Raw genomic sequence first — 119,625 nt, 5'->3', positions numbered from 1 at the left:
TAATAACAGAGATGCTGAATATAAAGTGAATCAAAACATACAAATAAGTATAAAAGGGACAGAAGTAATGCATCAATAATGTGCCATATCATGTGACTAATAATATGGAATAACTATTTTAAGTTTGAATCAAATCTATTTAGTAATAACTGAGATAGACCAAAAGTACATCACAAGTTGAACCTGAAATTCTAAGTCAAAAGAGGGCATAACTCATATCTATTGGTGCCAGCACTGTGGACCTTGTATCATATGGTGTAAGTGATGATGTGGAACAACATTTTTAAGTTTAAACCAAATCCATTTAGTAACGACAGAGATATGGTGAAAAAGCATCAAAATTGAACTGAAATTATAACCAAAAAAGGCATAATTAATGAAATGTTGGTGAAAGAGTTATGGCCCTTGTGTCATATGATGCGACTGATGATGTGGAACAACTATTTTAAGTTTGAATCAAATCCATATAGTAATGATAGTGTTAGAGTGAAAGTGCATCAAAACTTTAACTTGAAATTTTAAGTAAAAAGGGGGAATAATTCATAAAATATTGGTGCGAGAGTTACGGCCCTTTTGTCAGTGATGTAGGCGATGATGCGGAACAACTATTTTAAGTTTGAATCAAATCCATTTAGTAATACCTGCGATAGAGCGAAAGTGCACCAAACCTTAATCCTGATATTCTAAGTAAAAAGGGGATCAATTCATGATATATAGGTGCCAGAATTATGGCCCTTGTGTCATAAGATGTGAGTGATGGGTGTGGGACAACTATTATAAGCTTGAATCATATCCTTTCTATAATAACAGAGATAAAGCGAAAATGCATCAAAATTAACCTTAAACTGAGTAAAAAGGGGCATATATCATGAAATATTGGCGCCAGAGTTATGGATCTTGTGTCATATGATGTGCGTGATGATGTGGAACAACTATTTTAACTTTGAAATAAATCCATTAATTAATTACAGAGATAAAGTGCATCGAAATTTTAACCAAGGTGCGGACGAGGAAGGATGCCAACGCCGACGCCAGGTCGAGTAGGGCAGCTCTCCATACTTCGTATAGTCGAGCTAAAAAGCTACCCTCGTGATGAACTCGTACATGTATCAGGTGCTCTGTTCACCTTTTAATAACAATTTAACATTATTGTAACATGTTCGTGACAAGGTTTATTTCTGATTAATTATGCGAGATCTAGATGCAAGTTATACATCCGTCTGAAGTTCTCAAGTGGAAGATATTGGAATTAGGATAAAGTGAATAAGTTTGGCTTTTATCGGTATATTTATATGACAATTTTAATATGCTTGCCTTTCGTACTTTCGTAATACTAATGCTGTAACTTGATTGGGAAAATCAGTTGAAAGAAATGGTGTATAATGCCGTATGATATCAATAAAGAAAGGCGACATATCGTCGTTTTCTATGGTACCGCATCGCGGTAAATATACTTAAAAATATATACATTCTATAGCATATTCTAGCATAAAACTGTTGTTCTTGTCACTTTCAGGGGGTGTTTTAACAAGAGAGAAAACGTGTGTTAACAGAGAGATTCTCTCGCTCGCGTGCTGTTATAACACATTTTTATATAGGCGCGTTCCGTGGCAAAGCCTAAACGCCATTCGGCACCAAAACGAAATGACGTCAACGTAAAAAAAACAATATTCAGACATTCCCGAGCATTTCGTGGAAATTAAATGACGTTGAGTGACATTGTATTCATTTATCAGTTTTTAAGTGTTTTATGCTAGAATACCGTTAGCGCATGTTCATTTCGTGTTATAACATCTGCAGAACCCCTCAAGATACGTTGGTACCCTCGCCCTACGGACTCGGGTACCAACCAATCCCTCGGGATTCTGCAGATGTTATAACACGAAAAAACATGCGTTATCCCTACAGCGATGGGAGAATATTGCCGTTTTTATCACATATTTGACGTCGTGGGAGTGAAATAAAGCCATTACATAATTTTGGTAACACACTAGTGTAATAAAGCTTTGGCGTTGACGTCTTTTGTAATGTAGGAAACGTTAGCCGGATGGACGTGGTCTATAATAGTTAAAGAATGAAGAAATTTAGATGTTTCAGTAGGAAAAGCTTACATGTGATAAAAGCCTCGCATTTTATTATCTTATTCAACTCGTTTGATAAATTTGATATGAAATTACACTCGTGTAATATCCTCTATATATTTGTTGATTACACTCGTGTAACATCCTCCATTTATCACATGTATGACGTCGCAGGAGTGTAATGATAATACACTAGTGTAATAAAGCTTTGACGTCGACGTCGTTTATAGTATAGGAGACCTTGGTCAAATTGACTTGTTTACATAGTAAAAGAAACAAGACATTTTTATGTTTCGACAGGAAATCCTAACATATGATAGAAAGAATATTACATTTGTGACTTTCCACATTGAATTTATTAAACTCGTTGAATAAAATGGATGAAATGCTCGGCAGAGCCTCGCATTTTATCATTTTATTCAACTCGTTTAATAAATTCGATATGAAAAGACACTCATGTAATATCCTCTATATATTTGTTGATTACACTTGTGTGATTCGCTGGACAACGTAAGCCCAAGCAGGTTTTGCGTGAATTTACAAATAGTGACCTAAATGGTACGCCATACGACGCTGTACTTTCAGTTTGTTAAATAAACAGCCTAAGAACTTATTTTCGTACATAAGAACACAGAAAACTGAATCATCCACCTTACATCGTGAAAATGACTTACTAAAAGCAAATACAACCATATAAGCTATAATAATATCTTAAGTGATCAATTTCAAAAAGCATTTACTCCAGTAACAACACAAGAAATATCAGACAATAATATAGTCCTCATCCAAAATTGTCAAACATTATCATCTCTAAAAAATGAATTACTAAATTATTGTCAAATATAAACTCCCCATAAAGCTTCTAGTCCTGACGGTGTCACGGTATACATGCTAAAATCTTGAAAGAATGTAAAGAAAGTATATCTCCAATTCTTACTATAATTTTTAATAAGTCTCTTGAGGAAGACAAAATCCCACTAGATTGGAAGTGTCCCGTTTTCAAAAAGGGAGATAAACATGATGCCATTTACTACAGACCAATTTCTCTAACTTGTTTCTGTTGTAAAATACTTGAACATGTTATCTCTAGCAAAGTTATGTCTTCTTTTTTTTCGGAAAGTAACAACATCTAATATGATTTGCAAAATGGCTTTTGATCAAGACGTTCTTGTGAAACTCAGCTCATTTCTTTCATCCAAAACATTAGTAAGTCTCATAACAACAACATCCAAACGGATACTATCATAATGGATTTTGCCAAAGCATTTGACAAAGTACCACATACATATCTACTGTATAAATTAAATACTATGGAATAACTTGTAATGCTCTCAACTGTATTTCTGACTTTCTAGAAGATAAAAACTAGACAGTAGTCCTGGAAGATGAAATGTCAAAGAAGGTGTCTGTAAACTCTAGTGTGCCCCAGGGCACAGTTCTGGGTCCTATCCTCTTCTTAACCTACATCATTTTGCCGACTATATAAAACACAGTACTTTAAGACTGTTTGTTGATGATAGCATGATTTATAGAGAAATTAAAACTTTAAATGACTCTAAACTTCTTCAATCTGATTTAGAAACTGTATGACTGGTTGATGCATTTCCATCCTTAGTATTACACAGAAAAGAACCCCATCCATTTTAATCATAAACTACGTACACTATCATACTCTAGAAAAAGTTCAGTCATCAAAGTATCTAGGTGTCACACTTCAAAACAACATGAAATAGGATATGTTCATAAACCCAATAACAAACAAAGCAAATCTCTCTCTTGGTTCTCTGCGTTGGAATTTAAGAGTTAACTCTTCCAAATGAAAGGACATGAATATATAAAGCTTTAAAAAATAGTAAGACCAAAGTTAGAATATTCAGGTACTATTTGGGATCCGCATAAAAAATCATATAGATCAAACTGAATAAGTTCAGAAAAGGGCTGCTACATTTGTCACTAATTACAAACTCAGTTTCTGATATGTTCACAAATTTAAATTGGCCATCATTAGAGATCGTTTAATAATGTTCTTTAAGATTGTCCATCATGTAGTAGTTATATATCCGGAAAAGAATTTATTAATACCAAAGAAAGTATAAAATATTTTTATAGCTCTTTGTTAATACCAATTGATTCAAGAACAAGGCATGGACATGGTACTCAGGTACTGTACAGCTTCAGACACATTGGCACATGTTGACTCATTCAAAGCTATATTGTCTATATATTGTGCCTGCTCTAACTTTAAACAGCTACCAGTGTACAAAGTTTAAATAATGTAAGGCCAAACATTTGGAAAGTTTTATTGTTTGGCATATGTCAAAATTTGATATGTAAAAACACCATGAAAATTTCATCTTCTAGCGCCCACACACGTTAGGTAGCAGATGGCGGTTTTTTCTAGTACTTCGGACTTCCGAGCGATGTGGCCAAGTCAGACGGCTTCCGATATCTTACGAGATGCAGACCTGAAAATAAAAAGATACCCGTTTACATCTTACTTGAAGAAGAAATAAAATACATAGTAAACTTCATACAAAGCATAGATTTTTAAATCCACAAGCCACCTGAAAGATAATTTCAGCCCGCGAAAATACATGACATTTCAGCCCAAATTAGCCATATCTCCAACTGGCCTTAAAATGTTAGGGGAATGGATAGAGACCAATGGCCACTTGCATTCTGTACTCAGTTTCAAGTATTACTTGCAGAGCTGGACAAAAATACCTGTCAACCGATTACTTTTTTCACTATTTTCAACTGTGTGAGGCCTATATGACATTTGACAGTTCACGAGACGCTCAATGCTGATAGTGGCATATATGCATTTCAAGCAGTTATATGAAAATGATGCCATCAAGCTTACATTCGCATCTGCCAGAATTTCTGCAACATACCATTCTTAAACTTGTTAATCACAAACTCACATCAACAAATATTTCAAACATCAAAACTGCCTTCACTTCAAGGTTTTATCTCTAATGACAGATTTTGACCCTGGCCAATTCGAATCTGTGGCTGGAAACTACCAACTGCTACCTTATCTTCAAAGTAAAAAATGGTGGTATTTGACCTTTTTGATTTTCACGATAAGCATATTTTACACAACGCAAAACAAAGGTGGAAATCAATTTAATTTTGTCGGAAAACAACAAAATATGATAAATCTGTATACAAAATCAACTGCTTGATAAGGTAATTTGCAAGATATGACTAGTAACATAATTTAACAAACTGAATAGATCATGTGCTACTAGTCCTGGTTTCGGTAATAATAAAATTTTACAGAAGCACCGTGTACCGGCTATAAATTATATTTTTCAAGTTCAACTTCAACTTCAAGTCGGTTGCTCGGCCCCGGTTGGCACAAAATAATATCTCCCTCATCGGACGTGCATATACGATGATAGTGTACACTTTAAACCGGGCCCTTTAAACCAATTTTAATTTTTAGTCAATATATCACACAATACATACATAAACCTAGTCTTGTTATACATCCGCCATGATCCGGTAGGAATTATGTAGGACGAAGCGTACCACTATTGAGAAGACTGGTTAAGACTTATTTGTTATTTCATTTTCAACAAAATTTAATATATAAATAACTCTAAATCTCTAGAAAAAGGAGGTCCGTACCCCTAGAAAATCCCTAACAGGCTTGTCTAGAGGTACGGATCCGTACCCCTAGACACTTCCTTTATTATTTATTGAATTTGTGATTCTTTTATAAATACTTCAGTTTCCAGTTACTTACAATGTATGAGAAAAATACAAAAACAAACTTTTGAAATCAACTCCCGTTTTTAAAAAATAAAATATTATAGTCTGCAGTCTTCTCTTTGTAAATACTGTTCTTAGTATTCGTATTGACTACTGGACCTCTAGACAGCACTGTATGGTTTGTCTATCTAGACTCCTGGTCCAGAGGTCTGGTTACAGGCCTTTTATTTAGGAATAGTATCGAGGATCTTCTAGAATGTAGTGTTTTCTAGGCGTCTGTTCATCTGCTGTAGTTTAACAAATTTATATGTAAAGTATAATAAAATACTGTCGTTGAAATATACTTAATTCAGGAACAAATTGATTATTGAACAGCTAGAAAACCCCTACTGGGTGGGAACCAGTATCCAGACAGGAATAGTTTCCGTACAAGTAAAATAACAGCTTTATTCGAACTATTATGTTTTATTTATATCATCAAGACAATTGTTTTTACTTGGAAAACTCAAAAGCTGACAGGTTAGGAAAAGCATAGCATGTCATACAGATACCAGGGCTCCAAATAATTTTGTTGGCCTGTGAGTGTTTACTCATCATAATTTTTGTGAATGAGTAAAATGGTAAAATCTGAAATTTACTAGGAGTAATTTTACTCCTGATAATTTGTAAATGTAAAAAAAAAAAGAAAACGGTTTTATAACAAATTTATTAATTTGGTGTAACACCCATGAATTTGTTTGCAGTTCAGTTTCAATTCAGCATTCAAGTTTTTGCTTTTTGTTCTCCCTTGGTTTACAATACCGCTACTGAATCCAATAGAATACTCAATATAGCTTTAAATATGTTTTAATGATCGTTCTTGTTGGTTTAAAGATGCGTAGTGTTTGTTCACTTTTTACAATCTCAGATCGACATCGCTTTAGAATACACTATTGTACCATCAATATTGTTTCCCAACTATTTGACTTACGAATGCATTGGGTATATAATATAGTTTAACTTATAAAGTACCATTCAATGCGTGTGTACATTTCGTGTGGGAGAATTAATGCTGACCGTGCTTTGTTACGTAAAGACTTTAGATGATTCAGAGTTTGTTTACGCTTATAAAAAGTCATTGCAGGAGTTTCTGTAATTTCTTATATGTTTTTATACGCTTAAAAATGATCGCACATGCGTATATGCATTATTTCAAAGCATAATTTACGCTAATACGCATCTTATCTGGAGCCCTGAGATACCTTACCTTTTTTAGCTCCGCTATTCGGAGAATAGGGGTGCTATTCTACTCACGTCGGTGTGCCTTTCTTGGTTAAAGTTTTTCAGCAACCTTTGTTTTTTAGCTCGACTATTCGAAGAATAGGGAAGCTATCCTACTAGCGTCGGCGTGAGCGTTAGCGTGAGCATCACACAAATGTTAAAGTTTGTGTACCACCCCAAATATTTTCAAAGTCCATTGAGATATTGCTTTCATATTTTGCATTCTTGTTTACCATCATGACCCCAGTCTGTAAAAAGGAGGAGGCAACTCTTTCAAGCATTCTGACTGAATTATGGCCCTTTTCGACTTAGAATAAATGTTAATGTTTGCGTACCACCCCAAATATTTTCAAAGTCCATTGAGATATTGCTTTCATATTTTGCATACTTGTTTACTACCATGACCCCAGTCTGTAAAAAAGAGGAGGCAACTCTAGCGAGCATTTTGACTGAATTATGGCCCCTTTTCGACTTAGAATAAATGTTAAAATTTGCATAACACCCCAAATATTTTCAAAGTCCATTGAGATATTGCTTTCATATTTTGCATACTTGTTTACCATTATGACCCCAGTCTGTAAAAAGGAGGAGGCAACTCTTTCGAGCATTTTGACTGAATTATGGCCCCTTTTCGACTTAGAATAAATGTTAAAGTTTGTGTACCACCCCAAATATTTTCAAAGTCCATTGAGATATTGCTTTCATATTTTGCATACTTGTTTACCATCATGACCTCAGTCTGTAAAAAGGAGGAGGCAACTCTATCAAGCATTTTGACTGAATTATGGCCCCTTTTCAACTTAGAATAAATGTTAAAGTTTGCGTACCACCCCAAATATTTTCAAAGTGCATTGAGATATTGCTTTCATATTTTGCATACTTGTTTACCATCATGACCCCAGTCTGTAAAAAGGAGGAGGCAACTCTATCAAGCATTTTGACTGAATTATGGCCTCTTTTTGACAGAATATGCTTATTGTAATGTTAAAGTTTTACTCATTGCTTATATTATACTATCAAGCACTGAGAATAGTCGAGCGCGCTGTCCACTGACAGCTCTTGTCTTTGTTACTTTTGCTTATATCTTACTGTAACTTCACATTAACATTGTCCAGCATACAAACAAAGTATGTGCAGGGGCTGGAACCATTATACCCAAGGTCAAGGTCACCAAGGTGTTATACTTTAACTTAGGTTATTTTTAAGGTTAAAGTGTTTCGACAACCTTTGTTTTTCTGTCGTATCTTTGTTACTATTGCTTATATCTTACTGTAACTTCACATAAACATTGTCCAGCATACAAACAAAGTATGTGCAGGGGCTGGGCCCATTATACCCAAGGTCAAGGTCACCAAGGCAAGGTGTTATACTTTAACTTAGGTTATTTTTAAGGTTAAAGTGTTTCAACAACCTTTGTTTTTTCTGTCATATCTTTGTTACTATTGCTTATATCTTACTGTAAGTTAACATAAACATTGTCCAGCATACAAACAAAGTATGTGTATGGGGCTGGGCCCATTATACATATGGTCATGGTCACCAAGGTGTTATACTTAGGTTATTTTTAAGGTTAAAGTTTTTCGGCAACCTTTGTTTTTCTGTCATATCTTTGTTTCTATTGCTTATATCTTACTGTAAGTTTAACACTAATTGTATTTTTGACAGAATTATGCCCCTTTCATACTTCAAGTTTTTTGGCAATCTTTGCTTTCTGGATATAACTCAAGTACAATATAAAATAATGACTTAAAACATAAAATGTATTTTTATCATCATCATCAGCTATAATAATAAATTAAAAAAAAAAATAAAAAAAATGGAAAATAAATAAAAATATAATTTGAGTTTATCAGAGTCTTTATACTTTATGGACATGTAGTTTCTTGGACTGTTTTTATGCCCCCGAAGGGAGGCATATAGTTTTTGAACCGTCTGTCGGTCTGTCAGTCTGTCCGCAATTTTCGTGTCCGGTCCATATCTTTGTCATCGATGAATGGATTTTCAAATAACTTGGCATGAATGTGTACCACAGTAAGACGACGTGTCGCGCACAAGACCCATGTCCGTAGCTCAAAGGTCAAGGTCACACTTAGACGTTAAAGGATAGTGCATTGATGGGCGTGTCCGGTCAATATCTTTGTCATCGATGGATGGATTTTCAAATAACTTGGCATGAATGTGTACCACAGTAAGACGACGTGTCGCACGCAAGACCCAGGTCCGTAGCTCAAAGATCAAGGTCACACTTAGACGTTAAAGGATAGTGCATTGATGGGCGTGTCCGGTCCATATCTTTGTCATCGATGGATGGATTTTCAAATAACTTGGCATGAATTTGTACCACAGTAAGACGACGTGTCGCACGCAAGACCCAGGTCCGTAGCTCAAAGGTCAAGGTCACACTTAGACGTTAAAGGATAGTGCATTGATGGGTGTGTCCGGTCCATATCTTTGTCATCCATAGATGGATTTTCAAATAACTTGGCATGAATGTGTACCACAGTAAGACGTAGGTCAAAGGTCCTAAACTCTAACATCGGCCATAACTATTCATTCAAAGTGCCATCGGGGGCATGTGTCATCCTATGGAGACAGCTCTTGTTTCTGATATATATATTTAATTCCATCAAAATAAAGAATGTCACTCAGTACCCATTTCATACTTGACCTTTTACCCCTCTGAGTAATAGGGTCTTTTTATATCTTGGTGTATCTTCCTTTTAAAGTATCTAGTAAATTCATTTTACTGTCAAATCGCCGAATAGTGGAGTGCGCTATCTTACGGACAGCTCTTGTTGACAAAACAATCATGTCCCATCGGGGCATGAAAATTGCACTGCGCATGCACAATATTTTGTTTACATTTGGAGTATCAAGTGGGGTAAAAGGATAATGCTTCAAATCCCAGCGAATGCAGACAACATGAATTTATCATCGATTGCTTCATAAATGTTATTGATGCAGTTCAAGAAAATCTAAATTTGCTAGAAACCTATCGACTTTACAATGTATGTTAAAAATCATAATTATGCCATTATTTTCTTACCAAGGGAGACAACGAGTGCAATTAATACATAACAGTATTTTGCACTGTAGATTCCCTTAGTTTTTCTGTATATTATACTTGAATGTTGAAGCAGTTTTTTGTGTTGATCTATTTACTGGTTATTACTTTAAAATACTAATCAATCTACTGCAAAATAACCACTATGGGTGGTGGTGCCTGCGCTACTTTCATCAGGATCTCTGCAGTAACTGCAGAGTTATTGCCCTTTAATTGTTGTATCTTTCAAAATATAGTCACATCATTAACAAAAATCACCTATTTGGCGGGGGATATAAATTTACTGAATTTGCTTCAATGTCTAACTTCTTGATTTCTGCTCTTAATAAGGCCAAATTGTATACCAGTTTTATCATGAATTAATGTTTCAGTTAATTAGTGTGTGTATACTTCAGATATTAAGAGTACCAACAGAATAAAGGAAACAGGCATGAAGTGAGGATAGACAGTAGAGAATTATTAGACCAACTTTCTCAGGTACCAGCACAGACATGGAAGTTACAACACCAAGCACTCCCCATGTAAGCTCTAGTGTTATATCTGAATGTGAATGGTATGCAGAAAAAAAAACTGTGCTTATTTTACACAGATGGCCATAAATTCTCCCTCCCCTACCAACCTTCCTCCTATGTCAATCTTTTAATTTATTCAGTTCATATTAAAATTGAAATTTTGCTGTAACAAAAGCTTGCATTTCATTTTAAGTGAAGTTCACTTTGTTTTACACACATAGTACTTATCGTATTTGGGGAGACATATTGATTTAGTGCTGTCAGTCTGTCTGTGACAAAGTTTGTCCGCACAACTCCTCTGACACCACTTAGTGGATTTACACCTAACTTCACCAAAGTGATCATTGCCAAGCCTAGTTTTGCATATTGTTGACATTTTCTGGTTTGGTAATGGAGTTATGACCCTTTATTTGTCAAATTTTATGATGTTTTGGCCACTTATCTTAAACTGTTGGGCAGATTTCAATGAAACCTTACAGGAGTGATTCAGTGCCAAGTGTAGATATGCATATTATTGGTATGTTCCAGTTCAGGGATTTGCAGTGGAGTTATGGCCCTTGATTTGTTGTATTTTACCTTTTTCCATGCAACTTTTTTAATATCACAAGGAGGAATTACACCAATCTTCACAGGAATGATCATTGCCAAATCTTACATTGTAGACTAGTTGTGCATATCTTTGACAGGTTCTGGTTTGGTGATATTTAGTGGAGTTATGACCGTTGATTCATCAAATTTTATGATGTTTTGGCCATTCCTCTTCCTTATTTGTGTGGATTCCACTAAACCTTACAGGAATGATCAGTGCTAAGCCTAATGTACATGTACATGATGTCTGCATGTTATGGCTCATTTATTTTCAGCAGACTTATGACCTTTAATTTGCCAAATTCTATGATAACTTCTCTTATTACCACTGGTTGGACTTCCATCAAAGTTCACAGAAATTATCATTGCCAAGCTTAGTTGTGTATATCGTTAGAATTGTTATGGTTCAATGATTTAATGTGTGCCATTTTACAATGTCTGCATGTTAAGGGGTGGGGGAATACGTTTTTCGTAAAAAACAACCTCTTGTTGGTTGTAAATCACCACATGTCTCAATGAATGATTGTTTCCATTAATGTAAAACATAACATTGGCCATTTCGTCCAGGAGAGCAGAGAATGTTTTTGTTGGGTCGAAAATTCATAGGAAATTTGTATGGATCCTTGTCAGTCAGTACATCAAATATCAAAATGTAGTGCCTTATGATTTAGATTTGACATAAACAGTTATTAAATTGTTTATTCAATATACAGAGATCGATCAGTATGCAGTTGTTTGCCAAGTTATTACCGCTTCACTTTTAATAGATTACAATGTATTTACGACAATATTGTAATGCAATTTAAATAGTTTTGAATCAACATGAGGAATTTTCTGTATTTGTAGACAAGCTCTGACTCTACTGATGTGATGTCATCAACTCAAGGAGAAGGGGAGGAGGGTAGTGAGAATGACTGGCGGGACAGGTCCGAAGATAACAGACCCGTGTTTATCATGGGAGATGAAGAAATCAGCAGATACACTCCGGTACATGTATGTCATTTGAATATATATGTGTATATAATGAAAACCCTTTTCTATCGATCATCCACTCTCACACAAGTAATTCATGTTGTCCATAGCCCTATTTTTCTATCTATTTTCTGTTTAGATTGCTTGAAATCCTGGAGCATAACTTGAGCATCTTGTCCTTTGCCTTGCAACCTTGAGTGATCAATGTTCTGCTGTATATACTCTGTTTTTCCTGCTCAAGCCCCAACATAGCTGAAGGTAATTAGCGCTTTAACAGCTTTTTTTATTGCCAAAAACTATTTCATCTATGGGATAGACATAACCTTTCTCATGTCTGTTTGCAGAGTATGAAAACTACAGGCATTAACGTAGGCTAGAAAGTACAGTAATCTAAACAACTGTGTCCGAATAGAACGACAAATACTTAAGTTCAAGCAAAGATATAAACAAACATTTTATTGGTACATCTATCTATCCGCTTTTTGATATCATAAGTACAAAAAACAGTTTTATCTACTGGCATATAGGACAAAAATATTGGGAGATGAGCAGGGGGTGGGGGGTAATTTCAATTCCAGTAATAAGCAATGAGGGGGCAAATGTCCTGTGGGGGCAAAATTTATGACATAATATCTAAGATAAACACTTTTTTCACTTTACTTACTTTTACTGAAGACATTATGAAGTAATATAATCAAATAAGTCAGGTTTTTAATTGCTACTAGATATGTATAGTCATTAAGTGAACATTATAACAATATTTAAGCTTTAGCCTGCTGGCGCCAAGTAGTATTGCCTTTGTGACCAGTGCAGACCAAGATCAGCCAGGCTGATCATGGTCTGCATTGTTCGCTATTCAGTCAGTAAATTTTCAGTGAAGAAACCTTTGAATAAGAAGTGTTACAGCCGAAATTGAATGATGGACCAGTCCATTTTAGAAATTTAGCAGGTTAAAGGTTAATTTGATAAAACAACATCTAACTGCTGAGATTAATGACAGAAAACATTACCGGTACCAGCTGGAGTGGTATCTCTGCCAGTATAGATGGTCAGGTAAAATAGTCTGTCATTATTCCCAGCAGAGCTATCTCTGTCCATTAATTGACTGAGTAAAATAGTATAAAATAAATGGTGGATCTATTTGATGACAAAAATCCCAGAATATCCTCATTTAATGACATACCAGATAATTTAACTTGGTGACAGGGATAGTGATTAGCCGTACTTAATGAAACCAGATGAAAGCCATCTGTTTACTGTAAATGTCAGTTCCAGTCTCTGTGAAATAACTCAGCAAATCTACATGTACAGTGTACATCTGTGCATACTGTTCTATACAGTCTAACCTGTCTTAAGCAGCCAGCCAGGGGAAGCAGACAGTTTGGCCGCTTAAGCAAGGTGACCGCTGATTGGAGGTGCAGCCAGTATATGTATTTTTCAGACTTCTGACCAGTTTAGCCTTTAGGCCCATTTCTTTTTTGGTTTTGTATTATTATTTTACCAGGATACAATGATGTGCATTTGCCTTCGCTATACGAACGGTCTTCTTAGCAATCTAAAACTCCGGCGTGTTTTTTTTAAACAAAAATTGTTACAATTTTCTAACTTCAAAACAAGTTTGTTTACAATTTTCGCCATTCTGGTAAGGGAAGCTACTCTCCGCACTTATTGTCTACGCTAAAATCTAAGATTGTCGTTACGTTCCGTAAAAGATAGAGTGCTTTATATTTTTTTCAAACACAATTAATTTCGTATAAACTTAATAGCATTTTAATGACAGAAGTATAAAAAATCACAAATATTATGCTACTAATTAGTTATCGAGTTTTTTCTTTAACCGAGATCAAACTGTGAACAACAAAATTGACACGAGGTGACACGCTAATTGCCGATAATTACTGGCCATTTGATCATAACAAAAAGGGGATTACACCTTTGGTTATCACTTTTAATTGAGAAGCTCATGTCATTTTGTCGTTCTTGTGGTGAAGTCAGGCGAAACTTAGCAATCACGTGCTTCTCAAAAATCGGGTATCTTCGGCGATTATTGCCTAAAAATAATTGGTTTTGGAAGAAAAATGGCCGCTGAAAGGGGTCAAATATGGCGGTCGGGAGGCAATTTCAGTGGTCGCTGGCCGCGGACGTCAGGTGGCCGCTGAATAAAGTGATAAAATAGAGGAAAATCCGTCGGGGGCTTCATAAAATGACCACTGAACGGAGGTGACCGCTGATCGGAGGTGACAGGTTAGACTGTATATACTGGTACAAACTTCAGCCAATACTGCAAATGCCAGTTCAGATTATCATTCATTGACAAATGCTTTTTACTTGTAGAGAGCACAAAGATGACTTGTACAAAGCAGACCTGTGTGGTCCCCTGCACTGAGTCTTGTTATTTCGCCTATAATTTGGATAGCCTGGCTATAAAATCCAAGGGATAATCCTGATTTTTAGCTCGACTTTTTCTTCAAATAGTAGACCTTTTGTCCAGGATGGCATCTGACCCTGTCTGTGACACAGAAGGTTAAAGTTTTGCATGTAAGCAGGTTTCTCAGAAATACTTGGCCAAATGCTTTTAAACTTAACATATGTCTTAGCATCATGAGATGATCTCCCAGGAAAAGTTACATAACTCTAGCTTATATTTTGTCAAAATTATGCCCCTTTTTAATGTAGAATTTCAGGTTAAAGTTTTGCATGTAAGAAGGTTTCTCAGAAACTACTAGTCTGACTGCTTTTAAATTTCACACATGTCTCCGGTATTATGAGATGACCTCACAGGACAAGCCATATAGTTCTAGCTTTTATTTTATGAAAATCATGTCCCTTTTTAACATAGAAATTTTGTGACCGTAAGCATGTGTCTTAGGAATTACTTGACAAAATGTTTTCAGATTCTCCACACATCTTTGGCAAGTGTCATAAATCTGGCTTACATTTTAGCAAAATTATGCCCCTTTTTCAACTAGAAAAGTTTGCTTATTATTAATAAGCTTTTGTATATAAGCTAGTAGTAGGTAGAAGGATTTAGCACATTGTCATCGGGCAGCTCTAATGAAGAAAAACTGTTATAGAAAAATAAGAAATTGTTCATTAAAAGTTAAATAAAAATGCAAAGAGTAATCACAGTGTGCAATCACATTATTTCATAATGTCTGGAAAAAAATGTATACTGAAGATTGGATTTTTAAGAATAATTATATGATTTACATACAAGTTTCAAGAATAAAACATGTGACATATACATGATGATTGTATAGATAAGGAATATTTCAGTTTCTTCAAAGAGTGATTCATCCATGCTAGGAAGTCATAAAGTAGTATTTCCTGAATTTTTATGTTGGACTATCTAAAAGAGAGTCATAACTTTACTGAAATTCCTGCAAAATCCTCTTGACCTGGCCAGCTCTTTGGAAAAAAAAAATTAATTCCAGGATGAGGTAAATGATCTTCTTCAGCAGGTAACACTGTTCACAGACCCTATATTACCTTTAGCCTGCTGGCGGCAAGTGATTCTGCCTTTGCAACCAGTGTAGACTAAGATCAGCCTGTATGTCTTTGCAGGCTGATTATGGACTGCACTGATCGCTATTCAGTCAGTAAATTTTCATTGAACACCTCTTAGAATAATAACACGGTACTGCCCAAATTGAATGATAAACCAGTCCAAAATTTAGCAGGCTAAAGGTTAAACTGTATATCACCTTTAGCCTATTGTCGGCAAGTGATTCTGCCTTTGCGACCTGCTGAGTGCACTTCCGTGCATGCTGGTATTGGTCTGCACTGTTTGCTATTCAGTCAGTAAATTTTCAGTGAACATCCCTTCAAATAGTAAATGGTACTGCCCATATTGAATGACGGAAAAGTCTATTTTAGAAATTTGCAGGGTAAATATTAAAGACTCCTTATTTGATCGATTCCTTTATTCCTTTGAAATGTTATTATAAGAAGTGTCTTATTTATGAAGAAAGAATCATTAACTGTGGATAGGTAATGACTAAGTCCTAAAATACATATGTCTACCTGATATTTGTGAGAGAAAAAACAACTGTCACAGACTAATCAATACTGTTCTATACGTTCTCCAAGTTCGGTAAAGAATGAATAGTGATAGTTTACTTCAAGCATGGTTGTGTCAGCTGTTTTATATAAGACCTGTTCAATGTGGTGGATCGTCAAAAAATATTTGTAACAGTTACAGGAATTTTTTAATCTTGAAAAAAGAAACCTTGTTCTAAATGTTCGTAAGGGGAGAAATAAATTTGCTTTTAATATAACATGGGAAGTCAAACATCAGTGACTTTTATATATACATATTAGGAATAATGATGCAATAAATTATGTGTGAAATGAGTGTCATGAAATTCATATAATTACATGTACATATGTGTGATGTCTGTATGTCTAAAATGTTACAAGGTTGCATGAGTTTATGCAGATAAAATTGCAAAATTCACTGTTGCGGATAATTATGGATATATTGAATCTGTTGAAATATATGGTAATTTTTTTTCTGCTATTTATTGCAAATTATTAAAAGGATTTGCAAATAATAAGTGTTGTGTAACTTTAAAGAAAATTGCTAACATTTTCTAACAAGGAAGCACTATGTCTTTAGTGGTCTGGATATGGGAACAGGTTTAACCTCAAATTTTAACTTAAATATGGCAATTTAATTCATACAGCAAAATGAATTTGAAATTGCACTGGGATTACTATAATGGGTAAAAGCAAAGTTAAAGTGATGTACACAAGAATTACTATATAATGATTGCTTAAAGCTAAAGTCATGTGTTTGTTAATTACAAAAGTTGGTTAAACAGAATTTAAGTGATGTGCACAGATATTATTATAGTTGGTACAAGCAGAATAAAATTGGAAGTGCTCTGGAATTATTATAGTTTGTGAAAGCCAAATTAAATTGATGTGCAAAGGAATTACTGTTTTGTTAAAGCAAATTTTTCATGTTCTTATAAATTACAAAAGTTGATTTAAGCAGAATTTAAGTGATGTGCACGTAGTAAAATTTTATAGTTGGTTAAAGCAAAATTAAATTGATGTGCACAGGTATTACTGTAATTGGTTAAAGCAAAATTAAATTGATGTGCACACTGGTACTACTATAATTGTTTAAAGCAAAATTAAATTGATTTGCACAGGAATTACTATAATTTGTTAAAGCAGAATTAAATTGGAAGTGCACTGTAGTTGGTTAAAGCAAAATTAAAGTGATGAGCAGAGCAGTTACTATAGTTAGTTAGAGAAAAATTAAAGTGAAGCACACATGAATCACTAAAAACTGGTTATTAAAAAAGCAAAATTTAAGCGATTGTGCACACTTTACTGTAATTGTTTTTAGCAAAATTAAAGTGAATGTGAATTTTGTTCAAATTATTTAGCTCATTTGAACTTTGTTCATGGTGAGAATTTAGTATACAGGTGAATGATCTCTTGTCCATTTTATGGTGTCCTGCATACACATTTTTACTTAAACATCTTATTCTCAGTCTTTTGGATGGTCCTTTACCAAAGTCGTTCAAAACATTCTATTTATCGTAGAATGTTGTTGCCACGGCAACCAAAAGGGAAAAATTGACTGAATGTAGACTCTGTGTTTTATGGAGCTGGTAAGACCTGTCTTATACCTCCCTATGTGTTGGTTTATTGTTGCTTCTCAAAAGATGACTTCTGTTTCATGTTTCATTTATTGTCTTTTTACAGTTTCAAAAGAATCTAGATGGCCAGAAGATACGGGTGGGGATTTGTGCCATGGCAAAGAAGGCCAATTCTAAGCCAATGAAGGAAATACTTATGAGACTTGAGAGATTTGAACATTTACAGGTAAATATTTACAGTTTAATCTCTTCTATAGTCTGTATCTGCTTGAAGTCAAGGGGCTTTATTATTTCCCCACTACCGGTAGAAGCGGGTGGGGGTGTATGGTAACTGTCTCTTTCTGCCAGATCTAGCATTTGTGCATCTGTTCAAATCACTTTAAAATTTGTCTGATGGATAACTCCAAAACTATAAAAGGGATTTTTTTTATTCCCCTGCCACAAGTGGGTTTAACTCAAGTTTTTCAACAGTATTTCAGTAATGTAATGCCGGGCAGATAATCAAACCAGTGCTCGTGGATTCTATATCAGTACAAACCTGTTCTCTGCCAGTAACTGCCAACTTCCCCACATCAGAATCAGAGTTGGAGGACAAATGATTTCAGACACAATGTCTTTGATCAAATTGTCATGGAGAACATATGCCCCGCCCAAGGATCGAACTCACGACCCCTCGATCCATAGACCTGCGCTCTCCCTATTGAGCTAAGCGGGCGGGCCTTTCTTTATTCAGTGACTTTATATAACAAGTATATTTTTTTCTACAGATTGAGGTGTTTGAAGAAAGTATGATCACCAAGCAGTGTGTGGAGGAATGGCCAGTAGTAGATGCTCTCATAGCATTCTTCTCTCACGGTTTTCCCCTACAGAAAGCTATACAGTACAAGAACCTGCATAAACCATTTGTTATCAATGATTTAGAGGCACAATATGCACTCAAAGACAGGTATTAATCTTATTTCATGATTTATATAGATGAATATGTGTTTTTGTTCACTATTTTTTCCCCAAATTCTTGGGTGGCATATTTTATTAGCTCGACTATTCGAAGAATAGTCTAGCTATTCTACTCACCCTGGCGTCGGCGTCGGCGTCACACCTTGGTTAAGTTTTTGCATGCAAGTACATACAGCTATCATTTAAAGGCATATAGCTTTGAAATTCTGGTTAAAGTTTTACATGCAAGTTACTATCTCCAAAACTAATGCAGATATTGAATTGAAACTTCACATGTGTCTTTTGGGTTATAAAACTAGTTGATAGCACCAAGTCCCATAACTCTGACCTTCATTTTGGCCAAATAATGCCCCCTTTTGTACTTAAAAAATTTTGGTTAAAGTTTTGCGTGCAAGTACATACAGCTATTACTAAAAGGCATATAGATTTGAAACTTATTTTTAGCTCAACTATTCGAAGAATAGTCTAGCTATTCTACTCACCCTGGCGTCGGCGTCGGCGTCGGCGTCGGCGTCACACCTTGGTTAAGTTTTTGCATGCAAGTACATACAGCTATCATTTAAAGGCATATAGCTTTGAAACTTATTTATTCTTTTTCTAGGTCAATTACCAACCTCACTGGGTCAAGTTCCATAACTCTAACATGTATTTTGGGCAAATTATGCCCCCTTTTGGACTTAGAAAATTCTGGTTAAAGTTTTACATGCAAGTTACTATCTCCAAAACTAATGCAGATATTGAATTGAAACTTCACATGTGTCTTCGGGATTATAAAACTAGTTGATAGCACCAAGTCCCATAACTCTGACCTTCATTTTAGCCAAATTATGCCCCCTTTTGGACTTAGAAAATTTTGGTTAAAGTTTTGCGTGCAAGTACATACAGCTATTACTAAAAGGCATATAGCTTTGAAACTTATTTTTTCTTTTTCTAGGTCAATTACCAACCTCACTGGGTCAAGTTCCATAACTCTAACATGTATTTTGAGCAAATTATGCCCCCTTTTGGACTTAGAAAATCCTGGTTAAAGTTTTACATGCAAGTTACTGTCTCCAAAACTAATGCAGATATTGAATTGAAACTTCACATGTGTCTTCGGGGTTATAAAACTAGTTGATAGAATCAAGTCCCATAACTCTGACATGTATTTTAGCCAAATTATGCCCCCTTTTGGACTTAGAAAATTCTGGTTAAAGTTTTGCGTGCAAGTACAAACAGCTATTACTAAAAGGCATATAGATTTGAAACTTATTTATTCTTTTTCTAGGTCAGTAACCAACCTCACTGGGTCAAGTTCCATAACTCTTAACATGTATTTTGAGCAAATTATGCCCCCTTTTGGACTTAGAAAATTCTGGTTAAAGTTTTACATGCAAGTTACTATCTCCAAAACTAATGCAGATATGGAATTGAAACTTAACATGTTTCTTTGGGGTTATAAAACTAGTTGATAGCATCAAGTCCCAAAACTTTTATATGCATTTTGGTCAAATTATGTCCCGTTTCGGAACTTAAAACTCTTTTGATATTTAACATTTTGGGTAATAATTTCCTGCTTCTGTGACAATATTTCGAATAGTCGAGCTTGGCTGTCTTATGGACAGCTTTTGTTTCTTTTTCTAGATCAATTACCTACCTCACTGGGTCAAGTCCCATAACTCTGACATGTATTTTGGCCAAATTATGCCCCCTTTTGGACTTAGAAAATTCTGGTTAAAGTTTTGCCAGCAAGTACATACAGCTATTACTAAAAGGCATATTGATTTGAAACTTATTTTTTCTTTTTCTAGATCAATTACCTACCTCACTGGGCCAAGTCCCATAACTCTGACATGTATTTTGAGCAAATTATGCCCCCTTTTGGACTTAGAAAATCCTGGTTAAAGTTTTACATGCAAGTTACTATCTCCAAAACTAATGCAGATATTAAATTGAAACTTCACATGTGTCTTCGGGGTTATAAAACTAGTTGATAGAATCAAGTCCCATAACTCTGACATGTATTTTGGGCAAATTATGCCCCCTTTTGGACTTAGAAAATCCTGGTTAAAGTTTTGCGTGCAAGTACATACAGCTATTACCAAAAGGCATATAGCTTTGAAACTTATTATTCTTTTTCTAGGTCAGTTACCAACCTCACTGGGTCAAGTTCCATAACTCTTAACATGTATTTTGAGCAAATTATGCCCCCTTTTGGACTTAGAAAATTCTGGTTAAAGTTTTACATGCAAGTTACTATCTCCAAAACTAATGCAGATATGGAATTGAAACTTTACATGTTTCTTCGGGGTTATTAAACTAGTTGATAGCATCAAGTCCCATAACTCTGATATGCATTTTGGTCAAATTATGTCCCGTTTCGAACTTAAAACTCTTTTGATATTTAACATTTTGGGTAATAATTCCCTGCTTCTGTGACAATATTTCGAATAGTCGAGCTTGGCTGTCTTACGGACAGCTCTTGTTTTGTGTGAAAGTCTGTCTGTTGATGGTCTATTTGTTGTCCATCTGTTACAAAATTGTGTCTGCTCTGAATCCTTTCAACCTGTGAAAGAATTTTCAAGTTATTTAGCACAAAATGTTTTCCTTTACCTTTAGCCTGCTGGCAGCAAGTTATTCTGCCTTTGCAACTAGTGTAGACCAAGATCATTGTGCACATAAATGCAAGCTGATCATGGTCTGCATTGTTCACTATTCAGTCAGTCAATTTTAAGTGAACACCCCTTTGAATAATAAATGGTATTGTCCAAATTGAATGATGGACCAGGACACTTTAGAAATTTAGCAGGGTAAGGGTTAAAGAAACCCTGACAGGAAGGAGCTTTTAGCTACATCAGCTCCAGGTAAAAGTAAAAAAGCAGTGTTTTTTGTCTGCCTTATACCTTTCTAATCATTTGAAGGATTTTCAAATACTTCGGTCCAATTACTGTTAAATCATAATGGTAAAATGTGCACAGTGCAACTATGTTGGTTTATGGTCAAGGTCATGTGAGATTAAAGGTCAGAAGGAAGTATTATGTGTCTACTCCGTATCATTTTAAATTCTTAAACGATTTTCAGATAACTTGCCAGAAATGTTTGCCATGTTGAGGTTGCAAAAATCTGGCTCGTTTTCACCAACTAGGCAGTAGCATTAATAACTGCTTATAAATGTATTTTGCTGTGCGATGGTATTAGCACTGTGACATATCATTTATCTTCAGATTCTTGTATCCAACCAATACATTACAGTATTATATGTCATGTTAAATAATATGTTATAAGGTGCTGTCCTTTTCAGACGTGAAGTGTACAAAATACTGGTGAGGGAAGGAATTTCTCATCCAAGATATGCAGTTATGAATAGGGATGAAGTTGAAAAAGGTTTAGTATAACTATTTTATTTTATGTTTTTGAGTGAAATACTGAATTATATCAGTGAAATAAAATTTTAATACCTTAGAAAATTGTACAGCTATACTGAATTTCAATTTTTTCCAAAGCATAAGTATTACCATTATTGTGACAATGAAGCAGATTCATATAGGTAAATTCTTAATTTTTCTCACAGGTTGAATTTTCTCTACTTTTAACCAAATAAAACCTTGCATTTTCCATTCACAGTACAATAACTCCCAATTCTAGGCAATCCAAAAATCCACTTTAAAAACTCTAGCAACTTATTTTGCATGATAATAAATAGCATCTAATTTTAGTATTGCTGTCAGCTGTTTAATGAAGATGTGCATAAGACATGTATTAATTGTAAACTTAAGATTATAACCCCCAAGCATTCTGGAACAGACAAAATATCTGATATTACCATGAATGGAGATGGCCTATTAAAAATGTTGGTTATTAGCCCAAAATTTTTACTTGCAAACAAGCAAGTTCAAGAAATCACTACTTGCAGTTTTAAATTTTTTGCTAGCTTAAATTTGAATCCTAATACCAAGCACAAACATGTCTTTTATCTATCAGATTGTGAAATAAAAAAATGACACTTAAATTGTCGGTCTACAGAAGTTACTGATACCTGAAATTTTTACAGGGGATTTTGAGGAGAATGAGGATGCAATTGAAGTGAACGGAACATCATTTCAGCGGCCATTTGTGGAGAAGCCGGTGAACGCGGAAGATCATAATATCTACATATACTTCCCGGTGTCGGCTGGCGGTGGCTGTCAAAGACTCTTTAGGAAGGTCAGATTCTGGGAACCTGTGTCAAAGAAAATTGTACGCAGTCCGATTGTGTAGGATTTAGCATGTAATATAGTTAGGGACTTGCCGGAGAAAGTAGCAGTATTTCATGGGTTTGTCAGATGAGTGATAAATAAAACCATCTTCATTTACTTATTACTTTTGTATGTTGAGTTAAAGCTACTATCGGGTCTTCCTCCACCATTAAAGCTGGAAAGTCACCATATGACCTATCATGTGTCGGTGCGACGTTAAATCCAAAAAAAAAAAAATAAAAAAATAAAGCTACTATCACCTATGTAAAAAATTTTTTTTCTGAAGCTTTCTGTTGTCTTGTGTTGTTAACCGTTATCATGCTGGACACGGTTGATTGTGCCTTTGCGATCAGTGTAGTCTGATCATGACCTGCACTGTTTGCCATTCAGTATCATTTTGGCATGCACAACTTATAACAGATAATGGTACTGTCTAAATTGAAAGAAAGACAAGTTCATTATAGAAATTTAGCAGGGTGAGGGTTAATAGATGCTGATAGTTACCATTCAAGATGGTAAATGCAGCATTAAATCAGTTCACATGTATTGGAAATCTTTAATCCATTCAGAAAAGCCATATTCCATAATAACCCTTACCCTGCTAAATTTCTAAAATGGACTGGTCCATCATTCAATTTGGGCAGCATCATTTATTAATTAAAGGGGTGTTCACTGAAATTTACTGACTGAATAGCAAACAGAGCAGACCATGATCGGACTGCACGGATGTGCAGTCTGATTTTGGTCTGCACTGGTGGCAAAGGCAGAATCACTTTCTGCCAGCAGGCTAAGGGTTAATATTGATGATGATGATAATAATAAAATCTTTATTTAGTAAAGTTGACATACACAGTGAGCATAACAAAAACATGACATGTAAAAGTGATTTCCGTTATGACCTTAATTCAACATCATTAAGGAGGAGAAAACAATTAAAAAATGTCTAACCATGATTCATAAAACTTAAATGTAAAAAAGCCAATTTGTGAACAAATAACGTCTTTGACATACTGCATACAAGCAGCAATTAAGAAAATCAGAAATTTTACAATTTTTTGTAACTTTGGCTTTTTTGTCATTTGGATAAAATTACAAATAATTAATTTTATGTTTTTCTAAGTTCTTCTGATTTTCTTAATTGTTGATTGTATGCAGGATATTATAAAATAGATGGGGGCATTTGCTAGTACTAGTTGATGGGGAAGTTGTCAAGTACTTGCTAATTGGAAAGTTTCAAGTATTAATAGATGGGGGAGGGGGGGGGGGGGGGGGGGGGCCGTGGCCGAGTGGTTAAGGTCGCTTACTTAGAATCACTTGAGCCTCACCGATGTGGGTTCGAGCCTCACCAAGGGCGTTGAATTCTTCAAGCGAGGAAGCCATCCTGCTGACTTACGGAAGGTCGGTGGTTCTACCCAGGTGCCTGCTCGTGATGAAATAATGCACGGTGGGGCACCTGGGGTCTTCCTGCACCATCAAAGCTGGAAAGTCGCCATATGACCTATATTTGTGTCGGTGCGACGTTAAACCCAACAAAAAAAACCCCCCAAAAAACTAATAGGGGATGTTTCAGGTACTGTTTGATAGTGAAGTTGTCAAGTTCTTGTTGATTGGAAAGTTTCAGGTACTAACAGATGAGGAAGTTTTCAAGTACTAGTTGATGGGGATGTTTTCAAATACTAACAAATGTGGGAAGTTGTTAAGAACTAGTTGATTGGGAAGTAGTCAAGTGCTAGTAGATGTTAGAAAATTATGTTAAACCTCAGAAAAAAACAATGAGCACCAACACAGTTTTGGGTAAATTAGGAGAGGAGGAAGAAATGATGAAAAAGAATTTTTGATATCATTCGGGTGAAGGGGAATCTCATATTTAATAATAACAACAAATGACTTAAACAAAAAACAAAATAGAATTGTAAAGGTGAAGGACTACAGTTAGATAAAATGTCAAGCAATCTAAACTTGTATTAAGAGATGGAATATTTTCCATGTAAAGTTCAGGAATAAAACTTTTTTTATGACTCATGTAATCTGACATTCCCAAGGAACACTGATGTTTTCAAGCCTTTTGCATGGGTGAAATGACTGCTTACCCAAGTTAAAATTTTCCCATGTACATCGTTATGGAGATTTTGGCTTGCTTTAGTGCAAAGACATGGTTAGTTTAGTACTAATTTATACATGTAGCTTGTCTATGTGAAAAACTTCAAGCTTATTTGAAACCCAATCTGTTCTGCTTCCTGATCAACCAATACTGGTGTTATATATGATGTGGTTGTGACCCTTGTTGGGCTTGAATCCATGACCTCCAGGTTGAGTTGCTGCCACATTAACCACTATACCACATCCCTTAAGAGACATGATTGTTAAAACAGAAACGAAAAGCATGAATTCTGTGTCCTGAAATGTTGGTTTTACTTAACCTTTAGCATGCTAGATAAACTGTCGTCTGCTGGAAATGTCGTCTGCTAAAATTGTAAAGTTCATTCAGTTTGCTCCAAAATTGGAAGAAATATTGTCAGAGTAGTAAACAGCTTGGAACCTGATCAGACGCCGATTTAATCGGCGTCTGATCTGGTTCCAAGCTGTTTGCAAAGGCTGTTAAATTCGCCTGCAGCATGCTAAGGGTTAAAATATGAAGCATGAATATATTTGAAACATGTGTAGCATACAGTGTTTGTACTGTGTTCATCAATCCCAATCTCAGTGGGTTTAGCCTAAGCTTTAGAAGAAACTGCGGAAAAATGTAAAGCAACCAGAGTTGCATGAAATATTTTTATGCCCCCGGCATCTACTGATGCGGGAGGCATATAGTGATTGTCCTATCCATCCGTTTGTCTGTTCATTCGTTCGTCCGTCCGTACTAGGTTAACCAAATTGGACCGTTTCGTCTAGCATCAATACCCCTAATTAGAATGACTTGATACTAATGCAGATATAACCTGTGACCATTCCTCATCTTCAGACATCACCTGACCTCAGTTTGACCTTGACCTTGAACTTGACCTCGTTTGGACTTCGGTTGCTTTGTATCGACAAGGATGCCACGGGGGGTGCATCAAGTGTTTATTGAATGCAGCTCCTTGTTTATTGTAAGTTTTCCTTGTTGAATTCTGACCAGAGTTATGATTACTAAAATGACCCTGATATATATGTTTAAGGTGTATTTTGCCATGACATTGTGTTGTGCTAAAATGCTTTTACATGAATGAAACTTTCTTCCTAGTGAAGATTTTATTAACTGTTGATCTTATGCTTGCAGTGGCATTGTAGTAGTTGCCGATGCCCCTGTGCATGTTTGTGCGTGTGTGTTCTAAAAAGTGTGCAATGTTGAGAACTTGCCATGCATGATTGGATTTTGAAATAGCTTGGCATTAAAGGTCACAATAAGTGAGTTTGATCCACAGATAAGATGAATGTTCTCTGTGACGATTTGATAAAAGGCATTGTATCTGAAGTCCTCCACAGTTACTGAAGGATACCAGGTTAATACTGGTACATAATCTAGGAACAGTGGTTAGGTTAACAGCCTGCGGTAACGTAACTGACATAATGTGCTTAACCCAAAACTCAGGTAATGTAAAGGTTGACTGCCTAACTTGGTCCATTTTCCTGTACAATGATAGGTGTTCTTGTCAGGCTCAAACTTTGTAGTGCATGCTGGCATTTTGAAATGACTTGGCACAAATGACCACCATAGCAAGACTGTCTGTTACATACAAGAACAAAGGCACAAACTTCAAGGTCAAGGTTGGCTGCTAAACTTAGTCCATTTTCCCCTCATTTTGTCAGTATGATATATTAACAGGACACACACTTTCATGCGTTGACATTTTCTGTCTTGGGTATTCTTGTAATATTGTACATTTCTTGTTTTATTATACAAAATTTAGGTGGCATTTATTTTGGAGTTGAATTATTTTTATTTCATAGTATATTTTTTGAGAGAGGGAATAAGGTTGTTATGCCCCCCTTTGAAAAAGGAGGGGTATATTGTTTTGCAGATGGTCGGTCGGTCGGTCGGTCGGAATGTAGACCAATCCGTTTCCGGATGATAACTCAAGAACGCTTGGGCCTAGGATCATGAAAGTTGATAGGGAGGTTGGTCATCACCAGCAGATGACCCCTATTGATTTTGAGGTCAGTATGTTAAAGGTCAAGGTCACAGTGACCCTGAATAGTAAAACAGTTTCCGGATAATAACTCAAGAACACTTGGGCCTAGGATCATGAAAGTTGATAGGGAGGTTGGTCATCACCAGCAGATGACCCCTATTGATTTTGAGGTCAGTATGTTAAAGGTCAAGGTCACAGTGACCCTGAATAGTAAAACAGTTTCCGGATAATAACTCAAGAACACTTGGGCCTAGGATCATGAAAGTTGATAGGGAGGTTGGTAATGACCAGCAGATGACCCCTATTGATTTTGAGGTCAGTATGTTAAAGGTCAAGGTCACAGTGACCCTGAACAGTAAAACGGTATCCGGATGATAACTCAAGAACACTTGGGCCTAGGATCATGAAAGTTGATAGGGAGGTTGGTAATGACCAGCAGATGACCCCAATTGATTTTGAGGTCAGTATGTTAAAGGTCAAGGTCACAGTGACCCAGAACAGTAAAACGGTTTCCGGATGATAACTCAAGAACACTTGGGCCTAGGATCATGAAAGTTGATAGGGAGGTTGGTAATGACCAGCAGATGACCCCTATTGATTTTGAGGTCAGTATGTCAAAGGTCAAGGTCACAGTGACCAGGAACAGTAAAATGGTTTCCAGGCAATAACTCAAGAACGCTTGGGCCTAGTGTCAGGAAAATTGATAGTTAGGTTGGCCATGACCAGCAGATGACCCCTATTGATTTTGAGGTCATTAGGTCAAAGGTCAAGGTTACATTGGCCAGGAACAGTTAAATGGTTTCTGATCTTCTTGTCCAAAACCATAGGGCCTAGGGCTTTGATATTTGGTATGTAGCAAAATCTAGTGGTCCTCTACTAAGATTGTTCAGATTATTTCCCTGGGGTCAAATATGGCCCCACACCTAGGGTCACATGGTTTATATAGACTTATATAGGAAAAAACTTTGAAAAACCTCTTGTCCAAAAACACAGGGCCTAGTGCTTTGATATTTTGTATATGACATCATCTAGTGGTCCTCTACTAAGATTATTCAAATTATTCCCCTAGGGTCAAATATGGTTCCGCCCTGGGGGTCACATGGTTTACATATACTTATATAGGGAAAAACTTTGAAAATCTTCTTGTCCAAACCACAAAGACTATGGCTTTGGTAATTTGTAATGTAGCATCATTTAGTGGTTCTCTACCAAGTTTGTTCAAGTTATCCCTCTCGGGTCAAATATGGCCCCGCCCCAGAGGTCATATGGTTCATATAGACTTATACAGGGAAAACCTTAGAATCTTCATGTCCATAACTTACATCATTCAAATTTGGACCACATGTATAGTTTTGTGTGGCAAGATGAACCTTGACATGAGTTGACCTTGATCATGACCTAGTGACCTACTTTCACATTTCTGTACCTACAGTCTTCAAATTTGGATCACATGCATAGGTTTGTGTACTGAAAAAAACTTTGACCTTGTTATTGACCTAGTGACCTATTTTCACATTTTTGAAGGTACAGGCTTAAAATTTGGACCACATGCATAGTTTTTTGTTCCAAAATTAAATTTGACCTTGATTTTGAAGTTCTGTCTACCGAAATGAACTTTACCTTGAAATTGATCTAGTGACCTGCTTTCACATTTCTCAAGCCACCGCTTTCAATTTTGGACCACATACACATTGTTTTATACCTAAATGAAATTTGACCTTGATTTTGACCTTGAGCTAGTCTTGAAATTTGGAACATTCAAAAATGGCTCAGTGGATGGCGCCAAGATCAATCTGTAATCTCTTGTTAGGTTAATAGGTTAAAGATCAAGGTCAGATTAAACCAGAATGGAAGAACTATTGTTTACAGTGAGCATATTTTCTGTTCCTTGTGCAGTTACTGAATGCATCAAGGGGGGGCATTTCGTGTTCGACGAGCTCTTGTTAAGATTTTGTTTGTTTTTCACCAAAATGATGATTTTGTTCACTGTTATCTTTGTTTTATAAATGCTCCATACAGTCATCTTTAACCCTTATTATGCTGGACATGATTGATTCTGCCTATGCAACCAGTGCAGATCATGATTAGCTTGCACATCCATGCAGTCTGATCATGACCTGCACTGTTCGCCGTTCAGTCAGTATCTTTTTGGTATATACCCCTTTTAACAGTTAATGGTACTGTCAAAATTTAAAGATAGACAAGCTCATTATAGAAATTTAGCAGGGTAAGGGTTAAATAAATTTATTTACCATGCGAAACAAGTTATATAAATTTATTACAAAAGAAATGGCCAAACAGTTGTTGTGTTCATGGCAAAATTAACAGTTTTTTATTGGTTTAGAATGTTAACTGCATATTTTTGAACCTGTCATGTTTTCATTTTGAGTGCAGGTTGGATCCAGAAGCAGCGTGTATTCCACCATTGGTCGAGTAAGAAAAGCGGGTTCATACATCTACGAAGATTTCATGCCTACTGACGGTACGGATGTGAAAGTTTACACAGTTGGACTGGACTATGTACATGCAGAGGCAAGAAAGTCACCAGCTCTGGATGGCAAGGTGGAGCGAGATAAAGAAGGGAAGGAAGTTAGATACCCTGTGCTTCTTTCATCAGCCGAGAAAATGATTGCTCGAAAAGTGTGTCGTGCATTTAAGGTAGAGTCAAATCATTTAACCTTGGCAGTTTTTGTTGGGTCAGTCCGCAAAATGAAATCCAGTGTGTAAAATTTGCTAAGAAAATATCTTTAAAACTCCATATCCCCACAAGATAGTCCTTTTGGCCAAAGCTACAAAATTTTATGCCACAAAATTATATATTTCATAGTATGAACAACAGTGTTACACAAATAAAGCATTTATATAACCTTTTGTATTTGATTTAGGCAATGAAAAATTGCTTGTTTTTCAATTTCATGACCAACTGATTTTAGGTAGGTGCATACAATTAATCATAATATATGTATTATAAGTATTGAATGTAAAATCCGATGATTTTTTTTTTTTCCAAGTTAGATGTTTAAATGAATACCATGTCGTAACTTTTGAAAAAATTGAAAATTGGAAGTAGCTTAATGAGATTTGTTGAGTTGTCAAAAGTAATTAGGGAATCAGTGGCGCAGTGGTTAGCAGGTTGGACTACAATGCCAGCGGTCCGGGTTCGATTCCCGGTCGTGGCTTATATTCCGACTAGAGTTCAGTGCTGGGTGATTTACTTAAATTGATACTGTTTCCAGCAGTATCGGCCTAGACTGGATGCTGGTAAGGTAAATATGATGCCTGCCGTGGGCTTGGCTGAAAATAAGTTGTTCCATCCATTCCAGGTGGGGACTTTGGTCGACTACCCACATTAAACAAGAAACTTTTTTTTTTTAATTAAATGAAAAGTTTTAGATTAGCAGCAAACAAAATTCTGGTTGGTCAGGTGAACAAACAATAGTTTATTTCACTGCCACCGTGTTTAACATTGCAAAGATGGATAAGTTGGTTTGTTGGTCTGTTGGCTGGTTTGATTATATCTGATTTGTATTGAAAATATGTTCGAGTTCAGCAACAGATATTTAGGAGATAGTTTTTACTATTTGGCGAAAAAACAAGTGCAAATTATTGTTTCTATTATTACATATGATGGTAAGGTACACTGGTGATTCCAAAATTTCATTTATTTTAGAATAAGTTATTTCTCACATTGAACGAAGATGTTACACTTAAAGCTGAAACCCAGGTAGGACGGGACTTGAAAAATATCTTCCAGGCAGCAGGGGTTTTGGGATAAGCTAGTTCGAAATACTGAGTTTCAACTGTTTTTCATTATGCTGTAAATGACTAATAAAAGTTAAATAGAAGATGATTCCTTCATTTTCAGGATTGTAATTTTGACACGTAAAATATATTAGCACTAAACATATTAAATGCTATGCACCTCTTTGCAGCAAAATGTGTGTGGGTTTGACTTGCTGAGAACTGGTGGGAAATCCTATGTATGTGATGTGAATGGATTCAGCTTTGTGAAGAACTCCACCAAGTATTATGATGACTGTGCCAATGTATTAGGGTAAATACCATATAAATGTGTTTATAATACGCACCCTTTTATAAAACGCACCCCCGATTTGCTCTGCACAGCTATGTTTCAAAGCATTGCAATCAGAAAAATGTAAAATTCTGTCATATGAAGATGATATTCAGATGGCTTAGGAAAGGCTGGTTCTGCATATGTCTGAAATGCATGTAATCATGTGCACCTGGATTCTTTCTCCAGATGAGCTTGAAAGTCATCTTATGACCTAAAACTGTATGATCCAAAAACAAACTAACCTGAGGTATTAGGTTGAATGTCTGGCCCTGACAGGGTTTCAAAGCTGATTTCTTCATCCACTGATCCTTGGCAAGGCGTATGTTCTCAGAGATGATTTGATAAAAGACACTGTGTCTGAGATCATTTGTCCTCCACCTCTGATTCATGTAGAGAAGTTAGTAGTTACTTTTGAAGAACAGCATAGTACTTGAACAGAATCCAGGAACACTTGACGTTAGAATATCTACCACCAATCACATAACTGAAATATGATTGAAAAATGGCATTTAGCCATAAACAGACAAACTGAACATTCATTGCATTTAGTAATTACAGAAGTTACAGACATACGCTGATTTAATTTGAGACTCGGTTATAATAAGCTTGATAAATATGTAAATGAGCTCCGCTGTCTGAAAGCCAATGTTAGGGCTTTGCTACTAGTATGTAAAAAACAAATGAGCCATGCCACGAGAAAACCAACATAGTGCGTTTGCGACCAGCATGGATCCAGACCAGCCTGCGCATCCATGCAGTCTGATCAGGATCCATGCTGTTCACCTTAAAAGCCTATTGCAATTAGAGAAACCATTAGTGAACAGCATGGATCCTGATCAGACTGCACGGATGCGCAAGCTGGTCTGGATCCATGCTGGTCGCAAACGCACTATGGTGGTTTTCTCATGGTGCAGCTCAAATTTAATTTACTGTATATGATGGTAACTATTTTATAGTTAAGGAGATATATTTATCTTTCAGGACAATGATAGTTAGAGCCCTAGCACCTCAACTACATATACAGAATGTGGCCCTTGTTTTAGGGGCTGGCCCTGAAGATATACCTGTAGTGCCTACCACATCGGGCTCCATGTAAGTACATTTTTTCAATGGCTAAAGGTGACGATATGCAAAAGAAACAAAAAAAAATAATGATAATTTGAAAGAAAAGAATGCTGTTTTGAAATAGATACACAGCATTTTATCACAGAGAGCAATTTCTACAATGACACTGTTTTTGGAAATAGTTGATAAGAATTGTTGGGATGTGGTTTAGAGAAAAGTAGTCTTTGGAAAAGTAAAAAAAGTCCTTGAAAATTAATTAATTATATTTACATAATGTTAAATGTTTACTGCAGGATGGAGCTACGATGTGTGATAGCTGTGATAAGGCATGGTGATAGAACTCCCAAACAGAAAATGAAGATGGAAGTCAAACATAAAAAGTAAGTACATTTGAACCTGTCTTAACAGCCACCTGTATTAGGCAGCCTGTATTAAACAGCCAGTTACCTGAAGCAGCCAGTCAACTCACTTGCCACATTGTCGTTTTATTCTGATTTCAGCAACTTTTAATAAGCAGCCAACTGCCTTAAGTAAGACATTGTGTCTCTCCTTGGACTGACTGGTTAATAGAGGTTTGGCTATACTAACATTTTATATCCAAATGAAGAAAACTGTTCACAATGAGAAGTCATTCCAAAGTATCATTTGGTCCACTGACTGTTTTCTACATGTATGGTAGTGGCCAGCAGGGCAGGGTGGTTATGGTGGATGATTTTGGTCATTTTCCCCTCACCACTGTTTTTTTTTGGAAGAGAGGAAGGGTGCATAAGTTTCCCAGCCATAAACGACCCAAAAAACCATGTTATATACACACACACTGTCATTTGCTCTATGAAGGCATTGTTGTGCTTTATCAAATGTATTAAATGGAATGGTTTTAAATGGAAGTGTTTTTAAGTTCAATAATATGGTTAATAGAATGATAAGTAAAATGGTTGGCAATGAGAAAATAAAACCTATTATGCCAGTTGCTAAGAGGAAATAATGAAATTCCATTCCTATTTGATTGGTAGAACCTCTATTCTTTGAACTTCATGTGGACTGTTCTTATTCACAATTCTTTCATTGTTTAAGTTTCATTTTATCCCATTCATTGTCACATAAAACCAAACTGGTTAAAAATGCAGCACTTTCTTTCTGTAGATTCTTTGAGTTGTTTGAGAGACACAATGGCTATAAGAAAGGCCACCTGAAATTGAAGAAACCAAAACAGCTACAGGAAGTGCTAGATATTGCACGGGACCTTCTCAGTGAGAGTGGGCATGACCCAAATCCAGAAGTGCTTGAGAAAAAAGCGAAATTGAGACAGCTGAAGTTGGTTTTGGAAATGTAAGTATATCTGAGTGTTTTAGAGATAGAACAGGGTTCTATAGGTAGATAAGTCAATTTGAAGACCAGTCTCAAAATGCAACTCTGCCATTGGTCAGTTTATAGATTGTATTCAAAAACAGCCAATCAGATGCTGGAGTTCTGTGACTGGTCCTCAAACACAGTTTTGTTATCTTGGACCCTGATTCAAATCATTCATTTGTATGGAGAAGAAGTCCTATCACAGGGCCCTCCTTTCACCCTTTGGGGATTAGGAGTAGGGCACTATTATGGGGTTTCTTTTATTTTTACAATATTATGAAATGCTGTTTTTTTGCATTCAATATGGAGAATTTTTAGTGTATTCTAAAAGAGTATATATATCGCTACAGTAAAATGCTGACTGCTCAAAGTCACAAGATGATGAGAAAGAGTGCTTGAGTAATCCAGGGTTTCGAATGTCCCAAAAATGGAAATTATATAGAAAATGCCCAGAGGCCACAATTGATTTCTCAGATGACCCCAGGAACTCTAGCCACTGCCAGGGAACTTGTGCCACTGCTGCTGCAGTGTGGTGTGTTGCTGTACTTTATGAAATAGATATTTTAGCACATTTGATGTAGCATCAAGTGCAATATAAAAAAAGAAAATACTGAAAGAAAGAATCGAAAGCAGTCTTATACATGTATGTCATTCATGTATTGAATTTATGTATTAATGTAGGTACGGTCACTTCTCGGGTATAAATCGTAAAGTGCAACTGAAGTACCAGCCCCATGGGGCTCCAAAAAAGTCGTCAAGCGAAGAAGGTCTGAATATTGAGAGCGTTAAGTATCTTACGTCTCCTCGTACGTAATCTCCGATAACATCTGTAGACGAGACTTTGTTGTATGCTTGCTTCATGTGCCACCTCATGCATGAAAATTGTGTTTCATAAAGGCATGCCATGTTAGCTTTTATCAACGGATATTGAACTGAAATGTCAATACTGTTGGTAACAAAAGTTTATTTTTAAATATTTATTTAAAGTTTTCATTAGATACAAAAGGTTTTATTTTGTGTCTTAATCAGGGAAAGAATTGCATTTGAAATTTTTTTTTTTTTATAACATATTTGCAGTAACAAAGCAAAATTTGTTTTCCAAATATTAAGACATAATGGTTTATATAAAGAAACACAATTTTATCTTGCTTGTCATTATAATTATGAGATTTTTCAAGAAGTTGTTTAATGTTATGAGATTCTTTTCATGAAAACCTTTTAAGAATACGTCATGTTTCTGAGATACTGTTGAAAATGAGCCCATCTGATTAGTGTTTTAACCTTTACCCTGCTAGATTTCTAAAATGGACTAGTCTGTCATTCAATTTTGGGCAGTATCATTTATTATTGGAAGGGGTGTCTGTATTGGTCGCAAAGGCAAAATAACTTGCCACCAGCAGGCTAAACGTTAAAGAGAGCACAGCTGTATGGATTGCAGGGTCATGAGTTTGTTCCTCGGGCATGACGTATATTTTCCGTGATTATTTGATTGAAGACATTGTGTCTGAAGTCATTAGTCCTCCACCTCTTATTCATGTGACAAAGTTGGCAGTTACTAGGGGAGAACAGGTTTATACTGGTACAGAATCAAGAAACAGTTGTTAGGTGAACTTCCAAATGTTACATAACTGGAATTCTGTTGAAAAAAGCCCTAAATTCAAAATAAATACAGCTGTTGAAATTGCCATTAGACATAGCAAAACAATATTGTTTAATAACAGTTGATGTAATACATTGAGCTATATGAAATTTTTTGTTCTTCAAAACAAATAATTACACAATTTCTTGAAAAGTCACTTAATGCACGGCCTTGATATGCTTTTCTAATACCCACATTCTCTTACAGCACCCATTGTTGTCATTTGTATATATTTACACATAGCTTTTTGGGGCAGTGCACTTGGTCCATATTCTGGAGCATTTTGTGTCAGAAATTTCTATCATAGAGGACCCAGGATTATGCTTACTATCTGCAACTAGGTTTATTCATTGATTTTATCCTTTTGCAAGAATTAGAAATTGGGAGATAAACGTAATATTGCTGTAAGTCATTATATGAATTATGACAATATTGCGTTCAACTAAGTTAAACATCCGTCTGCATGTCTCTAGGGTGTGTGTTGTTGGGGGGGGGGGGGGTAAGTAGATACATTGAATAATTTTGACATTATAAGCAAAAATGTAATTCTTTTAAAGAAATCCTATTAATATTTTGCTCCTGAAAATATAAAAAAAGTGTGCTTTTTTGTGTTTATATGAGTTTCTACAATACATTTTGATAGCTTTGTATGGATTGAGCTATAAATAAAATCAAAATTGGTATTTTTAGATATTGCATGACTCAGAAATGACTTGAATTTACAATGGAAAATAAACTAATAAAGTCTTTTATATATTGATAAATAGAAAAGTAATTGATATATTTTGAAAATTTTAGTATTGAAAATTACCACTCTTGGTGTTCTTATAATGATATATTGTATCAAATGTGTTGTGTAATTAGAAAAAAACAGCCTTGTTACAGAAAAGGTGGATCAAACTATGGTGCTAATTTGTCTTTCAGTTCTGTGGAAATTTCCAACAACCACAATGTCAAAGAATATGGACCTATAGCTTTACTTTACCTTGCTTGCTTTCAGTTTCAAAGTTTTCATGATTTTGCAATAATACAAAGTTTGCTTACATAGGTATGAGTTCTCCGGAATAAATAGAAAAATTCAGTTGAAATATCAGCCGTATGGGCGACCAGCCACTTCCAGTGATGGTTTGTATTACACTCATCCAAGCGGCTGTAAGTCTGGCTTGACTGCTGAGTTAACAAGAGTGATGTCCCTTTTAACCCGTTTTTATGCTGCTAGGCTGAACACCACTAAATCCGGCTGTTCTTTATTTTATTTAAGATCTACTTACTTAATAGCATTTTTTCGACATTTTCTGGCATATCAGATTTTCAGAGACTTATATTTGCGTAAAGAACTTTATCGCTGTAGAAAAAGAAAAGGAAAAATGGGTGTTAACTTTTATTAAAAAAAGGTACATTTCGTTATATACAATCCTCTCATTCTAGTCCTTTTTCGCTTCTTTCAGTGTCTCTTGCAGAAGCTTAAAATTCCTATGCTGCCATTTTTATTTAGCATGCAATAGGAACATGTTGATTTTGATAGAATGCTACACATACTGAAATACAGCAGATTAAAAGAAAACACAATGCTGTTGAGAGTAGGCACAAGGAAAAGAAGAAATTTAGGACTATTTGTATTAGGATTACTTGTGACTAGACCAGTGTAGGCTTACATTTGATTTGGTAGTGATCAGCCTGCTAGGTAATCATTTATAAGTATTCATCAAAATGAAGTTTTCCACAAGGAAGAGATAGTGATTTTAAAAGAAGAAATCGCTGCATCTTTACTTCACTAAAACTGTGATAAATTGGCTTAAAATACAATCAGATATTTTTCTAACACTTTTTGACATATTAAATGAACTACTTTTTTGCTGCAAAATGATCGTGATGCATTTGATTAGTATCATGTAGCATTTATTTAGTTTATTTTCATTAAATGTTTTAAGCCAGTATAAAATTGTTAGCTGTTAACTGTCATTCTGTGCTAACTTCAGTCTTTGCCATGATTTGCATTTTCCATATATTCATTTTATCTTGATACTTGAATAAAAACAAATTTATATAATATTTATATGATATAATGATACTGATCAAAACAATATTTTGACATTCTTGTATTTGCATAGTTTTTGGTAAAAGTAGTACATATTCAGCCTCAGTTCCTGAAAGCTTGCTGGCTTCTTTTAATATGTCCATGAATGAGGAGGCATATAGTAGTTGGACCGTCTGTCCATCCATTCTGATCCATAACTGAAGAACGCATAGACCTAAAGATGTTAAACATTATAGGATGATTGCCTGTGGTCTATAGAGAACCCCTTCTGTTTTGGGGGTGAATAGGTCAAAGATGAAGGTCACAGTGGCCTTGAGGCTGAAAGTGGTTTCTGTTTTAAATTGGTAAATTTTTCTTTGGCCTCAGGGGTCAAACTTCATAGGATGGTTGCCTGTGGTGGGTAGATGACCCCTGTTGTTTTTGTGGTCAGTTGTCAAAGGACAAAGGTCACAGTTATCTCAGGAGGTCATTATAGGGGGCATGCATGTTTTACAAACACGTCTTGTTTTGTTTTATTTTGCTTATGGAAATTTGACTGTTTAGAAAAAGAGCATTTACAAGAACACCAACGCAATACTTTTATAGATAAAATTAACAGTTTCTGTACTTTCTAATGTCCCTCAAAGCACTAGGTAAAATTTTATCTTTGGTGAAATCACACAGTCAGTCAAGATAATAGTAGCTGTTTTGAGCAGTATAGACTTACAGATGTTTTGGTTCAGTTAAAGGATAATTGATTATACTGGCCTTAAAAATTATATGTTATATGCTTCCTCTACAATAGTTATTAGTTATCTTTCTTTGCTATTACCTTGTAGTAAGTTTGAACATTTAGTTGTGTTTATTTAGTACATTTTAACATTTTTAGCTCGACTATTCGAAGAATAGTCTAGCTATTCTACTCACCCTGGCATCGGCGTCGGCGTCACACCTTGGTTAAGTTTTTGCATGCAAGTACATACAGCTATCATTTAAAGGCATATAGCTTTGAAACTTATTTATTCTTTTTCTAGGTCAATTACCAACCTCACTGGGTCAAGTTCCATAACTCTAACATGTATTTTGAGCAAATTATGCCCCCTTTTGGACTTAGAAAATTCTGGTTAAAATTTTACATGCAAGTTACTATCTCCAAAACTAATGCAGATATTGAATTGAAACTTCACATGTGTCTTCGGGGTTATAAAACTAGTTGATAGCACCAAGTCCCATAACTCTGACCTTCATTTTGGCCAAATTATGCCCCCTTTTGTACTTAGAAAATTTTGGTTAAAGTTTTGCGTGCAAGTACATACAGCTATTACTAAAAGGCATATAGATTTGAAACTTATTTTTTCTTTTTCTAGATCAATTACCTACCTCACTGGGTCAAGTCCCATAACTCTGACATGTATTTTGGCCTAATTATGCCCCCTTTTGGACTTAGAAAATTCTGGTTAAAGTTTTGCGTGCAAGTACATACAGCTATTACTAAAAGGCATATTGATTTGAAACTTATTTTTTCTTTTTCTAGATCAATTACCTACCTCACTGGGCCAAGTCCCATAACTCTGACATGTATTTTGAGCAAATTATGCCCCCTTTTGGACTTAGAAAATCCTGGTTAAAGTTTTACATGCAAGTTACTATCTCCAAAACTAATGCAGATATTAAATTGAAACTTCACATGTGTCTTCGGGGTTATAAAACTAGTTGATAGAATCAAGTCCCATAACTCTGACATGTATTTTGGGCAAATTATGCCCCCATTTGGACTTAGAAAATCCTGGTTAAAGTTTCGTGTGCAAGTACATACAGCTATTACCAAAAGGCATATAGCTTTGAAACTTATTTATTCTTTTTTTAGGTCAGTTACCAACCTCACTGGGTCAAGTTCCATAACTCTTAACATGTATTTTGAGCAAATTATGCCCCCTTTTGGACTTAGAAAATTCTGGTTAAAGTTTTACATGCAAGTTACTATCTCCAAAACTAATGCAGATATGGAATTGAAACTTAATATGTTTCTTCGGGGTTATTAAACTAGTTGATAGCATCAAGTCCCATAACTCTGATATGCATTTTGATCAAATTATGTCCCGTTTCGAACTTAAAACTCTTTTGGTATTTAACATTTTGGGTAATAATTTCCTGCTTCTGTGACAATATTTCGAATAGTCGAGTTTGGCTGTCTTACGGACAGCTCTTGTTTCTGTGCCTGTAATCCTGCACAATTCTCTCTGTAGTAAGTGGAAAGAGAGTAAGGCTACTTGGCCGAAGGTCAAGGATTTGATTCCGGGCAGAGAAGAATATTCCCACCTATGTCTGAAGCAATACATTTAACCTTTAGCCTGCTGGCGGCAAGTGATTTTGCCTTTGCGTCCAGTGCAGACCAAAATCAGCCTGCACATCCGTGCAGTCTGATCATGATCTGCACTGTTTGCCATTCTGTTAGTGTCTTTTTGGTATGCACCCCTTTAAACAGTTAATGGTACTGTCCAGATAGAATGATGGACCAGTCCATTTTAGAAATTTAGCAGGGTAAAGGTTAAATGTCATTCATCATCTACCTCTTGTTCATACAGGGAATTTGTCAACTGTTTTTATAGAATTTTTTTGGTACTGGATAGGTTGGTTGCTTGAAAAAAATAGCTTATGAAGCTAACAGACTTAAAGGTGGTTAATCAGATTTTGGTCAAGTTAAAGATTTGTTTAGAACTTAAACTCTGAAAACAGAACAATAGCTGGGTATAAAAGTATTCTCTAATCACTTATTTAGCCTATGACCCGCCCAATTAGCTCTATAGGGAGAGCACAGATCTACAGATCGAAGGGCCGTGAGGTCGATCCCCGGGGGGCTGTATGTTCTCCATGACGATTTGATAAAGGACATTGTGTCTTAAATCATTCGTCCTCCACCACTGATCGATGTGGGGAAGTTAGCAGTTTCTTGTGGAGAACAGGTTTGTACTGGTACAGAATCCAGGAACACTGGTTGGGGTAACTGCCCTTGCTGTTACATAACTGAAATAATGTTGGAAAACGGCTTAAAACCCAAAACAAACAAACAAACAAACCTATTCAGCCCACCTGCTTAGTTCAGTTTAGAGAATGCAGGTTTGCGGATCACAGAGTTATGAGTTTGATTTCAAGGCATGTGCATGTTCTCTGTGGCTATTTGATTAAAGACATTGTATCTGAAATCTTTCGTCCTCCACATCTGATTCTTATAGGGAAGATGGCAGTTACTTGCGGAGGATGCATTAGACTAAGTATTGGTACAGAATCCAGGAAAACTGTTACTAATAGGTTAACTGCCTGCAGTTTCATAACTGAAATACTGTTGAAAAATGGCACTAAACCCCAAAACAAGCAAACAAATGAACTTAAATCACCTACTTTGCATAGCAGATGTTTTACCAGTATAGCTGATGATAGGGGAAGCTTGATACCGAGGGCTTGGTGCAAAACTGTTGTAAGTGTATATAAATAAAGAACAAGATACAATAGTTTTGCGCCAAGCCCTCGAATTACAGTGTTGTCTGTTTTCAATGTTTTGTTTGTTTGCTTTCACTTGTTTGTTTGTTTGTTGTTTGATGTATGTTTTGTCACATATATTAATAACCTGATTCAGATACATATTTTGTTACATGTGTTTTTTTCATTGATTTTTAAATACACAATAATATGTTTTTGAAACAAATACTGATAAATAAAATGTTAATTGATAACATTTTTTGTGTGTGTGTGTCTGTGAAATCGAATATTGTTTAACCTTGAAATCACCAAATTTTACTAACCTTTTTCTTAGTATTTGATTTCCATTATGTTTTAGATGAATATCCAAAAGAGCCCTCTCTTGTTTTAATACTGAAATGGGGAGGGGAGCTAACTCCTGCTGGAAAGTACCAAGCTGAGGATCTGGGAAAAGCATTTAGGACACTTTACCCTGGTGGACAAGGTAAGAAGTAACAGATCTGCTTCCCTTAAATGGGAAGTCGGTTGAATTTTTTTTAGCTCACCTGTCACATAGTGACAAGGTGAGCTTTTGTGATCGCTCTTTGTCCGTCCACAATTTCTTGTGAACATGATAGAGAACACAGTTTGCAATCAATTTTAATCAAACTTGCACACAACTTGTATTGGCATAATATCTTGGTTACTTTCGAAAACTGGTCAGATCCCATTCTGGGTTCCAGAGTTATGGCCCCTTAAAGGGCCAGAATTTACTATTTTTGGCTTATGAACATGATAGAGACCACATTTTGCAATCAACTTTAATAAAACTTGCACACAAGTTGTACTGGTAATGGGTGTATCTCAGTAACCAATGAAGATACTGATTTGAAATGTCATTTATGCCATCAGATGGACTCATACAATCAGGGTAGATAACTTTTGACTGAATTTATGACAAATTACCTCCCTTTATTTTATGTAAATGAATGTATCTCAGCAGCATCTAATGAGATTGGTTTTAAAATTTATTTATGTCTTCCAGGGTAAGGAATAGTCATGTTAGTACAAAAATGCAGCATTTGAGCCTAGGACCCTCATACTTGGTATGGACATTGTCTCTGACTAGGTCAAAAAGGACTGTTACAAGAAAATATTTATCCTGATGATATTTAATATGTATGCCTATGTGCTCTATGTCAAAACTTGATCATATCATTTTGAGCAATGGTACTCAGGTGAGCAATATAGGGCCATCATGGCCCTCTTGTTTAATTTCTAAAAAGAAGTTAGTAAATTGTGTTCCGCTAGAAAAAAGATGATAAAGATATGTGTAAAAGTTTGTATTCCAGGCTAAATAAAATGCCAAAATTAAATTGTATCAGCATCATCAGAAAGTGTGTAAAATTTTGTGTATTAGGAATGTAAGAGAAAAAAGGATGATTCATTGTACTTACATTTTATAAGGAATGCTGTAAAATTGTGTTGTTGTTTTTTGTGTGAAAGTGGATAGAAACATCTTTGGTTATCGTAAGGAAGAGTTTGGGAAATAACTTTTATTTGCAGAAGTCTGTGAAATTCTGTATTTTTATCCCTCCTTCAAATTTAGGTCATTGTGGGTCTGTAGACCATTTAGTTTCTGATCAGTAGCTAGAGAGTGTTAGTGCCTACAGTTGTTAAACTTCATAATGATTTCCTGTGGTCAGAAGATACTGTAAAATCATTTAATTTTGTGGGCATGAAATTTTGTTGTTTTAGCCAAACAGCAATTTTGTAGGGATATGAATTCGTGGATTTCAACTTTTGAACTTAAAATGAATGGGAATTTTACTTGTTTGTAGGGATTAAATTACGAAAATTAGCCCCTCACGAATATTAATGATTTCACAGTTACCACTATTGTTTTTGCGGTCATTAGGTCAAGGTCACAGCATACAAAATTGCATATCTAATTGCATCTGACTGGCCATCTTTAGGGGCAATACTTGTTTTAAGGAAGTTTGTCAAGTTTGTACTAAATTAACAAGAAATAACTAGCATTAAAGTTATGAGATTCTGTGAAATCATTTGGCCTAAAATTCCAGTTCCATCCAAAAGAGCTGTTTCTTGTGCACAAGAATTTGTGATTTTTAGTGATTAAATACATGAGAAACACTTTATTTGCTGCAATTCAGTTTTATTGCAGTCTTAAGAATTATATCACCAGCAAATATGAAAGATTTTATGGTAGTACATTTTCTTTAATCTGCAGTTACATCTAACTTAAATACTGTTTAAAATAGCGTTAATAAAAAATAATGAAATAAACATTTGAAATTGTATATTTGCAGGAGAGTTTGAGACTCCAGGACTTGGTTTTCTCCGACTTCACAGTACATACCGACATGATCTGAAGATCTATGCCTCAGATGAAGGAAGGGTACAGATGACTGCAGCTGCATTCACAAAAGTTTGTTTCTTTATTTTGCCCTCCTTTGAAGAAGTTTTCATACCAGCCTGTCATTTGACTGGTCTGTCATCCAGTTATTTTGGTTTACGGTCAATAAAAAGAGAATTTGCTGGTATACCGTGGTCAGAAGTTTATAAGATGATTGACTGTGGTCAGAAGATGACCCCTATTGTTTTTGAGGTCAAAGGTGATGGTCGCAGTGACCTTGAGACTGGATAGTGCCTGATCAATAACAGAGGAAGGCATGAGCCTACAATAGCCAGACTTAAAGTGTGTTTGGTCATTAGTTGACCCCTATTGTTTTTGGATCAGTAGGTCAAAGGTAAAGGTTACATTGATAGTGAGACTGAAAAATGGGTTCAGTGTAAGGCCCCTGATGTGGAATCACTTGCCCCTAACCAATGTGGGTTTTAAATCTCACTTGGGTAGTAGAATTCTTCATGTGAGGAAGCCATTCAGCTGGCTTATGAAAGGTCTGTGGTTGTTTCCAGATGCTGGCCTATGTGTGAAACAAGCTCTGGAGGGGCACCTTGGGTTTTGCTCCACTGGAAACACTATAAGGCATGAATTTTGTTGGTATGAAAACAAACGAGACTGAAAATGGTTTTTGATCAATAAGTGTAGAATTTTGTGGCATTAGATTGTGAAATTGCATTGTATGATTGTTTATGGTCAGTAGATGACCCTTGTTATTTTTGGGGAGAAGTATGTAAAAGGAAAAGATCACTAAAATGGTTTCTGATCAATAGTTTGGAAATGGTAAACCTTCAAAATTCATAACCATATTGTCACTGATTAGTAGTTGACATTTTAGTTTTCGGGTTAGGGGGTCAAAGCTCAAGGTCACAGTAACCTGTACAGTTTTATTTTTGTTGTCCAAACAATTGATCATCTCAGTTCATTGAGAAAAAAATGTTTTTGCAGAATTGAAATAATAATAGCATTCCTGTTTTAAGAGAAATACACCTTTATAAGTATGTAGCAGAATTGAAGTAAACTTAACTTTACCGTATTTTGACTCTGTGTTGTTCAAAGGATATTTTCACAGATTTTATTAACTATCACAAGAGGGATCTTTAAGTGCCATGTGACAGCTGTAAAAAGTATCCCAGTACTTGGATTCAGTGTTGGTATATTTTCTTGTACTTCAGGATCATGGAGAAACATTCATGTTTAACCTTTAGCCTGCTGGCGGCAAGCAATCCTCCCTTTGCGACCAGTGCAGTCCAAGATCAGTCTGCACTTCTGTGCAGGCTGATCATGGTCTGCACTGTTTGCTATTCAGTCAGTAAATTTTCAGTGAACACCCCTTCAAATAATAAATGGTACTGACCAAATTGAATGATGGACCAGTCCATTTTAGAAATTTAGCAGGGTAAGGGTTAATAGGATTGCCCTTAAGCCAGTGCTAGGGGATATGAGGGATGTAGCAAATGTCAATACTTCTCACACGAACAGACTCAATCAAACAGTCTTCTGTTATTTACTTGGTTGGTGTTTATGCTTCTAAAGCATATTTTTACGGAATTTCTTAACCCTTACCCTGCTAAATTTCTATAATGAACTTGTCCATCTTTCAATTTGGACAGTACCATTGACTGAATAAAGGAGTGCATACCAAAAAGTTACTGACTGAATGTCTAACAGTACAGATCATGATCTGACTGTAGGATGTGCAGGCTGATCATGATCTGCACTGGTCGCGAAGGCAGACTCAGTCATGTCCAGCATGATAAGGGTTGAAATAAGACAGACTGGGAATGTAAAAAAATACAGTATTTTATAAGGTATTTTATTTGTTTTCAGGGTTTGTTAGCTTTAGAAGGAGAGCTGACACCAATTCTGGTTTCCATGGTGAAGAGTGCCAACACAAATGGTCTGTTGGATAAAGAGGGAGAAACGTCTAAATACCAACATGTGTAAGTTTACATGATATTTCTGTGTAACTCCTTGCTCGCTTCAAGGTCATGGTCACACTTGGGGGTCAAAGGTCATACCTTTGGGCATATATTGCTCCGCATTGCGTTGCTCTTGTTTTGCTTCAGATAGGACTTGTAATTTATCCCTATCACTTTATCTGCCATCCCAGAATATGAAAGAAATGCTTGAAAAACGCTATTATATATTTATTAAATCAGGCAGTTTGCAGACAATTTTACCTTGTAACTTTATTTTGAAATCAGATGGAATGTTTAAATCATAAAAGTAAATAAATTGATTTTATCATTTCTTGATCTTGTAGTGTGAAGGAAAGATTGATGGATATACTGAATCAAGACAGAGAATTCACAGCTGAAGATGAAGACAAGGTATGTGTCTTATAGCATTTCATTTGTGTCTGTGAAAATAATTAAGTGAAAATTTTATTGTTCACAAATACTGATTTATATTCAAATTCAGTGTGCAATTAGCTTTAGTAAAAGCACAACACATTGGATAAGTAGGTAATAGTGAGATATAGTTTTCCATAAAGAATTCACAAAGACATTTTGTCTGAAATCACTTGTCCTTAACCTCTGAGTCATGTGGAGAAGTTGTCAGTTGCTTGTGGAGGATAAAACAGTACTCGTACAGAATTTATGAACAACATTAATGTTTTCTTGCTGCCATTGTATAACTGAAACACTGAAATCATTAATATTGATGTAGAACTAATTGTCCTGCAGTTTGTGATTGCCTCAGTCCATGAAGAAATTGAATCTCAACAATTAGCAAAGCTTCCTTTGATCCTATCTTAAGAAATCCACAAAGTTCTGTCCTCAAGATATAGTCGATTTTTCCAAAACCACAAAAAAAACATTTTACAGTGATGTTAAAAAATGCCATTAAACCCAGTCAAACAAAACCGTGTATTTATAGTAAAAATTGTCTTCATTAGATATATATACAGTATTATTACACTGATTTGACTTATCTGTCAGGGTTGATTACCTACAAGAGGGATACAGTGAAGCACTGTTAGATTGAGCATATATGACTTGAGCATCCTAAGCTCTTTGGAGCAATTCATAGTGTCTTAGGCCGTTTCCCTTACCTTTTATATGTTCAGTTTGTTCAAAACCTTTTCTATTTTCAGTTTTCTCGAAACCTTTTCTATGTTGAGTTTGCTCGAAACCTTTTCTATGTTGAGTTTGCTCGAAAACCTTTTCTGTGTTCAGTTTGCTTAAAACCGTTTCTGCGTTCAATTTTTAGCTCGACTTCGAAGAAAAAGTAGAGCTGTTGCACTCGCCCCGGCGTCGGCGTCGCCGTTGGTTAAAGTTTTTGATAAAGTCCAATATCTCTGTTACTATCAAAGCTGTTGACTTGAAACTTAAAATAGTTATTTACTATCAAAGTCTACACCAGGAGAAACAATCCCCATAACTCTGATTTGAATTTTGACAGAATTATGCCCCTTTTTAACTTAGAATTTTTGGTTAAAGTTTTTGATAAAGTCAAATATCTCTGTTTCTATCAAAGCTATTGACTTGAAACTTAAAATACTTACTTACCATCAAAGTCTACACCAGAAGAAACAATCCCTGTAACTCTGGTTTGAATTTTTACAGAATTATCCCCCTTTTTAACTTAGATTTTTAAAAAAATTTTTGGATGAAGTCAAATATCTCTGTTACTATTAAAGCTTTTGACTTGAAACTCAAAATAGTTATATACAATCAAAGTCTGCACCAAGAGACACAATTCCCATAATTCTGGTTTGAATTTTGACAGAATTATGCCCCTTTTTAACTTAGAATTTTTGGTTAAAGTTTTTGATAAAGTCAAATATCTCTGTTACTATCAAAGCTTTTGACTTGAAACTTAAAATACTCATTTACCATCAAAGTCTACACCAGGAGAAACAATATCCATAACTCTGATTGAATTTTGACAGAATTATGCCCCTTTTTAACTTAGAAATTTTTGTTAAAAGTCAAATATCTCTGTTACTGTTAAAGCTTTTGACTTGAAACTCAAAATGATTATTTACTATCAAAGTCTACATCAGGAGACACAATTCCCATAACTCTGGTTTGAATTTTAACAGAGTTATGTCCCTTTTTAACTTAGAATTTTTTTTACTGGCAAAGCTCTAATTCAGAGTCAAGCACTGAGAAAAGTCGAGCGCGCTGTCTTACGGACAGCTCTTGTCTATGTTCAGTTTGCTTGAAACCTTTTATATGGTCAGTTTGTTCAAAACCTTTTCTATGTACTGTTTGCTCAGAACCTTTTATATATTCAGTTTGCTCGAAACCATTTCTATGTTCAGTTCACTCAAAACTTTTTCTATGTTCATTTTGCTCGAAACCATTTCTATGTTCATTTTGCTTGAAACCTTTTCTATGTTTGGTTTGCTCGAAACCTGTTCTGTGTTCAGTTTGTTCGAAACCTTTTCTGTTATCAGTTTGCTCGAAACCTTTTCTATACATGTTCAGTTTGCTCGAAACCTTTTCTATGTTCAGTTTGCTCGAAACCTTTTCTATGTTCATTTTGCTGGAAACAGTTTCTATGTTCATTTTGCTGGAAACTCTGGTTAACTTGAGTATTATGCTCATTCCTTTGCAAACTGATGTGATTTATGTTTTACTGTGTAATTGGGATTTTGTTTATACAGCAAAAGTCAGTTTTTGTACTTTGGTCTGTTTTTATTTGGTCTGTTTTTATTAGTATCTAGTATTCTGTTCACATGTTTTATTTTATTTTACCAGTTGGCTCCTACGAGGAATACATCACTACTGAAGGCAATGGAGTTCATAAAGAATCCAAAGAAAATGTGCGATCGAATATATGATATGGTACAGGAAATCACAGCTAAAATAAAAACGCTTAAGATGGAAATTAAAACAAGAGGTAAGGGGTAAACAGTAATTAAGTACCTACCTTAGTAGGTTATTAGAGGGAGGTCAACAATGTGTGGGGAAATTGTTGAAATCTTGTAGAGAACAAGGTAGCTTTTGTGCAAAAGCCATTGAAAATGTGGATTATATGTACATAATTCAAATACATTTGAGAGAAGTGTACTAGATATGGCAATATAAATTTAATCTGCTAACTTGAAAATAATGGCAATGTACCACAGTAATTGATACTAATAGGTAAAATGGTGGGACTCAGGACAGTGTGTTAGGTATGATTGTCATAAGTATTACAGTAACTGTAAAATAATTCATGAGGAACAAATTTTGGATTTTATTGTTGCAGCAATCCGCGAAATTAAATTGCATTGAAGAAGACTAAGTAAAATTCACATTCTTCATGTCTTAAGATATATTGAAATCCATGATTAATTATCAAGCCCACCCGCCTAGCTCAGCAGGGAGAACACAGATCTATGGATCGAGGTCATGAATTCTCCATGACGATTTGATAAAAGACATTGTTTCTGAAGTCATTCATCCTCCACTTCTGATTCATGTGGGAAAGTTGGCGGTTACTTGTGAAGAACAGATTTGTACTGGTACAGAATCCAGGAACACTGGTTAGGTTAACTGCCTGCCGTTACATAACTGAAATCCTGTTGAAAAAACGGAATTAAACCACAAACAGACAAACAAACAATTTATTATCCACGTGAAATACTCAGTTTGGCCAAAACCACGAAAATTCATGCCCACGAAAAATGTATACTTTCACAGTAATAGGAAACAAGCAATAATACATGCACTATTTTCCTTGAATAAGAACATTTTTTATACGCCCGAAGGGACGTATTATGTTATGGCCCCGGTGTCCGTCTGTCCATCTGTCCGTCCATTAGTAATTTCGTGTCCGCTCTGTAACTCTTGAACCCCTTGAAGGATTTCAAAGAAGCTTGACACAAATGTTCACTACACCAAGACGACGTGCAGAGCGCATGTTCTGGATGTGTCATTTCAAGGTCAAGGTCACACTTAGGGGTCAAAGGTCATATGTGTTTCGTGTCTGCTCTGTAACTCTTGAACTGCTCGAATGATTTCAAAGAAACTTGGCACAAATGTTCACCACACTGAGACGACGTGCAGAGTGCTTGTTTCGGATGACTAGTTTCAAGGTCAAGGTCACGCTTAGGAGTGAAAGGTCATATGAGTGTGTTTCGTGTCCGCTCTGTAACTCTTGAACTGCTCAAAGGATTTCAAAGAAACTTGGCACAAATGTTTACCACACGGAGGTGACGTGCAGAGCGCATGTTTTGGATGACTTGCTTCAAGGTCAAGATCACACTTAGGGGTCAAAGGTCTTATGTGACTTTGCTTTGTGTATATTGCTCTGCATTGCAGTGCTCTTGTTTTTATTTTGCAGATCCTTTTTTGTTCTCTTACAGTAATTTTTGTTTTTGAATTACTTCCCTTTTTTGTTACTATAAATAGCTTATTTTGAAACTTTTTTATTATTGGCCATAGGGAAAAACCGAGACCACTTTTCTGTGATACAACATGGATAGTACATCCAATTTTTAGATGTATTTTGACATAACTTTACCTTGTAAGAATTTTTTTATGGACTTAGAATTATTTTTTTTTAATTTCTTCTTTTTGTTGTTCCTGTCTTTTGGGCTTTAACAGTCAAGTTCTTTAAATTTTGCTCCCATCCTCTGATGTAACCCTTTGGGCATATATTGCCCCGCTTGGCGGCGCTCTTGTTAGCAAATTTAACTAAAAAAAATTTCTTTTTGTTGTTACAGACCTAAAACTCTACCATGGAGAATCGTGGGAGTTGTTGATACGGCGCTGGGCAAAATTGGAGAAAGACTTCAAACTGAAGACTGATAACTATGATATAAGCAAGATACCAGATATATATGATTGTATAAAATATGATCTACAGCATAATCAAAAAACACTACAGTTCGATAGGGCAGAGGAGTTATTCCTGTCTTCTAAAGCTTTAGCAGATATTGTTATACCTCAGGTAAGTACAGTTTATCGTTGCAGTGCAAATGAATGCCGGTGTACGAAAACCAGCATTAGTGCTTTGCTATCAGCAAGGATCCAGATCAGTGTACGTCCATACTGTTTATCACCACATCCAGACTGTTTATCACAACATCCATACTTAGTCTACTTGTTTATCAGTTTCAGCACATGTATGCAACTGATAAGTGAACAGTATGGATCCACAGATGTGCGTGCTGATCTGGATCCATACCAGTCATAAAGCCTAAATGTTGGTTTTCGAACAGTGGAACTCAAACGTTTCTCTTTTTAACCAAAGATGTAAGATGGATTGGTAACTGTTAAAGTTACCTTAGAATGTCTAACATAGATGCTCTAGTTTCAAATGTAATTGAGGCTTCCAGAGCTCAAGTCTGTTGTTTTAAAGGCGTACGCTAGAATTCCCTGTATATGAGATGGGCGAAAATTTTCCCAATAACAGAATTTCTTTAAACTTTGGATATTGAGGGACAATCATCTAAGAAACAAAAAAAATGCAATAAAAATCATAGGTCACCAGATTCGAAAAAGAGTTATCTGCCCTTGAAAATGTCATTTTTGGGGGAAATGCCATTTTCAAGGGCAGATAACTCTTTTTCGATACCGGTGACCTATGATTTTTATTGCATTTTTTTTGTTTCTTAGATGATTGTCCTTCAATATCCAAAGTTTAAAGAAATTCTGTTATTGGGAAAATTTTCGCACCAAATTCTAGCATACGTCCTTAAGATGAAAGAGCATGACTGAATGTCTTGTCAACAAGACTCATAATATTCTGAGAAGTGTATGAATAGAATACCGGCCTCTGAACTACATTTTATAGTTACAGTGTTGTACATGTACATCTATTATTTTAGAGAAATTTGTCTTTATTGCATGAAAATAAAACTGCTGTTATAATTTACAGGAATATGGCATTACCGTTGAAGAGAAACTGCATATCTCTCAGAGTATATGTACTCCACTGATGCGTAAAATACATAGTGATCTTCACGTGGGTTGCCTAGCCATGGATGAGGAAAGTACGAGACTTAACTCCAAGTGAGTGGTTTAGATAGAATTGATTTTAGATTCAGTGGAATTCATTTTAAGACAATACTGTTTGAAGGATCCTAAGAAAGTAAAATAATTTGGAAAGTAAATTGTGTTAAGATATATGTACTTCATTAATGTCTGCTGTATAAAACAAGCATGGTAAGTTTCATGATCTGTTTACTGTAAACTCATTAATATTTGTGTATTCTTGCTTGTGTCATCCGTAATTTTAAATCCCAACGAACAAAACAAATTCTTATTTCTTTTTCTTTTTACTTTGAAATCCTTAAATTTAAGCCCCCACAAGATACCCATTTTGGCATAAACCATGAAAATGTATGCCAACAAAAAATTATTTCACATTATGTAATGAACTGAAAATTAAAAGTCAAAGCAAAGTTCCTGAGTAATGTCTAGAGACCTCTATTAATGAATGGGGATATTGTGCTTCGTTGGTCCAAATTCTACCATGTTTGTAAAGAAGCCATCCAGCTGGCTTGTAGAATGTAAGCAGTTCTGCCCATATACCTAAGATGTTCCTGAAATAATGTAACATGTAGCACCTGACCTGAGACTTTCCTTTTACAGTAAATACAGGAATATGCTGTACAATACAAGGTGTCATTGTGGCTTGAGACCATCAAAAATACAATTGAAACTCGGTATCTCGATCTTGCTTACCTGAAAATACCGCCTATCCCAAGAACATGTGCACAAACTATCATGATTTTAAGTCACATTTCGGTTATCTCCAAGTAAAACGCTTCATCCCTTGAAATTAGAGATACTGAATTTTAACTGTACTTAAAAAAAGTCAGTATTGTAAACAGATTTTTTTGTTTTAGGTATTCTAAAGGCGTATCTTCACCAGAGAGATTTGTAAGAACCAGACTGTATTTTACAAGTGAAAGTCATATACACAGTCTACTGAACATGCTACGTTTTGGTGGATTATGTGAGGTAAGTTATCATTTTATACCACCAGACACAAATTATATCGGGGCTATATTAAAGTCGCGCATGTCAGTCTTTCAGTAAGTGGTGTCCACTTTAGATTTTTTAAACTCATGGGAAAATTTTCATAAAACTAGCATTATTTATTTACCTTGTCAAGATTATGTGCAGAGCACACAGTCAAGGTCACTAAGATCAATATCAAGGTCACACTAAAGAGTCAAATGGCTTTGATTTGTGTCTGCACTATATTTTCATAGCTTGGAAGATTTTCATGAAACGTGCATCAGTTGTGTTGACCTCATCAAGATGACATGTAGAGCGCACGACTCGTGTCACAGAGTCTAAGGTCAAGGTCACACTTGGAGGTCAAAGAACAAATAGCTTTAACAGCTGTGAAGATTTTTATAAAACTTATCTTGGTTATTTAACTCATGGAGATGATGTGCATGTGCAGAATGATGACCTATGGTCTAAACTGCTTGGAAGGATTTTCACAAAGATAGTTATGTCTCCCCCAGGAGACATATTGTTTTTGCCCTGTCCGTCCGTCCGTCCGTCCTTCCGTCCGTCCGTCCGTCCGTCTGTACGTCACACTTCATTTCCGAGCAATAACTGGAGAACCATTTGACCTAGAACCTTCAAACTTCATAGGGTTGTAGGGCTGCTGGAGTAGACGACCCCTATTGTTTTTGGGGTCACTCCGTCAAAGGTCAAGGTCACAGGGGCCTGAACATTGAAAACCATTTCCGATCAATAACTAGAAAACCACTTGACTCAGAATGTTGAAACTTCATAGGATGATTGGCCATGAAGAGTAGATGACCCCTATTGATTTTGGGGTCACTCCGTCAAAGGTCAAGGTCACGGGGGCCTGAACATTGAAAACCATTTCCAATCAATAACTAGAGAACCACTTGACCCAGAATGTTGAGACTTCATAGGATGATTTGTCATGAAGAGTAGATGACCCCTATTGATTTTGGGGTCACTCCGTCAAAGGTCAAGGTCACAGGGGCCTGAACATTGAAAACCATTTCCGATCAATAGCTAGAGAACCACTTGACCCAGAATGTTGAAACTTCATAGGATGATTGGTCATAAAGAGTAGATGACCCCTATTGATTTTGGAGTCACTCCATCAAAGGTCAAGGTCACAGGGGCCTGAACATGGAAAACCATTTCCGATCAATAACTAGAGAACCACTTGACCCAGAATGTTGAAACTTGATAGGATGATTGTACATGCAAAGTAGATGACCCCTATCGATTTTAAGGGTCACTCCATTAAAGGTCAAGGTCACAGGGGCCTGGCCATTGAAAACCATTTCCGGTCAGTAACTTGAGAACCACTTGACCCAGATTGTTGAAACTTAATAGGATGATTGGTCATGCAGAGTAGATGACCCCTAACGATTTTGGGGTCACTCTGTGAAAGGTCAAGGTCACAGGGGCCTGAACATGGAAAACCATTTCCGGTCAGTAACTTGAGAACCACTTGACCCAGAATGATGAAACTTCATAGGATGATTGGTCATGCAGAGTAGATGACCCCTAACGATTTTAGGGTCACTCTGTTAAAGGTCAAGGCCACAGGGGCCTGAACATGGAAAACCATTTCCAATCAATAACTTGAAAACCTCTCGACCCAGAATGTTGAAACTTCATAGGATGATTGTTCATGCAGAGTAAATGACCCCTATTGTTTTTGGGGTCACTCCGTTAAAGGTCAAGGTCACAGGGGCCTGAACATTGATAACCAGTTCGATCAATAACTTGAGAACCACTTGACCCAGAATGTTGAAACTTCATAGGATGATTGAACATGCAGAGTAGATGACCCCTATTGATTTTGGGGTCAGTCTATTAAAGGTCAAGGTCACAGTGGCCTGTTCATGTAAAATCATTTTTTGGAAATAACTTGAGAACCACTTGACCTACAATGTTGAAACTTAATAGGATGATTGGACATGCAGAGTAGATGACCCCTTTTTATTTTGAGGTCACTTGATCAAAGGTCAAGGTCACAGGAGCCTGAACGGTGACTTGAGAACCACTAGGCCAAGAGTGTTGAAATTTAGCGGGATGACTGGACATGCCAAGTAGATAATCCCTATTGCAGCCAACCATCAGTGTCTCTTTGACTTTCGCTCCTGACCTCTATTGACTTCTTGCCTATAGGACTTTGCATTGGGGGAGACATGCGCTTTTTTACAAAAGCATTTTCTAGTTTCTCTTGTTATCCTCCAGGACCTATAGACAACATGCAACATACACAACCGAGTTCACTAGTTAATGTCAAGACCACATTTAAAGGCCAAAGGTCACGATTACATCATTTTACTCTTCAGGCATCAAAGCAGGGTTTGGTGGTATTAATCATCTTTAGTGATAGCTCAATTTTTAGGTAGTTGAAAAAAGCTGTTGACTGTTTTGCTTCTGTAACAAAAGGATGTTTACTACTATTAAAGTGAATTTAAAACATGTAAATCCAAAAATAGAATTGAATAGGTTGCCTGATTCTGTAAAGGCTGCATGGCAAATAGGATTTGATTTTGTTTCATTTGTTCATTCAACTGATGGAGTAATGGCTTTTAATTTTTTATCCTTGATAGGAAGATTTGGGCTTAACAGGCATAGTCCCAACTTTTTTCGTGTCAGTTGTCCTGTTTCTGTGAACATTTATGCCATGTATTTGTAATTTTTAAAAGCTTTTCTCCATTTTCTGACCAGGCCAAGTGCTCGGTTTATGTGTGGCCTCCCTGGCTGAGTGCTAAAGTTCATGACTTTGTAGCGCTTGTCCCTCACATCTTTATGTTCTAGCATAGCTCATGTGAGAATTTAGGAGGTCGATGGCTCTACCAAGATGCCTTTCTGTGCCTGAGTTAATTCCCGCAGGAAATTGAATCAACTTAAAGTTAGTTAATTACCATAAAAAAAAACAAAATGAAAGCAGATGACATTTATTAAAGTTCGAACTACATATTTATATACAGGTGAATGGGATCTTGAAATGTGGAAGTTTGTTGATATAGGCATGATAGGTTGTTGCAAACCTAAATCTTTAACTGTTAGATTACCATTAGCATTGTGTTAGCAAACTGATATCCATATGATGTAAGCAGTATGCATTACTTATGATAAATTTTTTTGTTTATATGTCACTTTGTAGGAAGTAAAAGATGAACAGTGGAAGAAAGCCATGGACTTTCTGAGTACCACACCAGAGCTAAACTATATGACACAAATTAACATTATGATGTTTGAGGACCCGTCAAAGGTATTTGTGTAGATGGATTTTATATGAAGTTAGAATGTACATGTAGTTAGATAGGATAAAGTATGCAAAAGTAGATAAAGTATGCAAAAGTTTAGACAATGAGAAATTGATTTTTTAAGGAAATAATGTCAGGCTTTATGGTACTGTGAAATCAATATTTGTGAGGGACTTATTTTGGCTGTTCCAAACCCCTCCACCCCACCCCCACCTCCACCCCCTAAAATTTAAGTAAAATGAACACAGAAAAGTGTCAATGTATCTTTGAAATTTGAATTCAGTTTTATCTTGAAATAGCAATTTGTTTTAAACCCATGAAATGATACCTGATTTCACAGTATAAGATGAAGATATTCTGCTTTACAGCCCACTAGAGAAAAATGAATCAATTTTGTTTTCGTACTTTCTTTAATTTCATATTTAACATTGTATATGCCTTGTGTACCTAATAAGGAAACAGAACTGATGGATATTTTATACAGTGACTGTCTATAGTATTTTTGTCATTCGTTACTTTTTATTACAGGACGTAGGTTCACCAGAGAAGTTCCATGTAGAATTACACTTCAGTCCTGGAGCATATACCAGCAGTGATAAGAATGTGGTCAACCCTGCAGGTTCTGGCTATAGAACTTCCTTCTTGGTGAGACAGGTGTGTTAAACATTTCAGTATAGTGAAAATAAGGCTTATCAGTGTCTGTTGAAAAGGCTGTTTTGTCATTTATTCATGTTAACCGTTGTCAGTACTGTTATTGAAAAAAAAAACTTATCACAGTCTGCCAAAAAGGTTATTTTGTAGTTGACAATACTGGTAGTGAAAAGAACTTATCACAGTCTGCCAAAATGGTTAATTTGACATTTATTTATGTTGATAGTGGACAATACTGGTTAGTTACTGTTCAGTGTTTACTGAAGATCATTTTAAGGAAGCAAGTGATAGGGTTATAAAGTTCAAGTTATTTCTAGGGTATTTAATTTTAGCAAAGGGTCCTGGATTAGCTCAATAGGTTGGAAAGTTTGATCCTAGGATGAGGCAAAGTTCTCTGTGACAGTTTCTGAAGGTATTGTTTCTTCCAGCCCAGATTCCTATAAGGAAGTTGTAATTAATATAGTATTGGTATAGAATACAGCAGCTGAAGTTAAGTTCTCAAATGCTTTTATGTAAAATGAAACGGTGTTAAAAAGGCACATATCAAAAATGTTAAACAAAATAATTCAGTATATACAGCATGATGTAGGATGTCTATAGAAAAGGTTATGAATTGATTAACTTGCTGTGAATGTAAAATTTGGCACTTCCTGCTTTCTCTCTGTTTGAAACAGAAATTGTACCTGACAACAGGAATGTTTTCTTGATAAATGTAATGTACAAAAACTGAACAAGCTTGCAGCCTTTATAGTAAACTTCAAGTGAGATGTCTTTCTAATGAAGTCTTTAGAGTCAAAATTTTGACCAAGCAAGATTTATCTATATAGATGAAGTAATTATTTTATTGTTTACATATTAATACAGCAGTATAGAACAAAGTTGTTCAAACATTGTAAATGCCTGCCAGCTTTGTTAAATCTGGAGACTGCAGATCTGCTGATTGTGAGTCAATGAGTTCAGTGCCTGGGCCAGAAGGCAATGTTTCTAAATTTTGTCCTCCACTACTGCAGGTAAGTTCCGGTACAGGATTCAAGAAAACTGGTAAGGTTGACTACCCACTATTACAAAACTGAAATACTGTTTAAAAAAGCTGCACTCACACCAAAACAAACAAACTCAGCTAAGAATGTTTTACTTTCATATGTTGTAGAGTAAAAAAGGACATGAAAGTGGAGTAAAACATAAAGATGGACCTGATGACCAAGGAAAAGCAGAAATTATACAGGAAACTATCACAGAGGAAAGTTACACTGAAGAATCTATAGTTCTTGATAACTTAGAAATAGAAAAACCTAGTGAAGATACCGATATAGCAGTTGATAAAGGTGTTAAAGAAAGTAAGACATCTGAAAAAGTTGATATGCCTAAAGAAGATAAAGAAGAATTAAAAGTGCCACATATCACTTTGCAAGTTAACAGTGAAAATATTGAACTAGAAAGTCCAACCAGAAATGTTCCAACTGTGATAGGTAAGGATTTGAAAGATATTGAAAACGATGCTGTGAATGAAGAACAAGCACCTTCTGTTAATGAGTTAGTACTTGAAAAAGCAGCAGGTACTGATGAAAACATTGAAAGTGTTGGCTCACAATGTGATATTGAGGATTCAATAAATACTGATACTGGGATAGACAAACCAAGTAGTGGAGTGAATGTGAAAGATGAACTAAAAAAACTGGAAAATGAACAGATGGACACAAGTCAGAAAATTAAAAAGAAATTTGATGTGTCTGCCGCAAGCCAATCTGAAGTAAAGAGAGCAAAGGTTTTTGAAAAACCTCCAGCTAAAAAAGTAAAGGCAGAGAAGAAAGATATAGATGCATCAACTCATGATGAAGTGATGTTTGATGATGCTTTTTCAGAAAAGGTGTCAGATGATGAACACTCTAAGACAATAACCAATACATCAGATCTACTAGACCAGGTAATTAATTATAAATTATCATTCAATGAAATTAAAAGCTTTAGGAAAGATGTTAAGTACAAAAACAGTGATGTACAGTCAGAAGAAAGAGAAAAGGCAGTTTCATTATTGACTGTTTACTAAGTTATGGTTTGATTGATTACATTTATCATTTGCATATTCCACTGCTTAGAAGAATATATTCTGTGCTTTGATAACTATCTACACAGATAACCGATGAAGAACATGCATGAACACATTTGGTTTAGATCAATGTTTTGTATGAAATTTCTTAAATTTCACCACTATTTTATAGGGTTATTTGTCAGGCTTTTAGGACCTTCAAACCTCCCTTGAAAAAAATGTTTGAATGTGTATTGTTATCGTCAAAAGATCAATTGTTGCTTTGAAAAAGAATGTTTTAATAAAAAAATATTCGCAGATGATCATGATAAAATGAAATCTGTTTAAACAATTCTTTCAAAAATGTCACAAGGGAGAAAAATGGAAGATGGGTAAAAGCTTGACTAACAAATTGATCTTATCTTCAGTTTCCAGCGTTTTAAAAGTTGAGTTTGGAAACCAGTTTCAAATTGTTCTGCTGCCATTGGTAAATCCCAGTTTTATACTCGACAACTAGTCAGGTGCTGCAGTTTTTGAGACTGGTTTCCAAACTTAAGTTTACAACATAGGACAAAGGATAGGCTACTGCTTCAGTTAATGCTTATGGTCAGGCTAAAAAGGCACTGGTACTGACTGGTTGCACAGAAATTTAACAAATAACAGAAACGGGCTGCTTAAGGTAGTTCTGCATGTTTTGAACAAATTTTGTTCTGCAATGTAGAATTTCATTACACCATATTTTTTTTCCAAAGTATCATCGTATCCAAAGGAAATTCAGACAATAAAAGAGATAGGATAAATTCTTGACGTTTTCTGGACTGATTAAGTGCTGTAATGTGTGGTAAAGGGAAATGATAGAAGATATTTGTATGTCTCAGTGTAAAATTGAGATATCTTTTACGAGTGAACACCATACCGTAGATACCCATGTATAATGCGCAGTTTTTTGACCCCCGGGACCACCCCCGAATCGTGGGTGCGCATAATACACAGGTATAGACAATTTTCCAACTTCAAAACAAGTTTGTTACCGATGTTCGCCATTTTGGTAAAGGGAAACTACTCCCCGTGCTTACTGTCACCGCTAAAATCTAAGATTGCTGTTACGTTCCGTAAAAGATCGAATGGTTTATTTTTCTTTCAAACAAAATTAATTTCATATAAATTTAAAAGTATTTTGATGAAAGAAATGTTAATAAATTACAAAAATTATAATACTAATTAAAGATCGAGAATTATCTTTAACCGAGACCAAACTGTGAACAACATAATATACACGAGGTGACACGTTAATTGCCGGTAATTACTGGCTATTTGATCGTGACAAAAAGACTATCACACCTTTTGTTATGGTTTGAATTGAGAAGCCTATGTCATTTTGAAAGATACCATTCCGAAATATTGAATCAGCTGCTGTAGTACCGCGAGACCGATGCTGCTCTCTGCCGCTGAAATAAAATTTATTACCGGTGTCGATGTAAACTCTACTTTCGTTTTCCATCCACCTCAAAATTGACCAAAAATGTTTTTTTCCCAGGATTTTGGTCCAAAATCTGGGGTGCGCATTATACACGGGTGCGCATTGTACATGGGTATCTACGGTATTCAATATTTTCATGAATGGCATAGCTACAAGTGAAAATGTAAGATGTGGTGTTCATGAGTGAAAGATATTTTGATCTTAAATGCAAAACAAGTGTTCTTTTTATATCATGTTTTGATTAAATTTACCCATTTAATAGTTTCTTACTAGTGAAAAATGTATTAGATATTTTTCACTGTGAAAATACCAGATATATTTCACTCTAGTATCTCAATAATTCACTGAAAAGCATGTAATAAAATAAGCCGTGCCATGAGAAAACCATCATAGTGGCTTTGTGCCCAGCATGGATCCAGACCAGCCTGCGCATCCACGCAGCCTGGTCAGGATCCATGCTGTTCGCTAACAGTTTCTCTAATTGCAATAGACTTTGAAAGTGAACAGCATGGATCCTGACGCGCAGGCTGGTCTGGATCCATGCTGGTCGCAAAGCCACAATGTTGGTTTTCACATGGCGTGGCTCAAATGATGTTTAAATCTGTGACAGTCTTGACCTTAGTGGAAATAGATGATACCAACCTATCTTTTTCAGTCAAGGAAAGGGATACCGCAGCCGAAGTCACCTGACCCAGACATACCTGAATGGGATTGGGATGACGCTTCTACACAGACTGAAAAGGTTTCATATTCTTTACTGTAAAATCAGTGCTTTTGTAGATAAACATTAAAAAAAAAAACAATCACTAGAAGTGTTTACATGTAGGAAAAGTGTTTATAAAGTTTCTTTGCAAAGAAAGCTTTAAAGAGAAAGCAGCATTGATGCTTGATTTATCTGAACATTTTTGCCAACAACATGTACTTTGTGTTGACTGTCAAAATTTCGGATTGGTGTTTAGGTTTGTGTTTGTCAGTTGGAACTTCCTGTACATCCAGACTGCCTTCACTTATTTTATACATTGCTCTGTGGTATACTTTCCTAGATAACCACCATTGAAGTGTAGATAATTATGATGTTATGAAACCCTCCTCCCCTCCCCTTCCTGTTTCTGTTCATTAGCAATTTCGTGTCCGCTCTAACTCTTGAACCCCTTTAAGGATTTCGAAGAAACTTGACACAAATGTTCACCATATCGAGACAACGTGCAGAGTGCATGTTCTGGTTGGCTCGCTTCAAGGTCAATGTCACACTTAGGGGTCAAAGGTCATATGACTTTGTTTTGTGTTCGCTCTGTAACTCTAGAACTGCTTGAAGGATTTTAAAGAAACTTGGCACAGATGTTCACCACATCAAGAGGACATGCAGAGCACATGTTTCGGACAGCTCCCTTGAAGGTCAAGGTAACACTTAGGGGTTCATCTGTCTGTCAGTCCGTCCTTCCCTTAGCAATTTCGTGTCTGCTCTGTAACTCTTGAACCCTTTGAAGGATTTTGAAGAATCTTGACACAAATGTTTACCACATCAAGACGATGTGCAGAGCGCATGTTCTGGATGGCTCGCTTCAAGGTCAAGGTCACACTTAGAGGTCAAAGCCATATGACTTTGTTTCATGTCCGCTCTGCAGTGTGCGACATTAACGGTAGCCCGATCGCCAATGGCTACGAAAAATTGGCTCGGGCGACAGAAAATCGGCAGACCGTAGCCCGTCGGGCTATGAAAAATTCTGAGGGATAAATTTACCAAAAAGATCATTGCAAACGTGGGAGCAAAATAGTTACTCTGAAGCTTCAAACTTCGCTCAAATCCAGTCTCAAAGCGAATTCAAGTCACCCGAATTTTTTTTTGGATGCGCACCCGCTAATCTTTTGACAATATGTGCGTTGAATACACATACACACTCGCCGATAGCATAATTAAGCTCCGCCTACTTCAGGTACTTGTGAGATTTTCGCGAGAAGTGTGAAAGCAAATCAAATTATCGGTTTCACCAGAGGCAACTGTGATAGGCCAGTCAGCGCCGCGGTTACGTCTTTGACACTTAGCAATTAGTTGTCAACACGTGCGAGTCGTTTTCTAAAGAAATTGTCAATTACATATGCGATTAATTGGAATTATAGACACAATTATTTGGTATCCATGGTAAAAGAACGACATGTAAAGTATTAACTTCGTAAAACTTTGATGGATGAATTGATTTGAATACCGGTATGTATTTCTAGGTTTGACACAGTTTACTTTCAGTTTTATTCGAATGAGAAACAGTTCACACAAGTGGTGACTCTGTATAAATGTGTATGGATAAATGATGTAACTAAGAAAATGAATGGTCATTGAATCAATTCACAGCGTCGAGGTAGAAATATAAAAATTAATGGAGTCTTCCAACTTCTCCCTAAAGTCTCCCACTTCTCCTTAAATCAGTTTGAGGGACAATTGACTTCTCCCAAAAAATAATGGGCCTAGCGAGACCCCTAGTCAGTCTACTGCCAAGCTATTTCTTGTCTAAAAAGCTGTTTAGATCTCTTTTCATGACTCTGTGTCTTTGACTTTCTGCACAATTTTGTGAACACTGTTTCAGATTTTGAAATCAATTCTGAAAAACTCGTACAAATTTCTGAAATATATCAATATTCACCATCCTACAGCAGTATATTGAAAGAAATTAAATATTACTAGAATGAAAGTCTTGTTCATTCTTGAGCGAAAAATTAGTGGGGCTACGAAAAATTCTGTCGGGCTACAAAAAATTGGAAGTCCGTAGCCCCATAGGCTACGGTGTTAAAAAGTTAATGTCGCACACTGGCCGCTCTGTAACTTAAACTGCTTGAAGGATTTTAAAGAAACTTAGCACATATATTCACCACATCAAAACAACATGCAAAGCGCATGAAAAAAATCTACAAGATATTGTTGTCACTTGATCGTCAGCGTTGGTTAAAGTTTTTGTTTAGGTCCACCTTTTCTCAAAAACTTCAAGAGCTTCAACACACTTACTTATCATCATAAGATAACTGTGTAAACCAAGAACTATAACTTGCATTTTGTCAGAACTATGGCCGTTTTTGTACTTAGTAATTCAGAACTATATATTTACACTTCTTACATACTAACCAGCACTTGCAGACAAGCGATTACACCCATAGGCAGTGCTCTTGTTTGCTTGATGATGTTCAGATTTAATAATTTAAAGTAGTTGTTTTGTATTTAACTTCAATACTTAGTTGCACCTGGGCTAAGAAAGTTTTGAACAATGTTTAAAATGTTTGCTTATGCTATATTCACTATAATTTAAAAAATGTCTATTTTGCTTCGGCTTAATCTTTGGGAAGTGCTAATGAATTTCATTTTTAAGAATGGGATATTGGTTTTTCAATATATAGTAATATTGTTAACACTAATTTGCATGAAATTTGAAAGGGAAATTATTTTCTTTAGACTTTAAAGATTGACTATCGAATGAAATGCCATATTTTATGCCCTTACTTGAATTCAGCAGTATTACCACTATGCAGCCTGAATAGCACTGCAGCGCTCAATATTTTTACATATCTTTAAGACAATCATTAAGGATACATCTAACCCAGCTGAAAACAAACCCTTTATATCTGTTTTGATGAGGAAATGATATCTTGGGATTCGAACTTGCAAAGTGTGGTTTCATAATCTTATTGTAAAACCTCTAGGCCACACAACTTTCTTCTCAATACATCTCATTTTGTATATGAATATGCCTAGAAAATTTGTCTCTAATATTTTAGTAAATAAAAGAAGTTAGGGATAAATGCAGTATCATGCCAACATAGTCCAGTGGTAGAGACTGTGACATCAGATACAGCAATCAGAAGACCAGATCTTAATTATTCCATTCATTTGTTAATGTACAAGTTGTATATCTTAGATTTTTAAAGGTACATTTTCAAAATTATAACTTAACAAGTAACTTGGGAAACCCTTTCCTTGTAATTATATGCACCATGTGGTTCTGGGACGATCTGTGTATGAAAAGAATTGGAACCACTGGCTTACCCTTGCATGATCGTAAGAGGTGACTAAATAGGGTCTTAACACTTGGTTTTGCTGTAACTCTGTGATTCCAGCAGGTATGCAAATTTTGATTCCATACCTCATGTTTTTATTTCGATGTAAATGAGATGTGAAACCAAAATTTGTAGTCCTGTTTGGCACCATATAACCTATACTGTGTTGGTGCACCGTAAAACCCAAATAAATAAATAAATTATAATTATATAATTATGACAATATTTACAAATTCTTGCAAACTGTGTTATCAATATTCTTGTAAGTCTTGCAAACATGTGTTATCAGTATTCTTGTAAGTCTGGCAAACAGTGTTATCAGCTTGTAAGACAGTGTTATCAATATTCTTGTAATTCTTGCAAACAGTGCTATCAGCTCCGGCGGTAATACGTCGTACAAATAATTTTACTCAGGCTGTACCATCGTGAAATTATTACGCCCAACTTATACCACCCATCGTGCATAAATAGTGTTATAACACTCTTGTGCTATAAATTATTTCTTAAATGAACATTAATCTAGGAGGATACTTTATAATATTGCAGTGATAATAGTTTTGGTAAGATAACTAGATCAGTTATGAGAAAGTTCTGAGGTAGAAAATTATTGCCAAGATACAAGAAAAAATCCAGTAAGTAAGTTGATAAGGTTGGACAAGTCATAAAGACATATTTGAACTGGTCACAGGACACTAAATCAATGAAGGTTTTAATATATCAGTCTTAAACAGATAGTTATGGTAAGCCATAACTGTAACTTAAAGACTTCAATCAGTGAACGTGAAATAAAATCACTAAAATTAACACTTGTATAAATTGAACAAAAACTATTACTTTTAAAGGCTTGTGTCATGTAAGAAGTTTTGTTCTGATAGTATGCTAAAGTGAAATGTAAGTACTATAGTTTGATATTTTTTATATTTTTGATCTGTTTTCAGACTGTTGGATCTTCAAGTAGCACCCTGAAGTCTGCAAAAAGTGGAACGTCTGAAGATGCTAACTTAACATTTCCAGCTGTAACGATAAGTGAAAACTCAGTATCTAAGCCTATTCAGATACACTTACCTGGATCTAGTAAACCTAGGGACAGAGCTGGTAGTAAGTTAAAAACAGTATTGTTATATATTTCCTCCTTAGAGCCCATATCCATTGGCATTCTGTCTAAATGGCAAACTAACTTTAAAATGCTGAATTTTCATTATTCTATTATTACGCAGACATCACATTTTTTATATGAACGTCTATAAGCATGTTGCTCTTTCACGCATAACCTTGTAAAATTTTTGGAGAGCGTATTTATTATAAAGACATTCACTGGACACAAGTACTTGAGCACATAGTTAACACTTAGCCTGCTGGCGGCGATTGGTTTTGCTTTTGCGACCAGTGCAGACCAAGATCAGCCTGCACATCCGTGCAGGCTGATCATGGTCTGCACTGTTCGCTATTCAGTTAGTAAATTTTCAGTGAACACCCCTTCAAATAATAAATGGTATTGCCCAAACTGAATGACGGAACAGTCCATTTTAGAAATTTAGCAGGCTAAGGGTTAAAAGTAGAATTTTCTGTCAATGCAAACTGACTGGGAATGACCTACTTACTGTTTGATCAACCAGATCCATGACAGGTTTTATTTCTAGGGAGGCGGCTTTCCCAGGTATAGATATAAGATATATGAGCCGTGCCATGAGAAAACCAACATAGTGGTTTTGCGACCAGCATGGATCCAGACCAGCCTGCGCATCCGCGCAGTCTGGTCAGGATCCATGCTGTTCGCTAACAGTTTCTCCAATTCCAATAGGCTTTAAAAGCGAGCAGCATGGAGCCTGACCAGACTGCGCGGATGCGCAGGCTGGTCTGGATCCATGCTGGTCGCACACCCACTATGTTGGTTTTCTCATGGCACGGCTCATATATCCGGTCTGTAGAGGTGAAAGTATTATATCTACATTTCCGGACTATTAAAAAATCTTTAAAAATGTCAGTTTTATGGACAAAATTTTTTTTCTGTATAAAATTCTGGTCCATAGAAGTCCTAAAAATGCTTACAAGGAAATACATGTTGCTTTTTATACTATATAAGAAAATCTGAAAAGTTTTATAACAGTCTAGATTTACCAGGAAATAAAAGTTAAAATGGTGTCCAAAATGGCTGAAAATTACCACGGAAAACACCATACTAAAGTCTTTTTTTTTTCCTAAGATAAAATTATTTCAAAGAGACTGATAAGCTTTCATTTGACTATTTTACATATGTGCCGTGCAGATTAACACTTAAGCTTTATTTCATAGGTTTTGAGGGCATGAAAAGTTTTGAGGAGAAGAGAAGCCGTAGCCTTGAGGATCATGAAAATAAAGAGGCTTGTCTCGGTAAGAATCTTTTTATGTACATGTATGTTTTATGAGGGTTTTCCCAAATAAATTGTATAACAAAAATTCTCCAAAACATGTGAAACCGTGTGTTGTTAACACAGTGGTTGAGATCACAGTCCTTGCAGGAGTAAGAGAATCTGTAGAAAAAAATTCATAAGGTAGTGCTGAATATGTTCCAAGAACAAAAGCTGAATTAATCTCACTTTGTAGTTATAATTATAGGTTATTAGATTTGTATCAAGAAATATGCATGAGTTTTGCAGCAGTAATATTGCGTGACTCTAGGAATGCAGTGTTATTCTGTCAAAGAACAAGACAGTGCATATTTCTCGATGCAAATCTAATAATCTTTTTATTACATAAAATTATGCATCTACACTTAAAACTATTATGTAAATGATACAAATATTTTATAAAAAGTGAAAATGAAAATATCGTTGTTAAAGAACTTTTAAGCATGACGGCATACATGAAACTGACGTCACAAAATTAATGACGTCACACACCCGATATGAAATTTGAATGTCAATATGGAAAAATATTGACGTTTCAAGTTTCATTGAAAATTAAAAGAATTTTTAAATGAGTATGTAATAAATATAAAATATTTGTTTGTTTCACTGTAAGATCATAATGCCCCATTAATGCAAAAACGTACCTAGTGCTGATAATTAAAGAAGGTTATGGTTCCTTTTTGCCTATTAATTACATTTTCCAGCAAATTACTGAAATATACGAGTGAAAAACATCTAGTAATTTAATCAAAAAGTATTAAACACATATTTCAGCAATACAAGTCAGAGTGACTACAAAAGTGGTAAAATAATACTCAAACCACTGAAATGGAATCTGTTTGCTTTACATGTCCGTTCAAAATACCTTTTACTCATCAACACCAGATTTTACATTTTCATTTTCACTTGTAGCTGAAACCATTGCTTTAAGATGATGTGAAAGACATTAATAATTTTGCCCCATTAGTGCAAAAAGGTACCATAACTAGCATGAATTGTTAATCTCATCAAAAGAGTGCACAACTCAGGTCGCAATCCAAGATCAAGGCCACAACTGAAGATCAAATGTCATGATCACAACATTTTACTTCGCTGTACCAAAGCAGTATATCTTGTATCTGGTTTGAGGACAAAGTGACACAAAGCACCCAAAGCAGAGAGAGCGAGACAGAAATTTTAGATACAGACATCATCTGACATGTCTGGCTAACTTAGCCTAGCTGTTTGTGAACTAAGATAGCCTTGTTCTTTTACATACCAATACATGCAGACCCCAGTTTCCTCAGTTTTCACAAAATTAAGCTATACACATGCATAACATACCTGAAAAAAAATTTAAAGTGTCAAACATGTAAATGTACCTGTACTAGCAAAAAATCAATAAGAATATCACCTTGAAGCATAAAACAACCAAGCAAAGTAATAGAAGACTCTGTTTGATTGAGTGTGATCATGAGTTCCTGAGAGATAATGAAATGCTTAACACCTTTAATTGAATTTGTGAGTCATTGTTAACAGATTCTGGTACAGGGTAGCATCAGTACTCTTAATTAACCTATAAATCAAACAGTGTTGCAAAAAGTTCTTTTGGCAACTTAAGAAATGACAAGTTTAATCAAAGAACTTTAAAACTATTGTGAAATAATTCTTTATCAAATAAGTGGACATGAAATTTTGTGGTTTTGGCCAAAACAGTTACTTAACCCTTATCATGCTGGACACAATTGATTCTTCATTAATTTTGCAACCAGTGTAGATCATGATCAGCCTGCACATCCATGCAGTCTGATCAAGATCTGCACTGTTCGCAATTAAGTCAGTATCTTTTAGGTTAACACCCCTTTTAACAGTTGATGATTTTACAAGTATATAATCTTGAAACAAGATATGTAATAATGACGATTGGCTTACTTTTAACAGAGAAGAAACCAAAAATGTTGTGTTTTTGGGGGTGGGGGCTCCGTTGCCCAGTGGTTAAAGTCACTGACTTCAAATCACTTGCCCCTCACATATTTGGGTTTGAGTTGCAATCGTGACATTGAATTCTTCATAATAAGGAAGCCAGGTAGCTGGCTTACAGAAGGTTGGTGGTTCTACCCAGGCGCCAGCTCGTTATGAAATAATGCACAGAGGGGCACCTTGGGTCTTTCTCCACTATCAAAAGCTTGAAAGTTGCCGTATGACCTTTAATTGTGTTGGTATGACGTTAACACCAACAAAAACAAACAAAAACTGTTGGGAATGGGGTGTTGTGAAGAAAAAACACAAAAGTATGCATATCTCATCTGATGTTATAGAAGAATCTTATTACATTTGAGCCGCACCATGAGAAAACCAACATAGTGCATTTGCGACCAGCATGGATCCAGACCAGCCTGTGCATCTGCGCAGTTTGGTCAGGATCCATGCTGTTCGCTAATGGTTTCTCTAATTGCAGTAGGTTTTGAAAGTGAACAGCATAGTTCCTGACCAGACTGTGCAAATGCGCAGGCTGGTCTGGATCCATGCTGGGCGCAAATGCTCTATGTTTGTTTTCTCATGATGGGGCTCATTTTTGTACAAGATAGTTCATACTGTGATGATGAAATTACCTTTTCATGACTAACTGAAAATTAAACTTATTCTTTACATATTTGTTAAATTGATGGTTTTCAGGCAATCAGAAAAGTAACCGGACAGTCAAATCATTACCATTTCGTTACTCGTTGACTGACGTACGCTCTATGGATTTACCAGAACATATAAGTTTGTATTACACATATGTTAGCAGACATGTTCACACAGTTACAGAATGTGTAATCTACCAGTAGCACCTTTATTCTTTGTCTTTTTTTTTTTGCCCATGCAGGGTTAGGATTTATCTTATTTTGTGCTTGCAAATTTTTTGGGTGTAAGAAATTTCAACTCAGAAAAGTTAATATCAACTTTACTTGAAGTTTTGTTGCAACCAGTTTTGATAGAAATTTATATTCATAAATTCCGGGTATTTTTCTTTGGTTGACATTTAGTCACAAGAAATTGGTTTGCGTATAAAATATTGTTGATAAATTCCATGTGATTAAAATTTGAAAACCTGTCTTTGCACTGTGTAAGAATCTGACCAGTCAGTGAGAACAATGTACTAAAATCAACTTCTTTGAATGCAAATTTTACAGTAGATTGACACCGAAAGTTGAAGAAACCATTCACCATTTTCATTTCAGATTTTTCGTTCACAAAATTTCCCGGGCTTGTGCAAAAGTCACTCGCATTTTACAAAATGTACTAGACTAAGTATTTTGTGAGTCTGCAAGCTTAAATTCGAACCCTGCCATGCCATGGCAATGGCGGAAAGGCAATTAGTGTTATTTTCCTGCCTGTATGTGTTTTCTTATAAACAATGTACTGTCACAAACATTGTCATGCATGGTGATATTTTGAAATAACTTGTCACAAAATATCACAGAAAGAAGACATTGTGTATGCGAGCATAGTCGAGATCTCAAAGTTTTAGGTCATAAAGGGAAGCCTAAATTTAGTACATCTTCCCAAAAAGTCAAGGTTATAGTAGTTGACTGAAGCTTAGGTAATTTTCTGAAACATAGTCCAACTGTCAGTATGAAATTATTCATAGGACACATACTTTATGTGTCTTTAATATCACAGTTTGGGGACATTTGTGTCCTATGGACACCTTTCTGGCCATACAACTATTTCTGCAGAAAAGTTAAATACACTGTTTATTTTTGGCAAAATAACAAGCAAGAATACAGGCCTATATGAAACAAAGTCTTTCCAGTGGTGAGATGTCTATTGTCTCTAACCCTTACCATGTTGAACACGGTTCATTCCGCCTTTGCGACCAGTGTAGATCATGATCAGCCAGCGCATCTGTGCAGTCTGATTATGATCTGCACTGTTCGCTATTCAGCCAGTATCAGGAACCTAACTTAATGGCTGGTTTTGTTTTTTTCCAGACACAAAGAAATTTAACCCTTAGCCTGCTGCAGGCGAGTTTAACAGCCTTTGCAAACAGCTTGGAACCAGTTCAGACGCCGATTAAATCGGATTCTGATCAGGTTCCAAGCTGTTTGCTACTCTGACAATATTTCCTCCAATTTTGGAGCAAATTGAATGAACTTTACAATTTTAGCAGACGACATTTCCAGCAGACGACAATTTATCTAGCATGCTAAAGGTTAATAGATAAAGCTTTCAGACTTTATGTAATGATTATGCACCCCTTGAGGAGGATCTATATTGTTTATACTGGTACACAGGTGAAAGTCACAATGAACCAGGTTTATAAATAAATCTAAAATCTAAAAACTAAATAAGGTTTCTAGACTCCTAAGCCATGAAGAATAACTGCTTTCAACTTTACACAATAACGTAATACTACTAGAGGACGATCCCTATTATTTAATTTGATAGTGAAAACACAAATTAAAGAGGCTAAAGCTTATTTTGACGAGATAATCCTGGCTATTCAATAGGCAGTTGTATTTGACAGTTTCTGCAGACTTAAGTGGGTACAAGGAATGAATTTCACAATCATGTTCAATGTGCCAAGGGCAGATAATCCAGAAAAAGTAGCTTTTTGTTGTATACATGTTCTTATTTAGTATCTGAATGCTTAGTTCATACACAACTTCTTGACTGATAGTTTCGGGACATGTTGTCCCTTGCACACAAACATAGATTGGTCATCAACTAGAAACTAAAAATTCTTCCTTCTGTTTTGCTTATAGCATAAAATAGACATTTTTTTCTCATAATTCTGTAGCATGACTGGGTTAATTTTGGGAAAAGTGGGAAAAGGGATGAATAGAAAAAAGGGAACATTGAGAAATAACTCTAGCAATTGTTTTCAGACATGAAAATTTGTTTTTGTTTGCAATTAAACTTTGATGAATATCTGCATATTAAAAAAAATCGGGGAAAAAATGGATTGCGTTGAATAATGTGGAGTACTCTTGGAAGAATTCTTGTGAAGCTATTTTATGTATAATAAAAAACCGCAGGTATTGTTCCTACTAAATTCTATTATCAGTGTCTATGAGAACTTTTCAGCCCAGGGCTTTTATCTGTCCACATGCTAAGTAATCAGATTACCTTCTGGCCTGCATATATATATCAATATTTATTGTGCAAGTGACTTGATAAAGGTGTTGTCACAGAGAGAAACTATTTTATTTCAATGTATACAAGATGGTGGAATCAGCCAACAGTATGTAGCATAGTTTGGTATTGTACAGGGTACACAAAAGTCATTTAAACTTTGAAAGGTAAATGTGGACATCTCTTGCTTTACAAAAAAACCTAGATCTTTTTCTAGCTTAATAACACAATCACTTACGAAAAATGGCAGATTCACTTACTAGCTGTTAGTTGTTTTGCTCTGCTAAACAATTTTTCTTGGTTCTGCTGCGATCATGTTGGTCTTTGCTTGACATGTTATGTGAAAAAAAATGTTATGTGAGCATTTTACTCCTGAAATAACTTTGAAATTCATCATGGGAACATATTTTAGGTCATTCACCACAAATGCAATTTGGTGTCATATTTCAGTATTATTCTACCGTCTGTTAGAATGCAAAACATTTTTCTTGCATCATCAGTCAGGGGTGTAACTGTTTTAAGTTATGTAACCTATTTCAGTTACTTTTTCAAGCATTTTATAACCTGTATTAGTTATAAAATATAGTTAACTCAGGTAAGTTATTTAAAAAAAGTCTTTTTGCTGTTTTCACAAAGTGACCTTTAAAGTGAAATTAGTAGCAAACTGAGGTTAATCAAATTCTCTTTTAGTCTGAGCATGACCTGATAAGCATAATGGGATAATAATGAGATATTAAGAGTTTTATAGCTTAAAAGCTTTTGCGTAAAACTTTATCAGCCTTGCGTAAAAAATTTTACTGCATAGCTGGAAAGATAAAAGGTCAAGGATTCAGGAAATAATTGCATTAGTCTCTTTCAAAATGAGGAATTAGCACAGGAGGGCTTTGTAATATTTTATGATAACTGAAACAAGTTATGGAAGTTCAACCAATAACTCAGATGGGTTACAAATTGCGATAACTTGAAACAGTTACACCCCTGACTGATCATACATGACCTCCATTTTTTCCTCGTTTGGTTCTTATTTCGCACTGACACTGTAAAAAAAACAGGTTTTACATGAGAATTAAGGCTTATGACCTTGTTTTTTCTTTTAATAAAGTTGAGTATATAGATAGTACTATAATTTTCTTGTTGTTATTAATGTCTCAATCTTTATAACCTGGGAATGTCAGTATTGTCACAAGCAATGATTTATTTCCAGTTGACTGTGTATTGTAGATATTCAAATGTTTTCATTAAAATTTGTGATCATAGTACAGTGCAACCCCTCTAAACTGGACCCCTGAAAAGCAGAATATCTCCAAAGTGAGCAACAGTGTTTGTCTGAAATACACTCCTTCAGTTCTTCAATTGGAAATAGCCCCCACCCCCCACCCCTCCACTTCTACTCCAGAAACCACTTGAAACTGAACAAAAGCCTAGGTATAGTACTTTCTTCAGATACAAATAGCCCACTCTGCATCAAAAGCCACACAAACTGAATGGTTAAATTGGTCCTCGGGCTGATAATTTAGAGGGGTTCCAGTGTACAACATTAATTTTGTAGTCTTTCTCTGTATAAAAGACACATGTTCATTCAAATGTTTTTATTTTGGACCTGGAACTTGTTATGTGTTTGAAATACATGTAAGCTATATTCTATTTATTCAGCACCTGTTAAACATGTTGTTTATAACCAGTTTTCCTTTTATTATGAAGATGAAAGAATGGTTACAGTATAAATTATTCAAGACTTGGTTGGAAGTAACTGCTGCATAGGCCTTTTATAGGTGCAATAACGATTATTCAAATTTCAGTATTTGATCAACTGATTTAAGTAAATCTCGTATTTTTGTGATGTATCAAGTTAATTAGAAGTACTCTTCAATTGAAGACTATATTTAGTGCATAGGCCTTAATATTTCCTCTTCTGATACAGTTTGAAAAAATAATATCAGTACATAATTTCACAGAAAAATATTTACTGCAATTTAGGGCTTCATAAAGACAATGATAAACAATGATAAACTTATCCTCTCACAGAAGCTTTTTTAAGACTCCATAATGACTCTTGCTTTGATGATGTTCTTATTTAACCCTTAGCCTGCTGGCGGCAAGTGATTCTGCCTTTGCGACCAGTGCAGACCAAGATCAGCCTGCACATCCATGCAGTCTGATCATGGTCTGCACTGTTTGCTTTTCAGTCAGTAAATTTTCAGTGAACACCCCTTCACATAATAAATGGTACTGCTCAGATTGAATGATGGACCAGTCCATTTTAGAAATTTAGCAGGGTAAGGGTTAAAGATATACTATGCTCACATTTCTTTAAAATATTTTTTCCGTTAGATATTGATTGAAATGTAGAAAGAAAAATATTTAACTTGAGTAAGTAATTGGAAATTGCCTAAAACCACAATAAAATATCACATCTAGTAATAGTAAAACAGTAATTTGTGAAAAAGACTTCCAGTTTTTTTTAGTGGCATTACGTGTTTATCAGTGTGATGTAATTTAAACATAACATGTAATACACACATATTTGTTTATATAGATATTGTGTAGTTACTGTTCATATTTTTTATTATTATACCTCACATAAATATCCAATGCAAATTTCCCATTAGTTTAACTTGAATAATATATCATATTCCCCAGTAATTTTATATCTCATGCGCAAAATCGTTATTTTCTGTTTCTGCGCATGTGATATGATACACAATTTCATATCACCTGCGCAAAAGCGCTATTTTGTTTTTCTGCGCATGTGATAATAATTTTTCATATCTCCCGTTGAGTGATTGATACTTTTGCACTGAGTAAAAGACTGAGACGTTAACTTTTAAGAAGAGGTGCTTTTATAATTTAGGATTAAATTTCTTTCATTTGTGAACCCGGCCGATTTTTCTTTTATTAATGATTTGTTCTACGTGGCAAAAATTTCGAAAACAACTTTTTATCAAATATTGAATCGAAACTATTTCCATGAGATTGGAAATGATCTAACTTAAAGAAAATAAGTGCTCACACATAGGCCTATATGTTTCGTATAGAAATAATATAGTCATCGCCATTTTTCGAATGTGCAAACGTCTCGAATAAATCTATCAAAAATGTCTTATTACACAGAAGAGTCGCCATCCGAGTGCTAACAAGTAAGCACTCCTTAATTCAATCTCCATTATTTGGTAATTCATTTTTAACGTTAGATAAATCATTTAAATCATTATGTTGATATTACAGTAAATGTTTGACCTTAAATTTCATTTCGGTATAATAAAATAAATATTGCATTCCTGAGAGGGTGATATGAAAAATGTTCACCCCTCGAAATATGAATATAGACCTCGGCTGGCGCCTCGGTCGATATTCATATATCTCATGGTGAATATTTTTCATATCACCCTCTCAGGTATGCAATATTTATATAATATAGAATTTGGACATAACATATTTTTATATTCCACTGAGTGTAACAGTTTATAGTTAACCATTGATGCATGACAACTTACATTTGAAGAGATATTTTCTTCTTCTATTTTTGTTGCACTTTGTATTTTTAGCAATCATATATATTTCACACAGTAGTCATTCAAACATTGGGATCTTCATAGTTTTTTAATGAATTTTAAATTTGATTCACCCCAGATGGTGTCTTATTTATTACATTGTGATTTTTTGAACACCTGTTTTTCAGAAGACAGAAATTGTCATGAAGTAACAGTTCATAATGTTTTTGTTAGGTTTATCACATAACATGGTTCATTTAAGTTTCTTTACAAAGATATAATAGTGATAAAAATCTTCCTTTTTTTCTAGTACCTGAGACTTAGACATGTACATATAAATTGAAATACATGGAGCATATTATGTTGTTTTTGAATGGTGATTAACACATGTTTCATTTCCACAATGTCATGATTTTCACTGATATTATTTATGTTGTTTAATAAGAAAACCTTTACCATACCATTTTATTTTCAGCCACATTAGAGAAGCACTACTGTACCATTCACCTGCCAATAAAGGACAGCCACCATTCTTTTTCCAGTCTGCTATATCTAAACCCAGAGGCATTCAAAGGTTAGTATTCAAAGCTGAATTTACATATGGAACTGCATATTTACAGAGCAACATATTTTACCCTTGGTCTGGAAGGCTAAACAGTGTTACACGAGACAAGATATTCTTCTTAAAAATGGAGAAAAAAAAGCAACAATTTTAAAGTCAAAATGTTATTTCATGGAAATGCTTGAAAGGATGCAATCCTGCATATTACCAATCTTACACACCCAATGTTTATCCAGAATTGCACAGCAGTCCATTACCTCATATTTTGAGCCCTTTTGCAAACGATTTCTTTTAAAAACAAAATATCATTACTTCATATCAATTTAAAGACCTCAAAGTCTGAAAATCCTTTTTAGATTTTCAAAGCTTTTGAAATTGTCATCAGAAATGTAGTTAAATAATTTTAGTTGTCTGTTTTCCTTGTAAATTTAATTCATTCTGGTTTCTTAAAAAAAAAATTTCTTTAAAATTGCAATGTTGACTAAATTTATTGTTTGATCTCCGTAGTAGTTTCATAGCATCCTAGTTTTCTTCAAAGCAACATATAGGGGATATTTGTTTGTTTTAGTGTAAGATCGAAATATATTTCACCGAGTGAACACTACTTCACTGATGAATTTCAGTATTTCGCTGAAGAGTATAAAATAAATTGAATTAAACATTTTTTAATCTGAAATAAAAAAAAATAGTTTTTTTTTATTTGCTAGGCATTTGATAATGAAAAATATATATTTGGCCATAAAATTATAATGATTACAGATAAAACAAAAGTTTGTACAAGTTTCTACATACCACCAATTAAAAGTTTTTCTATTCTTGGAGAAGAACTTGCTTGAAAACCCTGTTACAGAATTTGTGAATGAAACAGTAATTACTAGGTCATGGTAATATAGTCAAGTACACAAAACATTATACATTTATCAGTTTAATAGTTTAGAGGGTAGTAATTATGTTAAGTTCTCTATCCTGCTCTACTATCTATTGGATCTAATCTCTTCTCTGGGGACCCATGGCCTTGCTGGTAAGGTTGTTGACTTCTAGTCCCTTACCCTCGTCACTGTCTGGTTGAAACCTTGGTTTTGGGATGTAGAATTCTTCACCAGCTGACTTATAGGTGGTTGGTCATTCTAAACAAATACCTGCCCATGTCTAAAACAGAGCCTGAGGGACTGCTGGTGTCTTCCTCCTTCAAGAGGTTGGTAACTGGCCATTGTGTCTGTGTGGCTCTAAACCCAACAAAAATTAATTTGAAATCATAGTTAAGTAGATGCTAACGCTATTATTTTCTCTTTTGCACCCATATATACTGGATCTAATCTTTTTTCTGGCAGTTGGCCTGTGCTTAATTCTCTAATTGGTTGAGTGACAACTTTTTATGAAAGAAATGGGGCAAAAAGCAAAAAAAAACCTGACATTATGACCTAAAATTGTGTCAAATGACATTAAACACAAAACAAAACATGAAATAAAACATTTTCCTGATGCAAAGAAATAGATAAATATTTATTCAAAGAAATGTTATTATTGTAAATGTAATTTAATGTGGCCATTCTATTATGCATTAATCCTATAAATTACATTTTTTTTTTGGTATGTCATGCTGGCATAGTAATGTACTTTGAATTTATTGCTAATGGTTTAATTTTTATCATATTGTTACTTCTTAATTGATTCACAGCATTTATCTCCCTTTTATGAATGAACAGAATTCTGTGATGTATTTAAAATAGTCATGTGTTACTTCATAAATTTTGTGTTCAATGCAGATTTATCTTTGCTAAGTTCATCATTGTGTAGCTTTAAATTTAACTTATACATAATACATAATTTAGAAACATCGTAAGTCAAAGGGAGATAAATGCTTAGTAAAAACTTCAAAGTTTTGTTCAAAGGTCATATAATTTATTTGCAGCTATTGTCTGCTTACTTTATTTGCACTGCCATTGCACTTTTAGTGGAGGCAATATTGTATTTTTATTCAATTTGGAGAATTCATAAAGTTTTGCTTCGTTAATTGCTTTTCTTTAATGACTAGGTTTATATTTTTAAAAGAAAAATTCAAACAACACCAAATCATAGAAAGAAACAGAAATATTGTCTTACATGAAATTTAAACAGCATATAAAACACATAATATATTACTCTAGTAAACGTGATTGTCAATTTATTGATAAATGCAGTAAATTCCAGAAAAGGACTACGTAAAGGGGCCACAATTCTGGAAAGTTCACCTTTAGAAATTCGCCTTTTTCAAAGAACTTTTACATATCTTTGTTTTGATGCATTTAGTTTAATACATTATGATGTCCCAGTGCTGAAATTTGACATTACTAGGTTTAACATAGTTTTCAGCAATTTTTAACATTCATTTCTTTACAAATGGCATTCATTTTCAAAGGGGGACAACTTTTTGAGAATATTTTAAGGATCCAGTCATATGGGACAATATGATAAGACATATATTGGACCTGTCAGTTAGATTATTGGTAAAGATGTTACTCATTTACCAAATATTTCTGTGGTTTGGGGATTAACTGCTTAACCTGAAGTCTGCATTAAAAACTTGATGGTTTATTAAGTCTAGATCATAATAATTATACAAAAAGCAATAATATCTTTTATTTAAATTGAAGAGATTATAATAAATAGCCATGTTGAGCTTGAAACTTTCGGTGAGTTACAAGTTACTGTTTGGGGTGGTGGAAAAGTGTGATCTGTTTAAAATGGGTCATTCAATACAGTTTCAATAAATATACATTGTTATATAATATATATAATATAATACAGAATTTTTTTGTTTTTATACATTAACTAAAGTGATAATTCTAAGTCCTGTGCCCACTGCTGTTGGGTGATAATACATAATTAGGGTTACAAACCATGCCTCTTAATGTAAAGGTTTAAGCTCTAGATATGAAATATGAAATACCCCTTTATATTATTAATAGTTCACCAGGAGCATGTTGGTCTTATCCAGTCTAGGTAATTGCTAGGGTACAATTTTAAGTTCATATAATTTTATATGGTGTAAAAATACTTAAATTATTTGATTTTAAACCTATAGAAGATTGTTTACAGTTTGAAGATCTCCTCTTAATTAATGTGTATTGAATGACCCAAATTAAGAAGTTAGTTTGTTGTGTGGCAGTTTTTCATGACACTCATTATACCCCCACCAACGAAGTTTGCGGGGTTAATATAGGAGTAAGCTTGTCGGTTGGTCTGCCTGTCTGTCTGTCGATCCGTTGCTTTTCATGTTTTCCGGACGGTAACTCTTGAAAGGCATGACAGATTTAAATAAATTTTGGTACACAGGTGTAACATTGTAAAATATAGGTCAAGTTTGACTTTGCCTACAAACCACCATTTTTTGATGTTCCTTAGTTATGTCCCCTTTCCAACTTAAAATTTGCCATAGGTCTATTAACTTTAACAATAATTGATAATTTCCAACCTTAAATATTTTGTATGCTATTAAAACAAAACATTACATAATTAACTGTATAATAACAGAAATCATTGTCTAATATAACACTAGGTTCTAACTGTCACAAACACTCTTTTCAGTTTTTTCACCTTCGAGTTAATCAACCTAAATTACACCTTGTGGCCATTTCTTTCTTATGGTTGCCATACTTCTGTGACAAGGCCGTATTGTGGGGGTATTATTTGTCACTCCTGTGACAGTTCTAGTTTAATTGTAAGTTTCTAGCTTGAAATGTCATAAAAAGGAAATGGCCGCAAGGTGGTTATTATGTCTCCCACCACGCAGTGGTGTGGGAGACATATTGATTTACCGATCTTCACCGAACTTCAACAAAATGTGTCTGCCAATAAGTGCTCGGCCAAGTTCGATAATTAGCCAAATCGGCGTAGGCACTTCAGAATTATGGCCCTTGAATTACCTAAAACACTAAGATTTCTTGTGCAGCTTTGCCCCTAAACTGATACCTATACTACTAGTAGTATAGGGGTCCTTTTGGTGTCAAGAAAGCGCATGCACATGTTGATTAAGTAAACAGTATATAAAGACTGACTTACTATTTAGATGATTAGGCAGTTGTGGGAGACATGCGCTTTTCTCAAAAGCATCTCTAGTGCATATTGATAGGAAATGACACGAACATTGGGCAGGGGTTCATTCATACTATGTTTGGCTTTGTAAAAGTGAGCTGCACTAAAATTCTTTCAGAAAAAATACATGTGAGTTTTGAATTTTGCATTTTAAGATAAAAGAACCACATTATTGAATTATATAATGATAAAAAATTACAGTATATTGCATTTATTGTACCAATAAAGAAATACAGTTAAGGTGGCATTAATTCTGCATAGAAACGTTGTCTAGAAATTTCTGTATGTCTTTCCCATTACCCATATTAAACTTCTCCTGTTTCACACTAATTTAGCTGTAGTTATCTTTCATTCAAAATACTAAGAAGTTAAGCTGTTATCTTAAAAATAACAAGCTGTTTTTACAATATGTCAATTCAGTTTCGTTACACTTTTGCACAAATATCTGTTCAGCTGTCAGTTTGTTTTATTTATAGAGATTACTGCTGCCAGTTCAGGTTTTGGTAGGCCATATACTTAAAAAAAATTTGCATTGATATGTCCGAATTTTTACAGTCATTCTTCTGATGGTATGTGGAAACAAAATGCAATGTTAACTTACATCCATTTTTGTCAGATGGCCTCTGGAAAATATGAATATGAAAAAGTAGCAGATGTTGAATGTTTGAAGCTTCTGCTTCTTTAACACTGACGTAGTGTACTTTAAAATCATACTTATATTTTTAGCTTGACTATTCGAAGAATAAGTAGAGCTATCCTACTCACCACGGCGTCGGCGTCACACCTTGGTTAAGTTTTTCGTACCAGTCCACATTTTGATAAAGTCTTTTGAGATAAAGCTTTGAAACTTTCAACACTTCTTTACCATCATCATGGCCAGTTATAGGCAAGAGCACGTAACTCCATCAAGGATTTTGGCTGAATTATGGCCCCTTTTGACTTAGAAATCATGGTTAAGTTTTTCGTACCAGTTCATATTTTGACAAAGTCTTTTAAGATAAAGCTTTGAAACTTTCAACACTTCTTTACCATCATCATGGCCAGTTATAGGCAAGAGTACATAACTCCATCAGGGATTTTGGCAGAATTATGGCCCCTTTCGACTTAGAAATCTTGGTTAATATTTCGTACCAGTTCATATTTTAACAAAGTCTTTTGAGATAAAGCTTTGAAACTTTCAACACCTGTTTACCCTCACCATGTCCAGTTATAGGCAAGAGTACATAACTCCAACAAGGATTTTGGCTGAGTTATGGCCCCTTTTGACTTAGAAATCTTGGTTAAGTTTTTCGTACCAGTTTATATTTTTTGTAAAGTGTTTGACATATGGCTTTGAAACTTTTATCACTCGTTTAGTACAATAGTCTCTATCTGTAGGAAAGAGAAAATAACTCTGTCATCTATTTTGGCTGAATTATGGCCCTTTTTAGCTCATCTGATTTTTTGAAAAAAAAATGATGAGTTATTGTCATCACTTGAGCGGTTGTCGGCGTCGGCGTCGGCGTCTGCGTCGGCGTTGCTTGGTTAAGTTTTATGTTTAGGTCAGCTTTTCTCCTAAACTATTAAAGCTATTGCTTTGAAACTTGGAATACTTGTTCACCATCATAAGCTGACCCTGTATAGCAAGAAACATAACTCCATCTTGCATTTTGCAAGATTTATGCCCCCTTTTGTACTTAGAAAATATCAGATTTCTTGGTTAAGTTTTATGTTTAGGTCAACTTTTCTCCTAAACTATCAAAGCTATTGCTTTAAAACTTGCAACACTTGTTCACCATCATAAGCTGACCCTGTACAGCAAGAAACATAACTCCATCCTGCTTTTTACAAGAATGATGGCCCCTTTTGGACTTAGAAAATATCAGATTTCTTGGTTAAGTTTTATGTTTAGGTCAACTTTTTCTCTTAAACCATCAAAGCTATTGCTTTAAAACTTGCAACTGTTGTTCACCATCATAAGCTGACCCTGTACAGCAAGCAACATAACTCCATCCTGCTTTTTGCAATAATTATTGCCCCTTTTGGACTTAGAAAAATCATTTTCTTGGTTGAATATTATGTTTAAGTCAACCTTTCTCATAAACTATCAAAGCTATTGCTTTAAAACTTGCAACAGTTTTTCACCATCATAAGTGGTCACTGTACATCAAGAAACATAACTCTATCCTGCTTTTTGCAAGAATGATGGCCCTTTATACAAAAAAAATCAGATGAGCGTCAGCACCCGCAAGGCGGTGCTCTTGTTGGACTTTGAAATTAGTTCTGTTTTCATACAAGTCCATGTTTTGTCAAAACTATATGACATATGGCTTTTAAACTTTGAACACATGTTTATCATTATGATTTCCATCTGTAGGCAAGAGTACATAACTATTTTGACTGAATTATGACAGTTTTTGGACTTTGAAATTGGCTCATATATTGCCATTTAGTGCAAGACTTATCGAAATCATAGTAATACAGGAACATTGTTTGTCTAATCTATTTATTTCTTTTGTCTGAATATCCGTGGAAATATTTTGACCCCATTCTTAAATCAATTCTTCGAATAGTCGAGCGTGCTGTCATCAGACAGCTCTTGTTAATACCCTGCCACAAGTGGTGGGGGTTATAGGAATGGTCTCTGTCCATCCGTCTATAACTATTGTGTCCACTCCAACTTAAACCCCTTGAAGGATTTTCATGAAACTTGGGTCAAATGATCATGAGTCAGCCATGATGGGTCAAGGTCACAACTCAAGGTCAAAGGTTTGAGCTTTCCATTTTCTGTCCACTCTGTATCTCCTAAATCCCTTGTAGGATTTTAATATGACTTAGCTGTAATATTGCCCTTCTGCTAAACCACTTAAAAGATTTTCTTGAAACTTTGGTCAAGTATTCACCTTATTGAGGTGGTTTGCAAAACCCATGAGTCATTTATGCAGGCTCAAGGTCAAGGTTACAACTAAAGGTATTGATGTCGTCATGTATGGACTATAAAATATACTTAACAATGTCAATGCTTCCACACATTGCCATCAACCCTTTCACTATCCATAACAATGGTGGGAGATATAGCTGTCTTTCAGACTGCCTTGTGTTTTTAGATTTAATACAGTAGAAACTCATTATAAATTACAGTGATATGTTACATGGGCTTATAACCTCTCTGATACATTGCTTTTGTCAAATTTTGTGTTTAACATTATGTTGATTGCTGAACAGATACAACTTGTGGCCTCGGCGCAAAACTGTACTATCTGCATTTCTTCTATTTGGCACAAAACTGTTTTATCTGCATCATTCTGTTCATTATTACTGTTATGGTAGCTGTGCGCTGAGGTGACAACATAATACGCTTAGGGATGTTGGTCACATGAAGAAGTGGTTTCTGTTGTGCCTCGGTAATGGATTTCTTGAGCAAAGTGGCACAGATTACAGGACAAATTTTGTTGTTTCTTTTGCCGATATTGAAAACAAAAAATAGGTTGGAGTTTCTTAGAGTTGATATGCCTGCTCAGTATTTAATTATTTTTAACAGTGAAGTGTTATTCTGCTCAAATAAGTGACTACCATTGAACAGATTATGTGAATAGCAAAATGATTATAATAATGATAATAAATAAACAAATTTGTTTTCGATGATGGCAAATAACACAGAATTAGTCTTGAAATCCATGACCATTTGCTCAGAAATCCATGACAGAGGCTCGTCAGAAGTCTCTTCCTTGTGTTACCGATATCCCTAAGTGTGACATAAAAATTATAATCACTATTATTCATTGATCTTTGACTGTAGGTAACTTGGCACCACCAGATATTACACGTTTTGGATCTTACAGTTCCCCTGCAATCTCTGACTTTCTCAATACTGATTGTGGTATGTTGCGTTCTCAAGTTCTCTTTCCTGTTCCAATGTTTATGCCCTGCACACACCTTCATGGCACAGTGCTTTAACCGTAAACCAAATTTAACCTTTTTTTTTTGCTAAACCTGATTTTCTTTTAAAACGTTCCAGATTGTAATTAAGGACAAGTTAGTTACTGATTTGTTTTGGGAAGTATGTTTTAACTAATTCTACAAGACTTAGTACTGGTGGAACGAAGCATTATTTTCATCCTTCAAAATTTTCTAGTTGCAAAATTGCTTACCAATGCTTCATTAGTGTGTTTGTTTTTCCATGCCATTTGCAGGAGTGAAAACTTTTAATTGACTGTATTATAGTTATGTCTCCCCAGAAAGGGGGAGACATATTGTTTTTGCCCCGTCCGTCCATGCGTATGTCACACTTCATTTCCGATCAATAACTGGAGAACCATTTGATCTAGAACCTTCAAACTTCATAGGGTTGTAGGACTGCTGGAGTAGACGACCCCTGTTGTTTTTGGGGTCACTCCATCAAAGGTCAAGGTCACAGGGGCCTGAACATTGAAAACAATTTCCGATCAATAACTAGAGAACCACTTGACCAAGAATGTTGAAACTTCATAGGATGATTGGTCATGTAGAGTAGATGACCCCTATTGTTTTTGGGGTCACTCCGTTAAAGGTCAAGGTCACAGGGGCCTGAACATTGAAAACCATTTCTGATCAATAACGAGTACCACTTGACCCAGAATGTTGAAACTTCATAGGATGATTGTACATGCAAAGTAGATGATCCCTATTGATTTTGGGGTCACTCAGTTAAAGGTCAAGGTCACAGGGGCCTGAACATTGAAAACCATTTCCGGTCAGTAACTTGAGAACCACTTGACCCAGAATGTTGAAACTTAATAGGATGATTGGTCATGCAGAGTAGATGACCCCTATCGATTTTGGGATCACTTTGTTAAAGGTCAAGGTCACAGGGGCCTGAACATGGAAAACCATTTCCGATCAATAACTTGAGAACCTCTTGACCCTGAGAATGTTAAAACTTCATAGGATAATTGGACATGCAGAGTAAATGACCCCAATTAATTTTGGGGTCACTCTATTAAAGGTCAAGGTCACAGGGGCCTGAACATGGAAAACCATTTCCGGTCAGTAACTTGAGAACCACTCTACCCAGAATGTTGAAACTTCATAGGATGATTGGTCATGCAGAGTAAATGACCCCTATTGTTTTTGGGGTCACTCCGTTAAAGGCCAAGGTCACAGGAGCCTGAACATTGAAAACCATTTCTGATCAATAACTTGAGAACCTCTTGATCCAGAATGTTGAAACTTCATAGGATGATTGAACATGCAGAGTAGATGACCCCAAGCGATTTTGGGGTCACTCTGTTAAAGTTCAAGGTCACAGCAGCCTGAACATGGAAAACAATTTCCGATCAATAACTTGAGAACCACTTGACCCAGAATGTTGAAACTTCATAGGATGATTGAACATGCAGAGTAGATGACCCCTATTGATTTTTGGATCAGTCTTTTAAAGGTAAAGGTCACAGGGGCCGGGTCTTGTAAAATCATTTCCGGAAAATAACTAGAGAACCACTTGACCTAGAATGTTGAAACTTAATAGGATGATTGGACATGCAGAGTAGATGACCCCTATTTATTTTGGAGTCACTTGATCAAAGGTCAAGGTCACAGGAGCCTGAACAGTGACTTGAGAACTACTAGGCCAAGAGTGTTGAAACTTAGCGGGATGACTGGACATGCCAAGTAGATGATCCCTATTGCAGCCAACCATCAGTGTCTCTTTGACTTTCACTCCTGACCCCTATTGACTTCTTGCCTATAAGACTTTGCATTGGGGGAGACATGGGCTTTTTATACGCCCGAAGGGACGTATTATGTTATGATGCTGGTGTCCGCCTGTCCGTCTGTCTGTCCGTTAGCAATTTCGTGTCCGCTCTGTAACTCTTGAACCCCTTGAAGGGTTTCAAGGAAACTTTACACAAATGTTCACCACACCGAGACGATGTGCAGAGCGCATGTTTTGATATCTCGCTTCAAGGTCAAGGTCACAGTTAGGAGTCAAAGGTCATATCACTTTGTTTCGTCTGTCCGCTCTGTAACTCTTGAACTCAAAGAAACTTGACACAAATGTTCACCACACCAAGACGACGTGCAGAGCGCATGTTCCGGATGACTTGCTTGAAGGTCAAGGTCACACTTAGGGGTCAAAAGTCATGTCAGTTTGTTTCGTGTCTGCTCTGTAACTCTTGAACTGCTGGAAGGATTTCAAAGAAACTTTGCAGAAATGTTCACCACATTGTAACGATGTGCAGAGCGTATGTTCCGGATGACTCGCTTCAAGGTCAAGGTCACACTTAAGGGTCAAAGGTCATATATGACTTTGCTTTGTGTATATTGCTCTGCATTGCAGTGCTCTTGGTTTTATTTGGCAGATCTCTTTTTAGCTCATCTGATTTTTTGAAAAAAAATGATGAGTTATTGTCATCACTTGAGCGGTTGTCGGCGTCGGTTGTACAGCAAGCAACATAACTCCATCCTGCTTTTTGCAATAATTATTGCCCCTTTTGGACTTAGAAAAATCATTTTCTTGGTTGAATATTATGTTTAAGTCAACTTTTCTCATAAACTATCAAAGCTATTGCTTTAAAACTTGCAACAGTTTTTCACCATCATAAGTGGACACTGTACATCAAGAAACATAACTCTATCCTGCTTTTTGCAAGAATGATGGCCCTTTTTAGACTTAGAAAATCATTGGTAGGACAATATTTCTATTATACAAAAAAAATCAGATGAGCGTCAGCACCCGCAAGGCGGTGCTCTTGTTTGTACTTACAATAATTTTTTTTTTTGAATTACTTCCTTTTTATGTTACTATAAATAGTTTATTTTGAAACTTTTTTATTATTGGCCCTAGGGAAAAACCGAGACCACTTTTCTGTGGTACAACATGGATGGTACCTCCAATTTTAAGGTGTATTTTTACATACCTGTACCTGATAAGGATTTTTTTGTAGACTTTGAATATTTTTTTTGTGGACTTGGATTTGTTTTTTGAAGTTTTCCTTTTGTTGTTCCAGTCCTTTGGGGCTACAACAGTCAAGTTCTTAAAATTTTGCTCCCATCCTATGATGTAAGCCTGCGGGCGTATATTGCCCCGCTTGGCGGCGCTCTTGTTTACAAAAGCATCTTCTAGTTAAAAGTTGTTTAGCAGAATATGTATTATATAATTTGCGTAATTTAGATATTAATTATTGAAGATCTGATCAGTTGGAAAAGTTTTCTATTTCAATAGAAACAAAATTTAGTGTCATTATCATGTATTTAAGTTCTTACCTCCATTATAAGAATAATGATGAAAGGTCAAGGTCAGGTATTAGTTTAAGGTGTGTATGTTGTATTGTGTCTCGGTTGACCTTTGTCAATTTTTGAAGCAAGGCCAATTTGTTGGTTAGAATTTCCTTATGCTTGGTGTGCAATAACTTTGTAGCAGTTCATCATGAATGTTTTCATAGACTTCGAGGGTCTTTAGATCTAAAAATGAAAAAAAAAAATCAACTAATGAATCATATATAACAAACTTGGCCAATTCTTTGTGTTATTTCTTCATAATGTTCAAGATTTATATGTAAAATAGATAGATAATTACTGTAACGAAATAATTATAACAGTCTTATTTTCACAGTTAAGCTTGACAATGTTTGAAGTTTGCTTCCAAATAAACACAACTATAGAACATTTTAAACAGTTAACATACACCATTTAGTTAAATCACTGTTAAAATAAATACAGATAATTTATCATTGGTGCATAGTTATTGTGTATTTGTTGCATTTCTTTTACATTTTGTTTACATTAACAAGTTTGCGTTTGCTCTAACACTTTTGTTCCTATAATTCACCTTAGAGAAGTGCAGAACACAACTGGAAACCAAAGTGAGACTCCAAAGTTGCCTGTACTTCAGTTGTGGTAATGGTAAAGATCACACTTACACAAAAAATGGGTTATTTTTGTTGTTCTTTTGTGTTAGTTTTATTTTAAAGGATTTCATATAAGATCAGGATGAACTATTTTTCTTGTTTGGAACTGACGGAGTAAGTACAAAACTGTGATTATTAAAGTAACTTTCTAACATTACCCATGATAAAAGAAAAAAAGGGCTGTTCTTTTGCTACACTCTTTGTTTGTCATTTAATGTTTTATTAACCAGGATTTCTTGAAAATACTGGTTATCAGATTGAGGTATGGCATATGATTTGGCAGGTAGTTTGGCATATAGGGGCCTGTTTTGGGTGTCCAGTCAATAACTGAAGATTGACATATTTTGAACAAAGCTAAGGTCAAGATCACTTTTTACTAAACATAGAAAAACAATTTACAGCAAGTAACTCTTAATATTTAGGAGTGAGACATTGTAATGAAACTAATGGTACATAGGTATTTCATAAAAAGGTAAAGGTTTGGGTAGCATTTAGGTTCAGTTGGTTAAGGGCAAGGGCACTGTTGCTGAAAATGGAAGCAGTTTTCGGCCTGTATTTTCAGTTTGGAATGATCTATTCCAGCCACATGTAGCCCTAAATTAATCATACATGCATAGTAACAAATTTTGATTGTTTTACATCACAGTTTATACTACATTTCTATAAACAAAGTGTACCAGTTAAGACATTTCAAGTAGAAATAGTTACAGTTGCTTTTCAAGTTATAAAATTTCAAATTACAGTCTTGATTCCTGTAGTCACATTAGTGCTTGTTTTGTTCACATTTGAGTTTTACAAAAGGGGCCTTTATGTCCGAGTGGTTAAAGTCACTTCAAAACAGAAGTTGTAACCTCATCACTGTTGGTTCGAAACTTCTCTTGGAATATAGGAGTGTAAAAAATCTTACATTGTGAGGAAGGTCACTGGTCTACCCAGGTTGTCTGCCTCTGCCTTAAATAGTGCCTGGAAAGGCACCTGGGTTCTTCCTACAAAATCAGTTGAAAAGTTGCCATATGCATGATGTAACTTTTGTCAGTGTGACATAAAGGTAGTTCTGCACCTTTGAAAAACCGAAAGTTGAATGGTGTAACATCATTTTTCAATTAAAAATTAAAAGAAATTCGGATCCAGCATACAGAAATTTAAAAAATGCATTAATTGATTGAACCAGCAATTTTTCTTTCTTTCTTTCATCAGATTAAATTTATGACTAGAACTTCCAACATATGAAAAAATTCCAAATATTAGGTCATAAACTCAGCTTGTAATTTGTGAATCTCTGAAATCTTGGGCAAATATCTCAAAAATAAGCACACTGACATTTTATTTAACAAAAAGAAAGACAATATCAATTTGTAACTTGGAGAAGTATCATTAATATAGGCATTGTACTAATAAACTTTGATAATGTGACAGTTGACCTAAATCCAATCGACACTATTTATTTTCCAATACAGGTAAATCTAATATTTGCTTTACAATAGATCTATGACGGATTATCTTTGAACATCCCTGGACTTTTTGGACTCAACTGCCACATTATCAAAGTTTATTAGTAGACATTAAGTTTTTCTATAATCGAAAATGTGAAACTACGAAAGTTTTATTGAAGTACAATTTCTTCAGATCAAGCACACAACCCTCTACTTTTGAGCTTGACTATACAAAGTACGGAGAGCTCTCCTACTCGACCCTCCGTTGCAGGTGTCAGCATCCTTCTGCGTCCGCACCTTGGTTAAAGTTTTTATGCCCTTTCTCTTTTTCTCTGTGATTACATGATTGATTTGTTTTAAACTTAATATAGTTATTCCTCATCATCACCCACATTATATGGCAGAAGGGTCATAACTCTTGCACCAATATTTCATGAATTATCCCCCCGTTTTTAGCTTGCCTGAGCCAAAGGCTCATTTATGTGAGCTTCTGTGACCACTTGATGTCTGTCATGCGTCTGTCAACAATTTCTTGTCTGCACAATAGTGGTTTCATTTATGATTTAATTTTAACCAAACTTGCACACAACTTGTACCACCATAAGATCTTGGTTCCTTTCTTGAACCATCCATATCCCACCATGGGTTCCAGAGTTACAGCTCCTGAAAGGCAGAAAACTGGCTATTTTGGTCTTGTCTTATGATTTGATTTTAACCAAACTTGCACACAACTTATATCACTATATGATCTCAGTTCTTTTCTTGAATGAGGCATATTCCTTTATGGGTTCTAGAGTTACAGCCTATGAAAGGTCCAGAAATTGGCTATTTTGGTCTTGTCTGCACAATAGCAGTTTCATTTATAATTGGATTTTAACCAAACTTACACACAACTCGTATCAACATAAAATCTTAGTTCCTTTTTTGCAACAGCCATATCCAACCATGGGTTCCAGAGTTACGGCCCTTGAAAGGGCAAAAATTGGCTATTTTGGTCTTGTCTGCGTGATCATAGTGGTTTCATTTGAGATTTGATTTTAACCAAACTTGCACATAACTTGTATCACCATAAGATCGCCTAATATTCTTTAATACTTTTGATACAGACTTTAAGCTTTTGTCCAATATCTTCATCCACATTGTAGTCATAAATCACTCCAACGACAGCTCCACCTTCCTCAGATGTGCCCAATTTCACTATCCAGCATGGAAATAGTCGAGCGCACTGTCTCCTGTGACAGCTCTTGTTATTGTTCAAATTGTTCTTAGTATATGTTTTCTGGTTTGAAAAATTGTAGTTTACTCAAATTCTGCATTGAAGAAATATTTTGGATCTAAACATGCAGAACTACCTTAAACCTTCCAAAAACAAAAATGAGTTTTACAATATACAAAAAAAGATTTATTTGACAGCAACAGATGAAATTTTATATGAAATCCTGTGTTTTGTAGTGAAAAGTGGTATCATAATCTGTAATAGTTGTTACATCCGGGGTTCAAATTGTGCCTATGTTGATGATTTTGTTTAACATGATGTTTTCCTCTTGTAGGGTGGCCAATCCGTCTAGTATCTTTTAATCCTAGAATCTGATATAGACCAGACTTAGATAGTTAATAGATTTGTCTCTTAAAGGTGGATAATCAGATTTTGGCCATGTAACGGATTTGTTTGAAACTTTAGCATCTGATCATTTACACTCATTTATGTTCACTTAACACTTAATACAAATTAGATTTTCACTGGAGGTATTTTTAAAATTTCATTTTCCTATCCTGGTTGCCCAACCAAGATAGAGTTATTTTATCATAAGTATAAATTTGATAAACATACTTTGCCTAAGGAAATGTATAAATATTAGACATATTGTAATATATTTGTAAAATATTTGCATTAAAAAGTATGTATTTAGAAGGAATTCATTAGAAACGCAAGTTTGAAAAAATATTATTACCTCCCTTTGCCTATCTTGGTTGCGCAACCAAGATAGATTGGAAATAAATGAATTCAGAAGCTACACACAGCGTTAAAACTTGCATTTTGGTTCAGATTGTTCAATAGTTGATATGTCTATCAAATGCAACTGTAAAACTAGACATTGTATTGAAATAAAAAGAAATACCCAGCTTTTTATATGCTTTCATATTAAAGGGGAGTAATTACAAAATTTTATAAAAATAATAAAATATACATTTCAAATAGGAATCTAACTCTATGTAATCGGTCTTTTTGTTCCTTAAATAATTCTCTACCAGAATATACAAAAAGTAAAAAATGTCATTAAATGTTGATTAAATGTGATTGACCACCTTTAAAAGTTTGACCAGTTTAATGCTTTCCTCCCTGCAGATTATTAAATTAATAAATATTGTTTGCTGCCCTCCCCGTATGCCTGTGTGTCAGTCCATCTGCACACTGTGAGTTCAGTCTATCTGTCAAAATCTCTCACGAAATGGGATCCTGCATAACTTATAAGATATTTTTAAGGAAAAATGATATAGTGATAGGTGACATTACAGAGAATATACATTTTGTTTTATTTTGTTGCTATGGCAACAGAATGATTGCTGTGGCAACAAACAGTTAAAACTATGACCAAAAAATGGTTCCTGCAATAACTTTAATAATGGAGAATAAGCGCTGGCAATTACAGTCACAAATATAACTAAAAAATGGTTCCTAATGATAACTTGAAAACAACAAGAGATTTTTTCCTGAAATTGTCAAAAGACATTATGGAGAAGATGAACATTATATCTTTATACTGGGTTTGGCCAGTCTGTTTACTCATGTGTCTGTCTGTTTGTCCTTCAGTCACAAATGATAGATTCGTCCATAAAGTCTACAGTACAAGATATTTTTTCATGAAACCTGGCACATAGATAAAAGGCTATATGGAGAAAAATGCACATTATTTTATTTTTTTCCTATTATTTGTCCATGCATTGATCTGTCTGACCATTCATCATCACCAAAGATAAGTCCTGCAGTTTCATCTTTTTTTTTCTAGGAAAATATTTTCATTAACAGCTTGAAGAAATGTGTTGATTGTAACTGAGCTATCACTGTGCATGTGAAACCACCTTTGTCACTGTTTTAGATACATTATCCTGGTAGCTGTTGTGTCTAGTACTAAACCACTGGCTAAAATGTCATTATCAACATTTTATGTAGTATTAACTGTAGTCACATGGGTTTGTACGGTGACCTGTTAGGGCCATTGTGGCATATTGTGAGTTTGAAACAGCAAAAAATACAATGCTATGATTTTGAAAAGTCAAAATAACGAAACTACGACTGAAACACAAAGCTACAATGTTGAGAAGTTGAAATAACAAAACTACGATAATCATTGTTAAATGTCGAAATTATTTTATACTTTCATTATCTTACTTTTGACTTTTTACCATTGTGGTTTCCTTATTTCGGCATTTCAGCATCATGGTTTCCTTGTTTTGACTTTTTTATACGCCTGTTTTGGAAAAATGGCATGCATCCGTCCATATGACCATCCGTCATAATTCGTATCTGGAGCATAACTATAATATTTAAAGGTATTCATTTTAAACTTGGCATATAGGTAGATTACGGTGAGATGATGTGCAGAGTGCTTGAACCTGCTCTGTAGATTGAAGGTCAAGGTCAGAAATGGAGCTAAAAGTTCAAAACTGTCCATCATATTTTGTGTCTGGAGCATATCTAAATAACCATGCAAGATAATGACTTCAAACTTGGCGTGTAGGTAAGTGGTGACCAGACGATATGCAAAGCACATGAACCGGTCTGTAGGTCAAAGGTCAAGCTCAGAAATTGAGCTCATACGTCAAATCTGTCCGTCATATTTCATGTCTGGAACATAACTGATATTAACAATCCAATGAATTGACTTCAAACTTGGCATATATGTAGGTAGTGATGAGACAATATGCAGAGAACATGAACCTGGTCTGTAGGTTTTAAGGTCAAGGTCACAGATTGTGCTGAAAGGTCAAATCTATCCGTCATATTTAGTATTCGGAGCATAACTTATTAACCATTCAAGGTATTGACTTGAAACTTGGAATATAGGCAGGTGATGATGAGATGATATGCAGACTGCAACAATCTACATTACAACAAAAAAAAAAAAAGAAAGAAAAACAAAATGTCATTTAGTTTCTTGCCCTTTATATTCTACACACCCTGCTCCCACTCCCACCACCCTCACACCTCCCATAAAAAACTTTAAATTTTGCTTCCCTCCTCCTCTGATATAACCCTTTGGGCGTATATTCTTGTTAACGTCGTAGTTTCTTGTTTTAATCATTGTTGCTTCACCATTGTAGTTTCTTTATTTCGACTTTTCAACATTATAGTACCTTTTTATTCTTTTGAGCTCAAAATTGTGGCCATGGCCCTAATGGAACACCATATGTTTGTAAACCTCTGGTGTTTTGTTTCCATATAATTTAATTATTATCTTTGAACTTTCAGGGTACTTGATGATTTTTTTTCATTGTGCTTCATAAAAAAAAATTCTGCTTCCAAACATCTTATAAAACACACATGCATAGATATTATTATAAGTAAAAAAACTCCTGACAAAATTCTGACAACATTGACATTTCAGTTGCATTTTTTCAGAAAGGTAACATGTCTTTAACTAGAAATATGTAATTTTATTGCTTATGTAGTATTAACCCTTTAACATAGTAATACTTAATATTTAATCACATAAAAAACTTAATTCAGTAATATCATCTACCGACTGCCTTGTTTTCTGAGAATTTGGGTGTGGGGAATGTAGGGGTGGGGGGTGTGGGGTGCTTACTTTCCCATAGCCCTGTCAATCTGTGTTTCAGAAAATGAAGAGTCGGAATAATTTTTTAAAAGTACAGATTTTTAGGCCCCCGGCATAATACCCCTTACTAGAATGACTTGATACTAATGCAGATGTAACCTGTGACCATTCCCCATCTTCAAACATCACCTGACCTCAGATTGACCTTGACCTTGACCTCGTTTTGGACTTAGGTTGCTTTGTATGGGCCATCTCTTGGTTAACCAAATGGGACCGTTTCATCTAGCATCAATACCCTTTACTAGAATGACTTGATACTAATACAGATGTAACCTGTGACCATTCCTCATCTTCAAACATCATCTGACCTCACTTTGACCTTGACCTTAACCTCGTTTTAAACTTAGGTTGCTTTGTTTCGACAAGGATGCCACCGGGGGCATCAAGCGTTCATTGAACGCAGCTTCTTGTTTTTCGCTTGAAAGTTGGTACATAGATAGAGGGCAAAATTGATTATATGCATGTCCTTTTATGTGACAACAAAAAGTAAAAAATATATGACAAACGTATATTGGATCCTTTGATAACTTACATAGTAAAAGAGAAAAGAGATTTTTTCATTAAACTTTGTACATAGATACCAGAAGACAATGTGGAGAATGACGCTTGTTGTTTAATTTTCTCTGTTTGCCCTTGCTTATTAACCTTTAGCCTGCTGGCAGCAAGTGATTCTGCCTTTGCGACCAGTGCAGACCAAGATCAGCCTGCACATCTGTGCAGGCTGATCTTGGTCTGCACTGTTCGCTATTGTCAGTAAATTTTCATTGAACACCCCTTCGAATAGTAAATGGTTTTGCCCAAATTGAATGATGGATCAGTCCATTTTAGAAATGTTAAATTCTCTCTTAGAAGGTGAATCCTGTCATTTCTTTAAAAGTATCAGAGTAATACTGATCATGGTCTGCACTGGTCGCAAAGGCAAGATCAGTTGCAGCCAGCAGGCTTAGAGGGTTAAAATTATTTTATTACAAATATCCATGGTTATATAATTATGCCCATACTTGTAAGGGACTTTGTTGCTGTTTGATAGATTCGTTTTTACTCTTTTTTTATGCCTCCAAAGGGAGGCATATAGTTTTTGAACTGTCTGTCCGTCTGTCGGTCCGTCGATCTGTCGGTCCATCGGTCTGTCAGTCTGTCAGTCTGTCCGCAATTTTCGTGTCCGGTCCATATCTTTGTCATCGATGGATGGATTTTCAAATAACTTGGCATGAATGGGTACCACAGTAAGACGACGTGTCGCGCGCAAGACCCAGGTCCGTAGCTCAAAGGTCAAGGTCACACTTAGACATTAAAGGATAGTGCATTGATGGGCGTGTCCGGTCCATATCTTTGTCATCGATGGATGGATTTTCAAATAACTTGGCATGAATGTGTACCACAGTAAGACGACGTGTTGCGCGCAAGACCCAGGTCTGTAGCTCAAAGGTCAAGGTCACACTTAGACATTAAAGGATAGTGCATTGATGGGCGTGTCCGGTCCATATCTTTGTCATCGATGGATGGATTTTCAAATAACTTGGCATGAATGTGTACCACAGTAAGACGACGTGTCGCGCGCAATACCCAGGTCCGTAGCTCAAAGGTCAAGGTCACACTTAGACATTAAAGGACAGTGCATTGATGGGCGTGTCCGGTCCATATCTTTGTCATCGATGGATGGATTTTCAAATAACTTGGCATGAATGTGTACCACAGTAAGACGACGTGTTGTGCGCAAGACCCAGGTCCGTAGCTCCAAGGTCAAGGTCACACTTAGACGTTAAAGGTCATTTTTCATGATAGTGCATTGATGGGCGTGTCCGGTCCATATCTTTGTCATTCATGCATGGATTTTAAAATAACTACACATGAATGTGTGACACAGTAAGTCGACGTGTCGCACGCAAGACCCAGCTCCGTAGGTCAAAGGTCCTAAACTCTAACATGGGCCATAACTATTCATTCAAAGTGCCATCTGGGGCATGTGTCATCCTATGGAGACAGCTCTTGTTTTTTTCTTCTTTTTTTTTAAACTTTTTTTAGTTAAATTTAACTAATATTTCTTTTGGTATTCAAAAGCGTCATGGGTTTCATAGATGCCAATATTTTCCCTTATAATATTACTGCTTAAAGGATATCTTAAAACCCCTTTTTTGAGCAACATTATCAGCAAAACAAGACACAACACAGAGTCGAAACATTTTCCTAAGTTTTACTAACATTAGCGAGTTAGTCTGAAAATCATTGCAAAACTACTTAATTTAAAGTAATAACTTACAGTTATGATTAGGTAAAAGTGTCGCGTACAAGATTACCTATTGAATTATAAACATGCCACAGATTCTTAAATGGAAAATATAACATCAAAACTGACCGAAATCCAGAATGTAATAAAGTTTCATGACAGAATTGACTTTTCTGTGTGTATATTATATAGCATGTTTCTACAACAAAATAGATATGATGATTTTCATAATATCTGTTGAATTAGGTGACCTGTCAAGCTTGCTAGGTTGTTTAAACACACGCACATCTCAGAAGCAGCTCTTTTATATGCCCATCTGTCCGTCACCATCCATTGTATTTTGTGTCGGGAGCATAACTTAATAACCATTCAAGGTAGTGACTTTAAACTTGGCATAAAGGTGGCAGTAAGATGGTTTACATAGTGCTTGAAAAGGTGAATAGGTCAAGCTTAAGGTTAGAAATGAATTTAAAGCTCAAAAATAAAATTTGTCCCACATATTTCTTGTCCTCAGTATAACTTAATAACTATTCAAGGTATTGACTTTAAACTTGGCATTAAAGTTTGTGGCAATGAGACACTGTTTAGAGCACATGAATCAGGTTTGTAGGTCAAAGGAGCTCAAAGGTCAAATCTGTCCGTTATATTTCGTATCTATAGAGCATAATTTTTCAAGGTTACATATAATTAACTTTAGTCTGTGCATATAAGTAGGTAGTGATGACACGATGTGCAGAGCTCATGAACCAGGTCAGTAGGTAAGAGGTCAAGGTCACAGCAAGGTCAGCTTTGTCCGGCATATTTTGTGTCCAGAGCATAACTTAATAACTGCTTTGACTTTAAACTTTGCATATAGGTAGATGGCAATAAGATGGTTTGTATGCATGAACCTGATTGTTAGGTGAAAGATCAAGTGTTTAAATGGCAATTCAGCTTTTCATATTTTCTGTCTGGAGCAGAACTTCAAAACTATTCATGGTATTGACTTTAAACTTGGAACATAGATGGGTGGTGATGAGATAATTTGAGGAGTGCAAAATTCACATGAATTTTTATGCCCCCCACCCCACTTCAAACACACACTCTTTTACACACAACCTCGAAAAAAGGTCCTCTTAGTTACTTTTGCCTAAGTATTCTGTCCAGCCACTGCATAAAATGGCCCAACCCTTCACCGCCAAATTACACTTCCAACTCCAATACACCCCCACAAAAATATTTCTTTCTACTTCCGCCTCCACTAGAGCTTCGGGCATATATCACCCTGCTTTGCAAAGCTCTTGTCTACTTCTATTGACATTCATGTATACTGAAAACTCGGAACAGGATGATTTTGAAATTATTTCTTTGGGATAAAAATATGATTTCAACAATATCTTTTGAGCAGAAATGGACATTTCATAATAATATTGTTCGCTTTTATAATACTGCTTAAAACGATATTTGAAAAGCCCTTGTTTGGCAACATTTCAGCAAGCAAGACACAACACTAGTCCGAATCTATTTTCTGTTTCTAACATGATAGCGAGTTATTGAATAACATGCAACTACTTAATTACTAAGTTACTGACATAGACTTAGTAACAGTGTCCTAGTCTATTGGTCTATAACACTGATCCAAGGTTCTAATTTGAGAATGATTATTCAGTCATAATCTTGCGTAAATCAGAAGTATTTTGTCATACAGAATTGTTTGTCTTGTTTCATATATATAGCAGTTCTACACAAATAGAGCATTTTATCATAAATCTGTAATTGGGTCTTAAAGTTGTAGTTTTTAAACACGCAATGCAGAACACTTTTTATGCTTTCTGTCCTGCATTCAGTTGTATTTTGTTCTGGCATAACTTAATAACCATTCAGAGGTTGACTAAATTGATAAAGGTGCAGTAAGATGGTTTACATAGTGCTTGAAAGGTAATAGGTCAAGCTTAGGTAGAAATGATTTAAGCTCAAAAATAAAATTTGTCCCACATATTTCTTGTCCTCAGTATACTTAATAACTATTCAAGGTATTGACTTAACTTGCATTAAAGTTTGTGGCAATGAGACACTGTTTAGAGCACATGAATCAGGTTTGTAGGTCAATGAGCTCAAGGTAAATCTGTCCGTTATATTTCGTATCTATAGAGCATAATTTTTCAAGGTTACATAAATTAACTTTAGTCTGTGCATATAAGTAGGTAGTGATGACACGATGTGCAAGCTCATGAACCAGGTCAGTAGTAAGAGGTCAAGGTCACAGCAAGGTCACTTTGTCCGCATATTTTGTGTCCAGAGCATAACTAATAACTGCTTTGACTTTAAACTTTGCATATAGGTAGATGGCAATAAATGGTTTGTATGCATGAACTGATTGTTAGGTGAAAGATCAAGTGTTTAAATGGCAATTCAGCTTTTCATATTTTCTGTCTGGAGCAGAACTTCAAAATATTCAGGGTATTGACTTTAAACTTGGACTAGATGGTGGTGATGAGATAATTTGAGGAGTGCAAAATTACATGATTTTTAGCCCCCACCCCACTTCAAACACACACTCTTTTACACACAACTCGAAAAAAGTCTCTTAGTTACTTTTGCCTAAGTATTCTGTCCAGCCACTGCATAAAATGGCCAACCCTTCACGCCAAATTACACTTCCAACTCATTACACCCCACAAAATATTTCTTTTTACTTCCGCCTCATAGAGCTTCGGCATATATCACCCTGCTTTGCAAAGCTCTTGTCTACTTCTATTGACATTCATGTATACTGAAAACTCGGAACAGGATGAGTTTTGAAATTATTTCTTTGGGATAAAAATATGATTTCCATACAATAGCTTTGAGCAGAAAATTGACATTTACAATAATTATTGTTCAGCTTTTTATGAACCTAATTTGTTCAAGTAGACATTTTGAAACATATTGCTACTAAAATGTGGCAAACAATTTCACAATGCTTCAACCTATATACAGCTTAAAGTCCACTGAATTCTTGACTTGTTTGTTTCGTAATCAACTGGTATGATGTTTTTAGATTATTTTGAATAACGCACCCTTACTGACAAACTGCAGTTACTGAGACAAAACTTAGTACATTTTCTCTATCATTGTCTTGTGTACTATAACCATTTTTCTTTTTGTTACTTCCATGCTGTTGTACTTCTTTTGTTTTAATTCATATCGTTTATTCCAGTCATTTGATTTAGCTTTATACAAAGAAGTTTTCTTTTTTGTCTAATAATCATTTTTTGTTTGTCTATGGTTTTTCAGTACCTGACACTGCTAATAGCAAGTCTCTTACATTCATCTTGGCACTTTTTATAATAAACTTGTAAATAGTTTCTTAAATGTTGTAGTTTGTAAACTGATGAATTCTGCAGACTTGTGCTTGATGACATTTTGTTCGCTTTTGCATTTAGCTTGTATGTTATTTGATTTCTGTGCAGCTTATATTATTCCTTTTTAAGCTCTTAGGAACAGTTTCTGTCATTTCAGAAAGGTATTCATTTAACATTTTTATATTTCTTTGTGGTATTGTAACACAGCTACCCTGGAAAATGACTGAATTTTGTTCAGAAATAATTTTTTTTATGCCCCCAAAGGGAGGCATATAGTTTTTGAACCGTCTGTCTGTCGGTCTGTCAGTCTGTCGGTCTGTCCGCATTTTTCGTGTCCGGTTCATATCTTTGTCATCGATGGATGGATTTTCAAATAACTTGGCATAAATGTGTACCACAGTAAGACGACGTGTCACGTGCAATACCCAGGTCCGTAGCTCAAAGGTCAAGGTCACACTTAGACATTAAAGGTTATTGCATTGATGGGCGTGTCCGGTCCATATCTTTGTCATCGATGGATGGATTTTCAAATAACTTGGCATGAATGTGTACCACAGTAAGATGACGTGTCACGCGCAAGACCCAGGTCCGTACCTCAAAGGTCAAGGTCACACTTAGACATTAAGGGATAGTGCATTGATGGGCGTGTCCGGTCCATATCTTTGTCATCAATGGATGGATTTTCAAATAACTTGGCATGAATGTGTACCACAGTAAGACGACGTGTCACGCGCAAGACCCAGGTCCGTATCTCAAAGGTCAAGGTCACACTTAGACATTAAGGGATAGTGCATTGATGGGCGTGTCCGGTCCATATCTTTGTCATCGATGGATGGATTTTCAAATAACTTGGCATGAATGTGTACCACAGTAAGACGACGTGTTATGCGCAAGACCCAGGTCCGTAGCTCAAAGGTCAAGGTCACACTTAGATGTTAAAGGTCTTTTTTCATGATAGTGCATTGATGGGCGTGTCCGGTCCATATCTTTGTCATTCATGCATGGATTTTAAAATAACTACGCATAAATGTGTGACACAGTAAGACGACGTGTCGCGCGCAAGACCCAGCTCCGTAGGTCAAAGGTCCTAAACTCGGACATCGGCCATAACTATTCATTTAAAGTGCCATCGGGGGCATGTGTCATCCTATGGAGACAGCTCTTGTTTGTAATGTTAAAGTTTTACTCATAGCTTATATTATACTATCAAGCACTCAGAATAGGCGAGCCCGCTGTCCACTGACAGCTCTTGTTTCATATGTTAAGATTAGCAGTTTCCATGGTTACAAGAAACATATCAAAGTCAGGATTTCTTATATGCAGGAGTTTGTTGAGGCTTGCTTGATGTGGCAATTTGTTTGTTTGGTTTTTGCATTGCATATACATTTGTACTGAAAAGCATTTTTTTTTTTTTACTTAAAAGTACTACACTGATATTAATTTAAAGAATGAAAGGACTAAATTTGCTAAATATACTTAGTTCTATAATAAAGTATTTCCATTTACATCATAAGATATGTTTAATTTTAGCCCTTAACCTGCTAAATTTCTATAATGGACTGGTCCATCATTCATTTTAAGCAATATCATTTATAATTTAAAGGGGTGTCCACTGAAAATTTACTGACTGAATAGCGAACAGTGCAGACCATGATCAGCCTGCACGGAAGTGCAGGCTGATCTTGGTCTGCACTGGTCGCAAAGGCAGAATCACTTGCCGCCAGCAGGCTTAAGTTTAACAAAAGTGAGGAAACTTATTTTACAGAAGATGTGATTATAAAATATTGATTATTGTTCAGGTAATAGCTGCATACCACTTCCTTATTTTGCATGCCTTGTATTATATGATCTATGTGTAGTGAAATGTTTTTAATATGCATGTAATACTTTTCTTTTTTATTTGCTTCTTCTATGTATAATTTCCACTGATCTGATCTGGAATTGATTTTGTTTAATTTGTTTAAATAAGGCCATATTATGAACCTTGTTTTCTACAGTTAAATATAAAACTGTATACACTGTGTTAATGTTATATACAATCTTACAGAGGTTTTTGGCTTGATGCTACATGATAATTGATCTGTCTCAGATTTTGGTTAGCACTATCAAACAGGTCTGCAGCAGAATCTAATATTTGGCACTTCTTGTTAAAAGATGTTATATTGCTTGCAGGCAAAAAGTATAATCTTATGTTGGTGCTAGCAAGAAGTAAAAAATATTATATTGCTGCAAGCAAGAAATAAAAAATGTTATATTACTTCAAGCAAGAAGTAATAAATGTTATATTGCTGCATGCAAGAAGTAAAAAGAGGTTATGTTACTTCAAACAAGAAGTAAAAAGATGTTATATTGCTGCATGCAAAAATAAAAAATGTTATATTGGTGCATGCAAGAAGTAAAAAGATGTTATATTACTTCAAGCAAGAAGTAAAAAATGTTATATTGCTGCATGCAAGAAGTAAAAAGATGTTATATTACTTCAAGCAAGAAATAAAAAATGTTACATTGGCTGCAAGCAAGAAGTAAAACTTTAGTTTTTGTATTATTTTTTTGCAAGATTTTTGAGCATCATAGTAATTCTTGAATATTTTCAAGCGGATATATATAGAAGTACTTCCATTCAACTTTTCCTGCAGAATTGTTAGTAAAACCCATATTGGTAGAAAATTATGATCCTTCAATGAATGGTTATTCAAGTTCACTTACATTGCCCTGCTTTATTGTTTCAAATAGACACGCCTGTCCTAGATTTGATCTGAATGGCATAGTACTTTTAAACAATGCTTTACAACAAAACTGAAAAATTTATTTGAAGTAGCCATAAGCATAGATACTGAATGTGGGAAAATTCAGATACAAAATTGAATTACAGAAAATTTGTCTTAAAACCAAATGACCAAGAAGAATTTCTATCATTATGACGTACTTACCAAAAAAAAACCATGGATTTTTCTTTCTTTTAGCCTTCGATGGTTTCAACATGGTTCCCTCCTTGAAGCCATTAGAAACACTGCACAACAATCTCACCATGCGGGACCTGGATGCGTTCCTCAGTCGAGCCACCACAACAAAGTTTTTTACACCAGTGTCTTCACCAATGTATGGACCTACTCCTTTGGCATCGCCAAGATGTCCCGAGTTGAAGAAAGCAAAATGTAAGAGAAATGACCAAAGAAAATATCAGGTTTTGTTACATGAAAACAGTTACTGTAGTTATCTTGATTTAAAGTCTTTACTTTTTCTTTCAAAAAAAAAAAAAAAAAAAAAAAAAAAAAAAAAGGATTTTTGAATTAAAACTTAAGCAGTGTTTTGATGTGCATCACATAATTTGATTTTGCTTTCTGTGTATTTTGATTATAAAAATGTGGTATCAAAATATTTGCATTCACTTCCAGATGAGGTTTTTGTTCCCCTGTCTCATCTGTTTAACACTACTTTGAAATGTTGAGTAGTTTTGTCACTTTAGTACATACTAGTACATACATTCAGTTACCATATTATGCATAAACATTGAATATGATCCCAAAGGATCAGATATCATGATAACAACACTGGTAACATCAACTCAAATGAGTCAATTGAATAAAGATCACTGCCATTGTAAGGCTATAATGTCAAGTTTATTTCTAATAAAAGTCTTTTACCATTGCAGCTCACAGTGGCCCCAGTTTGCCATCTTCCAGTAACTCAAGTGCTGGGCCCTCTTCTCCAACATCTGCATCAACTCCAGTCGACTTTATTAATAAACTAAGATGCTACATTATTGACAGTACAAAAAATGAGCAGCAGATATCTGTTGATAATGAGACAGAATCAGAACCAGTTCAAACCGCGTCAGCCAATCAGAAACAAGATTGCAGTGACATGAATTTAAATCAGCCAATCAAAATTGGGGTACCATCTGAAACTCAAAAACAGACTGATTCACAAAATTCAGACAGTGGAGCAGCTGGAAATCCAACTGTTCAACCTTCTTCTCTTGCCTCAACAGGAAAAACTGGGCACCAGTCCGCTTTCAAAATGGTTAGCAGGTCAAATAGCCAGAAGAAATCTAGTGTGTTTTATGTGTCACAGGTTTCTGAGGACAGCCTTGATGTGAACAAGTCATTAGAACAAACTGGTGATGCTGAAATGAAAACAAATCAAGAGAAAGGTCCTAACAGTGTAGAAAAAAGCTGATGAAACTAGATGTTAGTGTTAACCGTACAACTATAGCAACTATTTTATTTGTTTGCCAAAATATTTTTTATTGGAGGTTGTATACCAGTATTATATTAGCATATTTTCCTCTGTCCTGTGGCAACATGTTGTATCTGTACTTGTTTATAAGTTAGTGTATTTTAGGCAAAAACCAGAATAAAAGAAAAAAATGAAATAAAGAAAGATTCACAAATTTTAAAATGCATTTGTCTGTGGTTACAGTTATGAAAAAGTTGTTTAATGGCATGTACTTATATAGTAAAAAGGTGGGTGGAATTTTAGCCAGTCATTTAATAGTAGCTTAATACAGGTGGCTGCATGTATAATGTCGATTTTATATTTATGGCTTGTTGTTAATGTTAAGTCTTTCATATTGGCATGCCATGTTATATATCTTTAAATGTTCAAAAGTTAACAAGTAGGCTTGTATAGATATATGAAAGTAATTGTATTTTACCGTAAGGCTTTAAAACAGCGATTTGTCTAACTTTAAAGGTTGTTTCTTCTAGTCACTGCAAAATATATAGGTGAAACTTTATATCTCAAACTGGCTTATCTCAAAATTCCGGCTACCTCAAAAACATTTACAAGTCCCGTCCCAAAAACAAGTACACAAAGTATCGTTTTGAAAGTTGAATTTCGGTTATATCGAAATTAAACAATTGATCATCCCGTATAATTCAAGATGCCAAGTTTCAACTGTATATGATTTGTACTGTAGACAGGCATCAACTTTTCTGTGTAGGCAAACTGTTTATGCATAAGCAGATATTATCAGATACAAAGACTTACAGGGTAATTAGAATATAAGTAATGTATGATCAGTTACATATTATTTTTATGCCCCCGGCATCTACTGATGCGGGAGGCATATAGTGATTGTCCTGTCCGTCCTTTAGTTCATCCGTCCGTCCGTACGAGGTTAACCAAATGGGACCGTTTCATCTAGCATCAATACCCCTAACTAGAATGACTTGATACTAATGCAGATGTAACCTGTGACCATTCCTCATCTTCAGACATCACCTGACCTCAGTTTGACCTTGACCTTAAACTTGACCTTGTTTTGGACTTAGATTGCTTTGTATCGACAAGGATGCCACCGGAGGCATCAAGCGTTTATTGAACGCAGCTCCTTGTTTTGCTGATTACTTATTTGTAGTCTCCATGTACTTACAATAGAACAGAAAGTGTCAATATTTTTCTGTATAACAGTTCCTGTTTCACTTCGGATGCATGTAATCATTTTTAGCATGACTTTAATTGAAAACTGATTAAAGCAAATATTTTTAATTTTACTTATGTTTAGCTATAAAGAACAAAATTACATTATTTATTTAAAGTAAAGTAAATATTTAATGTGTGTGTGTGATAAAATCGTTACCTTTGTGAGGAGGAATATGCACTTCACAGATTAATATTGTACTCCATAAGTCATGCGTATTTCTGTTGCAGAACTTGTGCATATTTTTCTCCAAACAAATCAAATGTCCTGTAAACAGGAGATATTAAACAAACTACAATGTGATCTTGTAGATAAACATGATACCTAGTCATCAACATGCAGGAGAAATCCAGTAGGTTGTTGTTTTACAACAGTTTTTATCATCATTGTATGATGATGTTGTTAAGAGAAAATAGTTATATTATCCTATTTTGTTTTGAACAACAATAAATGGCAAAAGAATGTTTTTCTTACTTTCTTACTTTATCTTGTTACACCTCACAGACACAGAAATGCCTCTGTGTTCACCCTGTCACCAAATATAACAAAAAGTTACGTAGCAAGTAGTAGAGATGGTACCTAAAAAATTCAAAATCGTCTTTACATTTTTTTACAGAGTGAAATGATAGCTAAGTGCACCAAATTACTAAACATATTTATGGTTTTCCTCCTCTCCATGTAAAAATAGAAATATTTGATATTTAAAAAATGGTTTTCTTAAAATATCTGAAGCAAAATGGACAACTCTTGTACTGACCGTTTTTTAGCTCACCTGTCACAAAGTGACAAGGTGAGCTTTTGTGATCGCGCGGTGTCCGTCGTCCGTCGTCCGTCCGTCCGTGCGTCCGTAAACTTTTGCTTGTGACCACTCTAGAGGTCACATTTTTCATGGGATCTTTATGAAGGTTGGTCAGAATGTTCATCTTGATGATATCTAGGTCAAGTTCGAAACTGGGTCACGTGCCGTCAAAAACTAGGTCAGTAGATCTAAAAATAGAAAAACCTTGTGACCTCTCTAGAGGCCATATATTTCACAAGATCTTCATGAAAATTGGTCAGAATGTTCACCTTGATGATATCTAGGTCAGGTTTGAAACTGGGTCACGTGCCTCAAAAACTAGGTCAGTAGGTCTAAAAATAGAAAAACCTTGTGACCTCTCTAGAGGTCACATTTTTCATGGGATCTTTATGAAAGTTGGTCAGAATGTTCACCTTGATGATATCTAGGTCAAGTTCGAAACTAGGTCATGTGTCGGTAAAAACTAGGTCAGTAGGTCTAAAAATAGAAAAACCTTGTGACCTCTCTAGAGGCCATACTTTTTAATGGATCTTCATGAAAGTTGGTCAGAATGTTAACCTTGATGATATCTAGGTCAAGTTCGAAACTGGGTCACGTGCGATCAAAAACTAGGTCAGTAGGTCAAATAATAGAAAAACCTTGTGACCACTCTAGAGGCCATATTTTTCATGAGATCTGTATGAAAGTTGGTCTGAATGTTCTTGTTGATAATATCTAATTGAAGTTCGAAACTGGGTCAACTGCGGCCAAAAACTAGGTCAGTAGGTCAAATAATAGAAAATCCTTGTGACCTCTCTAGAGGTCATATTTTTAATGGGATCTGCATGAAAATTGATCAGAATGTTCATCTTGATGATATCTAGGTCGAGTTCGAAACTGGGTCACGTCTGGTCCTAAACTAGGTCAGTAGGTCAAATAATAGAAAAACCTTGTGACCTCTGTAGAGGCTATATTTTTCATGGGATCTGCATGAAAATTGGTCAGAATGTTCATCTTGATGGTATCTTGGTCAAGTTCGAAACTGGGTCAACTGCGGTCTAAAACTAGGTCAGTAGGTCTAAAAATAGAAAATCCTTGTGACCTCCCTAGAGGCCATATTTTTCAATGGATCTTCATGAAAATTGGTCAGAATGTTCACCTTGATGATATCTAGGTCAAGTTTGAAACTGGGTCACGTGCGGTCCAAAACTAGGTCATTAGGTCAAATAATAGAAAAACCTTGTGACCTCTCTAGAGGTCATATTTTTCATGGGATCTGCATGAAATTTGGTCAGAATGTTCAACTTGATGATATCTAGGTCAACTTTGAAACTGGGTCACGTGCGGTCAAAAACTAGGTCAGTAGATCAAATAATAGAAAAACCTTGTGACCACTCTAGAGGCCATATTTTTCATGAGATCTGTATGAAAGTTGGTCTGAATGTTCATCTTGATGATATCTAGGTCAAGTTCGAAACTGGGTCACGTCCGATCCAAAACTACGTCAGTAGGTCAAATAATAGAAAAACCTTGTGACCTCTGTAGAGGCCATATTTTTCATGGGATCTGCATGAAAATTGGTCAGAATATTCACCTTGATGATATCTAGGTCAAGTTCAAAACTGGGTCACGTGCGGTAAGTCAGATAATAGAAAAACCTTGTGACCTCTATAGAGGCCATATTTTTGATGGGATCTGCATGAAAATTGGTCAGAATGTTCATCTTGATAATATCTAGGTCTAGTTCGAAACTGGGTCACATGTGGTCAAAAACTAGGTCAGTAGTTCAAATAATAGAAAAACCTTGTGACCACTCTAGAGGCCATATTTTTCATGGAATCTGTATGAAAGTTGGTCTGAATGTTCATCTTGATGATATCTAGGTCAAGTTTGAAACCGGGTCAACTGTGTTCAAAAACTAGGTCAGTAGGGCTTTAAATAGAAAAACCCTGTGACCTCTCTAGAGGCCATATTTTTCAATGTATCTTCGATCAATATTATTATTATTGATTATTATTCAATTATGTCTTTATCTTTTCAGGATTCTTCAATTGGGACGCATCTTACCCAATCTCTGTCTGAGGAAGAGAAAACGTTTACTTATTAGAATTTCTGCATTGATGGCAGAAAAATCATTCTTGAAATGCTCTTAAATTCTGCAAAGACAGAATTGTACCCATTCCTAAAATTTTTTACTTGCAATTATTAATAATAGAATGCTAAATATTATCAGTAATCGCAGGCTTCAGCCGTACCGGGTAGGTGCCATTGGTAAAAAAAGACTGTGTTGAGCGACCTGTGGAGTTTCCACTTTTTCTATTTGCTAAATACTGTCGATTGAATTTTTTTAGCAGAAGTCCTCAGCTTTTAACAATTTGCAGTTTATCAATATAGATTATAATCCTTGCACAATAAGCATATATAAACAATAATTTCTGTTTACAATTACCAATGCAGAAAGGGCCTCTTCCAGGGAGAATACTTCCTGGTTGATCATGGTTATCACTTTATTGTTTGCTTTATTTCTTGCATACTTATAAATTTTTGAAAGTCGTTTCGATACTAATATACTTTATTAGAGACGTATAGATTAAAAACTTTTTCTGGTGATTGTCAAAGTAAGTTCAGTGTAATCATAGCTTGTAAATGGACTTTTAGATTTTGAAATTTCTAGCTTTTGCTCATTTATGAACATGTCATCAATCTTATTTTGACTAACAAACTTCTCTTTTTCTTCTAGTATCAACCTGAGCCTTCTGAATTTATAGAAAACACTTTTTGTGACAATTTACTTACATTATATTTATTGTGTTAAGACTTTGTGACTAAAAAGCTGATAGTGACAGACTGATTTTAGTGAATTAGTGATTAATCATACTGATAGTGACAGAGGAGTGTTAATAGTGATTCTACTGTGGAAGGAGGTGATCTGTTTGGGGACTTGAGTGTTTGATTGACAGAGCAGAAGATAGGGGACTTTCAGGAGTGAGGTAATATAGTTTGAATGTAGACAGAAATATTTCTCCATTCCATGATTCGCAATTCTCTGATATATGTTTAATATCATGGTCAGTACTTAGATGAAAATAGATGATAAAGTAAAGCAGTTGTATGTTCGTCATTTTAACTTTTACAAGTGTGTACTTTCAAAGTCTTCTGATAGTTGATGTATGCTTTAGACGCACAGTATAAGTCTTCAAATCAAGGTCACTGAACACCAAGTTTTAAGAACTACATGACATGTGATATGTCAACCTTTCCTGTAGAGGTTTGGTATTTGGCTTATTTGTCATGTAGGTTCCAACTTTCCTTGCTACTAGAGTCCAAGCTTATAATTTGAAATGATTGTATAAAGTTTAAAATATTTCTCTGTCTGCTAACAAATATCATATATACATCAAAAGTTTATTTTATTGTCTGGTAGAGGGAAGTTGCATCATGTATAACTTTAAGCATAGATAACTTGTTTAACTGAAAAAAGTTATCTTTCATATTTATATTACCTAGGATGCCAAAGTTAAGACAGAAGTCCTCTAGCCAAGCTAGGAAGGCTAAAACTGCTCTAATGAGAGAGAAAAGAGAAGCAGATAGAAGGATTGACATCAGTGATAGGTACATGAACACCAGCATGTCTTTGATACCATTTAGTCCTTACAGTTGTATATTAGCATTTTTTTACTTATTAAACTTCAAGAATGATTTCCTTTGAAAACCATGATATTAATTTATGATTGCATTCCCCTGTCACTATTCAAGATAATTATCCCTATGCAAACACATATTGAAGCAACATCTATAAGGAAATAGGGCGAGTTATATCATTGAAGGCTCTAGTTTAAAATTTATCTGTGTCCCGTGTTTATGTCTTTCATTTTAAAGCATTTTGAGTCAGACAGATAAGTCTTTCTGAAAATGCACCTTTTTGTTTTATATTTTCAGGTCTGTGATTAAGTTAAATGGTTGTGAGAAGATTGGTGTCAATCCTGATGCAGCTACGCCAGATGAGGGTCGGCATGACCTACGGTCCACTGTGGCTGTGCCTAATGTCGCTTCTGCGTCTGGGCCATCTGGTATGGGTACAGATGGACCTTTTTGTCTGTCTGTGCAGGGCACTGATAAGCAGATGGGGGTCAATGCCTGCCTCTCTGAGCCCTTTGGGCCATCTGCGCCTTATGATTTGCCTTATGATTTGCCTTGTGATTTGCCAACTGATACACTTGATGATTTACCAAGCTGTATGCAAACTGTTTCTAGTGGCTTACGAAGTGAAACCACAAAGGACACTGATAAAACTTTCCAGTTCCATAACACTATGTGTTCATCTGAAATAGAATCATCTGTTTTGACTGGTTGTGAACTTCCATACGTGGCTGTACCAGTCTCAAGACCAGCGGGTTCTGATGTATTCATCCTAGGCTCATTTCATCAAGGTGAAAGTATTTTCAGTGTAGAGTCACGTGGCAGGCAGTGCACATTAAATGCTATGTGTTCCTTGATTCATGCTAATTATTCAAGGTTGAATAGCAGCAAAGACTTGGATAATGTTCTTTTAGATGGGGATTCATTATACAAGAAAACTGTCACAGAGCTCCAAAGAACAAACAGATTTAGGAATTTCCTGTTAAATTTTGATGAACTACCTGTCAATATTAATATCATGAATAAACAGATTTCTGTAACCAAGTTAGAGGTTATCTCTGGTGTTTGCACACAGCAGTTTGCTACAATGAGTTTGCCTTCTCTTTATCAGTCCTTGGATACTGCATTTACCAAGTCCTCTTACTTGCTCCTTATGATTGGATCAATTTGTTCTGCAGTGTTTAAGAGTGAAGACCAATATTTCTTTTTTGATTCACATTCACATGGTGTGACTGGATTGTCCTCAGAAAATGGAACATCAATACTCATTTCTTTCCATCAGTTACAAGATCTTGTTTACATACATGTATGCCTTATATGACAGTATGTTGATCGACATAACAGCGCAATTTGACTTATTGCCAGTGCGTTTTGCCAATGTATTTTGTGAACCAGCAATGAGTTTAAGTGAACAGAAAGTGGAATTGGTCAATGTTGTTACTGCCACTCCTGGCTTAAATGAATGGGAAACTGACAAATAAGAGGAAAAAGAAGTCTCCTAGTCATCATAGTACTGCTTGTGAAAAAGAAACAGCTCCACAAAAATCGAACTGTGATTCTTGTGAAACACTCATAGGCAAGTACTTCAAAGATCAAATGCAAAGAAGTAAATTAAAGCAAACAAAAAAACAAAAGATGCCTTCAAGGACAGTTTACATGAGAACTTACATGCAGGAGAAAAGACAATGTGAGGAATTCAAATACAAGGATAACCAATATTCTCTGAAATCAAAGCGTAATGCCAGACAGTCTGAAGAATATCAGAAGAAAGATCGACAGCGCACGCTTCAGTCAATGAGCAATGCCAGACAGTCTGAAGAATATCAGAAGAAAGATAGACAGCGCTCGCTTCAGTCAAAGCGCAATGCCAGACAGTCTGAAGAATATCAGAAGAAAGATAGACAGCGCACGCTTCAGTCAATGAGCAATGCCAGACAGTCTGAAGAATATCAGAAGAAAGATAGACAGCGCTCACTTCAGTCAAAGCGCAATGCCAGACAATCTGAAGAATATCAGAAGAAAGATAGACAGCACACGCTTCAGTCAATGAACAATGCCAGACAGTCTGAAGAATATCAGAAGAAAGATAGACAGCGCTCGCTTCAGTCAAAGCGTAAATGCCAGACAGTCTGAAGAATATCAGATGAAAGATAGACAGCGCTCGCTTCCAGTCCAAAGCGCAATGCCAGACAGTCTGAAGAGTTCAGAGAAAAGAGAAAGAGAATGAGAAGATGTCAAAAAGAAGGGCGAGAATAGTAGAAGAATTTAAGGTTTGGGAAGCAAAACAAAGAAGAGAGAAAACGAACAAGTGATGACATTGAAAAAAGAGAACTTGAAATACAAAACAAGTCAAAGAGAAAATTGAGATCAAATCCATTACATTTAGAAAAAGAAAGAATTGCAAACACAATGGAGATTAGATGCAAGGAGTAAAAATGCTGAAAAGGTTATGGATAGGAAAAGGAAAGTTCTAAAGAGAAAAGATCCTTCATTTTCAGAAGCTGAATTCTTGCAAAGAAAGAGAAGACGATGTGGACAAGATATTGACACTTGTATTGATCGCTTTCAAGAAAGAATATCAGTTGGGCCGCTATATATATGCAGTTGCTGTCATCAAACATGGTTCAAACACAGTGTGACAGAAGTAAAATATTTGACTTGTAATGAGAAAGAAAAATTTGTAACAGGGGTGGTATCAGTCGATAATAAAGAATGGGTTTGTAGAACATGTAAATCTAGTATAAACAGTGGTAAAGTACCGAAATTATCTGTTTTAAATGGGATGAAGTGGCCATGTAAGCCAAAGGAGTTGGAACTTTTCTCATTAGAAGAGCGTTTAATTGCATTACGCATACCATTTATGCAATTAAGAGAACTCCCAAGAGGTCGCCAGTTGTCAATTAAAGGAAATGTTGTAAATGTACCAGTTGATATTCAACCTGTAGTAAATGCATTACCAAGACCTTTTGATGAAAATGTTACGGTGCCAGTAAAATTGAAGAAAAAAAATGTCTTTCAAGTCATGTGCTTTCTCTGAAAATGTTAGACCCCACAAAGTACTTGTTGCCTTACATTGGTTAATGCAAAACAGTGAACTTTATAAAAATGCTAATGTAGAAATCGATGAGCATTGGATTGAAAGTGTAACAGCGAACAGTAATCAAATATTGAATGAATTCTTTGAGTCTCAAGTGGAAATTTTAAAGGATACCAGTTATGAAGATTTTGACTCTTGTATGGCTGACCATTTGGAGGAGTATACTTATGACCAAGATTACAGCACTTTATTGCGATCCTGTTTTCAAACATTAATAAAGCATGCATCAAATTTTGACGTTGAGGACTTTGAAAATGTTTCTGCTGAAATTCTTGACCATTTTACATGTGAAGAAAAATCAAGACATCAAACTTTAGACATTGCAGATAATAGTGAAGAGCTGTATGATTCAGATGCAGAAGAAGTCGCACAGGAAATGTTGGAAATATTGACACTTTACTAGACGATGCCAACCTTGAAAATCGAAACATGACATTTACATTCGCACCAGGGGAAGGTCAACGACCACTTAGCATATTTCAAGATACAGATTCAGAATATCTTGTTTTCCTAGCATATTTTGTGGTAAAAGGCGTCTTGAAAACGAAGCAAGAATTGTGCCAGTAAATTATAGTGACATTGCAAAATGGGAGTTGAGAAGCCAAGACAGAAGGGCTGCTAATTGTGTGCCAAATATTTTCTTTAAACTGAAAAAGATACAAATGAAGCAGCTGAATGATAAAGCCAATCTTGCTGTTAGAAGATGTCGAACAGGTACAAGTAACGTGACTGCAGCTCAAGTAATGAACTCCGAGTACATTGATAATATTGTCAGAAATGATGAAGGTTACTATTTATTTAAACAACTTCGAAACTCACCTTATTGGAGTCTCGAAAGAAAGATGTATATGCAATGCTAAGACAGTTAGGTATGCCAACATGGTTCATGTCATTGTCTTCTGCCGACACTAGATGGACTGATCTTTTGAAAATGTTAGCTACTTAAATGATAAGGTCAACTATTCTGTTGAGCAAATTGAAGGACTTTCATGGGAACAAAAGATTAAAACTTATTCAGTCAGATCCAGTCACTTGCTCTAGATATTTTGACCACAGAGTACAAGAGTTTATTAATACAGTTCTTAAGAGTGAGCACAAAACCACTGGAGAAATTGCTGATTATTTTTACAGAGTTGAATTTCAGCAGCGTGGGTCTCCACACATTCACATGATTGTATGGGTAAAGAATGCACCAAAATACAAAGTGGATTCCATTAATGACTTGACCACATATGTGGATCAGTATTTGACATGTTCTATCAGTAATCCAGCTGTTGGTTCACTTGTAGAAATTCAAACTCACAAACATTCTAGAACTTGTAGAAAAAGAGAAGACAGACTTTGTCGCTTTGGTTATCCACTACCAACCAATTCCAAATACTATGATTTTGGAACCTCTTGAAATTGACAGAGACAAGTACCATAAATTATATCAGCAGTTACAGAAAAAAATGAATGATGAAAAAGATGGATACAGTATATCATATGAGAAGTTTTTGACAAATGTTGTGCAAATGAGTGAGGAAGATTACATCAAATGTATCAGAAGTTCATTGAATTCACCAAAAGTATTTTTGAAACGTCATCCAAGTGAAATACGTGTGAATTTATATAATGAACATGTGTTGAAAGGTTGGAGGGCAAATGTAGACATACAGTTTGTGCTAGATCCTTATGCCTGTGCAATGTATATAGTGTCATATATTAGTAAGTCTCAAAGAGGTATGAGTAATTTGTTACATGCAGCTGCCAAAGAAGCGAGAAATGGAAACTTGGATATTAAAAGACAAGTAAGACATATTGGAAATGTGTTTTCAAATAGCGTTGAAGTTAGTGCTCAAGAGGCAGTTTATTTGGTCCTTCAAATGCCCTTGACCAAAAGTACAAGAGATGTCGTGTTTATTAATACATCCACTCCAAATGAAAGGGTCCAGTTATTGAAACCTGCCTCTGTACTTGAAAATTGCCAGCTGAATCAACAGACATAATGTCTGACAATGTTATTAAAGATACTCAAAACGGCCAAAAGTATTGAGCATTATTGTTTAGCGGATTATGTGTCACTGTTTGAAGTGATTTATCCAGATGGAAATGGAGACTCTGATGAAAGAAATGATGATGAAAATAATATGGAAGTAACAGATGATGAGGACTTAGAGGAAATTGAAACAGTTATAACTTTAAAAAGTGGAATCAAAATCAGACGTCGTCAAAACTCAAAAGTAATTAGATATGTAAGATTCAGTCGCAAAACAGATGAAGAAAACCATTACAGAGAAAAACTTCTATTATTTCATCCGTGGAGAAATGAAATTAACTGATCTGCTGCCAGCAAGTTTCAGTACATACAAAGAACACTATGAGTCATTGAAAGAAACAGTTGACCAGAAATGCTCTTATTATGAACACCATGCAGAAGAATTAGAAATTGCTAGAGATTTGGCAGAAGCAGAGTATGATGCATTTGATGAAATAGCTCCTGGAACTCAGCAAGTAGAAGCTGAAACTGCTGAAGAAGAAACAGTAGAGTCAGAAACATTTATATATTTCAATCCTGATAGAGCAGTTGAGCACCGTGAATATGATATTGGCATTGAAATTGGATGTTCTGTCAGTGCTTCACAGATACTTTCAAATGAAAATCTTCTTTCTGATGAAGACTATAGATCTCTATTGCAATCATTAAACATAAAGCAGAAACAATTTTACAATCATGTTATACATGGGTGAAACCAAAGATGCACCTTTATATACTTTTCTCTCAGGTGGTGCAGGTGTTGGCAAAAGTGTAGTTATTAAGCATTATATCAGACCTTATATAGAATACTTAATCTGAAAGAAGGCGAGAATCCTGATGACATTAGAGTTCTTTTATGTGCATTACACTTGAAAAGCTGCATTTAACATCAATGGTTCAACCATTTCATCTGCCTTCAAACAAAAAATACAAACAAGCAAATCAAACATTAACATGTGATGCTTTGAATACTTTTAGATCTAAGTATAAAAACCTGTCAGTTGTGATCATTGATGAAATATCAATGGTAAGCAATGGAATGCTAAACTTTATTAATCAGAGACTGCAAGAATTGAAAGGAACAAGAATACCATTTGGAGGTGTAAGTGTAATTGTTGTGGGAGACTTGTTTCGTTGAAACCTGTGAGTGGTTGATTGGATATTTAATGATTTAACTCGTGATGCAGAAGCTCTCTCAATAAACCTGTGGAAAGAACACTTTTCATTGTATGAATTGACAGAAATTATGAGACAAAAGGATGATTTGAAATTTGCAGAACTTTTAAACAGACTTAGAAGCAATTGTTGACAGATAATGACAAAAACTGTTCTAAAACAGTGTGAAATAAACACAGATGCACAAAATTACCAGAAGGACTCGCCACATCTGTTTGCAGAAAATTATTACATGCATATATTCAATGAAAAAATTATTGATAGTTTAAACACGCAGAAAGTTTTAATACCATGTCATGATTTCTGTTGTTTTCCCAAAACTTTCAAATGAAAACCAGAAAGAAGCCATACAGAAATTGCCAACAGATCCAAACAAAACAGCAAATTTACATTGTCAGTTACTAGTTGTAGTTGGAATGATTTATGATCTAACAGTTAATGTAGACACTGAAGATGGATTAGCTAATGGAGCTTCTTGTATTGTAAAACATCTAGAATACAAGCAAGTAGAGACAAATCGACCAAGTGTCATATGGGTGCAGTTTGATGAGGCAAAAGCTGGAAATGAAACAAGGACAAAATATAGAAACCGAGGATTTTACCATTCAGAAATAGACCATAATTGGACACCTATATTTGACATTGAAAGGTCTTTTACATACAACAAAAAGACATTTGAAAGGATTCAGTACCCTTTGCAACCGTCTGCTGGGCGTTCTGTTCATAGAGCACAAGGTACTACTTTAGAAAGTGCTGTAATTGACCTGTCTCAGCGAAAAACACGGAAAGTTCCACACCTACATTATGTTGCATTGAGTAGAGTTAAATCGTTAGATAAGCTACAAATTCTAAATTTCAATGAGCAAGCTTTACAAGTTGATCAAAAAGTAAAGACTGAAATGGATAGTTTACAAAATAGTGCTAGACTGGAGTTGTGCTATGTTCCTTTAGAATCGGTGGATTCAGCATTAAAAGTAGCTTTCAATAATTGCAGGTCTCTACATAAACATTTTAAGGATGTCAAATATGATCATACTCTCATGTCATCACATATATTTGGTCTTGCTGAAACACGGTTGTGCTATTCTGATACTGATGCTGAGTATGATATAGATGGCTTTCGCCTGATACGAAATGATCAATCGTCACAATCACCAACTCACAGACCTTCACATGGAATAGCTGTATATGTCAGAAATGAAATGAATATATCTTCATATTGCTCATTTAATTCGGAAAATTGTGAATTCACAATTGTGAAGATTGTGCAGGGTAATCAAGAAGTGCAGATTGTTGTGTTATACAAATCTCCAAGTATGTCTGACAGTATGTTTCGCACATTCTTGAGAGATGAACTGTTACAAAGAGTAAGTGTGTCAACACCTATGGTTATTTTAGGGGATTTTAATATTGATGTAGCGGTTAATCTAGACCTGTTCTAGAGTACTTATCAGAATCGCTGGTGTGTGAACAACTTGTAAATGAATCAACAACTGACTATTTGAAAACTTTAGATCTTATTTTTTCAAACCTAGACGCTACAGTTGGGACAGTGGAAACCTATTGGTCAGACCATAAAATAATTTATTTGTATAAGAAATAATAAACAAAGTAAATTACTATTCATTTGTGCATCCTTAATGTGTTTCTTGAAAATATCACCCGTTTGGCTGTCTTACAGTGCCAACTTCATAAAAATATGAAGTTGGTACTGTATGGTGCTTTTGCTTTATGTGGGTGGGCACCATAAAAACATAACAAAGGAATGTTTCCACAATTTGAAATAGCTTAATAGCTCACCATCTTTAAGAATGGTGGGCTTGTCAAATTGAATTTTCTAATCAGTCTGTCAGTATTATGTCTGTTGTTGCTTCTACTCTTGAAAAGACAATTATTGTACCCCCCGACAACAAAGTTGTTAAGGGGGTGTATACTGGTTTCAGGTTGTCTCTCTGTCTGTCCGTCCGTCTGTCTGTCCGTAGACACAATCTTGTGCGCACCATCTCTCCTCATCCCCTTGACACAATTTAATGAAACTTCACACAAGTAATCAGTAACAACAGTAGTTGTGCATGGGGCATATTAGGTTCTTTCAACGACAGAAATTGCAGAGCTATGGGACTTTGTTTCTTGTTAATATACTATGTACATACAGTCTGCATATGCAATCTTGTGCGCGCCTAAATTTCCGAACCCTTGCACACAATTTAATGAAACTTCACACAAGTGATCAGTACCAACCCTAGTTGTGCATGGTGCATGTTACGTTCTTTTAGATGAATATTCTGCATAGTTATGGGACTTTGTTTTTGTTACTATACTGTATACATACAGTCTATATACATACAGTCCACATAATTATGCGATCTTGTGTGCGTCAAATTTCAATGTACTGTGTCAGTGCATGCGGGGGTTACATTCATCACCTTTGGTCATAGCTCTACTTTCTCAATTTAAGCAGTCAGTGGAATATTGCCATTTTACAAATCAATTTTTTAACAGATGTGCAAAGTTTTAATTGGTAAATTCACTTTTTATAGTTTAAGTTATTTATTGCATGAACAAGCTTGATGTATCATTATGTTTTACATTTATCAACTTGGTCAGATTTGTGGTATGCAACAAATATTTGGTTGTTATGCTTTCTGTGTTTCAAAGCTTAACAGTTATTGCTATCATCAATTAGACCAATCATTTTTGAACATTGTCAGCAACATGCAGTGTGTATTGTAAAGGTATTTTCATTTTATTGTATGAGAAACAATTGCTATTTGTGTCTTACAAATACTTTACAGTTACTGTTGTCTCTCAGTCATTGGTTAATGTCACCAATACCTGTAAATAAGACAAATATTACAGTGCTTATAGAATGAAAAACAATTGTCATAGTGTCTTTAAACTTCTATACATAAGTAAATGATTTAAATTTAATAGGATTGTTAAAAGAATTATACCATGTAATTTATGTATAATTATATAATGTGCTTGGCACTGATGTTACTATCTACACAGAACACATTGTAGCTCTTTCATGTTAAAGTTTTTTAAGTGTGTTTGTTCATTGCTTGTGTAATATCTGTTTCTGTTTGATACTGTTTTCATTTTTGTGTTTTATCAACATATTGTCATTGTATTTGGCATTTAACATCACAACACAATGTTTTTGCTAGTCAAAAGTTAAATAATGCTAAATTACCATATTTTACCTTACTTTAACTTTGGCCACATGTAATTAAAAATATCAACAATGCAATAATGTATGCGAAAGTAAGGTTCAAACTGCAACAACATTTTTATTGTGTTGAATAATTATGGACAATATAACATGCATTAGAAAAAAATCATCATCTTTGACCTAGCTGTTAAAACCCAGTATCTGCAAATATGAAACATGTTCGATGTTATCAGTACATATATCATTGACAAGAACTAGCTTTTGAAGACAATGACAGCATATGATATAATTGTTTTTGAAGAGGAACTGTTTTGAATGTAAGTTGGATGTTGTGAGGGTCTTCCTCCACCATTAAAAGCTGGAAAGTCGCCATATGACCTAAAAGATTGTGTCGGTGCGACGTTAAACCCAACAAAAAAATAAAAAATGGATGTTGTGAGATAGTTTTGTATATGGCTGTTTAGTTATTACTGTACTGGGGCACTAGGTGCCGTTATAAAGTTGAATTTACTTGTAAAAACAAATGCTTCTATGAAGCTGTACAACATGCGGGCATATCAGTGGGAATTTCTCTGTCTATGGTATGGATCTTTCAGGGATGTGGAGATATGCCTGTGATCCTTCTATTTGACAATATACTAAGCTCGCAATGCAAAATAACCCAGTACTAATAGCTCTCTACAACTAAAAGATATTGGTTACTTTTTAAATCAGAAACATATCATATGCTGTTCATGAAAAATTATAATTTGCATTTGATACACAAGGCTTATATTGCAATGTCTATCAAACAATCTAGCATGTTTAATATCACATACTGTGGGCAAACATATCTCTTATTTATATATTATTTAGATAAAAAATGCCAGCTTGTATTACAAATACTATATTATAATGTATAATTTCTGTGGATATCATTATTCACAAGATTTATGTCACAATGTGATGCTAGTTAAATAAAAATATATTTATAAACTGTAACAATAATTACTCTTCTTGTTATTTCCTAGGACTAATAATGTCACTTGCTCAACCAAAGCAAAAGTAGTACTGACACTCTAAAGGCCATATTTACATGAACCTTGTACAGAGATTGTTGAAATTACAATGCCCGGTTGAAAAAAAGGCCTAGCCCTTAGTAGTGTGAATTTAAGTTCAACATAATTACCCGAGAGGTTACTCTTTATTATCTACAGATGGTGGACTAAACAAATCGCCTTATCTCCATGGTCTGTCCTTCCGTCTATTAACAATTTTTGTTATGGCATCTACTCTGAAACTACTTGGTGGTTTTCAATGAAACTTAGCCACAATGAATTGGGTTGCGTTTGAACAGGTGAGCGATTCAGGACCATCATAGTCCTCTTGTCAATGGTTTTAGGACATCCCCAGTTATAGTCTGTATTAAAAGTCTCCACATCTACATAAATTCAATAGAATATAGTATAAGTTTAGTCTACTTTCAACACTTTGAAAGAGCCTATACTGAACTTCCTTTTGTCTTTTAGTAAAGTCAAAATCCA

The 119,625-nt window shown here is 35.3% G+C and overlaps 1 protein-coding gene across 22 annotated transcripts; it reads left to right on the top strand.

Moving 5' to 3' along the window:
* Positions 1 to 5,154: 5,154 nt before the first annotated feature.
* On the top strand, positions 5,155 to 104,686 carry LOC123534731 (inositol hexakisphosphate and diphosphoinositol-pentakisphosphate kinase 2-like). 22 transcript variants are annotated; one of them, XM_053519212.1, is made up of 34 exons: positions 5,155 to 5,273; positions 10,521 to 10,646; positions 12,072 to 12,212; positions 17,919 to 18,038; positions 18,580 to 18,758; positions 22,050 to 22,132; positions 22,800 to 22,984; positions 29,490 to 29,753; positions 31,028 to 31,149; positions 32,152 to 32,262; positions 32,529 to 32,615; positions 33,379 to 33,564; positions 34,267 to 34,391; positions 41,077 to 41,202; positions 43,028 to 43,146; positions 44,953 to 45,065; positions 45,389 to 45,455; positions 47,835 to 47,976; positions 49,787 to 50,013; positions 50,944 to 51,077; positions 51,917 to 52,031; positions 55,198 to 55,305; positions 55,829 to 55,954; positions 57,102 to 57,875; positions 60,113 to 60,199; positions 64,434 to 64,593; positions 65,788 to 65,865; positions 68,538 to 68,627; positions 74,949 to 75,047; positions 77,669 to 77,707; positions 82,888 to 82,968; positions 86,901 to 86,969; positions 101,759 to 101,950; positions 102,448 to 104,686. In XM_053519212.1, the coding sequence occupies exons 2-34, from the start codon at positions 10,617 to 10,619 to the stop codon at positions 102,972 to 102,974; spliced, it is 5,106 nt and encodes a 1,701-aa protein (XP_053375187.1). In that variant the 5' UTR covers positions 5,155 to 5,273; positions 10,521 to 10,616; the 3' UTR covers positions 102,975 to 104,686. The 22 variants fall into 22 exon arrangements, with proteins under 22 accessions (XP_053375187.1, XP_053375193.1, XP_053375188.1 ...); XM_053519218.1 differs by having other exon boundaries at positions 12,072 to 12,218; positions 22,800 to 22,951; positions 34,267 to 34,352; XM_053519213.1 differs by having other exon boundaries at positions 12,072 to 12,218; positions 22,800 to 22,951.
* Positions 104,687 to 119,625: the final 14,939 nt, after the last annotated feature.

Source organism: Mercenaria mercenaria, chromosome 12 (assembly GCF_021730395.1).
Source record: "Mercenaria mercenaria strain notata chromosome 12, MADL_Memer_1, whole genome shotgun sequence".
In the NCBI taxonomy this organism is placed as follows: domain Eukaryota; kingdom Metazoa; phylum Mollusca; class Bivalvia; order Venerida; family Veneridae; genus Mercenaria; species Mercenaria mercenaria.
Note: the sequence above shows the minus strand (reverse complement) of the source record. Positions and strands in the feature narration are given on the sequence as shown.

What these genes read in the sequence shown, in the direction of transcription:
- LOC123534731 (XM_053519210.1), top strand. Translation starts at nt 10,617, where the DNA reads ATGGAAGTTACAACACCAAGCACTCCCCAT. An exon ending in AAGTGTGTCGTGCATTTAAG is followed by an intron (nt 29,754 to 31,027) that starts GTAGAGTCAAAT and finishes ACCTCTTTGCAG; the next exon opens with CAAAATGTGTGTGGGTTTGA. An exon ending in AAATAAAGAGGCTTGTCTCG is followed by an intron (nt 65,866 to 68,537) that starts GTAAGAATCTTT and finishes GATGGTTTTCAG; the next exon opens with GCAATCAGAAAAGTAACCGG.